This window comes from Erithacus rubecula (genome assembly GCF_903797595.1).
Source record: "Erithacus rubecula genome assembly, chromosome: 5".
NCBI classification, from domain to species: Eukaryota; Metazoa; Chordata; class Aves; order Passeriformes; family Muscicapidae; genus Erithacus; species Erithacus rubecula.
In genome coordinates this window covers 35,274,279-35,402,132 of record NC_136687.1, presented here as the reverse complement: position 1 = coordinate 35,402,132, position 127,854 = coordinate 35,274,279, and the positions used below count along the sequence as shown (strand labels likewise).

The 127,854-nt window shown below is 38.3% G+C and overlaps 1 protein-coding gene and 4 long non-coding RNA genes across 5 annotated transcripts; 3 read left to right on the top strand and 2 right to left on the bottom strand.

Annotated features, from left to right (window-relative positions):
* Window positions 1-3,358: 3,358 nt before the first annotated feature.
* On the bottom strand, window positions 3,359-10,845 carry LOC306802253. The gene is made up of 3 exons (XR_013774327.1): window positions 10,774-10,845; window positions 7,078-7,168; window positions 3,359-3,402 (listed from the first exon to the last, which is right to left on the bottom strand). It is a non-coding gene; the product is annotated as an uncharacterized lncRNA (long non-coding RNA).
* Window positions 10,846-26,961: 16,116 nt separating this feature from the next.
* On the top strand, window positions 26,962-28,917 carry LOC306802048. The gene is made up of 2 exons (XR_013774259.1): window positions 26,962-27,860; window positions 28,230-28,917. It is a non-coding gene; the product is annotated as an uncharacterized lncRNA (long non-coding RNA).
* On the bottom strand, window positions 28,564-44,469 carry AADAT (aminoadipate aminotransferase). The gene is made up of 14 exons (XM_079305758.1): window positions 44,376-44,469; window positions 43,427-43,495; window positions 41,619-41,787; window positions 40,500-40,632; window positions 39,754-39,828; window positions 38,331-38,540; window positions 37,759-37,824; window positions 36,508-36,590; window positions 35,180-35,276; window positions 34,315-34,376; window positions 32,030-32,094; window positions 31,432-31,538; window positions 30,723-30,824; window positions 28,564-29,509 (listed from the first exon to the last, which is right to left on the bottom strand). The coding sequence occupies exons 2-14, from the start codon at window positions 43,491-43,493 to the stop codon at window positions 29,468-29,470; spliced, it is 1,278 nt and encodes a 425-aa protein (XP_079161884.1). The 5' UTR covers window positions 43,494-43,495; window positions 44,376-44,469; the 3' UTR covers window positions 28,564-29,467.
* A 595-nt stretch (window positions 44,470-45,064) lies between these two features.
* On the top strand, window positions 45,065-99,547 carry LOC306802721. Its single transcript, XR_013774439.1, has 3 exons — window positions 45,065-45,389; window positions 98,536-98,599; window positions 99,507-99,547. It is a non-coding gene; the product is annotated as an uncharacterized lncRNA (long non-coding RNA).
* A 616-nt stretch (window positions 99,548-100,163) lies between these two features.
* On the top strand, window positions 100,164-102,439 carry LOC306802816. Its single transcript, XR_013774479.1, has 2 exons — window positions 100,164-100,297; window positions 101,987-102,439. It is a non-coding gene; the product is annotated as an uncharacterized lncRNA (long non-coding RNA).
* Window positions 102,440-127,854: the final 25,415 nt, after the last annotated feature.

The window sequence follows — 127,854 nt, the reverse complement described above, 5'->3', positions numbered from 1 at the left end:
GCATTTCATTGCAGAGGGAGGTGTATGTGAAGTACACTGTGGTATATGTCCAAATAGGTCTCTAGTCTGAAGAGGAATAATAGCAAAGGAATCAGAGAGGGAGGCAGACCCACTCCAGGAAACTGGGCTGGTCGTGTCAAGTGCCTGGGCTGTTGTCCCACCGCCTTTGCAGGCACGAGGTGTGGGGGTTGAACATGGATGCATCCAGTGCTTGGAGCGGTGCAGGTGTTTGTGAGATCAGGCCATTGACAGCCAGGGCTTCTTGTGTTCAGTGTCTCCAGAATGGAGAAAACCAAAGACAGCAGGGAAGATGCGTTTGGTGTTGTCAAACTTGGCAGCTGAGGGAACAGGTCAAGGAGTGTGCTCCTTACTAACTCTTCCAGCAAAATATTTGCTTGGTGGGAGGAGCTGTTATAGGTATTTGTTGGCCGCTGACTTGCAATTTGTGCTAGCTTGACCACACTAATTATGCAGTTGCTTTTCCTTCTTCCTATCTTGAAGTAGTGGTTTTGAACACAGTTGAGTGGAATTTATTTTTCAGTTAATGATGGAGCAGTTAGGTACTTAAGTCCCCAGTCTTACAAGCTCCTTTAAGTCAGGTAACACACTGCCACTGTCTGGATGCCTGTCAGATCTGTGTGGGATATGAGGCTGAATTTTTGTCCTTGGAAAAGTCACACATCTTTCCCTCTGAAAGGGTCTATCCTTTCAGGCTTCTCAGGTTTCCGTGAACACAAGGCTGTGTTGCTGGAGCCAGCCACCACATTACTTGCTCCAGGCCCTTTCCTGGGAGATCACTATCACCTGTCAAGTGAGCGTGTGGACTTGGTGAGGCATTTTTCCATCCCACCTTCCAACAGTGCTTGCACCAGATACCTGCAGAGGACTGGCCCACTGACTTGAGCAGGAACTATAAAAAGTCTTCTGGATGTGTACCCTAGCTCTGGTTAAGATATAAAAACCCCCCTAATTTACCTGAGATTAAATCATTGTGTAATATTATTATAGATACATGAAAGTGCATGAATGATAAAATTGGCAATGTTGTTTTGGTTTTGGTTTTTTAAAAATAATACATGCTGTAGGTAAACCCTGACATTTTATGCTTAATACTACAGTGACCAGATTCTATTCCTATAAAACTATAACATTGTTTGATTAAAGGCAGCCTTTTACCTTTGAGTAAACAGAACTTTGGTATTGCTAATAGTTTTATCTGAACAGTGTAATCAGGGAAGCCTTGTAATCATGCAGTTAAAAATCTAAGATAAGATTAAATAGTACATTTTGTGTGGTTGCAGTCCCTCCATCCACTAGGTGGAGTGGGATACAGGAAAGATGTGGACAACTGGAAGGCTTGCAAGTGATTTTGGAATGGAGATGGAGAAGTCATATGGTCCTGGGAATTCCTGGCCTGCAGCAAACATGCCAGAATGGTCTGGGAGCAGGTGTCACAGGAGGGGATAGGTGTTCCTACCTTGAATGAGACAGTTTGGGTGTTAGTTCACAGCACTTGATTTATTAAATTCTTTTAACCAGCATACATTCTTGCAATGAGAACACCCTTCTTTTGGTACTAGCTTTGTATTAGTCCTTCCAAAAATATCTTAGTCGGATGTGTCCCAGGGCACTGTGGCTTGTGTTTCATTCTTGTTTCTCCTCCCTACGTTTTGAAACAACTCAAAATAAATTAAAAAATATTAGGCATGAAGCTCATGAACTTCTGATGCTTTTTATTTGTACCTTGTAATAACTATTTCTCTTATGCTTTTCTGGATTTGTTATTTTCCTGTGGTGGTACTGTTTTTATCATCTACTAGTGGACAGGAATCACCAATTACGTTTTATTCCTCCTTAAGCTTTACTTTTTAGGATGTGGGGATACAAAAGTAATTTGTTTTATATCTTTATTGTGACTCCCTTCTTTGATCCTCCCAGAGGAAGAGAAATTCTCAGCTTGTTTGAGGATGGCATTTTCTGTAGTGATCCACTTCTGTCACTCATTTCTGGGGGAAATTCTTGCCTGAAATGTATCATTGACAGCCTGTAAATGAAACAAATGTAGTGACCACTGATTATGTGGTCACTATAACATTATCATATGTAAATACATATATGATTCTTCTTGAAATTAACAGCTTGTTTCCTTTTTGAAGTTCTCCTGGCTTTGCAGTATATTATCTTGATGGAAAGGTCTCTCCCTGTCACACAGCATGTGTGTGAACAGTTTCTGCATGTGGTTGTAGCTGTGTTGAAAGTGTTGTTCTCAGGCTCTTCAGTATGTGTGCTGCAGAAAGTGCAGCAGGCTGATGTGCTAAGGCAAGGGCAGATATGACTGCATAAATTATTGGCTGCTGAGTAAAGGGTGAAATCCACACCTCTTGTGATCTGAAGGGAAAATTCCACAATGCTGTTACAGAAAACTGAATTCAGAGGGTTCAGCACCACTGTTAAAAAGCTACCAAACTTTTTAGGACATGAAGAAATAAAAGAAGGTCTGGTGAGAACCTCTCTATCCCCAGCCCTCCCCCCAGCACAAAACTTTCCATGTATAAGCTGAGGCTAACTGAGAACACTTCATACAGATAAAAAAGTTTTGGTTCCTTTCTTTTTCTGCATCCTGTAGTACTTCCCTGCCCCATGATTTCCTGTACATTTCCTTCTAGCTACCGAAAATGGGAGACAGAGTATTGCTTCAGAGAACACTGATGAGATGAAGATTTTCAGTTCCCTGTCAAACCTGAGAGAACTTTTGTCTTTAGACAGATATATTGCATGACAAATGGATTAGTGGGGATACTGGGTGAGCCAAAGGTATAAGAACTGTTGTCTTAATAATGTCAGATACATCAGACTCTTAAATTCTTTTCTTTTCTTACCAAATAATCTTATTTAATTCAACTTTCAGTTGTATGAAACAAAGATAATTTCTCTAATCACCTTTGCTGACCTCGCCTGGCCCATTGCTTTCCAGCTGAATAAACAGAGATAGGGCAATGAAAAACAAATCTTCACCACTAATTAGCTTTTGAAACATTAGTGTTTGCCATTCACTGCATGAACTGACTATCAGGCATTACACCACCATGAAAACAAACTACAACTGCATGTCATGAGTGTAAAATAATACAAGGCACAGACTACAGTGCTGAATTGAGACTGAGTGAAAAGATACTGGGCGTGTTGCATGACCTTCAGCAAGATTCAATGTTTATGTCAGTGAGAAAGATGAGCCAAATTATTCATGAGGCTGAAAGGGGAAAGGACATGTGATCTTGGAACAGCTAGAGATATGTTATTCTTGGGGGAAAAGATCAAGATAATTATGTTACTATTACCATTTATGTTACACTCTCACCAGAGAGTTTCAGGAATATGTCAAGCTCTGTGTGTTTTATCCAACTGCAAAAATACAGTAGGATTTTAGAGAATAAGTCACTACTGGTTTTATTTATTTTTTGTTTTGTATTTTTTATGAAGCAAGTGCTGTCAGAAACAAGGTGAATCAATAGGCGTGAATCATCAATAAGGTGGCTATAAGATGAAACTTTTAAAGAATATAATATAATCAGGCATTAATATGCGAAAGCAAAAAAAAAAAACAAAAACCAAACAAGCTCTTAAGAACTTTATAAAATAAAAAACAAAACTCAAAACTTTTTCAGTGTTGTAAGCTATGTTCTTTAGAGATGCTATACACTTGCTAGAGGAAGTTGAGTATATTATTACAGGAAATAATAGGAAATGTGTCTTTGAAGATACTGCTTATCATCAGGAATGAGAATTCTGCTTTTCAGCATGGTCTGCAGTTGAATAGCACTGCTCAGAGCACAGGTGCAATAAATGCAGAATATGTCCTGACAGAGGTGGTGTGCCAGCCTGGGTGTTTTTACTTTCAGAAACCATGTGTTATCAGTCCCTCCATTTTCTTACTAGATATTCACAAAAGTAACTTCTTTTTATGAATAAATAGAGTATTTCAACTAATCTCACCATTCCACAGTAAAATAGTGACATTAAATTCGTGAGTAATTTCAGTGAGTCAGGCCAAAACTGGCATACCCCGAATAAGAAATAAAAGTATTGGGTGTCTGAATATTTTCCACTAAAGAAAACACATAAAAAGTAGGGTGGTATTTTTTCTCCGCTGCCATTTCATTTTGCTTGCAGTGTACAGAGGTTTGACAGTAGCAGTTGCCCACAAATGTTCTCAGACCAGTGTTGACACAAACAGAGTGACCACATTTATTATCTATGTCGTGAAAATGATCTGTCCTATGAGGAGGGTGAAACCATTAAGCCTTGGAACACTTAGAAGGGAAGTCACTCACTAGAGTAATTGTGTTTGAAATTCAGTGGGACATGCCTTACAGCCCTGGCTGGAAAAGTCAATTCAGATAATTGTAGTTTTAAGAAATGGAAACCTCATCTATTTGCAGTCACTCATCCTGGGCTGAGTTTTTTGCTTCCTGACAAGTAAAAAACCATTTCTGAGATCCTCAGGGTCCATGAGGTGTTTCTCCTGGCTGTTTCTGAGGGGAGTCCCAACCTGTGAAGCTGTTCTCTACCCTGCTGAGGTCATGATTTCTCAAACTGATGAAAGCAGTGCTGAATTCCCTTAACAGGGAGCTCATTTTTGCACAGTCCCTGGAAAAGGCAAACAGTACACTGTCCAGCTGGATTGTTTTTGGTCCTGAAAACCACTTTTGCTGGTCATTTTCAGTAATATTTTCAAGGGCTTTTGCTTTTCTCCTGACTGTATTCTACAGCCGGTAACTTCAGTGGATTCTTTCTTTAAATACTGTGGTTTGTGACACATCAGTCCTGTGGCATAAATGCTTATCTCATTGAAGCTCATTTTTAACAAAGTTAATTTTTAATACTATGGTGAACTTTAAGCTTTTGCTGCCTTAAAATATAACTTCTAAATTTCCAGCATCATATCAGTTAATCCAACATGTATTTATGTCTTTTCAGATATTAGTTCATTCTGCTAATTAAATTTACTTAACCAGTACTTGAACCTTTATCCAGAAGCACATTCAACTTCAGATTTCAGCATTGTCACAATGTAACCCTGCCATCTACTGGAATGTATTTAGTAATGTTTTTGGCGTTAAAATTGGGGTGGGGATGTCTGCAAATTTTACATACAGGAAAGGCCACCTCCACTCTGAAACACACAGGCTGATTCTCTGATGTTCGGTGGAAACATGCACCTGAAATGCATAGATTTACATGAAAAGGGATCAAATATGTAGTAAACAAGGGTTTTTCACTCTCAGACAGTCAACATTTTTGCCATGAAGAGTTATAAGCTCTCTCATCCTCCCCTCCTGTTACTTTTTGAGTGATGTCCCAGGACTAGGAAAGTTGGCTGGATAGTCCCCTGGCCTCACGGTTCTCTGCAGGATTGGAAAGCTTGGGAGTGGGCAGTCAGGGGCTGCACATCTCCTTTGATGGCTCAGAGTTTTTGTGTGTGTGAGTCTGATTTCTAGTTGAGCACGCAGCTGTACCCTCAAGATCACTAGGTTTTCATCTGGAGGGATGAAAGAAGCAAGCATTTGGAGAGACCAAGTGTAGTAGACCAGCTGTACTAGAGGAGATGTGCATGTTGCTGCCAATCTCTGCTTGCAGGTGATGCTGTGGCTCTGGGGCTACTTGACCTATTTTGTCTTCTCTGTAAGTCACTGGTAGACTGCTGGCATCTGGAAATACTGAGTTTAGTAGAAAATACTGAGTTTAGTAGAAAAAGGCTCTTGGTTTTCAGAACTCCTGTTTTTCTTGCCTTGTGCATTTGTGTAGCTGAGACGTGCAAAGAAGTTCTTGTAATGTGGTCAGACATACACTGTGGTTCTGGCAGCCTCTTGCCTCAAAGGCATCAGAGGTGACATCTCTAACCATCTCTGATTGTCACTTAGTGTCATGCTCTTTCTGTACCCTTTCTTCCTATGCCTTTCCTGTACCCTCTTTGTAGATTTTTGCTTTAGTTGTTCTACAAGACATTATCTGCTCTTAAAGATAGGAAAAGAAAACCCAATGCAAAACAGTAAAGCAAAATTTGCTTCATAAAAGAGTTGAAGGAATTCAATAAGTCATCTTACATTGGTTTGCAAGGACTGGAAGCTATGTCCCTGTTTAGTGAACTGCCATGCATTGCTGCACAGTCAAAGCTCTCCATGCAGGGAGGGCTCTGTTTCCCTTAATGCAATACAGACAACTTCACCAGCTCAGGTACAGCTGTATGTTAACACATACTAACAGGTTAACACATGTGCAGTCCCAGCAAATAAATCCAGCAGCAACTTCAGCTGTGCTGAGCAGCACACAGGACTTGGCCAGACTCATTCCCAGACATCAGGGGTTGTGTCACTGCAGGTGGCTCCCTGCAGAGGGAGCTAGGTTAGGTGAGCAGCAATGCAGCTATGCTAGTGACAACTAGTGTAGCCACAGTGACAGCTCCCATTAGCAAGCACAAGTTTCTCCAGAATGATTTAAGTATCTGATTCAGTTTTCATTTTAAGAGTAGATTAAAAAGCAAGATACAACAGATGAATAATTTTAAAGATTATCACATAATAGCAATAGCAGAGGTGCAATCAAAGTGTCATTAATGCTTTCTTCCTTCCATGTACTAGTTTTCAAAAGAAATTATATTTCTTGGTAGAAGACCTTTCTATTATGGAGGAAATTATGTAACTTTCTCTTTTATAGGAGAAAAGACCAAAATTGTTATCTACTCTCTGTTAAAATTGTCATTTCATAGCTCACCTCCCCACAGAAAGACCTCGAATAGGGTTCATATTACTTCCAGATATCAAGAGAAAAAAAGTAATTGGTACCAGCACATTGTCTGGATGTTAATAATATTTCAGTTTTACCTTGTTGAAAAAATAATTTATTCCCACCATATTAGAAAGGAGGAGATTTGGCACATTCATAGGCTTACTGTGATTATGTGTAATACTTGCATTTAAGCTCAAAACCATTGTAGATTATTTAGTTTCATGGAGGATTGCCTCCTACAGTATAATAGATGGCAAGGTTTTAGAGTCCCAGACACAGGATATCACTTACCTAGTCTGAAATGGGATGAGCTGCTGAAGGTACTGCACCACAGATGGGGCTGGTGGGGTCAGACTCTGGTCTTAGCAGAAGAATCTTTTCACTAGGCATAAACAGGAATAGTCTTAGAGGGAGAGGGCACAGGAAAGAAGGCTATTTTGGGTGACTGCCAATGAAATAAGTTCTAGTTTTTTGCTCCAGAACTGAACTAGAACTGCTTGTCCTTAGGCTGAGAGATGGGTGGGACAGAGTGGGACAAGTTACTGTGATGTTGCTCTACCCTCCTGTAAACACCACGTCACTTTCTCACAGTCAACCAAATGGTGTAGGTTGGAGTATTCTTTCCTCCACCTATAATTTATCTCTGCATGTTAAATTGAAGCACTTCTTGAACAAAAGAAGGAAAATTTCAATCATGGCTGATTCCTAAAGGGAACCAAAAATATTCTGGTTTAGCTTCTCCTGTCCCATCATTATAGTATATATGGCAGTAGTAGGAAAAGTCTATTCCACCCTATTCTGAACACATTATTTTTTCACATACATACCTCCTTTTTTCTTCTGCTAGGTTTTAAGAGCTCATTAAAACTGCTTCTTCCCTTTCACAGGACTCAGATATTTATGCATTATAAAAATTCCCTTTTGACTGCAACACAGGTTGATTTTTCTGCCTACTTTCATTGTTCCCAAGCCTGTATTAATGAGACACTCTAGAAGAAATCTTAACAGATAGATTGCCTCAAAGGGAGAAAGTGGTATCGTCCACTAGAATGAATAACCTTGAAAGAAATTCTAAGACTCATAGACTGCCAAAATATTAATTTTTGCAGAGTTAAACAAAATAGACAGACTTACTAAACATATTTGAAAAACAGGAAGAGCAAAGCAGAGTAACCATCTGCCCCACCTTCCACCATAACTCTTCCTGCTCTGGAGTGGGAATGGTTGCTGTGAATACACTGAGCATGGTCAGGAAAGGGTGACCATAGTAACTCCAACTGGCAGAACAAACAGGGTGTATTTGGTGTTTCTTATGTGTTCTGTCAAATTTTATTCTGTCTCTTACTTTCCTTGGTGCCAAATGCCCATCACCTTTAGCACTTTGACTGAGTAGCAATGAGTTGTCCCTGCACTCTGAATAGGGGGGTGGTGTCAGTTCTTGCTTACTAGAGATGCTCAGGATGCCACAATGCCATGGTAGAGGCAGTTCATCCTGAGATGCTCTTTCCCCCATTCCTCATGGACTTAGAAGCCAGGAATCATTTTAGGTAGGCCCAGCTGGTGTGAGGTATGTCCAGCTACTTCACAGCTCCAGTCAGGCAAATATATTCAATATATGCACATCAGGTATTTATTTGGTGAGAGATGTAACTGTGTATTTCAAGGACATAGGTAATTCAAGATAATTGAAACAGCAACAGGAGCCCGTGGCTTTCTCTTCACTGCACTTGATATGTGCATAATTGGTTTTTCTTTGCATGACATATATATAGTTCATGTACTGATGACAAGTGGCTGTGCAAAATATTTGCAGCTCTGGAGAAATAAAGTGCTTTCCACTGTGGGTGTTTATTGTCTGATGAAAAAGACATCATTTTGTTTGAGGAGTTTATTTCTGGAGTCCAGAGAACAGCTTAATCACTTTAGAAAGCTAATTTATGAAACTGCTGTAAAATATCACAGTCTGTAGAGTAACTTAACGTGTACAACATGGCTTATAAAATAAAACTGTTTAGTATAAAAAGTAAGATAATTATTTGATAGAAGACCTATTATTAAAAATATAGAGGAAATGAAGATGTGTTAGAAATAACAGTGTTCTTATTTTATTTGGGAAATATATGCTGGTGGTAAAATGAATTAGCTGTAAAATCTATTGATTTTAAAGTCCACTGAGACTTTTAAAATATAAAAATGAAATGGTTATCACTCAAAAGACATTCATTCTTATAAAGAAAACTCAGTTTATCTGAATGGGTTTCCTATTATTTGTTTGATTTGTAAATAGTTTATAGAGACATTTCTTTTGAAGCATCTTCTGTGCTGTGAAAGAGATTTAACTTTGTAAACAACTTTTATGAAATATAAGGCTAATGCATCAGACTTGCTTAGGTCCTGTGTGGATTTATGTAGAGGTGCTGCTGGATGGTTGCAGGCTGCTTTCAGATTTTACATGGAGAATATAGAATGCATCACTTTAGGTCTACTCTTTTCTATTTAAAGATCACAGAGTTGTATAAAAAGGATATGAAGCCACTGGGTTTATGCAGCCATGTTCTTTGCTGACAAGGAAATGACACTGCTGAGCAGCCAATGTATCTTCTTGGGCCATTTGTTGATGAGCATAAACAAATTTATTAAAAAGGAAAGAAAAATCATTGTGCACTTTGGTCACACAGAGAGCCAATAAAAGTCTTAAATTACGTGTCCAAGGGGCTGGATGCTCTCAGCTCCTGAGCTTTCAGAAGGGTATGGTGTACACATCACTAAATTTTTTGAAGTCTTTGCTCTGAGATACAGCTTGCACACCTCCAACAGGGGGCTTGTATAGTTAGGTTACAGGGATAGTAAGGTTACAGGGATAGTTTCATAGTTAGGTTACAGGGATAGTTTCAGGAGATCTTTACTGGATTTTCTGCTGTTTGCATGTACTGTGCAAGTATTATTATTTAGAGTTATTGTGCAATTCTTAATAGTTACTGAAGGTAAGGTTGTTACTTTTCTTTTGTGTTGAAGTAAAATTAGACACATAATTTCCATGCATCAATAAATGCAGGTTTAAAAAGTGCCAGTTTGCAAGAGAATTTTGGTTTGGTCACTTCATACAATTTCTCCCACAGTTTCTCATACTGTCCTAAATATAGGAAAAGAAAAACAGATAAAACAAGTGTCCTAAAAGGGAAGCTGATGTTAATCTGAATACCAGCAACTAACACACTGTCCACTAATATCAAGCTGGAATCCTGTGCTGGTAAGGAACTTCAGGCAGTAGAGTTATGATAAATTTTAAAAGCCCCAGGCAAACATTCCATCTTGCTCCCCTCCATGCTGTTCTATTTTGAACCTTCATTTTCTCAAGTCAAAATTGACTTGGCTCACTGGTTTAGGATGGCACATAGACTGCTGTCTTAGGCTGCAGAATTAATACTTCAATGAAGCAACTTGTCAGTATTGGAAATAACTCTGCTCTGAAATGGGGGAGAAATGGGCAGCCCTTCTACTTGCCTGGGACAGTCTCCAAAATCTAATCAGGAAACAACAGCAATACCTCTGGAGGCTCTCTGGTGAGATACACTAATCATATATGAGTGAGGGATAAATAGTTCACCTCTGGAGAAAATTGTATGGAAATGTGGAAGTGTGTCAAGAAAACTGCACTGATTTGTCGTGTTGCATTTGCTCCCTTCTCTTGGGCAGATGCATGATTTTGCTCTGCACCTTCTAAGCAATGGAGCTTGGCACTTCAGACACCCTGTGCTCTTTCTGTCCTGCTCTTCTCACCTGCACTGTATGATTTGAGCCAAAAGAGCTCAGAGAACTCTGTAATTATAATCTGTAGAAGTCAAAGTCTCCAGGCATTAACAATTATGAATTTACCAGAATGATAGAAATGAATTTGACTGCTTGCATTTAATGAAAATAACAGCACATTAGTGAGGGGTTAAAGATGTGTGGCTTTTTGTAAGGGCCCATTAAAAGAAATCTAACCATGTGCTCTTATCTTTCTTTTTGGTACTCGAGCTGGTGTTGGTCAGTGTACACAAATCCCTTGTCTGCCTGAGCTGACTGTGTGAACGTCCATGGCCCACTGCTACCACAGCTGGAACTGCTGAGATCTCCAGTGCCTTGGCTATACTGGCCACTTGGTTCTCACACCCTAACATTCCATGGGCTTTCTGACAACAGGCTGAAGGCCAGTAAGTATTTCCAGAGTATTTCTTTGACAGAGGAAAGAAGTGTATGTGTTCATGTGTTCTGTAACAGCTGCCTGAACAGACTTGAGAACAATTCCTGGTCAGTAATGGAAATAAAGTTGGGAGCTGCTTTGGTTATTGAATAGATGTCTCTTGCCAATACTCTAGTGAGGGAGGATATACTGCAGACCTAGAAAACTCCACTAAAGTACTTTCTGTTATTTGAAAGCGGTTCACAGTGAATGTAAGACTGGGTATGTGTTTTGTTCTGGAAAAATAAGGAAGTCAGTGGCTTGATAACAAGTATAATTGATTAGAACAAAAATTAAAGATGGAAAGAAAACTAATAGTATCACCAGAATATTTCCTAGCCTTTAGAACATCTGGGTTTTTCTCCACTCTAAAGGGTTTTTTTTAGTTTCCATTGGGTTTCTTTTTTCCATAATGGTTGTAAATTGCATAATGTGCACAATTATTAATAAAGGAAAAGTAATATGTAAATTAATTTTGGGGTTTGCAAAAACCAACAAGATCACATCACTTAAATTTTTCTGTGGTTTGGGTAAATACATTTCTCATACTTATGTCTTAGGTACAGGTTTCACTGGAGCTTAAAGAAATTGTTGGAAATATTGTGTTGGAGACAGCATTTTTGAATATAAGAATGTGGTTACTCAGATATTACTGGTTCATGGTGTATTGTTAATACATTCATGCTTCTTCTAGAGTTTCACACAATTTAGTGTAGAAACTGTAAAACTGTTAGAAGTTCACACTCTAGTCTTGCTAATCTTGAAGGTGAAAGAGATTGATACAAGGAGTCACCCATCCTGGCATGTATACATTCTGGGGAGACAAGCATTTCTATTTGTGGACATTTTCCATGTCCACCATTTAGTGGAATTTTATTATATTACATTCTCAAAGGAAATGTAAATGCAAATGTAAATGCAAATAATGGATCAGATCCAAGTCATCATAGTAACCATGTGATTTGCCCTTCACAGAAATTTTATTATCTTCTGAAAGAAAACATCACTTGACTCATGACACATTCAGAACATCAAAAATTCACAACACAGGTGAAACTACTTGAAGAACAACTTTTTTCCCTGAGTGGGCAGTTTTTACTCACCTGTCTCTGTGGCTTCTTCCATGATCAGCTGTTGTGTTTTGAACATTTCCTTAATTGTAATCCTTGGAACCATTCCAATGGAAGGACAGTTTTTCTCTGCCAAGCCTGGCAAAAAAAAAGATATAAAATCAATATTTTATTGATCCTGCAGGTCTCCAACACTGTCATACTGAAAGTAGCTTCAAGATGGGCAAGGTCTCATCTGCAATACCATGGGTATATTGCTACACATATTTTTTTACACTAATGTTTTATGAGATGACCAAGCAATCTCTTTTTCTGGACCCTGGGCTGGGTTTCCTTTTGTCAGTCAATGATGTTCCAAATCAGTGATGTATGCAGTTCAGCATCACTTAGTCAATGTTTGTTTTAAGGTAAATTTTTTAAAAAAACTGAAAAAGTATGTTTATCTTCCATTACTATCAGATATATATTGGCAGAAAATGCAGAGAAGTGGAGTAATGCTGTCTTCATTTGAAATGCTATTAGTCATGCTACTTGGACCCTTTTCTCCACAGCATGTGCATGTGTGTATGCAAGGGAGCATGTTTAGACCCTCTCTCAACACATGCTCAGAGTCCAGCAGCTTGGTACCTTGGCTCTTTCCATAATTGCATGATGTCATCTGTGCCTGCTGCTAAGTCATTTTGTTTGCAGCCTTGCATCTCACTGTGAAAGCTGTAACCTTCTTGAAACCCCCATCCTTCCAGACATCCAGACAGCCTATTTGCAGCTGGGACTTTTCAGCAGGAGCCTGCTAATTTCATTTGCTATTGTCTGCTTTTACAGAAGTGATGCACGTAGGCTCATTGACAGATCAATTTTTTCATTATCAGCATATGCAGCTGTTTGAATAGTTACTATTCTCTCTTCTTGTCCATTTTCTGCTTATTGTCAAAGGAGCTAAAGTGTTTTGTGGAAAGGCCGGCTTCCCAAGTCAATTTTGCATGGCAATTATTGTTTAAATAAGACAGCATCACAAAAAATCTTCCTGGGAACATACATGTCATGTATAATTACCTCGGAATAAAATTATGCTGTGAACATAAATCTGAACTGCAGATTTGTTTGATGCAGTTAGAAATCTTTCAAAACTTTTTTAATATTTATTGCAATTTTTAAAAAGGGAAGTCCAGCAGTTTTAGCAGCAAATACCTTGCATAACTTTTTTCCTCCACAGTTAGTGACCACCTCTACAGTTTATCAGGTGAAAAAATATTTCCATAAAGGAAATAAACCCACTTTAGTGTTCACTACTTATATGCAATTTTATAATCTGCAAACCAGCAGGCTATTGCCTCAGCTGTGCACTTGAGACACTGCTTATCACACAGAACAACTCTGAGTTAAGCAGCTGTTGGCCCCAAGGCAGGAGGACAGGCACAAAAGTTCTTCACTGCATGAGCTGCTGGAGTTTGGAGTTGCTTATGATTTTCTCTGCCCAAAGCCATAATCTGGATTTGAAGAGAAAATAAAGGTCTAATTAACTCATGTTTTATGCTTAATCTGAAAGCCATTACTTACCTGGAGAGAGCTGAATATAGCAGAGCACAGTCACTTCCCATCACCTGAGTGACTCTGAAGTTTGGTCCCTTCAGTTGCTGCTCTCTGTGGGGCTCCTGCTGTTTGCAGTGTTGTGCTTCCTCACTGAGGCAGCAGGACAGCCCTTGGCAGAGCCAAGGGTGATTTGCCTTCAGATCCCCGTGATGTTCCTGCTGCAGCTCTGTGAGCACTGCAGACTGATTTTACATGCCTGGATTTACACACCTGGATCCTGCCTGCAGACTTCTCTGAGAGCTTCTGGTAAAACTGCAGATACCACTTACAATCTGTGACAATGGGTTACTGAGGCTCTCTGCTCTTTGCCTCTGACCAGCCCACATTTTCCTGTGAAGAGTTTACTGAAGATGCATGGCAGAGTGTTCCTTTCAGGGTGTGCTCCCAGCTAAAATCTCCTGAACTGTAATGTTCTGTGTAGTCCTTAGTCTGCCTCTTCTGTAGTGTCCTTCTGTTATTCTGGAGTGATCTTGTGCTCCAGATGAAGAGGCTGATCTCTGTCAGGCTGATTTCTGGTAGCCTGGTGAAGTATTACTTCAAGTGTGACCTACAAGTTTAAATCCAGAGATCATCATGCTAATTTAAACCTTTTCCAGTTTGGCTCCACGTGTGTCTAAATGTTCACATGCAAACTCTCATTTTCAAAGACAGGCAGAGGCTGCCTCACCTCTTTCCTTCATTTGATTAGGTGGCTGACTGCTGCTGCTAACAGATTACATTTTCAGCTATTACCAATTGCACTTAGATATAATTTAGTCTTGTTAGATGTAGGAAGAAAATAAAACAAAATAGGTCAATTTGTCATCAGATTGTAATAGTCTTGCCACATAAAACCTTTCCAATTATTACTTTTAAGTGAGTCAATAATGCATTCTGAGGCTATAATCTAAGTGCAACTGTGGCATCCAGAGTAATGTGAGACAGTACATGTGCACAGCAGACATTGTCTCGTCTAAAACATCACTGTATCCCAACTGCAAGAAAAATAAGTTAATTTTCATAGAAATTCAAATAAAATTTTGATTCTTGTCAAGCTCTGGACATTTTAACGTGTTTGAAGTTCTCTTGGCGCTGCTTCTGCTTTAATGAAAGACTCAGTTTTCAGCAAGATAGGCAGACAAGAAAGGCTGGTGCTCATGGCTGTGTATTTGCTTCCAAATTAAGGTTATGCAGGCTTCTGGAAGGAAACAGTAATGCATGGAATTAAAAGTGTTTGTGTTAATTTATAAAGTCATATAACAATTAACAATGTCTGTTAAACTAAGCTGAGAGTTGATGTGAGCCAGTGTCATTGGGAAATAAACTCTAAGATGGGATATTGGATTACCTGGTAACATGGTTGATAAATAGGATTTGACCTCTAGACATAAAAGGAAAGAAAGAAAAGCTTGAGTTCATTGCAGGTTACTGGGGAAGCTTTTCAAAGTTCAGGCAAAAAGCTGATCTTAAAGCAGTTTTTGCATTATGAACAGCTTTGTCTGGGATGAAGATGAGAAGCTACACTGAATAAAACAATGATTTATGCAAACCTGCTTCTAATTTCTATCTGGCCTGGAAGAAAAATGCTGCTGGGGATAAGAAGCAGGTTGCAAAGGCTGGAGCTCGAGTTGGGGCTTGAATTCACAGAGCTCCAGGGCAAAGGAACTGTCCTTTGTGTCTGCAAGGGAGACAGAGATGCTCTTCTGTCAGGTCAGTGGCAAGCAAGGGTGTCTCACTGTGAAATGGTGAGGGTTAGATTGGGATATATGTTCAGTCAATGCTAAGACCATGACTTGTTTCAGATTGACTTAAGAAATTGTTTCACATTTGGTTTCTGAGCCACTTTTTTGCTCTTGGGCTTAACTGCAAGCCTGGGAATAAGATCAGTCAGTGTTGGGGTACAAGCTGGGATTTGCCATTGCCAGTAAAGGCTGCTGACAAACTGATTACACAGAGCTGGCCAGACTGTGTTGGGTGTCAGTGCCAGTTTGTGCTCCTGTGATGTTCATACATGTGGACCTGGATGGTCTCACTGATTTAGGGGAAAAGCTAGGCTTGTATTTAAGAGTGAGTTTGCTTAAGTATGTGTGGAAAAACTCAGATGCTAGCCTGTTTTATCTTGTGTGGACTGCCTGTGCACAAATATATAAATAAAAGTTAGAAATTATGGGTATTTTTCAGGAGGCTGAAAAACTTCAGATAAAATGCTCTTCAAATATAATTTTCTTCTTTGAATTTGCTTGGATCTTGGCATATATAGCAGCAGCACAGATGCTACCAACATGTACTGAGCACACTGACCTTTCAGCCATTTCCCTGTGTGTCAAGCATTGTATCTTTCTGGGCCCTGGGGAATCACAGGATGCTGGAAGCAAACTCAAGTAAAACTATAAAAAAATCAATGCTCTTGATTTCAAAGACCAGCAAAACACATGAGTCAGTCACAGAGACATAATCCCTTACTACCCTCCTTGTCATGCCCAGCCATGATTTCATTGGAAATCAATTTTAAGTGCTATCCTAGATGGGGCTTCTTCTGACTACGTTTTTCACAAGTCCTTTGATTTTTTTTCCGTGAAAGCTTTAAAAAAAGAACAAAGTTGGTGGCTGACTAGTAGTAGCTGATGAGTTAATTGAATGCTTAGAGGGGAAAAAAAGTAAAAAAAAAAAATAGTAAAAAGAGTAAAAAAGTGTAACTATTACCTTGTCACTGGAGAAACTGTCCAGCCTGCTTGCATCTGCTGATGGAGCTGCACAGCTCTGGGCAATAGCTGTTTCTCACAGTGTTATATAAATAAAATAAGTGAAATAAAAGGCCGTGTAAAATTCTGTTGCACATTACATGTGTTCTATAAGGCTAACTCATGGTAGACTTGGTTCTGTAAAGAACCACTCTTATTACATGGCAAAGGCAAGTCTCATGCCTGAATCAGAGGACTGGAAGTAAGAAGGTCTAGGTTTTCATCTTTATTGTAGGCTTCCTCAGGAACTTTGGACAATTCCTTATGTTTGTTTCTCAATTTCCCAAACTGCAGAAGAACAATATTTACACTTTGACATAAATATATAATTTTTTGGAAGAGGATCTTAGAATAAAATGTTTTTTCTGGATTGCTAATGTGTTGCATCCATCTGGGCTTGTGGGCTGTGGCACGGGGTAGTTCACTTTATAACTTGAAAACAGATACTTTTCCCTACTTTTGCTCTGATGATGTGCTTTGACATAAAGAAAAAGCATCAAAACCAATATGTATAATCTGCAGCAGTTTATCTTAGGCTGTGATTTTGCTTCATTGGAATCTGTTAGCTAGATTTCATCATGATTTTGGGAAGCTAAGTCACTGCACTTGTGATGAGTGGATCTTTGTGGGTTAAATTATTTTCTCACATTGTCATTGTCTCACATTGCACATAATGTGAAGTAGCTCTGCCTTATTTTGCTTTATCATTAATCATTACAAGTAAAAATTAAGGAAGAAGTTAAGGAGCTTTCATGCACATGGAGCATAAGACTGAGAGGGGATGTCAGTTTAATTCTTGCTTTTCCTAAATATGGATCCAGATTGCCAAGGACAAGCCCCAAAGAAATCACAAATCTAAATTTGCTTTTTTAATGTACAATTAGTAAGAGACCATTCTGTGGTCACTCACAGGTGAATTGAGAAAGAACAGCACTGGGTTCCTCAAGGACTTGTAAAGGAGAAGGACATCAAAATCAGCCACACAAAGAGCACACTGCTCAGGAGCACTGTGTCAGGGAGAGAAGGAAGGTATTCTCAGAGCTATGCAATGAAGCACTGCTTCTCCACTGATCTCAGCTGTGTCATTAGAGGCTTGCTTTACACAGCACATGAGATTCCAGCTTTTAAACAAGTTTTCAATGAGACTGTTGAAGACTTGAGGCTCTTTGCTTGTTTGAATTGTGCAGAAATCTTGAGTTCTGGAAGTTAATAGTATGAGAAGAATAAGACATTTTTAAGTTGTGCTTGTTCAGCAGAAATGGTTTTAGAAAAAAATTAAACACAACTTCTTTACCAATAATGTTTGTGGAGAGAAAAGGGAGCATCTTAGGCTTTTAATATTCTTTTAAAAATTGCCTAGATGGCTCAAAAATGGCCTGGATAGCTTTTCTGGGATAGGGTTAGAAGGCAGTGTGTTTGACTTTGTATCTTTGTGGATGGTTTATTGGAGCATTGAAGAACTTCACTATGCTGAGCTAATTTCTGTAGTAAGAGAGCTCCAGACAAACTGAGTTTTAAGGTGAGTATCTGATCAGAGGGCTGGAGCACCTCTCTTGTGAAGAAAGGCTCAGTGCTGACATTGTTCAGCCTGGAGAAGAGAAGCTCCCAGGGAGACTTTTAAGCCGCCTTCCAGTACCTGAAGGGGGCCTGCAAGAGAGCTGGAGAGGGACATTTTACAAGGGCATGGAGTGACAGGACATGGGGGAAAGACTTCAAACTGAAAGACAGTAGGCTTAGAAATGAAATTTAGGAAAAATATCGTTACTGTGAGGGTGATGAGGCACTGGGGACAGGTTGTCCAGAGAAGCTGAGGCTCCCCTGTCCCTGGAAGTATTCAAAGCCAGGTTGGCTGGGGCTCTGAACAACTTGGTCTAGTGGAAGGTGTTCCTGCCAAGGCAGGGACTTTGGAACTTGATTTTGAAGGTGCCTTCCAACCCAAAGCATTCAATGGTTCTATGATGTATATAATTGAGTACATTTCATTCTTGCTCTAGTATAAGTGGGTTTTGTAAGCTCAGATTTGACCAATGGTGAATTACAGCCTGGATCATTCACCTCTAACTACCAAAATATATTTAAAGCAAAGGATTCTTTCTGTATGTGTTACTATTTGAATTTTTAACTGGGGCAGATGAAAATACATTGCTCCTTTTGAAAGAAAAAAATGTGTGTGACAGGAATATTAAAAACCAGAAGCAAGTACTTACCTATTCCTACTGAAGAATACAATTTGGGTCACCCTCTGTCATAAGGAAATCAAAGTTGTGCAAGCAAAAAGGAAAATGTATTTATAAAGTAGCTATATTCTACTTTTTTTTTCATTCCACCAAAATGTACTGACAGTGTGACCTATGACTCTGCAACAAGAACAACTGGAATTAAATTGTATTACACCTGGAGCTGTTTTATTCCTTTCACCATACAGACACTAGGGAAACTAAGGAATGGTTATGAGCCAGGTGAACTGGAGGGTTTTCAAATAAATTCACGTGCAGTATTTTTCTCTCTAAGTTATATTCTGATTACATTTCCCTGTAGGAGGGACAGGAAATAATCTGAAGTCTGGCCAAAGTTATATTACAAAGTTGTCTTTGACAAAAGGTGCCTTTCCTTTGCACAGACTCATCACTGCGAGTTTTCTGTGACTCAGCGAACTGCAGGGTTTGGCTGTCAGAATTAAATAGTCTCTGGTGGCACCATGCCAGAGTTCAGTGTGCTTTCCCTCAGTGTTATCAGAAACTCAAAGTCAATAAAACTTATGGAAGCAAAATTTTCCAGCCTGTCCATGACCTTGCTGGAGAAAGTTGTGCATTCAGCAGTGCCAGCTCCTGTCTCTCGGTGATCAGAGGTTGTCTTCACTGTGGTTTGTGTCTAGACTTTTGTACAGGAGGAAAAGGATGAATTTTCATGACATTTTAAATTCTAGTCTTACGATATGGTACAATTTAAACTAGGTTGTGCATTATAGACCCACTATGTTGGTTGTAATTGGTCTCTCCATCTTGCTTTATCAAGAACTGCAAGGCAATAGCTCTCCATAACAACTTCAAGAGGGGTTAATTTTCATTTCTGCAACACTCATAGGGTGCAGAAATGTGGCTTTTTTTTTTCTGGACATCCTGTGTATTTCTTTCTAGCTAGAATAATGAAACTTTCTAGTTTTGCTATGTTATTATGAGCCTAGTCCTTAAGTTCATGAAGGCATTTGCTAAATTTTCTGAAAATATTCTGGAGAATTAAAACTGGAACTTAAATTTGTATTCATTGGTTTCACAGCCCAGAGAGTGCATATCTTTTCACTTCAACAGTCCAATGAAATAGATCCCATATGGCCTCACTTCAGGCTTCATGACATTGGCTATGTCTCACTGATGGGGTTTCTAAAGTTTCCCATTGCCTGGATGCTCTGTGCTCTCACTGTTCTGGTCTTTTTCTCCATGATATAATTCTTCTCTTGTTAACAGGACGACTGTTCCTTTGTTTTCAATAAATCTGACACATTGCTCACAAATCAATTGGCAAAAAGATCCTGTTTCTGCTGTGGAAATTACTGCAGTGCATACTAGTGTTCTGCTCCATATTTTGGAACCTTTCCCATAAAGCATTTAATTATGTTTTCTCTTTCCATGATTACCTTCACTCTTATCTCGATCATTTGTCCTGTCTGCTTCACCTGTCTGTATAAACTAGATAGCAAAGTGGCATAATCCTTGAGCTGGAAACAGAGATATGTGCTGATAAAAGACCAATTATTTTGTAAATATTGAATCTGGGTCCTGAAATACATGCTGGTTAAAAACCATACTCCTGGATATTAACAGATGATACTTTCCAGAGCTTAGACAAAGCTCAGACAAAGACAGTGAAAAAAAAGATGGCAGCTGCTTGTAAATTCACTTGTAAAGCCCCTGGGATAAGGTGGTCCTTCAAGTAGGTCAGTGCATAACTTCAATGAATAATAAAGGCAATAAATACATGTGTATAAAACCACCTTCCTGAAGTCATAACTGTTTCAGCAATTTATTACCTTACAAACTTATTACCACCTCAAACCAAAGCAAACCAGACCTGGTTTGATACTATCTGGTGGAGAAAATAAAATCTTATTTTGCTGATAAGACTCAGTGAACAAATAGGGCCCTAGAATATAACATAAATCCAAACACCTCCTCTTGAAATATATTATCAGATGCATCTGTTCACCCAGGGCCATTCATATTCAGCAGCACCATGCCATGTTTATTGATACTTTGACTTTTATGTACCTATGCTGGTTTTGGCAATGGAAAATCAAAATTTTATGTAGTGATACAAACCCATCACCTACGTTCATGCTTCAGGAAGACTCTTTCAATGGATGAAAAGGTTGGGATAATGGCACCCAAGCAAGAAACATCAACTGCTTAAAAATTTGAGTGCTGCTTTCTCAGTTAGTGATCTTGTCTACAGTTTGAGAGGCAGATGAGCAGTTCCACAGGCTAAGCTCTACCAAAACCTGGAGGCTTGCTAAAATATTTTATCTTTCGTCTTCTTCAGTGGAGTGGTGAATGACATTAGTTTGAGACCACTCAATGCTTTCCAGTTTGTTTTTTCATTTTGTATGAACACATCAAGGTTCTACATATTCATGCTCTTCTAACACTGCCCAAGTGTACCATATTCTTAATGTTGATAAGACTTCTCATAAAAAGCTTTTCTTTAAAAGTTTTCTTTGCTACCAAAATATTGTTTCCACATTTTCTGCTTTTGACAGCACTGTAACTCTGCTGCTGTTTTATCTCATGCAAGAAAGTGAAGCTGGAATATGTGGAAAGGCAGGGCACATCTGTGTGAAAGTGCCAAGATATTCTCTGAGATCTGATTTTATAAAACTGTGCTGATGATCAGAATGTTGGAATAAGCTAAAAGGCCCAATTTTATTTTTAATGGATCTCAGCTAAGTAGAAAAGTGGACTCTTCAGTCCTGCTATTAAAAGGTACTCTTTGTTGCAAAGATGATGAGTTGAGTGTATGAGCTTAACAGTGTGACTAGAATGCAGTTGTACCTGTATATATGAGAAGGATATTACAGAGTTCTGTCTGCACACTGTGGGGTTATTTCCTTGTCACTATTCTGGAGCAGTGCTTATCCAGGAGGAAAAATAGCAGATATATCAGGCCCTCAGCTTCCACTTACAGAAATATTGGTGCTTAAGGCATGAAGGGAAAAATAAAGTTATAAATTAATGAGTTGTATTAACACCAAACCTACTACTGTCTACTGTCATTAATGAAGAAAAAATAAATTGCATTAATTTCTAAAAACTCCCACTAGGCTGCCACTAACACACATCTCTAGCAGGAGATCCAGCATGACATAAAATAACAAGAATGTAAGGTCATTAATAGAACTTTAAAAGATGAGATTCTTCTTACAGAGCTTTTGGTAGCTAAAATAAAGTCCTCTGTACTGAAGTGAGTCACTGGCTACAGAAGGAAAAAGGAACCTTAATAATACAATTCCTCTGACCCAGTTTTAAACCTCATCTAGAGAAAAGATTAATAATATCAACCAATGTGAATAATTCAGATGAAGGTATTGTGGCCACATTGTGGTCTTCATAAATTGACATTTTTGTAGATGAGTTCCCAGAGCCACATCTAGTAAATAAGCCAGTTTAAAAAGCTTTGTAAATATTAATAACCCCTCATAATTACTGTTAATGGCTACTATTGATGGGTTTTCCCCATATCCTGCCCTATGCTTCAAATAGAATTGAAATGAAAACACAGGACCAGTTCTTGCAATAGCTCCAGTCTGGGAAATGTTTTTAGGAAGTGGTTATGAAGGGATCTACAAATGACAGGCACTGTGATTCTATGACAAATCTGATGCTCTGCCATAGCAAGGCTTTTAAGGCAAAGCCACTTCAAAGTCAGTCTGCTCAAGCGTGTGAGCACCACTGTGGCAGGTTAGAAAGCATGTGGTATCCAGCTGCCTTATTTAGCTCAGGATCACCTAAGTGCATGTCACAGTTGCTGTGCTGAGACTGTGCAGTACAAGAGGCTGGGGCAGGATGGCAGCCAGGGTCAGCAGGCTGTCTTCCCTGGCCCCTGTCTCCTTGCTGGGGAGAGATGGGGCAATTGCCTTGGGTGCAGCTGGAGTGACCCAGAGCTATGTAGCCTCCTGATCCAGGTGCACCTCTCTTTCTCCACTGCCCTCAGAGTGCCTGGAGAGATAACCCTTTTTTAGCATGGAAGTGATACAAGGACTACTAGTTTGGATTCTTAAAGACAGGATGTACACTCTCATCTTCACTCTCTTCCTCCCCTCCCCCACATACTAGGAAATTCAGAAAATAATTTTTACCTCTTTGAATCACAAAAGATGAAAAGGATAATATTCCTCTTTGCAGGCATAGGAAAGATAATGTCACATGAATTTGCATTCTTTGTGACATTCTGCTATGTAATTTGATGATGTAAGTACCTGGAAATGTCAATAGTATCATTGTATATCAAAGTCTTTTACAAAGTATATTAGCTCATTATCACCATGGGGATACAGAGACTAAAAGGACTCATTTGGAATTACTCAGAAAGGAGTAGGAAATTCAGGTAAAACCCTCTAACAATCCTCTGCCCATGTGGTGACACCATCAGGATATTTTTCTCTTTGGTACATAAGCAACATGTTGTTCCAATGCAGCTGTTCAGTACATCTGTATTCAACTGCAGTTACAATGGGGAAATGAGATATTGTATATAGACTCTGCATGATAATGTAGCCACTGCCTTGAGCTGAGCACAAGACTGGAAAAAAGATGTGACCTTAAGAGAAGCTTGAATTTAGCAGTAAACTGACTCAGTGCCTATGCAAGAGTTGTGACTTGCTGTATAGTTCAGCTCTAGATTTTAATTCTCACTGTCACTCACTTCCTACACAATAATATGTCTTAGATGAACAGTCCTTGCTAAATCAGAGACAAGCTAACATAAACATCTGTACTGTCCTATTAGTTAAGCCAATTTTTCTTTTGTCCAGTGTAATGTGTTTGTCAATGGCCAAAGCAAGAGCATAAAAAATGGGGAACTATTTAGTGATCCCTTGATATCCTTTCCCATTCAGGCAATCATTGGATTAGGAAATCCTGGTTTGGACCACACAGATAACTGTGTTCAAAAGCCTTTTATGGTCCTGTTCCAAATCACTGTGTTTAATCCTCTTTTCAGATCCATTTATATATTTGGTCTGCACAAAATCCTGTGTAATGTTAAGGTGCAAGAGCAACGCTTTGTTGTGACTTTCAGTTTTTGGCAGGGGCAAAACATTTGTGTAGCTCATTTATCACAGCATATTGTATTTTCTGTGGTCTGTGAAGCTGCTACTGGAAGCAAGCTGTGACAGCTATTGAATGCCGAGTTTGGAGGCAAAGATGTTAGCAAAGCTATTAGAATTCTGTTATAGCCTGGAGAACACACATAGGAAGTCAAATTTTCTATGAGATTCTTCAAAGTGCCAGTAGTTACATAGTGATGTGGTGGTTGTTTTAGCCTGGTGTTTCTCATCCTTAATATACAATTTGATACAAATTTTTGAGAAGTAAAATATTTTTTTCCCTTGACAAAGAAGGCCATTTCACAAACAGAAAGTGTGGTTAGAACCATGAATGAATATTAGAACCATCTCTAACAGAGCAAGTCTCAACCATTTGTGTCTGGCTCTGGGGAAGATTTCTGCTCATCTTTTGTCACTAGACTTTTCTTACATGCTGTGTTCTACTCTCCTTTCCTCCTCTTCCATTGAACTTAGCTCTAGTGTCATCCTTCTTACTTCAGTTGTCCTAAGCATCATTGATATTTTATTTTAAATAGCAAAAGAAAGGTCAGTGCACACTCTTGATCAGTTTGTAAATATATTTTCCACTCTTATTAGATGTGTAGTCACAGCATTGCAACATTTCATTCAAGAAACTTACAAGAATGTGGCAAAGATTTCCTCTTGCCCTTATAGTTTTGAATCATGAATCTTTTAAAATGGGATTTCTCAAAACCATGTTATGATCTTAGGAATTTTAGTTCTGTTTTAAAAACTAACTTGGTCATTCAATAATCTAATATAAAAGAAAAAAATCAGTAGGACTTCTCCTCCCAAAATACTTCACCCACTCTGAAAACCAGTGTTACTATAACAGTGAGGGGATCATATGAACTTTTTACCCTATCCCACCTTCATGGCTTTGGTGCAACAGATAAGGAACTCTTAATGCCACTTCTACCAAATAGCCCAAGACCTGAGTTGCCAGGATTTAATCTTTTGAAAACTCATTAATTTGCAGCTTCAGACTTTTGAAAGATATCCTTTTTATCCCTCACTTTGGGCTTTAGGGAAATAGCTGAATTAATACGAGTGACCTGTCTGGAGAGAATGCCATGTAATGAGGGACTCTTTAATCCAACAGATTACTCTGGTGAGTCTTCCATAACTTCAAGTCTTAAAACCAAGATAGGATATCCTTCTCAGAGGTAATGAAAATGCATGGCCTTTCTGATGATGATTTCCTTTGGCTTTGAAACTCATGAGTCCCTGGGATTCTTGTTCACAGTAAACACCACCTGCAAGCATGACTGATGCCCACAGAGTTCGAACCATCTGTGCATGTTGCTTTCTAAAAGTCCTCTCTTCACATCTATTATGTGGGAACTAATCTAACATCTATGGCTTATCACAGACTTGCCAGGGATTACCCTGCAGGAATAGCTAAATAAAAAGATACAAATGGGAAATATTATGCCTATTAGGAGGCAGAAAGAAATAACACATTTATTCATTTGGCATAACTGCTGTTACTTGAAGATATAGGCAATATATCTTCAAGTAACATTATATTCCAGATAGTTACCCTTCAGAGTTACATCTCCCTAAATTTAGTGCTGATCTCCTAAAGTGATGCTGGCTGCTTTAAATAAAAAAGTGTTTGGGTTAGATTTACCACCAACCAGAGATTAGTTATTGATGGGATTATGCATCATGTGATCTACAACAAATGCAGAGAATAAGGTAATAGCATATCTGTAAAGGATAAAAAGCTATGGTGGCAATTGTAAGAAAATAATTGGTTTTAATTACTGAAAATTTATGTCACCTGGGGCCCCTGTGGATTGAAAACATCCCTAAAAAGGGCTGAACAAAGAAATCCAGAAAAAACAGAGAAAAAGCTGAGATGCAAAAGTGTGGGTTAATATAGTATCTGTAAAAGTCAAGGCTGTTCTCTATTAGTTTGGGTTTGTGATAAAGTATCTTCTTTCTTAGACATTACAAAGAAAATTTTAGCCATTTACTTTCACGTTAGTGGGTTGCCTAAAACGTTGAAAATTTCCCTGGCTAGGCTTTTACTAAGACCATTACCTCCTGCCAGTCTTCCTCACAGATGCAGAAACTAGCTTATTTTCTTATTAAGTAATATCTTCCAAGTTCTTGGAACTGTGTTGAAAATACAATTTCATATAATCTGCCAAGAAAACTGAAGTGGTCTTTCAATTTCTCTGCTTTATTAGTAGTTCTTGTGGAGAGGGGGACACTCAGTGTATTAAATTATGCATTCCATGTAAGGCAGTACAATAATTTGAAGAACTTTATCAACCTCTGTTAATGCTTGATTTATTGGATGAAACTGCAAGAAAGTATCTTAAGTTCATTATTAGCCAAATGAAGAAAAAGGTCAAAGTTCTGTGTACATCAAGGAACAGAAATACTTTCATGTTAATTTTTTCCAGACCACATCACAGCATATCCACTTGTTAGGTCAATCCAGATCTGATATATTATAACTTGAAAATAAAAAGAAAATATAATTCTGAAAGTATTTTCCACATTCTGTGCAGCTGTAGGGAACCTTCTAGATGTAGCCAGTTTTCATGTTTCTGGGATATTAATTCTCAAAAAGAATCAGCAAGACCCTTATTCTTCTCCCCTTGTGACTTCTGTGCTTCACAGGGTTGCACAATAATTTCCATAATCATTAGGAGAAAAGTGAGGTAAGCATGGTATTCCTGGGAACAGTATTAGAAGAATGAAAATGCATGTTTCTTTGCATTTTTATTCAGAATGATTACAGTTCAAACACTGCAACTGTTCTATTCCTATATAAGAGTGTCTAGAGTGGGCTTCTCAAAACCTCTTATTAAACAATAAAGAAAACAAGGCAGGTTAGGACATGCACAGCACAGCTCAATGGAGTTTTCTTACATATTTGCCTCAGTGAGTCACAGTCCAGATTGCAAAGACAAGACCCAAAAGAACTGCAGATCTCTAGGTCACAAGATTTCAAAATACAAGTGGAACTGAAATATAAGTAGATTTTTTGAAATGCAAATAGAGTTTGTAAGTGTCCAGAGTTTGCCCAGATTTCTAGTTGGTTTTCATCTGCCAAAAGTGTGAAAATGCAGTGGAACCAGAGTACAGCTACAGGAGAATGAGCAGCTAAATGCTCACTCGGAAGAAAAAGAGAGCTGCTGCAGAGCTCTCTGCAGCAGTGCAGCAACCTGCTCCTCACCTGCCCCCACCAGGGCTCACCACACCGAGCCTGCCCTTCCCTTCCTCTGTGCCCTCCTTTCCCAGCGGCAGATGGTGTCACCTGCATCAGATGGCTTAAACCCGGCAGTGAATGAGAGAGCTTATTTGCTCCTGGATGGATGAAATGAAAAGGGAAACCCAAAACTTCCATTTGCCATGTCATTTCTTCCTATGTGAACATGTTGCCACTTTTTTGCTTTTGTCTTAAGTGGCTTCCACTTGAACACTTAATAACAGTGAAAGCTCTCTCCCCAGAGACCAGAAAATGTGCATTAAGGGGTTCAGGGAAACTGCATGTGCATATAGGATTTCACTGCCATTGTTCAATTTGCATTGTTGAGGATATTAAATTAATTATAGATACTTCACCACAGCTGGGAAAAAAACCCTCTCTAAATTAAATTAGGTAGCAAAACCAGGTAATGTGGCATAAATGGAATTGCATTTTGCTTACATTCAACCAAATTAATGTTTAGATCTCTGAAAATTAAGATGTTTTATTCAACACATTGCTAATTTAAGGCTTACTTAATAATGGTATTTTGATTATCTTTATGTAATTCAGGTTTGGATGAATGACAATACAACAAAAATATTTGACAATGACAATAGCATTTACCTGGGAACTAAAATCAGTCTTAAGTTATGTTTGCATTTATTCCTCTATAAAAAATATTATTTCAATTAAACAGACACATCAATTTGTTGTTGTATAAAATAATTTTCACATTTGAGCCCAATATAAAATTTGCCTGATAGCAATATCAGAGTTTTGATAATTTCTACACATGCTTAGTGAGATGAGATGTGAATACTTCCTGTTGAGCAGCACTGCACAGGAGACACTGCTAATTTGGATCCCCCATTAGCACCATCTAACTGTATAAAATGGGACAAATTTGTCTTCAAAGACAGTATTGGCAGCCTGAGAGCAGATTTGGGCCTGCAGGCTCTCCCTACACTGTCACTCCGTGGGTCTTGGCTGCCCAAGCCTACCCTGTGTCTGTGGAGGAGTCATCCCTATCCACTGCACCACCTTGCCCACCTATTTCAGTTCCTCTCTAGTGGATTTAGCTAAAAGCTGCAGTAATCTGGGAATTGAGCAAAGGATTGATCTTAGATATGCTGCTCAAGATGTGACCAAATTAAAAGGCTTGAGACAGACATGAAAAGTGATGCTGGGCTGGAGGCACTGGAATAATCCTGCCAATGGGAGGGATGCTGGGAAAAGCATACATCTGTGCTAAGTTGTGATGTGCTATTTATAACTAGGGAGAGAAGAGGGAATGAAAATTATTGTAAGTATTAAAATCATGCCTATTGTGAAACTTCCAATGAAACAAGGTTGTGCCTGGCCCTTATTTGCTTGGGTTGCCTGGGCTGCTGAATGACTAACTAGATCTTTGAAAAGTGTTTTACTTTGAAATTCTGAACAGCTGCACAGAAACAGCCATCTGATATTGGTGGAAAACCACAATACTTTCATCCAAACAGTAAATAGAACTGAAGACAATGATCCAAATGGAAAGCCTTGGAGAATCAGTTCAGTTGAAACTTTCTGAAGGTTTTGTACCTGTCGCTGAGTATCAAATGTTTGGGATGACAATAACCAAGGGATAAGAGACTGAAACATTTCTTTATTTTTTCATTTTGTTTGCATCTGGCAGTGTCAGGGTAGTGGCCATTCTACCATGTCCCCTGTTCAGTTACTTACACTCTCCATTCAAAACCACACTTGATTGAATCAGCAAGAGTAGTTCCTTTATCACATCCATATGCTTGGCAAACCAGAGATTTTCTAATACAGGTACAGAGTAATTATTCACAGACTGATGTAAAAACCAAGAATCAGAATACCTTTTACAAATAAGAAAATGAGCTGCAATGCCCTTTTGTCCCAATTACCAGGGACCTCAGTTTATTTGTAATCATAGCCTCATTTAGCTGGATCAGTTTCAATTTTTAAAAATACTTACATCAGCTTTATCTGACAAAACTTCAGTAAAATTAAATACTGATCTCCAAATCATTAAAACCAGATGCCATTCAGTAGGACAAGAATGGAAGTGACACATGAGATAATTCCAACATAATATTTTGGAGGAATGTATCAGTTGAGATTAATAGTAAGAAGTATTAGTAGCTAAGACCATCTCAGGTGCAACTTTCTAAGTAAATGATTTCTATTTCCCAACTCAAATGGAAAACAAAAGTCAGAACAAATAAATTCAAATCTAACAAAACCATGGATTTTACAGGAAATAGAGCATTTTGGTTTTGAATATTTTAAATTCTTCTGAATTAGATAAATTTAGTAATGCAATGTCCTGTAAAAAAAATTAGTAAACTGCAAATTGTTTGCACTTTTCATTTTCTGTCCTTTTTTAGCTGAAAAAGTCTAAGGGAACATCCATTGTATTGTGCTTGTTTTTACAGTGTTGTGATGAATTCCAAATGTTAATATAATCCAAATATTTTCTGGAGATGATTTTTAATACTGGAAGAGCTCTATTTAGCTTTTTCACAAAGATTCTTTTATAAGGTCAGCCAGTCTCTTGAAGGCCTGCAATGACAAATATGGTTCACATTTATATTTCAGCATTACATGAATAGAGAACACAGCAAACCTGTAAAGCTACTAAAACTGCCCTAACCTTATAGAATCCATATTTTATAATGCAAATTCTGCTGATATTCTCTCCTTTCCTTTTATAAAATCATGTATGTACTTTGACTGCACAAAGCTTCCAATTCTCTGATAGAAAATAAAAGGCAGAAATTTCTGAAACAGAAAAATGCATATATTGATGTTTAAAGGTTATTTGGAGTTCAGATGTAAATTCTGACAACCTAGTGATCCCTGAGAGAGTACCTCTTTTAATGTAATATTACAGCCTGGAGACTCCAGAAGTGGAAAAAAGGAGGAAAAGTTGAGTGGGGAAGCATATAAAAATACAATAAAAATTCAAAAATACAAAAAAAAAACCCAACAAAAAACCAGAAAAATACAAAAATATTGAATGTCAATAGTATGGTTATTAATTAACATAGAGAAAGGGAAAAATAGAAGAAATACAGAAAAACTAAAAAAGGCAATAGAAGCACTTTTACAAACTTTCACAACTGCACGAAAGTACAACTACAAATACTGTAGTAGTATTTGTAGTTTCAAGCACCCCAATCAAACCAGGATTAAATCTGCACAAATGTCTCCTATCTGAATAATCCCACTGATTTTATAGATAGAGTCAAATAATATCAGAAATGCTCCTAAAACACATAATAGATTAGTTCATGAATAATAAAATAAAGCATGTATGTCAATTGTATGAAAGAAAAACAATATTCTTTCTTACAAAACATTGCCAGCACACACACACACAAGAACACAGGTAGTTAAATCTCAGAATCTTGGGCATGCAAAGTCTAAAAGATGCCTGCTAATACTTCAGCAAATAGCAGGTCTTACTACTTACTCTGGTTTCAGTAAAGCATTTATAAATAATGCCCAGGAGGTTAAAGTATGAGACACTGCACGTATGAGATACACAGAAAAATTCTAAGTGGTCCTAAAATTTGGTACCTTGCAGGTCTTTTGGATGAATATGTTGCTTAAGGAACAGCTAATACTGCTGTGAATGTGCTGCTTAATCACCTACAGACTAAAACCTCTAACATTCAAGAAGAAAATGTATGAAGGAGAATGTAAAAATAAGGGAGCATTACTGTGTGAGAGAGTGTCTTGATAAAAAAATGTAAAAAAAAAAAAGTCTCACCAGATCCATCTGGGCAGGAGAAGACAGAGAGAAGGAGGCTCTGACATAAGAACTAGGCTCTGAACTGTCAATATTGAATGCTCCTCCAGGAACCAGTAATACCTAGGAAAAAGTGATAACACACAGTTATTACCACTTTTAAAACACTATGTTAAATTAAATTTGAGAAAGCTCAGTGCTTACACACTTGAATCAGAACATGAGGTAACGTATTATTTTCTTCAAAGTGAGGAGACAAAAATATACAAACTATAACCAGACTTTTCATAATAAAACCAGAGAGTCTTGTGTGGCTTGTATCATCACAATGCTTAGAAGCATCTGGGGTGTAGCTTATGCAGTACACAGTGCTGGGTCTTATAAATTGGAGAAATAAAACCAAACTTAATTTCTGTCATTGAAAGAAAATGATGAACAGCCATCATACAGATAGGTACATATATTAATATTATATATATAATATACAATGACATTTTGTACCATATGTTATATTGGTTTCAATTTAAGTAAGCTAATATCAGCATCTGAATAGAGTCATGAAAATATTTTGTTAATCAGTAACTATCCACAGCGCCTGACTTTCAGACTTCATGATGGTGCATAGCAAGGCCCCCTGCTTTTTTATGTGTGTACATGTGGATAGATACAGATATTTTATCCCTCCCTTTCTTCATTTTAAGATCATAAGTCATTAAATCATATGTCATACTTCTTTCTTCAAAGCCTTTTCCATTATCAGCTGTTGTGTATCAGAAATACCCTTGATTTTGATCCATAAGAACATGCCAGCAGCAGGAGGATACCATTCTGCCAAGTCTGGAGAAAGAAAGAGAGAAAATGGAATCAAAGAAGAAACTTATGATCTACTTTGAATGGATACATCACAGATTCAGTGGTGTTTTGGATTTTCTGATACAAACATTATTATCACTATTGCTATAGTAATTTGTTTTGGTATAGTCTTTTAAATTAAGGTCACTATTTCAGAAATTTTTTAAAGACAGAGAGTTTAAACATTAAAAGTATAAGAACATAATGAAGTGAAACACAGGCTCTTTGTAAAATTGTTTTGAATAATAATGTGGTGACCTTTTTTTCATCACCATCTATCTCCCTGTCCTACTAGAAAGCATAAAAATGCAGAAATATAGAATTTGTCCTAAGCTCAACATTTAATGCAATTGATTTGCTTACAGTGCTTATCTGTCACTTCAGTCAAGAGAAGAACTTCAGTGATTTTTCTTAAGCACAAAGATGATAAATAGCTAGCAAAAAAATTTAAGTGATTATCTGTGTTCCACTCTGACCTTTTAACCACTTGTCAGCAGCAGTGAGCATTGCATCCCGCTGGATCCTGTAGAAGTCCACAACTCTGTAACCAAATTATCAATTGAAAGTCATGAACTCACATAATATCAGAGTCTATTTGTTTCTGAAGGCAGAAATAAAGCTTTTTTACTTGAACAACTCAAATACACATTTAATAGAAAAATAAGCATATCCTAGGTGGGCACAACACAGTATACTGTGTGCATAAAACTTTGTTTATGTATTCAAGAAGCCTTTACTGCTTCACTGCATCTCCAACAAAGCACTGATCAACCAGACAGAGGAAGTCCCTGTGTGGCTGCTTCTTCAGCTTTACACATATCATAGAAACCTTTTATATGTTACATCCATTCTGTCTATTACAGCAGTAGATACAAGTCTTGTTAGCAGTATTTACTGCACAAAGCACACACACTGAAGAAAATTAGGGACTTAAACATATGCAAAAGCACAGACAATATTTGTGCATTTGGGTTGAATTTGTGTAACAGGTACACATGGAAATTACATTTGACAAGGTAAAAAGAAAATAATATAATAAACTTGTCAAAACTATTTGACAGCTTCCCCTTTCCTGAACTTTTGAACCTCTCCCCTTCATACTTTAAGTAAAACTTTCAAATAGTTTAATCTCTTACTGGGAAAAATGACCCTAAGCCAGGTTTCAACATGGACAAGTCACGTGCAGTGGCTTTTGTTGACATAAAATGACACGGCTGTGCAGTGGAAGACACAAGAGAAATGACTGATACTGAGTTCATAATTCAAATGCAAATATGTTCCCATGTCTTGCGAAAACATCCTTAGTAATTTACATAATTTACATAGCAATTTTACATTTGTATTTTTAAAAATACTCTCTGAATCAATAGCTTTGATTTCTAGATGTATTTTATTACATCTGATACACAAATACCAATATGTTCAGAGACTTAAACAGTTTTGGGGCTCAGCTATATCTATTGCTTCATTCCATATGAAAGAGTAAATCTCCTTTCTGCAGTTTTTACCAAAATTGCAAATTCTGTTACGAAGTTTTTACCTGTTACTATTTTAATTAATTGTTGAAATCACAATAACTAGTAACATGAAACTTCCCCAAAAATGTAGCTACTCCAAAACCTGCTCTAACATGGCACCCTAGTACAAATGAAATCACCTGGAAGAGATTGCAGTCAGTTGTGGGGCCTCATCAGTAAGGTTATAAAGCATTGCAGCTGCCCCACTGCAACCCTATTTTCATTAATTTAGGTGGAAGAACGGGCTTCAGCAAGGCTGCCTTTTGACCTACAGCAAAAAGGTAAGCAAAGAGATGCATTTGAGATTTATTTTTTGTGAACTACTGAAAGTTGAGCTAAAGTGTGGTCCAAGTTTATCTGTGAGACTTATCCTTATGTTCCTAAATCTTAAAACAAAGCAATGCTAAGGCTGGTGTGTCTGGTCTGTTTTGGTTTTTTTTTTTCCAAATATTGCTGTTTACAGTATGAACATCAAGGAAAACCAGTGGCTGTTACAGTGAGATATACAAACTTTTTGCATGTTTTGCTCATGTTGCTTTTACAGGCTTTTGCAGAGTGTAGCATGTTCCTACTGAAGTGAGGAACTTGGGGTTTTGATGATATCCAGGTAGAGCATATAAAATGAGGCACTGACAATCAAGAGAAACTATGTAAAACTAAATGTGTGTCAGTCAGTATGCAAGAAATGCCTTGTGAGTTAGATGGTAGCCCAGTGCTCCCTAAGAGTGACAGGCAATGTTCAGTCAATGTTCAGTGTGCATAGATGAAACTCACTGTTTTCCCATCACTATCCACAATCAGGAGATCAAGGATGGCAAGAGTGTGAATTCCTGCTAACTTAGTGAGGCAAGAACTCCCTTTATAAAGGCTATGCTGACTCTTTCTCAATGGTTTCTATGCTCAGAGATCTCAGCTTTTGCTACAGACCCCAACACTTCAGCAGGGATCAAAACTTTATTCACTGGCTTGAAGCTTCCAGGATCCTCTCAAGTTCCCTTCAGGTGGGAGCTGCATGGTATCTCTGCCTGGAGTGGTAGGTGACATGCTCTGCCCTGCCTGTCTGCAACTTCCCACTGTTTCCCTTCAGGGCTCTTGTGTGAACAAACAGTCTTGGTGACCTGCCTTACCTACTTGGCCTAATACTGGAACACCTCCTCTGACTTGTTAACTGCAAAGAACGTTTGATATAGGTACGAAGTAGCAGAATAACAGATTATGGGATTCAGTATGTGACATAAGCCTACCTGTCTATATGCTCCAAGAAACCCTTTTGTCCCCATTGCTGAAGCAGCTGCGATACCATAATCTAAAGAAATGAAACACATCATCAGTATCATGTTTTAAACAGGACTGTTCCACAATCATCAAAAGAGCCATAGCCAGATGCATTATTCAACATTCCCCAGACATGGAATTGCATGCAGTATCTCTTGGAGCCCTTTATAAATAGAGGTGCCAGGGTAATTATGGTCCATGTTACTGGTGTCTCCAAGGATCAGGGTAGTTATTTGGAAACTGGGGTGAGGGGAGGAAAAAATGGATGAAGAGCTAAATATGGGAACTGGGGAGAAAGAGGAAGGCAATATCTATTGTTTTACCTTCCTGTCCGCATTGGCCTCTCCGCTTTAATAGTGCCTCTGTGACGAGCTAATGGAGCTGGAAGAGGGAAGCTGTATTTAGATGTGTTCAGTGTCTCCTTTTTACTAACCATAAAGGGGCTGTAGTTGTCAGCTTGCTTTGAAATGCCTTTGTGGGCTGCCAGTATTGTTTTAATTAAAAAGCAGAATAAAAAAAATAATAAATGAGTGGAGTTTTTTTCTATACTGTGCTTTACATTGAGGTTTTTCAAATGAACCTACCAAGAACAGATAAAGTATTTCAAATTTTGATTCTTGAAATCTGAGGGTTAAGGGATATTAGCTCTACTATCTAGGCACTGAGACAACCATCTAGGTTTGGTTCCAAGGTGGTCTCTTTTCCTTTGGCAGAATTGACAATGAATGTGCATAAAGAAAACTGAAAAAGTGCAGAGCAACAGTGAAAGTACAAAGCTGTTTGCTTATGGTTTCTTATAACTTGGGACAATTCATTTGGTGGATTGGTACTTGCCTGTGTGAAAGTGCTGGTGTGCATTGTTGACACCTGAATGTGTAGAACAACTCTGTCGATGAGAGGCTTGGGACCCGTCAGAAAACCTATTCTTAAACTGGAAACCAAAACAAACAAAAAGTTACTACAGAAATGCAATGTGCTAATACTTTGAGTTGTATGTGAGAAAGCATGCAACCATTTAGTGGTTATAGTGGTAGATAGTGTATGGATCTTATGCATTCAAATTTATCTACACCCTAATACTGCTCTCAGGTTATATAATTTAGAAGCCAAGTATCAAAGTCATTAAATAAAAATATTTAGGAAGTTTTAATGCTTATAGTGGATTCTTAGCTATGAGGCTTTAGAACACAGTCTGTGTTTGGAAGGTGTCCTCTGCAACCATAAAGATTAGATGAACCAAAGGGAAGGAAAGATATGTTTTCCCATAATGAAAAGTCATGGATGCTCTGGCTTTATGACAAACAGATTGAGTGTCAAATGGTTTTACTCTTTCACTCCCTTTCAGTACTGCATAAAGAATGGAATTTAGATTGATAACCTAGATGGTTACTTATGCTTCAATTCTTATTATCCATCTTTACAGATTGGCTGAAGTTTTTATTGGAAGAAAAATGGAACCAGTAAACCCAGGTGTCTTTGGAATAGATAATACTGTGTCATGTCATTTTGCAGTGTCACTTCTGAAATGCAATCACAGCATTGTCATTTCCTCACTTTCTCTAGGGTGGGTTATAATCCACCAGATGCCAATGCAGAATTCACAATAATTTTTTATATCTATTATGTTAACAGACAAAAGCAAGTGAAAAATCAAATAAGTTGCCTAGTGTGAAATGGAAAACAGCCAAATTAGTTGTTTTCTGGCAGGTGGAAACAACCTGAAAGAACTGGAAGGCTAGATATCAGTACAACCCTATGAACAGTTTATGAAAAATGATTGATTGTTTCTTTTCTGTATTACAAGTTCAGGGAGCTTCAGGAATAGTAAGAGGAAGATAAAAAGGGAAATGGAAAAAAAGAGAAAAGCTCCTAAGAGTTCCAGGAACAGAGCTGGAATCCAGCATCTGACCTTCTGCCTAGATAGTGCTTGCAGGAATGCACTGCCTGGGGGGAGAGGCTTAACTGTTTGAACCAGGAGTAAAATGACTGCCAAGAGATGACATGGAAAGTGAGTAGACTGTGAAAAGCCATTGATTCAGAAGTTCATTCCAGAACTGGATAGTTATTAAATGAGAAAGGACTATGGCACATCTCATAACTTCAGAAGAAGAATTGTGTCTTAACTGAATAGGCAGTGCTAAGTGGTCTGCAGCTGGCCTTACCCAGATGAGAGAATTTTAGAGAAAGAGTCGGTCCTGATAACTCGGCCATCCACATCCATTGAGAGGAAAGTTGGAGCCCATGGCTTGGAATAAAAAATAAAAAATAAAATTCAAGGTGCTAGTAAGAATTATAATGGAATTATTTTCTTTACTATGAAGACACAATTCATTTCTCAAATGTGTGTTCCATGGAAAACACTGCAGTAGTAACTTGCTGACAAGTGATTGTTTAGCCTAGCTTTCTGAGATGTGGTTACAATATTCTGTGAAATGTCTTTAAGAAATCAACTTCATTTTTGATGATTGCTCAGCCCACTGTTCAGCATACAAGTGTTCAGTTTAAGTATTGGTATGATGCCATAAGAAGGAGAGATATTAATTTTTCTACCAAGATTTCTTGTGGAGTAAAGAGGTACTGCAATTTCTAAAATAGTGCTGTGTAGCATTTTGCTTTGCTGTATTAAAAAATGAAATCAGAAGATATGACTAGATTGTGAAGATCTGAGTCCAGCATACCTTTTCCTTTCTAGAATTCTGTTTTTATACCTTCTCCCCTTCATTTTCTTATAAAGCTTCACAGTGCTATTCAATGAGTAAGTGAAGCAATTTTATTGCCTCCTTCCATAAAAGCATATTTCAAAAGAGAAAATGCTGATCTTTATCTTCTACCAATATTTTACTGCTTTGCAAGACCTGTTTTGATTTCTGAAGTTAGGTACTTTTAAAGGCTGAAGAACTATAGGTTCACATATGAAATTTGCAGAAAATTTACATAAAGAAGAGAAGCTGCCTATCCAGTACCATTATATGTGGTACCTGGGGAAACTCCAAAAAAACTTTGCCAAAAGGCAAAGGGATAAAAATGGGGTATAGTAGATGCAGAGCAGGCAGTCTACTGCTGAATCAAAGAAGAGACAGGGAGAAAGGAGCATTAAGAAGCTGCAAATTTCAAGTGCTGTTTCAGTAACATACTTTCTTTGCTCTGAATGTGTAGTCTTTGTCATTTTCTGATTACTGGAAAAATTCTATTTTGTATGAGGCTTGAGAAATTTAAACCACTAATTAACAGGATATAAAATACCACAAAGGGAAAAATAACTGAAAGGACCACACACTGTGAGGCCTATAACTGCCTTGGTAGGATATGAGGCATGCAGGAAGGTCCAGGGCTCAAACCTTAGTTCACTCCTAAAACCTTAGTTGCTCTCTCAAAAAATAAGGAGTTACTAAGGATTATGAAAGACAAATTACCTTTTGAAATTGAAGAAAGTAATAAGGATCATCTTCTATTATGAGAAAATCATATTTTCTTGCAAGCTAAATAAATTAATAAGAAGTAACAAAAGGTATAAAAGTTAGACATTGCAAATTCAGTCAGTTTTTTTTTAACCAGCATATTATGATTCTTTTCATTGGCCATTCATTATACAGAAGCCCTCATGATGAGAAGCCTTCAACTGCCCAATTTGGAGATAAAAAATTATAAGAGTAAGCATGGTACTTGTAGTACATGGACCCTTGCATGCAACTGAAGCACTGTTCCACGTGGCATTCAAGCTGTGCAGGCAATGCCCAATAGGTCCAGTTAGAAGCCCATGGCAAAGGTACCAGCTGCTGATGGGCTACCATTGAAAAACAGTTTACCTAAGGCATAGTCTACTTCTGAAGAGCTGTTGTGAAAGAGATTCTGCTAGAAACAATTTCTAGGAGCAATGCCTACTGGACCAACAATGAGCCTAAATACCACACTTGAAATACCTCCAATTGAAATGAGACTGATATCTATTTCCACCTACATGGTTCCCAAGACCGCAGCTCCGTACCTGGTAAATCTCCTTTTTGCGCTCTGCAGTCAGTGAGTTGCCAGTTGGGTTGCATCCGTTTGGAATAGTGTACAGGAATTTGGGGGGGTGATTGCTACAGTTTTTTACATCCTCTGGGCTCCATGCAGACAGAATATCTTTTAAGGCTTTTGGAATAATGCCATGTTGGTCACTAGGAACATTAATTATATTACAACCCAAGGGTCTCAGCTGTTGATAGAAGAAAAAAACCTGTCATAATTGTGTAATTCAAAGGCCTTCCTTTTGTCATTGGCACCATAAAATTCCATCAATACACAGTCTTTTTTTGGATTTTATATCTCAAGCTCCAATTGCTCATGTGTCAAATAAAAGTTTGGCTGAGTTGTGCTGTAAGGCTTGTCAAGCTTATCACATTACACTTTAGTTGTCCTCCTAAGACAAGCAGAAGAAGAAATGGGTAACTCCTATGTTCAATTGCTGCCCTTCTCTAGGAAATCACATTTGGTTTTTCAAGCAGAAATTGAGTTTGTAAATCTGGACTATGCTCTCAGCATAGACAGTTAAGGTCACAGCACCTTCATTTCCTACTGACAATTCACATTCTACTTTGGTGGAAATGCCAGAGGTTTAAGCTGCTCTTCACTAACAAAGGGCAAGAAATCTGTTCTCAATAGATATATTCGGCAATACAAAGGAGAATGAAGTGATGCTACTGCAGTGATATGTTCACAGTAAGAAAAAATATTGGTAGAAATATCAATGAAAAAGCTTGCTGTCTCTCCTCTGTGGAATTTCAATTTGTACCATGTAGTGCTGTGCATTTTTAAGTAAAACTGCAATCCACTGTATTGTCAAAATACATTCCTAAAAAAGTACAGCTGATTACACTATATATTTAAATTAAGGACAGCAAGCAATAACAATTTATTTTGATAGAAGTGGGAGCAACTGAATTTGTGGTATATTTATTCTAACCCTTCTTGCAGCTCTCATGCATTTTGAGCTGACATTTAATTTTATACTGATTAAACTGCTTTTCAGAAGTCAACTTTGCTGCTTTTGTATAGTTCTTACTAATTCATATCTTCATACTCATATATGGTTATTTCAGGCCTATTCCAATATTATACTATTTATACTCTGATGATGAAATGCTTCAGGTAAACATTCTGACATGGCTTTCTTTCTAGTCCCATATGTGACCTTAGCCCTTAAATGAACTAGTGTTTGGAAGGGGAACTTCAAATAGCTTTCATATAACTTTTAGTAGAAAACCTTTTATGAGTTAATATTTATGAACTTAAATGATTGGACGCTAAAATCTTGAGTCTTAGATATGTTTTTATGGCAAACAGTGTTTATAAGACTGCAGATCGGGCACTAAACTGCTGTTTAGTTCAAATGTAACATTCACAATGTTTTGTAGATAAGGAATACTTACAGCTGCTAGTGTCCCAGAGTATGTGGGTGCATCCAAAAGGATGTTATCTCCAGGATTAATGAGCATTTCAAACACCTGCAAAAGAAAATATGTTGTTTTAAAGTTTGTCCAGTTTTTGTACATGTGCTTCATACTTTTGACTTACTGGATTAAGTGTCTTGATTAGATACTAGTAATTCCCTAACCATATAATTATTCTGTCTGTAAGAAAGGCAAAGAATGGATCAAGAATCTGCTTTAGAGCCAAATTAAAATAGGTTATCAACTTGGCATGGAAAATCAGTGCTCTGATATACCCTTTCTACTGTATAAGTTACAGAAAAAAATCAACCAAACAGCAGTGGGAGTGGACTGGAAGGGTAATTATTTCAGGAAGTGAAAAACCCTAAAAAATCAGGAAGTAAAAAAAACCCCACCATATTTAGAATAGAGTTATAGTGAAGCATCTATGCACTTATTATTGCACTACTTGAGTAACATGAAATGTTATCTTACAGTGTATTTTTTACACAGGCTTTTTGGTTACATGAACTTTTATGCAGTCCTGACAGTCTAGAATGCCACTCTAATTTTATTACCTTTCCCTTATCTTGTACATGCACAGAGAATAAATTCATATCCATGAAGAAAGAGTACATTAAACTGCATTTAGTTATAGAGGGCACTTAATAGTGAATATAGCTGAACTAATAGAAGAATAAACATCTGAATTAAATGCTTGTAACATAGGAATCTTTTAGTCTTACTTTACTCAAGCCTTCCTGGCTGCCAGTTGTGACACACACTTCCATCTGTCCTTGCTCAGGACTGTAACTGGCTGTGGGGGGATCATGTAAGGTCCGCTGGAAATCTTTTAGCCAAGACACCAGCTCTGGAATCCTGAAACATGAATAAGAAGGCACATCTAAGACCTTATATAGGCCAAAGCTAGCCTGTTCCTCTAAATCCCTACCAAATCTAGCATGCAGTCCTGAGTTTGATTTCAACTGTCACACAGATACACTTAAATGTGATTGCTATGACTGCTTTATCAAATTAAGAAATGAGATGGCCACCTGTGGTCTATCAAATTATCATAGGGAAATCATGGCAGAAGTTTTTTGCCAAGGATGAAACAGAGTGGAGACTGAACAATACCCACTCCTACAAATAATCATTCTGTACTCAAATGTGGCAGTGTGACAAAGTTCTTAATGCTGCTTGTAACCTGCTGCAGATTACACAGATCTCTAAAATGCATTTTCCAAAATATGCCTTAAGATCTTGTAGGAGGTTCACAAATGCCTGGGTTAATTTAAATATTAAGAAGAGTCTTAATGATCCATGTGTCTCCAGTGTTTTTGCAAACTTGTCCTCACCTGACTCAGTGCTGTCTGATGAGAAGTTTACCTGAGCACTAAAGTAATGTAATGATATGCAATTTTTGTACCAAAAATTGCAATTCTATAAGTACCTCCCCTCAACTACCACAGGTTCTACATACTGACTTTAGTATATGGTGCCAAATGAATAAAATACTTCAAAACATAGAAACTATGTGTTGTAATGCAGTATCTTTCCAATAACATATGATTTGGGAGACTAGATTCTCAAATACTAACAGCTAGGAAATGCTCTGGCTTGAGAATTACTAGGATTAGGGTTTTAAGCATTTTTTTTTCCTTTTTGCATAACTCATTGCAAAATTTTCCACTTGAACTCAAATTTAAATAGTAAGGCAAATTGAAAAAAAAAAGGAACCTATTTTTTGAAAAAGAGGATTTTATGAACAAGTTTGAAAAATACAGGTGACTTAATGCAATAATAAAGGATATTATGATCCTTAGCTTCTGGTATCTTGAAGTGCAAGCAGCTGTGACAGATACCCGGCTGAGGCTGAGTACTGGAGGGCTCTCTTCATCAGATCTTCCCCAATCTCAATGGGAGTTCCATGTCCAATGTCAACAGTTGCCTTCTTAAATGGAAAAAGATTAGGATTTGGTGCCCCTCCAGCCAGAGAGATGAGAGATGGAGGAGACCTCTGCATCAATTCAGCTAGAGTAAAAGGGAAACACTTTGGTTACAATTTGATTATAACAATGGTGATCATATCCTTTAATCAATATTTAATAATGGCCCAGAAAAGATATTCTATTTTTCAATTTGCTTGTTTAACTATCATGACTTCAACAGGATAGCTCCTCTTAAACTCACCTTTCTGCTTGGATTAAATAGTTGTTTGGAGGGTCAGTTGTTAGGACAGACTAAAACAAAAAGTCATTTTAAGTTAAAAAAGCTATTTGTAATTTATTTTGAAACAATTTGGAACAGTTCTACTATTATAAAAACTGTCATGGCTGTCTTGAGCTTCAAAAATGTAATATCTTAATGATCTTTGGTTTAGACTGACTTGAAATGAGTGGCTTTGGTTTTTTCCATTCAGTCTCACTTCAGATGATCTGGCAGCTATACTGAAAGATGATTACAGCCTTTCTCTAAGGGAATGGAAATGTTTCTGGCAGCCCAGCTTTAGTGGCAGGCACCGTGTAAGTAATTTGCTATGAAAAAACCCCTTAATTCCTGCTTTTTAAGTCACAGTTTCACAATCATTCAGATCCAATCCATGCAGTGCAAACTGGACCTTAATCTAGCAAGGGCACTTGATTGTATTAAATCTAAGAACTCACAAGATGGCATTCATGCTGGCTTGACAGTTTTGCATCAGATATGACAGGACAGATGACACCAGATCTGGATTAAAAGTGGCCTGTTATCGAGTTTATTTTCCAGTACTTATTAGCAGACTTGAACATGGGGAGTTAATTCTTATCAGTTATTTCACAAATTTGTGTCATGTCTGTGACTTTTGGCCTGGTAAAGAGAGCTTAACTTTGTCATCAAAACTGCAGGCTGAATGTGTCTTTGTATAGAACAGTGCTACTTAATACTTTTGTCATGAAGCATATTAATGTATCACTTGAAAAAGAGGCTGCCTAGAGTGAATTACTTGACTAAGCTATACCTGTATGAAGCATTTGAAGCAGAACAGCAAATGCCAGCCCCTTACCAAGAGGGGAAATTGACTCCTGAAGGCTTAACTAGTGATGTATGTCTCATGCTTGGATTCTGTCAGGTCTCTGTGGGTTTCAACTGAGTAAACAATTAGACAGTTAAGTTCTTCCATCTGTCACATGGAAGACAATGTAATGTGTTAGCCTAAAGACAGATTAATATGGAAAAGGAAATTACTACTAAGGGAGTTGGGGTGCTGAGGCATTTATGGACATGAACAGGATAGAGGAAAATGAGGTGGAAAGAAACATACTGGGACTGAATTTCAAGTGATTACCAGTTGCTTGTTCCTGGAAACACAGCAAAAACTCAGTTGCAAGCTGTGCCAAAAGCCTGGATTCAGAGACAGTAACAGAGACTTTTCAGACACTTGTTAAAGTGATAATATTAATTCATCTGTCTGGATGGGTTTCTGAAATGGTTCAAGGCTATTCACTTTATTTTTCTTTATACCTGCTTGGCATCTCTGCTTGACAAAAGTCAAGTTATCTGGCCTTGCTTTGTCATCTTACAGCATGGTTTTATTTCAAACCTTTTCAATTCTTAAGTCATGATACCCCAGCACAGACCAGAATAGGAATGATACTTTCAGAGAAACTGGGAAGAAGGGACATATACTCACTCAGCAGTCTTATTGGAGATGCTTTTCTTGCAGCACTCACAGTGGTCATGAACCTAGAGTAATTCATATCTATGGAGAAAGAGTAATTAGTTGGACATGAAGCTAGAAAATGAAATAAGAACTGCAGTGTGCTTTTAGTATGTGCATCTCCCACAAGTAATGCTTTTGATCTGGATAATTTGTGGTATGCCAGTGAGCATGAAAAGCCCCTTTCCCCTCCCTTTACTGTCAGCTCTGGAGTTTTAGAGGCAAATTACAAATCTGAAGATTTGATGGATCTTAAACAACCATCAGCTCTTTTTAATTTAATGAGAATCCAGCTTTATTTAGCTGTATTAAGCACTGCATTTGAAGTGCTTTTAGGATTGCAAGCCATCACTATAAGTCACAACACTTGTCAAGTTAGAGGTTTTTTTGGTTTTTTTTTTTTGGAAAGGATAATTAAGAACATCTTTCAAATGTATGTGATGAGTGTTTTCCACCTTTTCCCTGGTGCCCATGGAGACTTAGTGGATAGTGAACTTCAGTCTGGCAGGAAGCCAAAGGCCTGTAATGGCCACAAGAAGGCATCTCCTTCGAAGGGAAAGAAAGCACAGAAATGAAATGGAAGGGCAAAGAGCAACCAAAGCAACACGCATGTGCCGGCAGTCACTAGAAACGATCTACCGAGCAAGGCCGCTTTGAAAAAACATGTTTTGTGCTTTCTAAACATACTTCCCTTAACTTCGCTCCCCCTGCAGCCCGGCACAGGCGCGGTGCTGGCTGTACACAAGGGCGGGCTGGGGCTGCGATATAAGGGATAGCCGAGCACCGCTTCGCCGCCCTCCCCGCAGCGATTCCCCCCACCCCAGCTCCCCCGGAGGAGGCACCGAGCCCTCAGGGCCATCCCGAGCTCACGGCCGGGGCCGTCCCGCTGTCCGGGGGCTCGATGGCGGCCGCGGGCACCTACCGGCGGAGGGCGCGGAGCGGGCGGGCGGGCGGCAGGGCGGGCAGCGGCGGGCCCGCTGTGGGCGTGAGGGGGCGGTGAGGACACGCTGTGGGCGTGTGCCGAACCGGAGCCTGCTGTGGGCGTGGGGAGGACACGGTGTGGGCGTGTGGGGGCGGTGAGGACACACAGTGGCTGTGTGTGGGGGGCGGTGAGGACACGCTGTGGGTGTGTGTGGGGCGGTGAGGACACGCTGTGGGTGTGTGTGGGGCGGTGTGGACACGCTGTGGGTGTGTGTGGGGCGGTGTGGACACGCTGTGGGTGTGTGCCGGCCCAGCCCCGCTGTGGGCGTGTGGGGGGCGGTGAGGACGCGCGGCCCTGGCCGGCGCTGCCGCCTGCGCACTGCGGGCAGCTCGGCTCTAAGGGATCCCGTGCGGGTTCATGCCAAAGCTCTAAAACGAGCGGCTCCCTCCCGGTACCGCATGTGTAGATCAGCGAAGCGAGGGCTGGGGCCCGGTAGTGCGGGGAGAGGCGGGCCAGGGAGCACCGCCGGGGGCTGGGCAGCCCGAGTGCCGCCAGGGCCCGCCCGGCAGCGGCGTGGCGAGGCAGGGACTGGCGGTGGGGGGAAACGGAGGAGAATCAGAGAATGGTTTGGCTTGGAAGAGACTTTCAAGATGATCTAGTTCCAACCCCCCTAGACCGTGTTGCTCAGAGTTCCATTCAGCTTGGCACTGAACACTTTCAGGGATGGGGCATCCACAACTTCTCTTGGAAACTTGTGGCAGTATCTCATCGCCCTCACGGTTAAGAATTTCTCTCTGTTATCCAATCTATACATACTCTTTCTCAATTTTAAGCCATTCCCACTTGGCACTTGTGAAAAGTCCCTCTCCAGCACTCCTGTAGCCCCGCTTGGGTAGTGGAAGGTACTCTAACATCTTCCTGGAGTCTTCAGGCAAACAACCCCCGTTTTTTCAAGCTGTTTCACAGAAGACATGCTCCAGCCTTCATGGCCCTCCTCTGCACTTGCTCCAACAGGTCAATATCTTTCCTGTGCTGGGAGCACTCTGGAAGGGAAGTGTCATAAGCGTGGAGTGGAGGGGCAGAATCACCTCCCTCAGAATGGTAATGGTAACACTTAGAATTTAATCAGCTTTCTGATGTTTCCACAAATGTTTTTGCTCATAAAAGGAAGCAAAGTTTGAAGTGTGACATCTGTAAGTAATTGTTTTTTTCCCACGGATGAGTAGGATCAGTGTAAGGAAGAGCAGGAGGGTGGTGTGACATGTCTCTCCTTGCTGTTGCTTGTGCAACTCATGTAAGTGGTGGTGCAGCAGCTGCTGCTCAAAATGGTGCAGTGACACAGTGTCACTTTCTAGTCATGGCTTTGGACTTCACTCTGGGGCTGCTGTGATCCTTGCTCCTGAGTGCAAAATGCTGGAAAGGGGTCTAGGTACAAAGTAGTCTGAAAAAAAACAGTGCAAGAACATGCAAAATCAACCGTGCTTTGCAGCAAATAAGTTTTGTAGTTGACTTGGAAGCAGGAGGGTAAAAATACTGGATGGGATGAGCATTTCCAGACTTTAATTCAGGAAATCATTAGGCTTTATGGTGCCCAATGCTCAAAGCCTGTTTTAATTGGAACCTTCTTAAACTTGCTGAAGGCAAAGCTGAGGTATGACAGCAAAATGTTTCTAAAAAAAACATGAGGTGCCTTAACAAGTTACCTTTTACTTCCCCTTTCTTTAGTTTGGATGACTTTATACAATATTTGGACCCGATGAAAGGCTTTATAATTAGATGGAATAGGTTGAAATAGAAATGGAGTTCCTGTCAAGTTTGGGACGCAGTCAGGAAAAATTGTTTTCTTGGTTGGTTTGTGAATGCTCTTACACTGAAAATCAAATTTTATTAATAGCTTTAATGATCAGAAGAATTTAAAATTTAGGTAATTGCCTTGTGATTGTGTGATGTACAGGAAAAAAATAAAAGATGAGTATATAAATGTGAAATAGCAAGTGGAGAGATATTGAATTTTTGTGGGGTTCTGGCTGTGAAAGACGGATTGAATTTGAACTGCTTTCTGTGTAATTCTGCTTTTTCATTTCCTGGCTGTCAGTGTTGCAGTTTGTGACAGAGACCAAAGCTCAGAGAAGTCAAAGGAAGGTTTTCCATTTTCCATTGAATTTTGTCTTTTGATTTTTGTCTTTTGATTTTTTCCCAGTGGTCTCTTAGCCAATTATGGTGTCATCCTATTGAAACAAATTAAAAAAAAATTAGTGTGCAGTTGTTTGCATGCTTATCCTGGGTGGATTCATCTGGCAGTTCTTTGCATCACTGTTTATATTCCTTAGCAACCAATCACGAGTGCTCTGTTTTACTACTGTGTAAGAAATCCTGGTTTTGCTGTCTTGGTTTATTAAGTGCACACTTAGAACAATAATAATTTGGTGCAAGTCTTGCATAACTCATGAAGCATCGGTAAGGTCTACATATGGTTTGTCCATATCTCCTGTCATCTGAAACTGCACTACATCTTTCTAAACTTGTTATGTGTTGTGTCCACTTATGTGTTAAAATGCCCAAATGACAAGCAGAACAAAAAAGCTTAAAGTAATTTGATTTAAGACAAACAGGGAGATTACAGGGAAATCACAAATATTGTTACTTTGCTGTTTCCTTCTCCTCCCAGGATTTCAGGGTATTTCTTTCAAGAGGAGGACCAAGGATTGAGGCAGTAAACAGAAAAATGTAACTGCGTTGCTGTTTTTTGTGGCGGACGCGGCGCTGTTGCCGCGGCCGGGGTGCGCAGAGCGCTCCCGAAGCGCCAGAAGCCGCGGGTGATCCCAGCGCGGCTCCTGCGGGGCCGGGCCCGCACCGGCGCTCGGCGGCCGCGGGGGGGCGCTGCGCACCGCGTGTGCGGGCAGCGCGCTCCGGCTGCAATCCAGCTGGCGTCTTTATTCGGCTGGGATTCCTAGCTGCGACTGACAGTCCTGCCCCAACAGCTTGGCTACCCGCGTTTCAGTCAATGGGTTACATTGCTGCCGGTAATGCTTCTTGCGGGTTGAGGACGGCAGAACTGGAAGGTGGAGCTGCCGAAATAGCCTTACGAGGGGAAGGTGGGAATTTTATCGTGACGGATTGGAATGGCTCCCCATGAGAAAATCGCATAAGACCGGAAAATGGAGAAGTGAGAGATCAGCCTTTTTAAACATTAGAAGCAAATTGTTTCTGCCAAGGGCTGCCTTCCCCAGGAAAAATGCTGACTTTGGCAGCACCTTTATGTTTGCAGAACGCCCGGTGTGCAGCAAGCCAACACTGGTGTGCAGCAGCCACTGAGATCAGGAAGATCTCAGCAGTACAGAACAGTTTGAATCTAGGATGTGAACATCCGCTGACGCAATTACTGCGGAGGTCAGAAGTATCTGGATTTCTTGCGGGAAGCTAAAACTGCTAGAAGTACGTTGGCTCTGGCGACAATTAGTGGAAGAGATGTGAAGTTAGTTGTTCTTTGGCTTGCAGATTACTTGAGTGATTTCCTTACTTTCGTCTTGGGAAAGTAACATTTCCATTCTTCCTTTATGTTATGCCTTTTTCAGTGGGACCTTGATCTTGCTGGATCTAATCAGAGCTGCTGCAAAAGAAGTAGAATGCAGCTATTTGCTCCTCCACCCTAAGGCAACAGCATAGTAAAACCTGTTTATAGTATATTTTCCCAGGGTTTTAAAAGTCAGTGCATTCCTAGAATGGCAGAGGGTTAAGGAAGAGTGAAGATTTGATTCTCAAACAGTTACAAATCCTGCTGTCTCTCCAAATGAATTTAAACAGCATCCTCGTATACAAAGCATCTCGGCCCCTCGGCATTAGGAGGACATCCTGATATGCTTTCTGCTGCTGTTCATGTTGTTGCACACACACATACCCTCTTCTCTTTTTTTTTTTTTTTTTTTTTTTTTTTTTTTGTAATAGCTAGCTTCTTATGTTTCAGAGACTGTCAGACGAAAATAACAGGACATCCTTGATATTCATAATATTTGTAGCAGCTGTCAAATGATACTGTCTTAGAGTGGAAGATGTGTGGTTTTGCAGAGTGACAGCTGTGGCTTGTATATGTTTGAAGCAGCCTCCTCTGCCTGAAGGGTGGTGGCACCCAGACATATAGCAGTCTTACTCTGATTGGCAACCTTTTTTATTCTTCTTTCTTGATTTTTTGAGTGTAAAAAGACTGTTATCGTTGACTCATCACTGCCTTTTTATCCAATCAGGATAAAAAGCAAAGTACAGTATCTAGAACAACAGTTTTCTAGATATTCTAAGAAAAACTAACTTTCACTTTAACATATTCCTCAAAAGCAGTAGCTTGTTCCAGAATGTGTTCCATTGATATGATGTGTAATACTGTGAGATGTTTGCCTTAGACATTAGTCAGACATTCTTGTGTGCTTCAGAAAAAAAGAGGTGGGGGGAACTGATACTTTTTGGATTGCTTTGTCCATGCTATATAAGCTAAAATTGGATGGAGCAAATATTATTAATGAATGCAGTTAATACATTACATGTAAATGAAATTAATCATAAGAAATAAAATGACTTCTCCTGACAATCTTGAGATAAATGCTGTTCCATAATACCTCAGTCTTGTCAATTTGAATTTACATTATAGGCAAACAGTTGCTGATGTGTGAACTCTATTGTGTAAATCTCCCAGGAAGCGGATACTATTATTTGTGTCATGGGGCTCAACCTTTATAATCCATTTTCATTTAGTGGAGGCAAAGGTGTTTTTCTCCTCTGGCCTTGCATGTTCCTCTGTTTCTAGCAAGGTCACACGTTTCTCTGGTGCAAGTGTTGCATAGAAAAAGAATGATCCTAAAGGCGAAATGAGATAATGGAAAAGTGAAATTGTTGCTTCATTCTTGTTGTTGCCTGGAGAAAATATGCTTTTCTGGTGTGGTGGCAACTGGTATTGTTTCTTTTTGTATTTTGAAGTTCATCTATTAAATATGAAAGAATTTGCTGGTTTTGTATCTAATTGTCTTCAAACTGATGAAGATACATTTTTGTTGTTAATTCTTGATTAAAATTTGGCCTTTTGACATGAGAGTAAGTTGGAAATTTATTAAATTTTAATTTCTGGGCCATACTTTTATAAACATAAAACATAGTTCAGGCTATTCTTCTGTATCCTACTTCAAGCCAAATTTAACATTCAGCAGTGGCAATAGAATTATGCCTCTGTGTTAGGTTTTGTTCTTAAGAGCTATGCTTCTTCATGCTCAAATCAAATCTGTAGTAGAAATAAAATTATCACTTCTGAGAACAGATGTCTACATGTGTTATCAGAGCAGGTATGGATAAGCAAGACCTTCATCTCATTCAGTCTTATAGGACTTATCTGCCACCAGTCATTACATAGTTCCAGAGATGATACAGAATTCCTAAAACAGCCTGAAGGTGCTTCTGTCACTCTGAATAGACAGGGAATCTGGGGAGACTGGCAGATGTAGCCTTTATTTTTGAAGAATGAAAATTTTCTCCTGTGTTGTGTCCCATAATATGCAGACTTAGCTTGATATGCTTCATAATTATTGCATGTAACAAGGGCACTCTAAACATTTTGGAAAACTTGTTGAAAAGGCGCATTTCTTAATTTTAGAGACTTATTAAATGGACCAGCTCCTTCTCCTGCCGAACTTCCCTAGTTCTAGTATGTTTGTTTTGACATACTGTGTTACTGTGTTGGGAATATCATACTTCCCCCATTGTTGGCCAATCCCTTTGAGATTCAAACCTTATATAGATCAGAAGGTCTAGAATCTGCAGTCTGTCCTTTAATATAAAGAATCTTCATAATGTTGACAAGAAGTTAATCTCTAGAAAAGGTTAAATGTTCTTCAGGGCCTTTAAAGAAAGAAAAAACCCTGATTAGGCAGGAATAGGGAGAACTGAGAGGGTGAGTGTCATTAATTTCTGGGGTACTGCAGGGATACTTTTTACTCAGACCATCTCTTTTCTTACTTTTCTCTCTCAAAGAAGAATATTCTCCGAAGATGCTTAAAACCTGGATTTCTCTTCCTGAAAATTTCTACATGTGGCTGCTCTTAATAAAATTTCTAAATGTGCTCCTGTTCTGATAATGTTCATTTGTTAATTCAGGTTGAAGTAAAGTCTGTTTTAATTATGGCATCTTTTTCTACTCTGTAATCCTTATTCAAACAAATGCTGAGCCCTGCAATTCCAAGAGTGAAAAATATGCATTGTTATGCAGATTCTCAGGCTTCTTTCCATGCAGAAGAAGGTGGTCAAGGTGATCCTTCCTCAAGAAGTATATTCATATCTGCCCGAATGCTGAAGAGCTGCCGGACCTCAGTTTTTTACTTCTTTTTCCTCTTTGTTCCTCAGACCATTGTTTCTCTATTGTACTTTCCTTTTGTACTTACAACTCTGTCATTGATTCCTTTAAATTGTCTCATTTTGGTTCCTTTTGTGTCTTTCATCTAACATGGTACAGCTTCTTAGTTAAAGCAAACCAAATTTCTCCTCTCTTTTTGGAGGAGATCCTTAACCAAGATATTTGGGGTGTAACCAGGGTATATTTTATTGTCTACATGAGGCCTGGTGCAAAATGTCATGGTCTTTGTGGGTTTTTGTTTTTTTTTTTTCTTTAATTTTTAAAACTAAATTCTTCATTAGGCAGTGACAAAGTGTTTTGCTGCTGCTATGTCTAATGCTGTAATACATAATGTAACTTTCATAGGACAATCAGAATGATGTATTATCTGTTGAAATAACAAGACAGGTGAAAGCAAAATCATGAGTTCTACAGGTCTAGTAATCTAGGAGAATGCTCCTTTAAAGATGACAAATTATGATTGAATAAGGTTATATTAATTTATCATCAAAAAATAAAAGTTCTAGAAGAGATAATTTTATATTGTTTTAAGACAGTACATCCAGTTTCTTCTGTTGAACTCCTCACTTTCACTTTGTAAAATAAGTTTATTCCTGTGTCAGGTAAGTCTTGAATGTGCTATTGTTTAACATATTTTCTATTTCAGTGTTTTTGTCCCAGCCAAGTTCCTCATCCCTTTTGCTCGTGGCTTATCTGGACCATGATTAAAAATCCTCAAAGATATAACTTCAGCCAAGTTAATTTTTACGATCTCAGTTTGTAAATCATACTTGTTTTCTGTGTTTTTTCATACACCGCTAAGTTTAAAAATGATAAACAATTCTGTAAGCACCAATAATCAGTGGACTTGTACCTCTCTGTCAGCACATTCAGTGGAAGCATTTGCATTTACAGAAAGAATGATAAAATTGACTGTATCATATAGACTATTAACAGCATTTTAAAGGCATTTTAGCATTTACCAATAGCTCTTAGCTCTGCAGTTGCTTTTGTTTTGTCTTTTGTTTTTATTGCACTAACACTATAAATCACTGCTTTAAAAATGGGTTTAGAAAGTCCTTTTTTCTAAAGCTGTCAGCAATTAAATTGCAAAAGTTAACTTCTGAGGAATTAAGTTATATAAATTAGTCTGATTAATTACTTAAACTGAGGCAGAAATTGGTACAAGTAAGATGAACTGTGGAATGATGGAATTAAATCTAGAAAACAAGAACATTTATAAGGCAAATTCAATAGATGACATAATAAAACAGTTAATCTTCATCTATAGAATATATCTGAATTTCCTTAATTTCATGGAGGCATTGAAATAACTGCTTATACAATCAAGCCATATTTTTAGAGTAAGTCTGACTTATGCCATGTTTTTATCATGGAAGTGGGAAGAAAGACAGAAGGAATAGTCTGTTGCCACTGCTTATAGCTAGGTCTTGTAGGGCAATATTGCCTATGAATAATGAGCTGTGTTTGTCAGAGTGTCCTTGGGATTCTATGAATTGTCAATGAAAACTCTAATTTTTCATATGGATTTAGGGAAGTTCTTTGTTTCTGTAGTGTCCAGGAATTCTTGGGAATGATTATCACATAAGTGAGACATGTAGGTGTTTGGAAATACTGATGCATGTTCTGCGCTTCCCTGAAGTAGCTGGAATTAAGATATAAGTGAATGTACTTTTTCTTTTAGGGAAGCCAGATATTTCCCATGCAGGTACTCCAGGCTGAAACTTGCAGTAACATTTTAGAAAATTGGACTTGTGCTAGGCTCAAGACTAGCATGCTAACTTCAACAGATATCAGCTCTGCTCTGACTATACCACAGACAGAGAGCTAGGGGTGATACACATATATAAAAGTATGATTTAGAAAGCTATTTACCTTAATGAGTGTTCTTGACATCTATCATGGCTCATGGTACAGTGTATTATCCATGGATCTCAGGGATTTATGGTTGTTTTTCAAGTCACTAGAAAACGAAACTGCCAGACTGAAGAAGTTTGAAGTTTTCCCTCCTTCATGTGCAAACCCCCCATGACTCCAAGAAGGAAGCATGCATCTGATTCCTGCCTATCTGTTTCTGGAATACTGTGCTGGATATCTGCTTTTGGAGCCTGGACTTTACAAGCTTCATAAAATACCAGGATTTTTAATCTCTGTTATTTTGATGGAGCGTGTTGCAGCTCCTGAGACTTCCTGGGCTGTGGTGTGTTATACACACTTTGAGGATTTCATATGGCTAAAGCCTTTCCCAGCTGTTCATCCCTTTGGCAGTGCTGACTGCTGTGACATGAGTGTCTTGACATTACAGAATAATCTTGAGGAAGTTAGGTAGGTGAGCTGTACTTTCTTGGGGATGGAGGGGGGAAGATGAATACTGCTGTATGCTGTGAGGCTGTAAGAGTGGAAGGAGACTTATAGGTGAGAAACTGTAAATATTTCCGTTTAGACGTCTGGATTGTGGAGAAAAAATGCGAGTGCTGGAGGTGAGAGGAGTATGTGTGAGATACTTTTACATTTGTTTATTAAATGAGTTCCATTGTCAAATGCTTTCCTATTTTTTCTCACTAAAAATAAAAATTAATAGCTTCAAAATATAAACGTTACCATACATTGATTTGTTTATGATAATACCTTCTATACCCTGGCATCATACCTATTTAGGTGTTGCTGGAGTTTTCTAAAAGTTTTGTGAATTACATACTTTTTGTAATCGTCCTCCTATCTATTGGTATTGTGTCAAATGAAGTCTTTGATTTGGATAAAGCTGCATCAAAATTGTGAACTTAGCTTCATGTGAAATTTAAAATTTTAACATCCTCCACTCTCTTCTCCCAAATCTGCCTTCTTGTTTCAGTGGCTGTTTATTTCATTTAGTATTAGATGGTTACAGATTTTGATAAATTTTGAGTTTGTTTGCTCTTAGTAGATAAAGAGAGATTTGGTTACATAATATTTCAGTATGCTTCACCATAAAATTTACAGATATGGCTGAATATCACTAAGACAAACTGAAAGCTTCACCAGTTCTAATTATTCTTTGTCTCTTGCAGGAGCAGTGAGCATACTTTATACTAGGACTGAAAATTAAGTGAATCTTGCAGAAAGCAGCAGAAAAGGTCTTGAAATCCATGGGGTATTAAAGTTGGTGGGGGCTTAATAATGAGAGATTTTAAAACCTGAAAGTGTGCTGTGAAGTGCTGGATGGTTCAGAGGGAAGCTGTCCAGCTGAATGCTCCTGCTTACTTAGCAAAACTATTGTATTGAAGCAGAAGTGGGAAAAGCCTTAACTTCACTGGCATGTTTTTCAGATCCCTGTGCAACTTTGATCATTTCCCTATTTACAGAATATCTGTAAGAATGCAATATTGCATAATAAGCTGTAATTAAAAAAAGTTTCTTGCATAACTGGTCACTTCAGAAGTTTTTTTTCAGCTTCAAAGGATACCTTTTAAAGCTCTGAAAAGCATAAGCCAACTAATAGGATTTTCACCCCTGCTTTAAGGAACTGATAGGGCTAGCCTTGGTGGAAGCAGTTTTTAGACACAATTTCCCTTCCTTAGGGGAATCTTCTTACAGTTTAAGGCAAAAGCTTCTTTCCCCAACCTGCAAATAATAGTTTCAAGGCAGAGAATGTTATGGTACTAAATATTCAGAGATCTGACGTCTAATCTAGTAATTTTCTCCCTGTAATTTGTATCCAAAGCATTTCATTCCACAAGAAGAAATTGCAGAAAGAGTAAATTCAAATCTCCTGCCTATCTGTATTTTCCATATGAGTGCATAACTGGAAAAGGGTGCTGAGATTTGCACTGGAAACTAAATTTCAAGTTAAAAAATCAGTTGTCATTGGAAGAAGAGGCTTTAAAATTTTGATCTTGATAGCTCATGAAGGTTTTTGGTTGTTAAATAGTATGCATAAAGGTTGTGGGAATAGTATATTTTTCTCAGTTTGAGAATTGTAAACTGATTATGGATCACTTATGCCAGGCTGAATTAATTTAGAAGCTGATTGTATTTTAAACAAGATTTTTACAACAGTACAGAAAGTAATTGTCTGCTATTGCTCTGTCAGTTTATTTTATTTCTTTATTTTTCAGTTTCCCTAGAGGATGAGCCAACTATGGTCCTATACATATGTACTATCCGCCATGTTAGTCTCTGCTTTCCATAGAGAAGGTCTCCTTTGCCTGATTGTCTATTGATTTTTCTCTTTCTAGGTTTAATCATGGTTTTACAAGTTCCTGCAAAACATTTCAATACATAAGATGCTGGCTTACTTAATGTCAGTTGCTGTGTGGAGAATCCAATATTATATGAAAGAGTTTGAGTGAGGTCTAAGAGTATTTTGAAAATTTCCAAAAGAAAAGAGGATAAGCTCCATCATATTCATAGAATTGTTTATAACCAATTTTGCAAATTCTACTCCTTTCATTCTGGAGATATTTTATACTTTTCTCCTCAAAATATGCCATTGGACTATTTTGCCATTTGTTTGTGTTGCATTTGTCTACCTTATGTGCTGACTTCATAGCAATGTCTTGGGTTAGGAAAAGTCATCTAAAAGCATTTCTGGTGAAGTCTTGGAATTTTCTGTAGGGTGTTCCCTCCTTTTAAGCTTATATCAACTTTATCTGGTAGTTTAAATTTAAAACAGGTTTGAGAAACATTTCTTTTTATACCTCTGAATTGATTTTAAATGCTTTCATTCACCAGACAACTGTTGGCTTCACTGTGGTCACCTCCCAGCCTAGACTGAACTGGAACTGCTGAGTTATCAGGTTTGGTGCTTTGGTGAACAGAACTAATTCTTTTCTGATAATGTTTGAAACAGGTTAGCATATGCTCTAGGTTCATATAAAACAGCTTTGTCCCTAGCATCTTATTTTATTTTGGTGAAACTTTTTGTAATATTTCTAAAGTAGAACTGCAGAAAAATAGTAAGTGTACAATAAAAGAATGTTTTACCCTCCTTTGCATCCAGATCACGCTTTGCTTCATGTCATCTGAAGATGCAGCTGTTCTTTCACACAGTTGATTCATGTCATCCACAATTAAAATGTCCTTGCTATTTAAAAAAATGCTTCTCAGCATATCTAAAAAGGTTGTCAAAACAATGGCTTGTTCTCAGTGAGAGAAAAGCTTTTGATGCTTTACAGAAGATTGATGCAATGATTTGACTAGAAAAATATGGTTTTATGTGATTTCAGATGAAGTAATATATTTTCTTGTATCTTGATGGTTAGTTTAAAAGCAGATCTTCCTGATTTGGAGTCAGAGACGGTAAGATGCGCCTTATTTGTGATTCTTGGGTGGTAGAACTTATTTACCAGCACATTCATGCTGATCTCATTCAACATTATCTTTTCTATCAAATGCTGCTTTTTTATTTTTCACCAAATGCATAACTTCACTTGTTGTAGGTACTGTAGGATACGCAGTCTAAACATTCTAAGCTCCAGACATCTGATTATTGATAAAGAAAGTGGTATTTTGTCTGCTTTTACTGAGTCCTTTGAGGAAAACAACACTATGAGGCTTTTTCTTGGCTACTTGGTAATATTTGGGCATTTCTAAAACATCAGGAAAAAAAAAGGAGCAAAACATCATTCAACATGACAAGAAGATTGAATTGTCACAACCCTTATTATAATACAGTTTCAGTAACATAATTTTAAACTTCTTGCTTACTTCTGGAATTGACTATCTCACACTGGACACACAGGTATCCTATACAATATGTGGGGAAAGTTCTGCTTATGAGTATGGGCTCCTGATGTACAAATTTCTGGCTAAATGACTGTATTTATGTCCTTGGTACTTAATAGGATGCTTACCTTGTAGGGCTGCCTAGCTCCAGATTGTGGCAGGCTGTTTATCCTGTAGTTCAGAACCCACACTTCTCTCTGTGAAGCTGCCTGGCAAGCAGACTACTTTCTGGAATATGGGAGGACAGAATATCATTCCCATTGTTAGTGAAAGTTCCTAATTGTGAAGTTACAGATCATTTGTGATTTGGGGTGCTTTGGGATTTTTTTCAGTTGAAAGCTGCTCCTCTCTAAACAATATAATTTGTTGTGCACAGACTGGATGTCTATTACTGTTTGTAGATGGAGGGTTATACAGATCCTTGTTAGTGAAACACAAGCATGCACTGAAGCAGGAATTGGAATCCAGCTTGTTGCCCTTATCAGTGGGTCTGGGATATGTATTTTTAGGTTTAGTAGTCTTCTAGAAACTATTATTTTCTTCTAAGCTTCAACCACAGAGTTTTGCATTTTTTAGCAATTGTTGGGTAAGAAAGATCACCCAAGCTCTACTTTTGAAGCAGTTGAGTAGCTGGACCAGCTGCAAATGAAGGATTGTATTTTTTGTCTTAACTGTTTCAAAGCATTATTCACAATTAAAGGTTGTGAATTTGAAATGGGGGAGGTGAATTTTTTTAGCAATGTGAATGCAAAGTATCTGAATTGCACTCCCAAGTGGGTTTAGGGTAAAGGCATCTATTTTGCTTTTTCAAAGGTCTGGTCTGTGTGAGGAGATTTGCTAATCCTCTCTATATATTTGTAATTGCCACCTGTGTTATTAAGGGTGAAACAGAAAACCCCCTCGGGGCTCATGTAATTTATTGTAGTTTCAAGATGCTTAAAAATTAAGCACCTCAGTTGAAAGCATTTCTATGTGTAGGCCCTTGAAAAGACCAAAGTACTTAAATTCAATTAATATTTGATCTGGTGCACCTGTGCCTTTTAAGCCTTAAGACTTTTTTTCTGCTTCTAAGGGCAAAACCATTCATCCCTCTCCCATTATCTGTTCTGTGCACAGATGTGCTCAGAGTGATTGTCATCATATTCCTGGGAGATGGCTACAAGTCAGTGTGGCAAAGGCTTTATGACATTGATGTAAGTTTTACATGAGGACTTTGCCTAGTTGAGTGTCTTGCTGCTCTTTGAATCCCAGTGACTCCACTATTTTCATGTGGCACATGGATGGAAGTTTATTGCTACAAACACTGCTAAATGGGCACTATTTTTTCCCCTTTCTTTTTCATTCTTTTGCTTGTTGATAAATGCATGATATATATTTGACCATTTTTTGAGACAGGCATAATGGTGATAAAATCCCTATGCAAATGAAACTGATAGGAATTGTCTTAAGATGACACATTTAACCTAGAATATGCTCTGAATAATATCTGTAATATCTTTGGAAGAATACGCATCTTATGTAGGAACAGCTTTTTACATGCCAATTGCACTTTTCACAACTGTTTTTTCACCTTATTTGAAGGCAAGATGCTCATACTCTCATTGTGTTAGATATGTGAATTGGTCACTTGGCTGTGATGAGCTACACTAAATTGTAATGCTCAATACCAAACAAATATATCTTTTCATGCATGAGGCATAGTACAAGTGGCTGCAGTCAAAAGGAAATTGCAATTTTGATTTATAAGTGTAGTATTGTCATGAAAACAGTAGAGGTGTTTCTCATTCTTCAGGGGAGTGCTTTTTATAGCATATAAAATAAACCAGCCTGAATTTATATTCTAGGTGACACCATATTCTAGGGTGGAAGCTTCCTGTGCTTCATGTGTGTCACAAGATTAGGGAAGAAATGAAGAATCGCATGAGAAACATAAAATCAATGTCTACTAGGACAATTAGCAATCTATTCAGAGCTCATCACTGTACAAATTAAGATCGATTGCATTTTGCTACTGTCTTTAATTTAATGAGGGTAGCAGCTGCTCAGCTACTTACAGTAGTTGCAATATTACAACACTGTGCAGAGGTGCTTTGTTCATTTTTATCAGCAAAGAAGGCAGTAAATTCAGCAAGTAGCATTTCAGGGGAAAACCTGCCTCTACTAAAAGACTATTCAATTACTTCTGGAGCTCCATATGACTTTCTCCCTTATGTCTCCACTACTCTACATTATTCAAAAACTTAATTTCCTTATTACAAGAAAATATTTTTCTACAGGTAATGGAATCAAAGAGAAATTAGGGACAAGTCAATAAACCATTATGAGAATCACAAACATAATGGCTTTACAAAAATGATACCTGGCCTGCTCAGAACCACAATTGTGTTGTTTTTTGAGAGGAGAATAATGATAGCTGTTATCCAATTTGTGGTTTCAGAGGACAATATCATAACATTTCTAGCTGGTTTTTAAGTCCCTGAAGAGAGGTTCACTTTGGTCAAATTGAGTCAAAAGTGTCTAGGCTTGGTTAATTCAGTTCCCTTTGATAATGAGTTAATGTGTTTAAATGCAAATGTTGTTTTGAGTTGACTCCCATGGAAGGGCATTCTCTCCATATGCAGAGGCATGTGAGCATTTGTAAATTTTCCACAAGAGTTTTGAAACCTTAAGTGTCACAGGCTCATGTAGCTTGTTCTGAGATTCCTAACTTTGACACAAGAATACCTGTTACTGGAGGACTAACACTAACATAGTATAACTGGGTGAATAATTGGGTTTTAAGGTTCTCATAAGGTCAGAAAATTTTCTCCACAGCTTGAGTAAGTCAGAATGGAAACAAATTACTGCTTGAAATTCCTAAGTCTTTAATGAACATCAAGTTTAAGGATTTCCTTAAGGATGGCAGATGTTTGTCAATGTGTATATTATATATACTAAAATCTTCTACACACACACATGTATGTATATATACTTCAAAGGTTAAGGAAGTATGTGTCCTGGTTGGAAAGGACAGGTGTCTGCCAGTAGGGGCAGAAGTTTCCCTTTTTGGAATAGAGACTTTGGTTCCACTCCCCTCCCCCAAGTATTACGATTGTTTGAATCAAGGACTCTGAGGCAGAGATAAGGGGGAGGTGGGAATAACAGCTCTTTTACTAATATATCTAACTATACAAACAGAAAACAATAACAGTTAAAATTGCTAACAGAACGAAATAGATAACTCGGTGTCAGTCCCTTTAGATGCAAGCACGCTGTCTCTGTGCTTAGTCCAGAGCCCGGATTTGCCAGAGGGCAGACGGGAACGAAGGCAGGTGGGAGGGGGGAGGGGCAGCAGCGGCCACGCCGGTCCCGGGCTCCTCGCTCACCGTGTGTGTCCGGGTGATCAGCTGTGTCCGCAGAGGCAGGAGGCTGGAACGGGGCAGATGCAGGGCAGGTGATCGCAGAGGGTCTGGCTCGCCGGAAACGCGAGTGCCCTCCTGGAAGCTTCAGAGGCCCCCTCCGGGGGCCATCCCCACCCACCCCCTTTTGTCTGGACCCATCAGGGACCCTGGGTGTAGCCCGGCCAGCTCCATTGGCATGATAATGGGAAAAATTCTTTCAATTGACACAGTAACAGAAAAGCACTCAACCCCCAACATTATCCACCCCGAATTTTTTCCATGCCAACATGCTACATCATATTGAAATCTTTAAATTATATACATACATGTAGTTACAGGCACAGTATCATATATAGTTCACCCCAGAACAAGGTCCCCTTGGGGTATGCATCGGGTCTCTCCATCCTTTTGCATCACCCACCAAGTGCAACCTGGTCCTTGAGCGAAAACCACCCCACGAACAGAATTGTCTTTGCTGGAAGCAGAGTTCACCCAGACAGTTTTCCCTAACATGCCTCTCAGGTGTACCACTGGAACCTTATCTCCATCTGCTGCTCCCAAGGGCTCTGACTGGGCAGGGCCTGCTCGGTTAGTGGAACCTCGGGTATTCACTAACCATGTGGCCTTTGGTAGATTGATCTCCCAGTTCTTGAAAGTCCCCCCACCCAGTGCCTTTAAGGTGGTTTTAAGCAGACCATTGCACCGTTCAACTTTCCCAGCCGCTGGTGCATGGTAGGGAATATGGTATACCCACTCGATGCTGTGTTCTTTAGCCCAGGTGTTTATAAGGCTGTTTTTGAAATGAGTCCCATTGTCTGACTCAATTCTTTCAGGGGTACCATGTCTCCAGAGGACTTGTTTTTCCAGGCTCAGGATGGTGCTCCGAGCAGTGGCGTGGGGCACAGCGTAGGTCTCCAACCATCCCGTGGTGGCTTCTACCATGGTCAGCACTTAGCGCTTGCCCTGGCGGGTCTGAGGCAGTGTGATATAGTCAATCTGCCAGGCCTCTCCGTACTTATATTTGGACCATTGCCCCCCATACCAGAGGGGCTTCACCCGCTTGGCCTGTTTGATGGCAGCGCACGTGTTACAGTCATGAATAACCTGAGAGATGCTGTCCATGGTTAGATCCACCCCTCGGTCTCGTGCCCACTTATAGGTGGCGTCTCTGCCCTGATGGCCTGAGGCATCGTGGGCCCATCGAGCCAGGAACAGTTCCCCCTTGTGTTCCCAATCTAAGTCTATCTTTGAGACCTCTATCTGTGCAGCCTGATCTACTTGCTTGTTGTGCCTATGTTCTTCATTAGCCCGACTCTTGGGAATATGGGCATCCACATGACGGACTTTCACGGGGAGCTTCTCTACCCGAGTGGCAATGTCTTTCCACTCATCAGCTGCCCAGATTGGTTTTCCTCTACGTTGCCAGTCAGCCTTTTTCCACCTTTCCAGCCAACCCCACAGAGCATTGGCTACCATCCACGAATCAGTGTAAAGGTAGAGCTTTGGCCATTTCTCTCTCTCAGCAATGTCCAAGGCCAGCTGAACAGCTTTGAGTTCAGCAAGTTGACTCGATCCACCTTCTCCTTCGGTAGCTTGTGCAACCTGTCGTGTGGGGCTCCATACGGCAGCTTTCCACTTCCGGTTCATCCCCACAATGCGGCAGGAACCGTTGGTGAAAATCACCTCTGAGGCAGCTTGAACTCCCTCATAGGCAGCCAAGATTTCCTTCTCTGTGGGAGTGTAGTTGGCTTCAGATCCTTTGTAGCTTCTGCTCCAGAATCCCAGGGGTCGGCCTCGGGTCTCACCAGGCACCTTCTGCCAAAGGCTCCAGGACAGACCATGGTTCCCAGCTGCAGAGTAGAGCACATTCTTTACCTCTGGTCCTGTCCTGACTGGGCCAAGGGCCACTGCATGAGCGATTTCCTGTTTGATCTGGGCAAAAGCTTGCTGTTGTTCAGGGCCCCAATGGAAATCGTTCTTCTTGCGAGTGACCTGGTAGAGAGGGCTCACAATCTGGCTGTACTCAGGGACGTGCATTCTCCAAAAGCCGATAGCACCTAGAAAAGCTTGTGTCTCCTTCTTGCTTGTTGGTGGGGACATTACAGTGATCTTATTGATGACTTCAGTGGGGATCTGGCGCCGTCCATCCTGCCACTTCACTCCCAGGAACTGGATCTCTCGGGCAGGTCCTTTGACTTTGCTCTTTTTAATGGCGAAACCGGCTCCCAGTAAAATCTGGATGATCTTCTCTCCTTTCTCAAACACCTCCATTGCTGTGTTCCCCCACACAATGATGTCATCGATGTACTGCAAATGTTCTGGAGCCTCACCCTTCTCCAGTGCAGCCTGGATCAGTCCGTGGCAGATGGTGGGGCTGTGCTTCCACCCCTGGGGCAGTCGGTTCCAGGTGTACTGCACGCCCCTCCAGGTGAAAGCAAACTGAGGCCTGCACTCTGATGCCAAAGGAATGGAGAAGAATGCATTTGCAATGTCAATGGTGGGATACCACCTTGCTGCCTTGGACTCCAGCTCGTACTGGAGTTCCAGCATGTCCGGCACGGCAGCGCTCAGCGGTGGAGTCACTTCATTCAATGCCCGATAGTCCACAGTCAGTCTCCATTCTCCATCAGATTTCTGCACAGGCCAGATAGGACTGTTGAAGGGTGAGTGGCTCTTGCTGACCACCCCTTGGCTCTCTAGATCACGGATCATTTTGTGGATGGGGATCACAGCATCTCGATTTGTCCGGTACTGCCGGCGGTGCACTGTCATGGTGGCAATTGGCACCTGTTGTTCAGTCACTTTCAGGAGTCCTACTGCAGAGGGGTTTTCTGACAGTCCAGGCAAGGTGTTCAACTGCTTAATGCTCTCTGTCTCTACAGCAGCTATTCCAAAAGCCCACTTGAACCCCTTTGGGTCTTTGTAGTAGCCGTTCCTGAGGAAGTCTATGCCTAGAATGCACGGTGCCCCTGGGCCAGTTACAATTGGATGTTTCTGCCACCCCTTCCCTGTCAGGCTAATCTCAGCTTCCAGCAAAGTGAATTCCTGTGATCCCCCCGTCACCCCAACAATGGAAACAGGTACCTTCCCCACATGTTCTGATGGTATCAGGGTGCATTGTGAACCAGTATCAACTAACACTTTATGTTTCTGTGGCTTTGACGTGCCAGGCCATCGCACCCACACTATCCAATAGATCCTGTCATCCCATGCCTCTCCCTGGCTAGAGGCAGGGCCCCTCTAGCCCTGGTTATTATTTCTTTCCTGGGCATACATAGTGGAGGTTCCTTCCAGGGGATCTGACAGAACATCCTCCTTGCTGTAATACCCTGCACCTTGCTTGTGGGAGGTTGAGGCTACCTTCATTTTAGTGCGGCTCCCTCGGTTAGCATTTCCCTCCCTGAGCTGACGCACCCGTGCTGCCAGGACAGAAGTGGGTTTCCCATCCCATTTTCCCATGTCTTCCCCATGGTCTCGCAGGAAAAACCACAGGTCAGCTCGTGAGGTGTACCCTCTCTCCCTAGCTGGGGGACGTGAAGCTCTGACTTGGGGGCCTGTGACTCGTACTGCTGCTACGCTGATCTTCCTCACCTCCTCCCTCATCTCCTCCATCATCTCCTCCCTCATATCCCTCATCCTACCTTTGACCTGTTGGAGGTCCCTGGCCACGGCAGAGACATTAGCCTGCATTGGGCCATTCATCATGCTCTCAAAATTTCTGAGTTTGTTGGCAACAGAACACAGTCTCTGGACTGTTATCGGCATTAATCATTGCTATGTAGGTGGTATATTGAGATGGACCCAAGGTTGCCAGATTCCATAACATCTGCCCTGTGCACTTGACCTTGTCAGGGTCATTGTCATGCTGTCCATCCCTCCTAAAGAGTACCTCTAATACTGCTGTCTCTCTCAGCTGCTGGATCCCTTCCTCAAGGGTCTTCCAGCGCATCCTACGGTGGTGCTCCTGCATTCTCTCTCTGTGGACAAACTTCTCTCTCACACTCATTAAAAGCTGGTCCCAGAGGGAAAGGAGGCCTTGCTCCCTTATGAATATCTGGTCCACACCTGAATCCTGGGCCAAGGATCCCAAATTCCTGGCCTCAGTTCCATCCAGTTGAACACCTGTTCCCGTAAGGTCCCAGACCCGGAGTAACCAAGTTGTAAAAGGCTCACGGCCCCGCCGAGCAATGTCTTTACGCAGGTTATGGAGACTATCGTATGAGAGGGACTCGGTGACAATCTCAACCTCTGGCTCCCTTGCTGGTTGTGAGGACCCTCCTTGCTGATCCCCATTATCTAAGTGCCTCGTTTTAATCTTAGATTTCCTAGTTTCCACAGGAGCAACTGCTGCTGGCTGTGGCTGCTCCTGTGATCCAGCTGGAACCTGGACAGATACAACATCTACGGGTTCCACTGCAGCACCATCTGACTCTCCCTCTTTAGGGCAGGGTTTCTCACCAGCTGGAGAAAAATACTCCTTCATCATCTGGCTATGCTCCTTCAACATCTGACTCTGCTCTTTCAGCATTTGGCCTATATCCTTCACTAGAGCCCCCACCCACTCTGGGTGGCTCATTTCTGCAGTGGGCTGTGGGGCAGCATCAGGCTCTGGGGCAGCATCCCTAGTCCCTGGGGCAGGCTCTGGGGCAGCATCCCTAGTCCCTGGGGCAGAGGCAGGTTCTGGGACAACATCCCTAGTCCCTGTGGCAGAGGCAGGTTCTGGGGCAGCATCCCTAGTCCCTGGGGCAGAGGCAGGTTCTGGGGCAGCATCCCTAGTCCCTGGGGCAGGTATCAGAGTTGTTGTCCAAGCCAATATTCCCTTGTTTCTGAATGCTAAGTAGAACAAGCCTACCAGCAACACCAGCCACTGTATAACAACAGTGGCAATTAAAACAGATCTGAAATCCTTGAGAACCAGTGGGGTAGCCTCAAAAAACTGGGTGATGGGTTGGGAGAAAATTTCCCTTGCACTCGTTATCTCACAGTAAGTACCATTACTGAAATAGCCCCAGAAACACGCAGTTAGAGTACGATAGCTCCGGATCCATGCAACCGCTTCCCAGAAAAAATTAAAAACCCATGAATTCCTGACATAATCAATCCACTAAACCAATCGGACAATAGCCACAGCAACCTTGGTGAGGGGGCCCAAATTCAAAAAAGGGCTTACAAATGGGAGGGAGATGGCTGTGACCACATGGAACACAAACCAGATTAAACCAGACAACATATTGCCAGTTAAGAGAGCTGTTATTCCTGTCTTAACTCTCAACTCAGTGCCCTCGAGCCCCACGTTGGGCGCCAAAATCTGTCCTGGTTGGAAAGGACAGGTGTCTGCCAGTAGGGGCAGAAGTTTCCCTTTTTGGAATAGAGACTTTGGTTCCACTCCCCTCCCCCAAGTATTACGATTGTTTGAATCAAGGACTCTGAGGCAGAGATAAGGGGGAGGTGGGAATAACAGCTCTTTTACTAATATATCTAACTATACAAACAGAAAACAATAACAGTTAAAATTGCTAACAGAACGAAATAGATAACTCGGTGTCAGTCCCTTTAGATGCAAGCACGCTGTCTCTGTGCTTAGTCCAGAGTCCGGATTTGCCAGAGGGCAGACGGGAACGAAGGCAGGTGGGAGGGGGGAGGGGCAGCAGCGGCCACGCCGGTCCCGGGCGGGAACGGGCTGGAGCGGCGGCTCCTCGCTCACCGTGTGTGTCCGGGTGATCAGCTGTGTCCGCAGAGGCAGGAGGCTGGAACGGGGCAGATGCAGGGCAGGTGATCACAGAGGGTCTGGCTCTGCTGTGCTCGGCCGCGTGGCTGAACGATCCCAGGCGTCCTCCTCCCAGCTCGCCGGAAACGCGAGTGCCCTCCCGGAAGCCTCAGAGGCCCCTCCGGGGCTGTCCCCACCCACCCCCTTTTGTCTGGACCCATCAGGGACCCTGGGTGTAGCCCGGCCAGCTCCATTGGCATGATAATGGGAAAAATTCTTTCAATTGACACAGTAACAGAAAAGCACTCAACCCCCAACAGTATGGCACTTTCAAAATGCTAGAATGTTCTTATAAAGGTTTTTATAGTAAGAAACAAAAAATGTAACTGACAAATCTACGAAGCATTTTATATTCCAGTACATGTTTTCCTAAAAGCATGGGGCCCTTTTTTTTTTTCTTCATTGTCTAATGTAAAGTCCTAGTCCAAAAAATGCCAAGATAACAGATATGTTTCTGTACTGTGAAGGAAGGGCCTGAACCCCTTCTATTGCAGGTATTTTTTTCTGCTTGGGAAGGATTATGGTGTGTTATTTGTGTTCACTCTTGTGAGTAGTTTCTTATCTCCAAGGAAGCTTTGGGGATGGGCTGAAGCAGAGGGCCTGGGTTCTAGGCTATATTTTGCACGGTCCAGAGCAGCCCATATGCAGTCTGTCTTGGGCAGAGGGTTTGAGGCTGAGAGTTTTGTTGCTTTCCCCTCTTTTGTGTACTTCTGTTGAAATAAAAACCCACAAAAGAAAGTGAGTTATCAGCTTGAGGTTGTTAAAGACAGAGCTCCCTCTGAGGCTTAGACTCTGTTTCAGAACAGAACATAGGCAAAATCCAACTTGGAGTGGCAGGTTTGTTGGCTACTGTGCTCTTCAGTCCTGATTCCCCCAGTCTCCTACTTTGGGGAGGGGGCTGATTAATTCTTTGCTTCTCATCTGTGTGCTCACATTTCTTTCCTGTGAAAGCCCAAGGGCAGGAGCTGTGTGTGAAGTAAGGTCTGGGTGCAGAGAAATACTCCAAGGCTCTAATTGTTGATTGTAGTTGTAAAGAATTGAGCAGTGGATTGGAAGATCCCTGTATGTCTGAAATTTTTTTATTATGTATATAGGAACTCTGTCATTGTGGATGAGACTGTTTTTTTGGATGAAAGTAAGATAGCTGATTTAACAGGGATAAAATACCCTGGTGTTAATGATCATGGAAAGCAATTGCTTCAGTATCAAGTGACAAAATGCATACCTAAACAGAACACAACAGGAGCAAACTTGAAATTCAAGTATTGAATACAATTCCACTTCTCTTCAAGCAAACAGCTGGTTTGATCGTTTAACTGTAGCTTTTGAAGTCAAAGATGGAAAATAATTCAGACTGTCTGACCTCTGAGGTAGCTTCAATCTCCACTTGAAAGTAAGGCTGTTCTATTCTATACCATTTCTTAACCATAATAGCACTTATATTCAGATCATACTTTGTAACTAATCATGCTATCGAGTGAATCTCTTCTGTCCCTGAAATTAAAATGTCAGCATACTCTAAACCCTTTTCTCCTACTTGAATTACAAGTGTTTGATTCTTGAATCTGCCCTTTCTCTTTGGAAGTATTTGGATTTTAAAGTGTGGCTTTAAGTTGTGGGACTGTACCTCCTGAAAATTAGCACCAGACTTGAGGCATATCTTGACATTTCTCAGGGCAAGTAGTTTACAAAACACAGAGCAGAGGAACCTTGTTTTTGTAACAGAAAAAAAGTGTATAATAAATTTTGCATTGCTATCAGTTTATTTGCCTGTATGTTTGTATGTTTCATATTATGATCATACCTACTTGGACAGGAAAGGACTTCATGCATAGATTTTGTAAGTCCTGTAGGTTCCATCTGATGGTTTTTTTAACTCTCCAAAATAGAAATGTCATGTATAAAATGTATTTGATGTGATGTAAATAATAATCTTACTCATGGTTTCCCCTTAAATACTTTTGATGATATGCAGGGATCTACACATTATCACTTGTTAGTTTTGGTTGTAAGAGAAATAAATCATTAAACCATTGTGCTTTGCACTACACTGCTGAAGTTAATTGGGGGTTTGTAGTTGATAGTTAAGAACTTGCAGGATCAGTAGTCACCTGATTCAGCACATACTTTTAGCCATACTCTTAAACAAAATATTAATTTCAAATGGAAACACATTGACTATACGTAAAAACCTCAAACTCTCTAGAGTACAACCTCTGTGCATCTTCATTTTGCTGTATAAACATTATAGAGTGGTTTGGGTTGAAAGGAACCTTCAAGACCACCTAGTTTGGAGCATGCCATGGGCAGGGACACCTTCTAATTGCTTAGACCAGGCTGTTTAAACGTGCTGTCTGATACAGCCAGGGATAGGTCCTCCACGACTTTTCTAGGCAACTTGTTCCAGTGCCTCATCAATTTAAGAGTAAATAATTTCTTCCTAATAGTTAATCTAAATCTACCCTCTGTCAGTTTGAAGCCATTTCCCCTTGTCCCATCATTGCATGACCTTGTACAATGTCCCTCTCCTGCTCTCCTCTAGGCACCCTTTAGGTACAGGAAAGCTGCTAAAATATCTCCCTGGAGGCTTCTCCTGGTCTAATAACCCCAGCTGTCTCAGCCTGGCTTCATAGGAGAAATGGTCCAGCCCTCTAACCATTTTTTGTGGCCTCTCTCTGGACTTGCTTTAAGTCAATGTCCTCCTTATTTTGTGGCTTCCAGAGCTAGCTGCAGCACTCCGGGTGGGGACCTCCAGGAGCAGAGAGGGAGAATCACCTATTGAGGTGGCCGTGCTGCCTTTGATGTGGCTCAGGACACAGCTGTCTTTCTGGGCTGCAGACACACATTGCTGTTTCGTGTCAAGCGTCTTGTCATCCAATACCCCCAAGTCCTTCTCCCCAGGGGTCAATCCTTTCTCCACCCAGCCTGTATTTGTGCTTGGGATTGCCCCAACCCAGGTGCAGGACCTTCTGCTTGGGCTTGTTGAACTTCATGGGGTCACTTCCAAGTGTGCCCAGGCCTCTCTGGCTGCCATCCCTTCCCTCCAGTGTGCCAGCTGCAATGCACAGCTCGGTTTCATTGTTGAACTTGCAGAGGGTGCACTCAATCCCACTGTGCATGTCAGTGGCAGCAATGTTAAATTGGCACCTGTCTCAACACTGACCCTGAGAACACCACCTGCCACTGGTGTCAGGGCAGTGAGTCATTGACTGCAACCCTTTTTTGTGCAACCATCCAGTCAATTTCTTAATTGACCACCACCCACTGAGTGATCCATTTGTCAAATTCATGTCCCTCTGGTTTAGAGATGTCCTCATATCCTGTCATCTTATATCAGAATAATAATAGCATTGCAGAGAGGTCTTGCATTTCTGGCCAGAAAAATTCCCCAGGGAGCATCTGTATTTTTTTAAACAATTTTATTAAGGAGTAAATTTTACTTAAGAAGCAGCTGTTAAAGCACTTTTTCTTGAGTGGCAAGAATGAGGACACTAGCTTCAGGCGCCCTCTGTGCCATTCTCTGAAGCCTGCTTATCTGTACAATGTCTACTTTCCAGGAGCTGTGAAAAAAATCTCTCACAAGTTTTTAACCTAGTGCCCTAAAACTGCATTGGCATTCAAGGAGCAGAGGGCTGCAGACTTGTTTTTTATTACTTTGGTATTTGTCTGCATAGATGCTTACATAGGTCAGGCTTTCCAAACTGATCAGTTTGGAATTGGGTAAGTGGGAAATGGAAGAAATATTGCTGCATTTAAATGTAATTCTTTTTTCTTTTTAACATCTTAAGTGGCCTTGTGTCTTCTTTCTTCCTGTTTTTTTTTCCAGCAGACAGAGGGTTGATGATTTTGATTTGCAGTTGCCCCTGAAGGTGTAATGGTTCAAAATTTGGTAAATGGGTGTCACCTAATTGATGACAAAATCCATATAATTGTATGAAGACGGGGACTCAGAGGTATGCTTATATTGCAGTTCTTAGAATCATGTGACCTGTTGTTAAAGACTTGCAGCAAAAATAGCCTGTCATTTCAGTTCTTGACATTAAGGAGTTTCAGTTAACAGTTAACAGTTGTTAACTGTTAGAGAAAACTAAAGCTTACTTCCAGTCACAAGAAATGAGAGCTGTGATTACAGTGAAAATAAATAGCTGAACAAATTAAGCAAAGTTCTTAAAACAAGAATTGCACTTGACTGACATACCAGGAGGAGATGTATTTGGTTCTTCACTTTGGGCTTAGTATTTTCCTGAACTTAGGTGAATGAGGGGGAAAAAAAAATCTCTTGTATGGCACTGGTCTATAATTTACTCATCTGGTTGGGAAGAAAGTTTAACTAAAAAAAAGAAGTCATCAGTGAAGGAACTTTGGGGAATGTACTTTTGTTACTATTTAATGTCATTACTTATTCATGTAAGTATGTCTCACTCTGCTGAAGAATCTTTCTTGCAATGAAATTGGGTAGAAGAGCTGTGCTTTTAAAAATAGAAATTAGTTAATTAGATGACATTAAAAATGCTAATCCTGTTATGACTATGATTTCAGTGATGCCACTGTGACACTAGTAAGTCCTTAGGCAGTTTTGAGTAATGCTATTAACACAAATGTTGACTGAACATTTGACTATGACATGTAGAGTAATATGGTGAAGTTGTGTATATCCATTATTTGATATATATAGCCTTGGAAGAGAAATGTGTTTGGCAAAGAGTGGGTAAAGTCTTAGTTTCCCTATGCAGCCTAGAGAAAGTGCTTTTAGGCTGTTGTGAAATAGCATTAGTCTTTATGCTTAATGTAGAATTATATATAAATGTTACTTAGTTTTCAGATACCTGACATTCAAGAAAGATCATAAAGCTTGTCTGTTATGTTTCAATAAACCTCCTGACCTGCTACTCTCCAACCATTAGATTTACCCAAGGGCATGCTTGCTACTGCTATTCTTCTGTTTATCCAACATGAACAGATTGGCACAATGTATGAATAACCTCAGCCAAGCAGAAATAAAGATAGAAACCTGATTTGCTCTTCACTTTCTGCCCTGGGGCAACTCAGATACAGACATCCTGACCATAATTTTTATATACCTGTAGGGAATATGCATGAAGAAATCCTGCTAGAAGGAGAACAATTCAAGCATGATAAACCATGGGAAACCGAACAATTCTTTTCCAGTGACACCTATTTCCTCTCCCCATTTTCATTTCTGAAGAAGTTAAAGGACTATGTTCTCCCCCTATCACATTAATCTGGGGAAAGACAGTGGGTCTGTTTTGGCTTTTAGTGTTCATAAAACAACTATGAAGAGTAAGGAAAGAAGCACACCTTTCTGATGGACTGTGCTTCACAATTGTTAAGTGTAGGAGACTTTGAGGAAAGTGTCTTTACCAATAATAATTAAATTAGTATACTGGTTCATATAATGGAGCTCATAAGGAAAAAAATATGGATTGCCTAAGAAGATTTGGATCTGAGACTTAAAGTATCTGACTTATAGTTCTTGCAACTTCTATCAACTATGAGTTGAGGCTCATTTTTGGACCAAATATGTTACCCTTTCACAAGTTTTGTAGAGTGTTTCTGTATACATTGAATCATATTTCCATTTTTCTTGTAGTTTACTGAATTATTTACTTCAATGAACTGCTGTGATAGTAAGCTTTAGGAAGCCAAAATTTTGAATTGTTATTACTTTATTTTTTTAGTTTTTTGCTTTTAATTTTTTTAGCTTTTTGTCATTCTAGTTTTTTTGGTTATAGTTCATTTCTAAATACCTTTATTCAATAAATCTTCATGGTGCATATTACTGAAATGTATTCTGAGGTAATACACGTTAATCACACAGTAAAAATTCTATCTTAACAGGATTATGGTGTCTATTTTGTAAGCTTACAGAGCAGGAAATGCCATATCTACTTGATATGTGCATGAGGAGTGGTAAGATTAAACTAGAAAACCCTGAGTAACACCAGGGAATTGTCTTGATTTCAGAGGCTTATATCTCAATACCTGAAATGTGAGCAACTTCAATACTTCTGTATTGGATATCTACATATGTATATTTGATATCTATATATATTTTGGGTGTCTTTGTATCAGCATATCTGAAGGTAGCTATGTGCCAAAACATACATTGGCTTTAAAATGTTTTTGAGGAAATGGTTACCATACAGAATTGAGTTGAACAGCAATGTCATATCTCTAATTGTTATGCCTTTTAAATTGCTTTAAGTGTCTGACCACTTACTTAATGTTTGTTGTGAGTGGAAAAAACCCCACCAAAATATTTTGCACATAGATTAAGGAAGACAGGTTTTTGAGGGGGCCACTTTGAGTAAGTAATTCTAGAAGCCTTAACTCTTTAATAAGACAGTTGGAGTAGTTTTTTGGAAAAGGTAGGTTTACTTCAATATTGATTATAGGTTATCCCTTGTTTTTTTGTTCACTATTAGCAGTCACTTTGAGTGATGCAGGAAACAAACTGAAAGACATTTCTCTTAAGAGTCTCTGTGCAACCAGATGCATTTTGGAAGCTTTACTATATATCATTACCCTGACATTGTACATATCAGGAGTGACAAGGCCAGGATGTTGTTTGAACAAAAGATCTTATTTGACAGTGAACTTGTACCTTCCTCAAGAGCTGCCTTTTCCCAAGAATGATTTCAATGTACACTTGCCTAAGAATTATGAGGGTTGCAATTGGGGTAAAAAGGCTCTGTTGCTAGAAGGATCTGTCTGTCTAGGAACACCGAATGCAGTATCTGCTGCTTCCCTGTGCTTGGCTTGAGATATACCCAGTAATAATAACCAAGTCTATCATTAGGGATACAAGTATAAAAAGTGATGCAAGTTCTGCACTACATTTGGAATCCAGCTCATGTGGAAATGGACATGGAGTCATAAAAGGCCTGGAAAAGGTGCATTAATATGGCACTGCTAGTCCTGTTGATGGGCTCCTTGGAGTCAGTGCTTATGGCTCATAGTCACTGTGTGTAATTCTCTTTTTTCGTTCCTGATTTGCAGGTGTCTGTCATTGCTATGAAGTGATTTAGCACATATGCATTGATTTGCTCTGCGGATGAACACATACATGTGCTGCTGTTCCATGTACCAGTGGCAATGTCTGTGTCCATTGTTAAAAGATTGGGGGTAGAAGCAGCAGCTCTGTATGTACATGGAAATGGAGTTGGCATGAGTAGCAGCTGGGTTAGTTAGATGCATGTGAAAGGAAGGGTAAGGAGGCATTAGAATAGGTCATGGCTCAATTCTTTTGACCCTTCAGCTGTTGCTTGTCCCTTCAAACTTGAGTTATCTAGGGGCCTAGGAGAAATGGCTGTATTAGCCAGTATTGCCAAAGTGAAAATGCTCATTGCAGCCCACTTTTGAAATTTTTATCTGTGACAGTCTGAAACAATTTCACAGTATAATTATTTCATGGAGAAAAGATCCTCATAAGGAGGTTCTTTCAAAAAATTCTCTCTGGTCTTCATAATTTTACTTCTATTACTTGTGTGTCATGTTAGATAGATTTCTTTCCCCTTAGAAGTTCCATTTGTCAAATATTCATGGATGCTCATGCTCACTCTTCACCATTAGATAGCAAAATTCCATGTGTTTAACTTCTAATCTTTCCCCATAAATCAGCTTCTCAGTCTTATCATTCATGCTTCTCTTTGCAGCCTGGTGGTGAATATTACCATAGCTGCACGCAGCCTTTCAAGTGGAATCACAGCTAATAGAAGTAATGGTTATTGTTTTTCTGCAGTGTGGTTTCACCTTCTGTGATCACCAGGAAGGCTTTATAAACCACCAGTAATACATCCTCAGGTCTTCTTGCATTTCTTCGTCTGATTGGATTATTTGGGTGTATTTGTATTTCACTTAAATTTAATCTCTTGCATCTCAGCAAGATGCATATGTGATTTTGCTAATCGTCATCCCTGGTGTATGGCTCCATTGTTCCTTACAGCAGGGAAGAGCTAGCACTTTTGATGTAAAAATAGCATTAAATATCCTCAAAATCAAAATATTCTGTATCTAGTTTAATGAGACAATGCTATTGCTATCAGCTGAGAAAACTTTCCTGTAGATTTTGGAGCTTATGAATGAAAAATATCAGATTACCATGCATTGATTATATTACAGTAATGAATTTGAGTGATTTATATCTAGAAAAAACTGACTTTGTGTGTTGCCTTTAACTGTTTCTTCTCTTTATTTTAAATGGGTTGTTTTTATCCTTTGAAGCTTAATATTAAAATGTTTTTCATCTTGATCTCCATAATGGACCTGTTTTTTTTTTATCAAGGTGTATCTAAAAATGTGAAGAAATAAGCAACTTAGTTTTTGGGGCTTTTTCCTGCTATTTCTCTTCTGTATGCAAAAGATGACAATCACTTCAGTAGTAATTTTAATGTGTTCCAGGTGTTCAAATCTGTTGTGAATGTGTTAATTTTACATGGCGCTATGCTGATGTAACCATCCTTGAATCATTTCCACTTTTGGTTTTCACAAATACTGGTATTTGAAGATATAAATGTTAAAAGCAGTCATTCCTGTTTGAGTAGCATTTCAGAACAAATAAACAATGACTCCAATGCATTGCTAATTTGCTTCATGTGTATTTTGAAGCTCTCCGTGCTTTTAACCTTGCTGTTGCAATGGGTAGAACTCCAGGCCATATTCACAGCTCCTCCCTCAGTCTTCTATAAGTCAGTTCAGATACATCTTCCTCTTTGCACATTTCCTTTCACTTGAAATGCTCAACATTTAAAATATTTACTGTTAAATATTCCTATAATTTAAAATCTATCCTATCATATAATTTCTTATAATTTAAAATATTTACTCTTTTTCTTGATAACACACTGCAGTGCACTTAAACTTGCCTTGGTAGTAATTTTCACTTTTCTGTAGGTGTTTGGGTAGGTTTATCACTAATCCCCAGATTTTAACAAGAGCAAGGAGTAAAACATCAGGGGCAAAGAATGAGTTTGAGAACTTGTTTCTGGCCTAAACAGGTAAAAGTCTCTACTGAAAAGAAGGATGCACAGAACTGTTATTTGGTCACAGAAGAATAAGTAAGAATTAAGAAGAGAATGAGTGAGAATGAATAAGATAAATGACTGTTGTAATAAAATGCATGTCTTTCTGCAGACCTTGTTTTCAGGAAAGAAAGCTATTCTTTTTCAGAAATGTCATAAATCATGTGTATTAGCAAAGATAGCATGCCACTAAAAACAGACAAAATACTCAAAGAAAGCCATAGTGATGCAGAATGCAAAGTGCTGCTGCTCTATTAATAATGCCATAGAAATTGTTGGCACTGTCAAGAGTACAATTGTTTAGTGTTGGGAAGAACTCTACAGAGAAATAATTATGCTTGGTATTCAAGCCTAATACATAGCATTTAGGAAGAAATTTAATGAGAAACAGCCTTCTGGTGTAAACTACTTTTTAACTACAGAAATTATGTATAGAAATTACTAGTTCTGGTACCTAGACCATATAAAATGGTCTTGGTGCTTTTGGGAACACTATTTTTCTCATCCAGTATGCAGACTTTTTTGAACTTCACACTGGTGACTTTGAAAGATGCAATTTGCTGCTCTGTCTTCTGTATTTTAAACAGAAGGGCTTGGGACTAACCTTTGGGAGCAATTGTCTTGTCATCTGATGAGTTGGATTGTTGAAGACAGATTCTTGTCAATAACAGAACAGAAGAGGTGATAGCCAGGGGATTCTGAGTGTTACAGGATTCTGTGCCTGCCCTTTGTGTGAAGCTCTGACCTTTCAGACATGCAGGTAAAGGGTGGAGTTTGTTCTGTTGTTTTACAGATAGCCATACCTTAGCTCACACACTTATTCCACAGATGGAATATGCATGGAGATATTTTTGTGAGTGCAGGTTCAGCCAGCTCCCTCGAACTGTTAAAGTTCTCAGTTCTGGATCTTTGCTTCACTGCAGCTCACAGATACAATAATAAAGAAATTCCTGATCATCTGTATGCTGAAATAGATTGGTGCAAGTGGCATCTATCAAAGTTTTGACACCAAATCTCTAGCAAATATTTATCTAAGAGCAGAAATGATGGAGAAAAAAAGCTGTGTATTTGTCTTAGTGGACTCTATTATTACAAGCCTTGACTGCAGATTATGTGTGTATCCAATTCTTGACATGGGGAAAGCACCTGAGCTTTGGCAGTGAATGCATTGTTTCAGTCAAAATTAAAAAAAAATAGTTTTATCCATTCAGACAAGATTGCAGACTTTGACCCAAGTAATTAAACTGTGCAAAGTTATAAGCAACGGGGAAAAAAAAATCATACCGTGAAGGTAAAGGAAGATTTGGATATTGTCTTCAGAAGTCTGTTTTTTATGTGAACGTAAGCCTCAAACAATAATCAAGGAGACTATTACTTCGGAAACTGGCAGAACTTTATCAGGAGCTGAGAACTTGACAACATGAATGTGCACTTCTGGTACCTTTCTCTTATGAGATGATCACAAAAATGCTGATAAGTAGTGCTGCTAATGAGAGGGGATAAAAGAAGTCTCTGTGGTGATCTAACTTCATCTTTGCTTTCTTATTTAAACAAATCCACAAACTGTAAGGGGAATAGTTTACTCTATGTAAATACCAAAGATGCTGAAAGTTGCTGAATTTGAAAGTTATTGACTGTTGATTGCACAACAATACCTAAATATTGCATCTGTTTTTTCTTTCAAGACATTGAGACTCTATAGGAGAATTTTGACTCTTCAGCAGTGTTTGATAGAGATGAGTAGGAGTTTATCTGGCTAAATGTGGAAAAACATGCTGGCCTGCTCATACTTCTTGATCTAGCCTTAACATCAAAGGAAATTTGCTGTGCATTATGAAGCTTGCTGATGTCAGAAGGAAAAAGATTAGGCCCAGATGGCATGATGCTAAATAGAGCTGAGTACGAAGTGTGCATGTAGAAAAAGGCCAATCAGTTTTTGCTGATCCTGTGTAAGTGTGAGGAGGAAGAAAAATATTTGCTTTTCAATTCATTTTCCTTAAAGAGACCCAAACTGTGTATATGTTATAGCTGAGCAGAAACCTCCATGGAAAAAGACTTCCTGCTTTTAGCAGGATGGTCCTGTTGTTAGTTTTCAAAATTCCCATCACCATCATGTTTTATTATTGACTGGAACCCTAATTTCATGAGTAAATATGAAACAACCATCTGCAGATAGGAAAAAGGATTAGTTAATTGCAGTTGTAGTAATTGTTCTTGATTTGTTAGTATCTTCAAGAGAGCAAAAAAATTTTTTACAGATGAGTAGCTTGGCTACTCATTTATCTAGAAGGGACAAATATATCCACATTTGTAGGCATGTATATTTTAAGTCAGGTTAGTAGATCTGTTTTTGACTAAAAAGTGTTGATGCCCATAAAATGACACTTGTAAAATATTCAAGGGAAAAAAACTTACTATTATTTACTTCTCACATTTAAAACAGGAATACCAAAACAAAAACCCAGACAATCTAAAATGTCTTGTATGGAGCTAAGTTCAATTTCTTTTATATTATTTGCATTTATTCCTAGATAATTCTGGGTTAGATTCTGGTTCCTTTGCATATGGATAAAAAAGAAAAAAGTCCAAAAAAATCAAGCTTCTGTTCTTTATTTTGTATGTTTCTACATGCATCAGTGTTATGCAGCAGTGCAAATTTACAATGTTACATGCTAATAACAAGATCTGTGTTTGTCCAAGAAAGGTAAAAGTTCAGACCATGCTTTAGGTTCTTCTTCGGGAAAGTTATAATGTTGACAAGCAGGATTTTTGCTATATACACTTTCATTTATTGTGCTGATTAGCATTGCTCTGAAAGATTTTGTAGATTAGGTCACTGCTTTTAAAGGTCATTGCTTCTTAATAAAAGGTGTTTCATTTCTATCAAACATGAAAGACCTACATACATATTTGCACTGCTTCAACAGAATATTCTTATTGTCTGTTTGCCCTTTTTATCACTTTCATTTGACATGGATCTTTCTGGTGATACATATGTGTGTCCTCTATGCATATCCTTATATATGTCCTCTTTTTTCATAGAGTACCTGGTATGATGGTGGTTTGGTCTGAGATTTCCTCTGCCCACATTTCAAAGAAAGTGATTATGACAATCCATGTCAAACAGATTTATTTTAAAGGTTGAGGGAAGGAAGAGGACATTACAGAAATGAAGAGAGCAAAAGATCTTTCATATGATATATTGGATTTTTTGCTTTATTTAGTGTCTTATAGTATATCTGAAACTAGGAAGAAAACAACAGAATGGTGAATTTCACAGGATGTCTGTTAGCTGTAAGGATTCAAAGTCCAAAGAGCTTCTCAATCCATTTCCTTCTCTAAAATCTAGGTATTACCTATTTTATTCACTAAGTTGCATTGTTGCAACATTCTGTGGATGGCAGCTTTTCAAAAGGAAAGGAAAAAGTGTGAATAAGATTTACCCCATGGCCCCCTCTTTGGTATCCGTAACTAGTATCATTGCTAACCAAGGATTACTTCAGGCAATAAAAGTTTATGCTATTCCTAAGCCTTTAAAATACCCCATTTCTAGTAATTCTCTTAGCTCACCCTCTAGTTGATTGCAAAGGAACAAAATCAAAACAAAAGCTATAGGCGGAACCAAATACTCCAAAGCTCTTTCTGTTGAGAAAAGCAAAAAGCAAAAAAGTTTGGTTTTTCCTGGTGTGGCATCTTGCATCTGGAAGTTTTGTTTAGGCTTGGAAACAGATTGTGAGTTTTATAACTACTTTTATAACAATTACTTTTTATGAGAAATAGTCCAACCAGGAATATGTGAGCTTTTAAAGTCATGATATATGATTTTGACAGGTATAGATTTGATTTGCTATGATATTTAGCTTCCTTAAGTGTTCTGGCACTTTTCCATCAAAACTTTTTTTGACAAGTGAAGTTTTGTGTCCTTCCCTACCCCCACTTGAAAAGAGACAAAGGTGATTGGGGCACAGTGATCATGAATTAGAATTCTGACTATTTGGTGAAATCAGGAAGAACATCAATAAGACTTTTACACTGGACTTCTGGAGGGCAGACTTTGGCCTGTTTAGGAGACTTATTCAGAGAGCTCCTTGGGAAGCAGCCCTTTATAACAAGGGACTTCAGGACAGGTGGGTGTGCTTCAAAACAGAGATCTTGAGGGCACAGGAGCAGACTGTCCCTCTATACCAAAGGATGAGTCAACGAGGCAAACGTCTGGCCTGGATAGACAAGGAGGTTTTGAAGGCACTTAGGAATAAAAAGAGGATGTATCATCTTTGGAAGGAGGGTCAGGTTTCTCAGGAAGTATTTAAGTGTCTTGCTAGGGTATGTAGGAAAAAAATTAGGGAGGCCAATGCTCAGTTCGAACTTAATTTGGCAACTTTAGTAAAGGATAATATAAAATATTTTTACCAATATATTAATGGTAAAAAGAAGGGTAAGACCAACCTTTGTTCTCTATTGGATGAGGGAGGGAATTTAGTAACTGCAGATGGGGAGAAGGCAGAAGTGCTTAATGCCTTCTTTGCCTCAGTCTTTAGTAGGGAGATGGTTTGTCCTCAGGACAGCTGTCCTTCTCGGTTGGTAGATGGTGCCAGGGAGCAAAATGGTCCCCCTGTTATCCAGGAGGAGGCAGTCAGAGAACTGCTCAGAGCTTAGATATTCATAAATATATGAGACCAGATGGGGTCCATCCCAGGGTGAAGGGAGCTGGCAGATGAGCTTGCAAAGCCACTCTCCATCCTTTACTGTAAATGGCTCATTCACCTGGCTCACTGGGAAAGTTCCAAATGACTGGAAGCTGGCCAATATGACGCCCATCACAAAAAGGGTGGGAAGGAGGACCCTGGTAATTATAGGCCAGTTAGCCTGACTCAGTACCTGGTAAGGTTATGGAGCAGTTTATACTGAGTGCCATCACACAGCACTAACAGGATGGCCAGGCTATCAGACCCAGCCAGCATGGGTTTAGGAAGGGGAAGGTTACATTTGACCAACCTGATCTCCTTTAATAACAAGGGCACCCACCTGGTGGATGAGGATGTTGTGTACCTGGACTTCAGCGAGGCCTTTGACACTGTCTCCCACAGCACACTCCTGGAAAAGCTGCAGCCCACAGCTTGGACAGGAGCACTCTTGGCTGAATTAAGAACTGGCTGGATGGCTGGGCCCAGAGAGTGGAGGTGAACAGTGCTGCATCCAGCTGGGGATCAGTCACCAGTGGTGTTCCCAAGGGGTCTGTCCTGTTCAATATTTTTATTGATGACATAGATGAGGGTATTGAGCCTTTCATTAATAAATTTGCAGATGACACTGAGCTGGGAGCATGTGTCAATCTGTTGGAAGGGAGAAGGGCTCTGCAGAGATATCTAGAATGTTTGGATAGATGGGCAGAGTCTAATGGGATGAGGTTTAACAGGTCCAATGCCAAGTCCTGCATTTTGGCCACAATAACCCCCTGCAGTATTACAGGCTGGGGATGGTGTGGCTGGACAGTGCCCAGGCAGAAGGGGACCTGGGGCACTGATGGACAGCTGACTGAACATGAGCAGTGTGGCCTGCTGGCCAGGAAGGCCAATGGCCCCTGGCCTGGATCAGGAATGGTGTGGCCAGCAGGGGCAGGGAGATCATTCTTCCCCTCTATTCAGCACTGGTGAGGCCACACCTTGAGGGCTCTGTCCAGTTCTGGGGGATCTCAGTTAAGGGAGGACGTTGAGACACTTGAGCACGTCCAGAGGAGGCAAACGGCTGGTGAGGGGATTGGAACACAAACCCTGTGAGGAAAACAACTGAGGGAGCTGGGGTTGTTTAGCATGGAGAAAAGGAGACTCAGGAGTGACCTTATCACTCTCTACAACTCCTGACAAGAGTAGTTGTAGTGGTGGGTGTAGTCAGGTGGGGGTTGGTCTCTCACCTGGCAGCAACTGACAGTCTCAAATTGTACCAAGGGAAATAGAGACTGGATATTAAGAAAAAGGTTTTAACTGAAAGAATAATAAAGTACTGGGATTGTCTGCCTGAGGAGGTGGTGGAGTCACCATCCCTGAATGTGTTTAAAAAAAAAAACCTGAATGTGGTACTTGGTGCCATGGTTTAGTTGAGGTGTTAGGGCATGGGATGGACTTGATCTTGAAGGTCTCTTCCAACCTAGTGGCTCTGTGTGATTCTGTGGTAGTGTCATAGAGTCTAGAAAACAACATGTACAATGCATTACCTACATTAATTTTGTAACCTGTTCACTCTGCTTTTACATGGAATATGACTCTAAGGAAATATTCTGTAGAATAATGCAGTGAAGAAAAACGGATTTTGTTGTGACCTTTAAGCTGAGCTTTTCTGTCCTGAACCACATTATTTCGTTAAATACAAGGGAAATGGAGCCAGCCTGTGACCTTTTGTTACTGAGTGGCTTTGAGAAATGGCAAAAGTCATTCTGGTGCTCAAAAGTTCCGTTACAGAGATAGGTTTTTTTTTTTTCTTTTTTTCCCCCTTCTTTTTTTTTTTTCTTTTTTCTTTTTTTCTTTTTTTTCTTCTTTTAAACAAGGGCAAAAAACCTCCACCAACTAGTCTCAAAAAGCTTTAGAATTATAGTCCTTTACCAGAAAAATGGAACTCTTTTCAATATTGGCATAAATTAAAGCTGCTTCCACAGACAGTAATATCTGAAACTAATGACAATCCATGCTTTCCTCAGGCCTTTTTGATACCAGAGATACTTAATACCTCTGAGGAATGGATTTTTACTTCACTAGTCCTTTCAAGAAAGGAGCTCTTGCAGCGATTTCTTAAAATATTTATCCTAATTTTCGGGACTTTTGTGAATCTGCAATTGTAGTTCTCTATATTTGCTGCAGTAGAGTAGCTCACTTTCAGCTGGTGTATCACTCATATCTTACTAATTGAGAGATACAATGTCCAGAGGAAGCAAAGGTGGACTTTGTTTTAAATATTGATGTTGCAGTTTAATCTTCTTCTTTAAAACCTTTTCCTACTCTGCTGCTCAGTGGGTGACCATAGAATAGTGATGACCTTCCCTGGGGTGCCAGATCCTGTAAATGAGGACCTGTTCAGAATTAATCCTTCCTCAGGACTGGACTATTGGAGGCATGCATGCTAGTCTAAAGTGCTTTGCAAAACTCTTCTCATTAACTATATGCTGGGATCGATTTAGAGCACTAAAAATATTGTGTGTAGAAGCTACTTGTGAGTCAGGATTAGCCCTGAAGTGTTCCTTTCATTTGTTTCTGCTAGCAGGCTGTGAAAAGTGGTTCTTCAAAATATACATCTTCTGGACAGTCTTGAATCTTAAGTGTGTTTTCCTAAAACTTATATTGAATATTCTTAATGGAGACATTTCACCTTATCTCCTTTACCAGAGAGGATTTCACCTTTGTGCTTCTAACATTCTCCAGTTCTGATCATTGACCTTCTTCAGAAAATCTCTCTTCTGGCAGGTAAAATTGCATTGTAATAAATAGATTAAAGTGGTGCTGTAGAAATGTGTTCCCAAGCAGGCAGACCTCAGCTAGTCCTCTAGTATCTCTGGAGTGTGAAACCACAGTGTACTCATCCTGTGCTGGCTCCTACTTTTTTGGATGGCTTATATACTTCCAGATCATACACAGATTTAGAATTGGACAAATTTTTTAGTGAGAGCAGGCAATCCAGTTAAGATTTTTAAAACATTTTTTACTAATTTTTTAAAACTACACCCAATGAAAAAAGCCTAATATTTTTGATGATACTCTTAGAATTGGAGCTGTGGAGCTATATTAGTGATGGATGTTCTGAGCAGTATGTTTCAAGTTGCATTCAGATGAAGATACAGATTTTTTTATTTTGATCAATGTGAGTAGAAGTCCTTCCTTTGTAGAATGAAAAGACTTCAGAAATGCTCCTTTCTTTAAGCACTATCTAAAGACTTAAGTCTTCTGGATAGACAAATAGTACTGAGAAACTTGGATCTAAATCCAATTTTCTGCCTAGGACCTATGCTTTGTTTCTAGCAGATGGGCTGTAAAAGTTTTTAGATGATGAAGATAAATAATGTGTGTGTACTATGTCACTGACAACTGATGCTGTTCTGTTTTTAAGCCTCAGTTCCCTCCATTTAGCACTGCAGTTCTCTTCTTCTGCCTTGAGCTTTCAGGAGAAGTGAAACACTGCAAACCATTAGCCAGATACAAGAGACACATCTGACTTGTTAATCAAGGACAAGGTAGATTGAGGGATGGAGGAAAAACCTTAGGCTGCTGCATTTCCTGACACGATCCTGAATGAGCAAAATCTGAAACAGCTTGAACAGCTGTCACAGCCTGGAAGTGGGCATGGTGTTTGTTGTAAATTCGTGCTCAGATGAATAAAGACACTACTCCATGTGTCAGGGAAGTCTTATGCTTTATTGTGTAGCTGCCTTTACTGCAACAACTACAGTTCTAGTCATAGAAGTGTTGGCTAGCAAGCTCTCAACTTTTAGAACTATCTTTAACAAACTCTCAACTTTGACAAGACACTTCAGGTACAGAGTGAGGAGTAGAATGCAATCATTGTGCTTGCCAGGATAAAATGAGAGGAGAGAGATGAAGATGGAAGAGTGAGAAAGAAAAAGCTCACCAGTCCTTAGATTTCATGACCTTCCTGCTACTGTAGATAGTCCAAATCTGAGGTCACCAAAAGAGACAGAATGAGTATGTGACCTATCCACTTTCTTTTATCGTTTATCTGGTGCACACCTCTTGTGTAAAACAGATTTTTTTGCACCATTTTCACCATGTAATTTGTACATGTGTTCAGCCCTTTGGAGTCCTCCAGGAGGTGATGGGGGCAGGACTTGGGGGTCTGTGGTGGTTATAAGAGGTCCTTAGTGAGCTGTCCAGGACTCAACCCTTTCCTAGACATAGGTGCACTGAGCATGAATGTCAAGGCAGAAGAGTAAGTTGGCTCAGAACAGCACTGCCAACACCTTGCAGGACCTTCTTTTGTAATCACAGCTCTCCTGTTGCAACAATCAGAATGTCTGAGATAAAACATGCTTATGATCCTGATCCTCTCCACCAGCCAGTTCTCCCAGCTAAGGTACACACAGTACTCAAGTCATGCTTGCCTTGTAAAGCTGTATCCTGAAAATACCTCAGAGATGATGGGGCAAGGCAGCTCATAAGCAGTTGGGAAAGGATTGTGTTTTCAGTTAATGAAGTGGCTTTACAGTGCTTTTGTTCACTTTTAGGAAAGTGAAATGTGCAGAAGAGAAGCAGCACTAGTAGATTTGGGAGACCCTTTGTATGATAGTGCAGTAGTAAGAGCCAGGAGACGAATAATCTTTAATGATTAACAACTAACACAGATGTATGAAGGCAATGAAAACAAGGATCTCATAAGGGAGATAAATCTACCTTGTGCATAGTGGCTTGGTAATAAAGGAAAACAGAAGGGAATATGGCAGGGATGCAAACTCAGGTCTGTTAGGGTTTTTTAGCTTGCTGCTTAAGATCAATACCTTATTAGAGAATGTGTCTGAACTATGTGGATGTGGGAATACTTTCTAAGCAAGGAAACTGCAGAGATTTTCTGGCAAGATCTGTCATCTGAATGATGAAAGAAGCAGGATCTTTGGTGTGCTCTGGAGCTCCCTATTCATATTGATTTAGAGTTAGTGGTAGCAATTATGATGTGTGGTACTCACACTGGTGTAAAACCTACCAGTTTTCAGTCTGAGCTTTTAGTTTGCTTCAGTCTGCACTCATTTACCAGTTCATTCAATTGAAACTTATCATGATGTGAGGTACCTGTCTACTGCTCTGCTTGGATCCAGCTGTCTTATGTAGAGAGGAAGCCGAATTTAACTTGCCACTGACAGCTCTGAATGTCCCAATAAAAAATAACATGTAATAGATGTAGTCCTGAAACATGTATGAAGACATTATTTTTAGTCTTGCTAAAGTGCTTGCTTTTTTGATTATCATCTTTCCTGTGATTACAGAAGGTTGAGACCCACAATTGATAAACTGAAAAATTAAGATCTCTTTGCCTAACTGAATTCTTGTCCATGATTTGGAATTTTCATACCATTTAGTAAGATCCCTGGAGGATGAATGTAGTCCTATTTCGACATGAGGAGATACATACATTGGCAAAAATATTGGCAAAAATATACTTGAAAAGAATAATGCTGCAGTTTGTTTTTATAGTTGAAGTAAAAATACAATAGCTGCAGCTCATATTTCACATAATTAATAAGGCGTCACCTTGTTTTTTTGTTTGAATTCTGTTTTAACACTCAAAAGGAAATTGAACTCCAAATTATTTGTTTAGTTTTTGTGAAACAAGTGAGGCAAGAAGTCATGTGTTCACTGAAGATTAGTTAAAGTGCATGTAAACAGACTATATAAAGACCCACTGCACCTAAACCAAAATGTAATCTTTGGAACACTTTTAGGAGGGAAGTACTGTGGCTCAGTTCTAAGCTTTACAGTCCTGTTTGAAAAACTTGGAGAAAAATTATTTGCTTACCATTATTAGTGAGTGGATACTGGATAAATAATCACATTGTGTTTTGGTTTCCTGCCAAAATTCTCTCCACATTGTTGATGTGTTTTCTGAATATACACAGCTGCGGGTTTTCTTTCAACCCTAAGTATCAATTCAGATTCATTGCTATTTTTGCCTTGATTTATTTTTTCACCCTCTATTGATACCTTTTGGTTCTTTCAAGGCCATTTTCCTTATTTGTGGGATTTGGCAGGAAGGTTTCTGAATTTTTCCCAAATTCTACAGCTGATACTTAAATCTACAACATGAAAAGATATAAGGAAACTTCTTTTTCATCTCACTTTGCTACACAAGATATTCTAAAGAGAAATCTATTTGCTGCTGTGAATGTATTGCTTACTTGTCCTGAAAATCATGTTGAAATATTTCACTTTTTTTTTTAATTTGAATGATCATGCTGCAGTGTCCCTATTTATCTGTTTGAGACTCTGTTTGAGAGTGTTAAGTTTTAGATTTTGTTTCCAAAGTAAATAACTCCCTGGCACTGAAAGGGTTTCCCTATTTCATCAGTGCAGTCAGTTAATCACTCGTGGGCTACAGGGGCTGCTTTTGCTGTTTGTTTGCTGCTGGGCCACTTCTTGTTGCTTGGATTGTTTCAGCATATTGCATCATCCTGTCCAGAGCTCATGCAGAAATGTTAGTAATTCATCTTAGCATTTTCCTGTGTCAGCTGAGGTTGCAAACCAAACTAACATCATTTTTCAAAATGCCACTTTAGGTGGCAAAGAACTGAGTCCTGTAGTCCTTACTCAGCCAAAAAAAAAAAAAAAAAGAAAATCATATTTGCTGATTTAACAGTATTGAATCAGACTCAACTGTCTTAGAATTAGAGTGTTCTGAACTTTACCACTGATTTTAGTTACTTTAGTTATTTTTTACCAATATTAAGAATGAACTGCACGACACTGCACATTGTTTTTTACATGCTTGTAATATCTGAATGAAAATTTGAGTTGTGAAATTTGATTTGCTTAGGTACAGATTCTCATTATATAATTGACTTGGAAATGTTTCAAGCACTAACACTTTTGGCTTACATTTGTGGTAATAGATCCAGACTTGAATACTTTTCCCTGTCTGGGGTTTGCATGAGGTTTTCTTTGACCTGCAGTCTTAAATAACCAGAATTTTGATGGACTTGTTTGCCAGGGTGAGGAGCTAGAAGATAGTAATAGCCTTCAAAATCCATTAAATAAAGTAGCTCAGCAATGAAAACGTCCTTTTCATGTTACAGAGACCTGAGTGTTCAGTCAACTCAGCCCTATTGTTTACTGTAGAATTCATAAATACAATTTTTTAATAATGACCTACAGTTTTTAGATCACACTATATTAAAAGTCAGAGGATGTAATCCCCAGCAAAGCATGTCCTTCTCTTTGGATTCTTTACTGTTGAAAATGGTTTGTTTGCTTAAAACTGTGCTTCTCTTTTAGTGGTGTCTGTTGACATAATAAAGTGTTACTATACTGTATAAACCTTGTCTTGCTTTATTAGAATACAGTTAAAAATATCAGTCAGTCATGAAACACAAATCTGGAGAAGATCATAAATTTCTTTTTAAAAGGAGTTATAGCAGTTAGAGTTGCTATTAAAAGTGTAATTGATACAATTGAAACTGTCATAACTATTGAAAAACATAGCAACATTATCATTTAAAGGAAAGGTTGTGAAAATGCAGGAAATGCCCCCATATCTATGGGTAAAAGAATTGTTTTCCAAGAGTTATTAATTTTCTACTTATATAATGTCATAGGAATTAATAAATCTTTTCATTCTCGATTGGCAGAATGATGGCCTCTATTCCATAGATAGCCAAAAATGGAAAGGTCAGAAAATTTAGGAGCTAATTCTGGCAGATTGCACTACAGTATCATTTTTATTTGGTGGAGAGAGCATTTTTGAGTGATCTCACTGACTGTTTCCCACTTACTTTTGTGGATTTACTTTGAAAGGAAGTTTAGGGGTCCATAATGGTACCCTCCAGTGCAGCCTGCTCTGAAAGGAGTTTCCTTGGCAAGATCATAGACTACTGTGTGATTGAATAACTCATTGAAATGACTCATGGAAACAGCCAGATGCTTAGATGTATTTGGTCAGAGTACTCTCTCAGCTGCCCTCTTATCCTGTAGGTTCTTGTATTTTTGCTGTCAGTCGTGTTCAGGGGGCAGATTTAACTCCTCAGGTCTTGTACCACTGTAGCTCATCCTGAAGGCTGAGGTTCCCTAAAATAGAATTCTTGAACTCTTAGTTAATTTTGGCCAAGCCATCTACCTAGAGGCAGTGCAAAAAGCAACTTTTGCATTTGATATGTGACTCTGTGGTTTAATGGAGGGTCAAAATCAGCTATGTAAGATGTGAAGCAGAAACTTGCTCTAGATTTTCAGTCTTCCAAACAATTAAAGCAAATGCAACAGCAATACCAGACCTGTTCTGAGACATATTTCCTCAATATCTTCTATCATCTTTTCTTTCTTTAAAAAAGCTTATTTAGGACAGGGTCTTGAGCCTGTGTTTGTGCCTCAGGGAGTTGCTGACTATGAAACCAAGGTGAGGGAGTCCCCTTGGCCACTGTAACTCAATGTAGATTGATCCCCTTGGCCAATCTAGATCAAAGACCATGCTTTACTCTGCCCAGTTTTGAAATGTATGTAGGGTTTTCTTTGTTTTTTTGTTTAGTCCTTGGGCAAGTTGATTAGTTTTAATATTCATGAGGTGGTATAATTGAGCCCCTTAACTTATCAATTACAACAGATGAAAAGCCTTTCCTGATTTTGATTGTTCTCCAAGCAAAGCTGAACAGAATAACTTGCTTTTTTAAAAAAGTGTGAAATGAAAGAGATGATCTGCCTTTGCACTGACAGCAGAATGTTAGATGAAATCAAGGTGTTTTTTCCAGGAAAGTAATTTGGAGGTTTTAATTCTTTACTTTGAGGGCTCTGCTATTCTAAGGATATCAAACAAAAGCAGCTGTGCTCTTTCACAGACACTAAATGAGTATGCAGTATTCTGAAGGTGTATGAAATGTTTAAAAATTTGGGTTTCATTTACTGCATACTTTAGCCAAGGTGTATTAATGTCTTATTAAGTGTCTGAACTGAAAATGTAATATATAGTCTACAGAGCAGAATCTCTTAGTAGATGGTCCCAATCAGTTCCAAGTAGTGAGCCATGGGAAAACACTTTATGAATAAAATTATTCACATATGTGATATCCTGTCTGTTGTATTTAAGGTAACTTTAAGGAAAAATTGCTTGGCTCAGTAATATTGCAATTAAGAAATATATACCTGAGGTGGAAAAAAAGGAATATGTTTTCTCCAAAACCTTTGTGATTTATCTCTTAGTGAAGTGCTATGTATAGGGGAGGTTTCAAAGTGAACCATTTCTATTTTCCACTACAGTCTGTACAGAAATGGAACTAGAGCAGTTTTCTTTTTCATTTGGGAATGAGATCCAAAAGTTCTAATGCTTCAGAGTATTCTAATGAATTAATAAATTGACATGAAGCATCTTCTCTGTCTTACCCAAGACTCCTTGACTGATAACAGCATAATTGCTTGGACTGTAAGAACATCTAATATCAGAGTATTTTAGGAAAGTGTATTTGGTCCAACAGGTGTCTGAGAACAACTGAAAACCTCAAGAGCAGAACTGACTCAAAATATGTGAATTCGTGTTCCTCAAAGTGAGTGTGTGTTCTCAGAGGTTACAAGAGTATAATTTAGTTATACTGTGGAAATAGTGTAAATGGTTTCTAAGTATACGAAAACTGGTGTGGGCAAAAGTAGATTTTGGGTTTTTCTAAAGTAGGGAGTAGGTACAACTCTTGTGCTGCACTAAAATAAACGATAAAAGGTGGTTTAAAATCCCTCTACTCAATAAATGTTCTTCCCCATTTTAGGGACAAAGGGTGCCTAGCAATCCTTTCTTAAGTTTTACTGTCCTATATGGTGTAATTGTTTTGATAGTACATCTGGGGAAAGCACACATTTGAGAATCATAAACAACTGATTCCAGTTTTATAGTGGTGACATTATGAAATTGTGACAGGTAGAATAACTTGGTATCTGTTGCTAACCTTTTCCAAAGATATTTAGTGTTAGAATGCTATTGGAATAATTCCTTGATTAATACCATGTGGAATTTGAAATTACTTGGTGAATCAGGGCCTAAGGCAAAAAAAAAAAATTAGAAACTGATGCAAGAAGTTCAGTTTTGAAATTGGTTTAGATCTTATTTGTTGTCAGAAAAACAGAGGATTAGCTATAAGCAAGACACATCTCCACATGAGGAGTGCTGTTCTGGTTTGTTTATGTTGTTTTTGTCTACTGCCCTCTGTTATTGTCATCCTTGCCCTTCTGTGCCTCTGTTTCAGATCCTTCTATTTCTCCAATGCAGAGACTTTGTTCCAGTAACCTGAACAGTATTCAATAAAGCTTGATATTCTAGGACAATTAAATAGTAAAAATTTATAAAAATGACACTGACTGTAGTGTGCATTGTTAGACACAGAAGTGTTTTACTGTGCTTACCTGTGTTTTGCTGTTTCCTTACTTTGGAATTGTGTTTATGATGTAAATGAAAGGATAAAGACTATTTACATTTGGTGATGCTAATTCAAGTTAGAAAGATATTACTTTCTGCCTTTCATTCTGCCTTCAGAATAGGGAGATCTGATTTTCTGCTCATCACCTCCACAGGGATGTGCAGGACAGATTATCCATGCTGGCCTTGTACGAATCCAAGTGATGTGGCTCTTAGCTACCACCATTGAAGTTGCTCTTGACTTTCTGCCAGCTCTAGGTCTCTTGATATTCAATTTCATACTGAAAGGAAGAATAGAACAAAGATTAATGATAATCTGTCATGCTTTAGGACGGCTGTTGCTTTCAGGTATGCTCAGAAAAATTTCAGCTGTTTGAATTGCAGCAGTTGTTTCCTTTGGTGCCTTATAATGATTTAAGCTCTTTGCCTGAAGATATTGCCCAGGTACCCCTCTGACATGGGGTCATATTCTGTGTTCTGATTCTTCTCTTCAAAGCATCTCGGAGCAATGTGTCCAAGGAGGCACTGCTTTCATGTGGTATCCAACTGACATAAAATTCTGTAATAGATCATGACAAAACCATCGTAGGAGGACAGTTGATGGGCTTTATTGCTGATGTGATTGTGGCCAGCAGCAGATCCACTGCCTCTCAGATCCTACAATAAAATTCACTTCTCTTTAAAATAATTTTTCTGGCTACATTGTCTAATAAAAAGAAATTCTAAGTGTATGCTCTTGTCTTCTAAGAAAAACAATAGCCAGATTTCAAGAATGCTCTTAATATGTGGAGGTGCCCTAAGGATAAACCTGGTATCATACCTGAATAGACAAACTAAAATGCCCAGAAATCATCCAGGATATAAAGCAGGTCAAGACCTATTTCACACCTTCCAAAAGAAGGTGTAGATAAAATTTCTATGTCTTCTCTAAATGCAAGTGCAAGACTGAGCACTCCAGTAGGTTGTTATAAAAATGTAAACTCAAGAATTTGCTGAATTTTGAAATTAAACCAATGGTCTTTCATCAGATAATTTGTGGATTCCCTTCTCTCTACAGTCAAAGTGCTGTGTGTTGCAACTTGTGGTTCAGTTCTTCCAGTTCTGCTTTGGTGGCTTTTGGACACACAGCTTGGCACTATCTCTGGATGCAAACTGAGATGGGCTGTAAAACACTGTGCACCTTTGTGCAATCTTGCATGGCACTGGGGAGGGAGAACCCTCAGAGATCCAGTAATGATGTTCAAATGTAAGCTCGGTGAAAGTAGAACTGTTAAACATTCTCACAGAAGAAAAATTGCTAAACAGAACTTCCCAAGAAAATTGGAAGTATCCTTCCCACCTACTGGCTAACAATGAAGTCAAATTGACAAGCAAATAGTTATCTTTGTTTGTTTGCTATTTAAGTGTTGTGGTCTTTATACAGGAGTTAAAATGTGAAATGTAGGGTCATATAGTGTTAAAAGTATCTGTGGAACAGATTCTACCTCAGAGCATGAGGGCAAAATAAATACTTGAAGGTTGAGGTAATTCTGTGGTGAGTGTGTGCCTTTCATGTGTCTTTCCTCTGCCCTAAGCTTAATATGTGAAAGCGTAGAAATCTTCTTTACATTGGTCCTTCTTTTATAGTTATATGGTGTCGACTTTTTTTTTCTTTCTTTCCTTCTGGACCTTTTCTTGTGTCTTAGTTCTGTGTGGATAGTTTTTCCAAGACATCATCTGCATTCCTTCCCTTGTACTTGTTTTCTTTTATTTTTATTTATTTATGGATATCTGACGCTAAAAACTCTAAGCACTTTTTGTGTTGTGCAGCTGACTTACTTTTTGTAGCACTTACTAAGTGCTACAAAATAACCAATATATGAAATACAGGTGGATAGGTGGGCAACAAGACAAGGCAGTCAGCTTACAAAAAATTGCTAAACATATGTTGTCAGCAAACAAATGGGAAATGGCAACACAGCTTAGTTTTATAGAATTTCTTTATTTTTTACACATTGCTCAATGTTTATCAGGTTCACCAGCCTTTAAATGGGAATGTTTGCCTTGAGAAATGGATTCCAATTAGATTCAGATTTAGTTTCACTCTACTCTCTACCAATGTGTCTTCTGCTAAAATGCTATTTTATAGCTTCTAGGAGGATCCTTAGTAAATTATGACTGATGTCCTCCATGTCCCATCAAACAGTGGGAAGTTCCTGGTTTTCTAGCAAACCAATACTTTCCAAAATATAATAGTGTCAAGCCTTTCCTTCATCAGAGGAAGATGGGAGACAAAGCTGTAACTGCTTTGGTCTTGCAGCATAAAGGTTAGTTAGCATAGTCTAAACTTCATTTGGTAGAAATTATAGTTTGAATCAAAGCTGTTGGCTCAGACATAAATAAATTCCTTGTTCATAACCACCTACCTTATGTCCTTCCTGTGAGTAGGAAAGGGTTTGCTGAGGGATTTGTGGCATGGCTGTGGCATATGAATGCCACATGTTCTGTGCTGTATGGATGAACTCTAAAAAAGGAAAACAAACCAAAAGCTGGTATAAGAACTGACACAGACCATGGCATGTCAAGTTAAATAGTCATTGAGGTAATTCTACAGTAGCCATTTAGGCAGACAATTATTTGGTATCCACCTTACCCTGAGCATTCTCATCTATCAGTTCTGAGTCTGTAATGTGCTAAGGCTGAAGGAGTTTGCATTGAATGTGTGTTTAAGGAATACCACACAGCCCAAGGTTTAAGTCTGTTAGCACTACTGATTTTCAGTTAAATGCAATTAGCAACCTTGACTGGGCTTGATGGGCAGGCATTGTGGAAGAAGCTTCATATTTGGAAGATAACTTGGAGCCATGCCACAAATACCTTCAAACCTTACTCAAACATCCTGTTGTGTCCACTCTGGCTTGGTAAATCTCAACCTTTTCCTTTTTCCATGCTCTGTACAAAGTACTCTATACATTGTTTTTTCATTTGCCCTCTTTTTCTTTTTTTAGTTTTTCTATTGATTAGCAATAAAGTGCACTAAGATCAGGACTTTAATATTTAGTTTTTCAGTTCTTCTAGGAAACAGAATTTTGCACTAGAGGCACTCCATCATATGAACAAACAGTAATAAAAAGAGCTTACTCCTAATAAAGTGAACTTGGACCTAGTTTTTGACATTTATCAGCAATGTCTTTGCAAACTAGCTGTGTGCAGGATTGTTTCTGAATTTAGGTGACACAGGATATACTTTAAAGACTTCGTTCTTATTGGGATCTCAAACAGTAGAAAGGTAAATGATCTGGAAATTTAAAAAACAAAAGTAACTGTTATGGAGTGAAAAATGTGATATTGAATATATTCTGGATGTTTTTGGTATTGTTTGTAAACATTAGCAATCCCATTTATCATTCAATTGAAACGTCTAAATCTGCAGGGTATGGATTTATTTCCTTTTTTTTTTTTTTTTTCCCCTTTCAATGAGAAGCTGTACACCCTTGCTTTATTTAGTTCTCTTTTACTATTCTTTCTCCTGAGTAGTTCTCCAATGACAGCAGAAACCTTACTGTTCTCATAAAGTACCCATAGCCTAAATATTCAGAGTTGTTTGTCTTTGGTCTGGGAGTCTACCTACCCTTTCAATTCATTTTTATATTATGAAATATTGAAGTTTTGAATGACATTTATCATCCTTTAGCTGAAAGAAGAAAATTCATTGCTGGCAATAAATGGATGCAGGCATACTGCTATTGCTGAAATAACATCTAGTTATGGGACACACACAGACATCATGATTTTGATCCAATATTATTTTTTCTCTACATCAGTAGGATTACATTGGGAATCTTAACTTTTTTTATTCTACATAATGCTGCTAAATATTCTCAGCAATTCAAATCAGTAACATTTTATAAATTAGCATATCATATAAACTCAAACATGTACTCCTTCAGACTGTTAAATCCTGCTTTCAGCATAAAGACAGATTGTTGGTGTAGTAAATTAAAGCTGCCTTACTGCAGCTATTTTGTCCAATGTTCTATCACAGACCCATATTAATATTTTATCCCCTTTAATATCATTACATGATGCAGGCTTAATTTAAATAGATTTGACGGGGCCTCTTGGTTGGCTTGACAACCAGAGGGAAAAATTAATGTTCTGCATTTAATCTCAGCTCAAGGCACTAAATTATTTTGGAGGTCGAAGCTGTCATGCACATCATGCTAAATTATTGAATGTAATAGCTATTAGCCAGATGTCTATTTATAGATTTTTTTAAATTATTGTTTACTTCATGTATCTTCAACTAATTTGAAGGGAACATCTTAAATTTTTCCCATGCAATACAGTACTACTCCAGCTTTTACAGATGCAGTTTTGGAGGTTGTTTAACCAGCAACTGAAAAAGAGATGATGAAGTTGGAGCTCTTTAAAGCTGTGGAAACAAAAGAGATTTTCTGCAGATGAATTTTGTGGTGTACAGAGACTGTGTAACATACTCTTAGTTACTTCAGTTCATTCAGTTACTTGGAGAGTTCGTAATGGAAAGAATTGTTTTCTTGCATTTACTGTCACTGAAGAGACATAGATGCCAAGGAGGAACAGAAATGGTAAGCACATAACTTAGAAACCCCAGCTTAGAGCTTAAGGGATGTTACCTGAAGAGTACCATATGCTTTGGGAAACGTGTGATGCAGGAAAGACTGAAACATAAAATGTTATTACCAATTGTTTAAAAACTGCTATAATAGGAGTCACATTAAAGCTAGAAATAATGTAATTATTCTCACTGATGATGGTACAGGTTTCCATAGTTTTTCATCTCCTCTGCTGTCCTAATTTGTCATGCTAAATAATGTCAAGTAGTATATATTCCTGAACAATGTTAGACTTAGAAGTTTGTTTTGTGAGGGCTCTGAGAAAAACTAGTCACTAATGTGTATCACACTCCACTGTCTTCTGAATTGACTGTTTTCTCTCTCTCCTGGTGCAAGAATCAGTTTCTCTCTGATCTCATGGTCTGTGATTTATTCTCCTCCTTTAAAGATTAAAATAAAAAGTTCTTTATCGATATAATTTAATACCAATTTCAATAAGATGCTTTGTGAAGTCAAGCTTCTCTGTTTCTCTGAAGTAGCATGAATTGTGAACAATGGATTTTAAGGAACCATGAACATCTGGAAGACATTCCCTTGCCATGGATGGTGATGGACAAAAATTATTTATGTGCTGCTAAACTGTGTGTGCTTATCACAGAGTGATACCACTGTACTGGTTATATGAGGTGCCACATTTATTGTTTTAGATGTACAACAACAGAGAGGTGTCATCCCATGTTATCTCATTGATTCAATATTAAAATACTTAACATAATAAACGGACTCTTTTTACACATTGGTGTAACCAGAGTACAAGGCAGCATTCCGTTTTTATTCCCAAAGGATTAAATTCAATGCATTCTTATACAAAAGCCCATATAAAAATCTGTTTTTTGGATTTGTGCTGTTTTGAACCAAGTCAGGATGAACAAATGCCTTCTAAAAATATATATTAGTTGTAATTTAAGTAGTACTGCTGTTCCCTGTTTTGATTGCAATAGAATGATTTTTTTTTTCCTTAGAGCTAAATTTTCCTTTTTTGGTTTTTTATTTTTTTTTTCGTTCGTTTTTTTTTTTTTACAGCCTTCTGAACTCAAGTCCTTATCAGTCTCACACCAACTCTTCAACTGCTTCAAGTTCATTGTTGCAGCACAGCACTTGAAACTTTCCTGTAGCAGACTCTTTTGAATAGCCCAAATTATAAATAGGAATTGATAGATGCAATAATTGCCTTGGCATCCATCCACAAATGTCTGTAGCAAAGCTGGGGATGAAGCCTCAGGCGGCTCAACTCAGTGTGCCTTGACCACAGTCTTTGTTGACTCTAGGGGAAAGGGTTGTGGCCCTTCACTTTAAGAACTGGATTATTTTCTAAGCATTTTCAGTTATTTGTTACAATTTCTCTTCTCTGAGATTGAAAAGGGAGATGGGAAGAAGGAAATTCCTTCTTTTCTCTTGAACCCCTTCCCCTGCTTTTTAAAGTTTTGTTATTTTTGATCTGATAATTATAAGTAGAGAAAATTATCCTAAAGCTAACATTAATCCTTTATGGATTTGTTATCACTTTTCTCTGAAATATATTGGAAAAGGAGAGGAAAATTGGGGCAGGATTTTCTGATACATTATTACATCCATAGTCCTTCAGTGCTCCTAATTTATCTCTGATGGTAATGAATGCTAGGAGCTTCAGAGGATTTTTTGTTAAAAAAACCTAGCAAACCAAGAAACATCCAAAACCCCCCAAAAAACCCTAACCTTACCAAAAGCAGAACAACATTCCCATGATGACTGTTTTTCAATAGCACTATAACCTCTCCTTTTTGTGATTTTTGCAATTTTTCTACAGTATTTTTCTCTTCCATGCATTCCAAAGGCATACCTTTAGATTTCAGAAATTCAGGACTGACTGTTCTCCCTGATTTTATGTGAGCTTTGTCTTTTTCAAAGAACCTTAAATTTGAAACTTAATGTATCTTAAAATAAAACAGGCTATTTTTTTTTACCAAAGGTGTTTGGTAGTCTTGAATGTTAAGAGTTTAGGCTTTATTTTTTTTCTTCTTTCCCCTTTGCCCCCCATAAATGTTTATTTGCATGATACCCAGGCCTCCAAGTGGATAGGTAAAGAGATAAAGTTCTCACCAGACACTCTGCATTTAGCATCCATATGTATGTGATGTATCTATGTATTAGATATGTTCCAGCATGAGCTCAGTTTTGATCCCTGACTCTTATCCTTGGTCCCTGCCTCCTGCACCAGTGGAGAAATGAAGTGTGTTAATTGCTCAGGCTTCTGGGACAAGTGCTATCCTTTCCTTACAGCATCTTAGTTACTGAAGCATATATTTTCTCAGTTCTTTTGCTTAACGTTTTCTGTAGTTCTTAGTGGACTAGAGAGAGTTGAAGATAAGTGTTTGTCTTTTGCAAAAGAGTATTCAGAGTGAGCACAACTGCCAGAGGACATATACAGATCCAGACAAGCAGTAGAAGCCAATATATGCTTAGTTTGCTTTTCCCCTATTTATTTATTTATTTTTATTTTGTCTGACTAACTTAAATCTTTTCTGGAAGATGTATTTTATTTTTTCCTTACATGTAGTTTATCCTCTAAGTCAGTTAGCTTTTCCTGCAAAAATTGCTGTCTGTTTTACAGTAAATGGAAGAACATTGAACCTTGGTTGCCTGCTGGGGATATTGCTGCTACTTATTTTACTACATTTCTTCTAATTTGTATCTTTAGATGGTACTTTCTGGCATATCGTTACTCTTTAAATTCCTTATCCAAAATGAAGATATAAAGGTAGTCCACTAAAGCTGAGTGAAGTAATATTTATAGTTTTAGAAGTGCAGGAAATTCAGTCTTTAAAAAATATTATAAGTAACCCATAGACTCCTTTATTCCATTGCAGCCTGCCTTTTGCTTTGTGCTGTGAAATGCTGATGAAAAAGTATCTATGGGTGTATAACATGCTAGAATAGCTTTTTGGATGCAATATATAAGTCATAGCTTTCTGTGCTGTCTTTGTCACTCCTTTTCAGTGAATTAGCATGACATGCCACTGTTAAACAATTGGGGTGTATCTTCATAAGCTGATAGGAGTCTGTCCTTCAATTTTGTGAGCAAAATTGAATGAACTGAATATGATTAAATAGTCTTCTCTTTAGTTTGTTCAGCTAATATGGCTTCAGTTTTTCTAGCCTGTTCCTAAACAGTGTTTTTCAATCATTTCACATCTATTCAACTGAGAACATGACTATAAAAGTACATTGAGTTTTTGCCGCATTGACACCCAGCCTTAAATAAGTTAGTTGGAAAAGGCTTGAGGGTGCCAAGTTCAACCTTATTTACTTTAAAGTCAATGGTATTTTTGCTCTTAACTTCCACAAGATCACAAACATAGTATAAGAACATGATTTCTCAAGCTATCCACTAATTAAAAATTGATTTTTGGCTTTGTGTGGATTAAAGTTGCTACATACAAAGTTGTAGGTGGTTTTATGTTTCCACACTCACAGCTCAGTTGCCATACAGCTTGTACAAGAACTGAGCTAGGAATAGTGGTAAATCTAATTCTGTTTTAAAAGCAACAAAAAAATACTGCCAACAATTGTACAACAACTGTGTCCACCTATTTCTCGTTCCTGCAAGAATTTCACTGATTTTAGTATAAAACACTTAATAAAACTTCCAGAATGAGCACTAACTATTTTTTTTTCCTCCGGGCAAAATCCAGGTTCTGGCTGCTGATATGGTATTTCTTTTGTTCTTTTTGGGGCTAAAATACTTAGGTTCTTCTTGGGCTGCCAGTTTGCACTTTCCATGATGATTTAGATTAGTTGTTCCCAAAGGAAAGCAACAAACACTTTCTGGATTTCATAGTTTGTTTGTTCTCACATGGAAAAAACATGCTAGTTGTAAACAGAATACTTTATAGAAACACTGGTGTAGGATGTCTCTCCCAGCATCTGTTCAGCAACACTTGAAACATAAGCAGATTTGTTTGCTTCTGAGTTATTGCAGTAACGTTTTCTATGTGAAGAACTTTTTTTTTGTGACCTATTTTCAGTTTTGAATAGTGCACTGGAGTTCATAGTGAGCTGAGAGGAAGGTTTGTCTGCACCATAGACTTCACTACTGTTTAACTGTTGAACAATTCTAGATTCTCAGGAATGAATTATCTTAATAATTTTAAAAATTTTATTTTTCATTTCTTCAGGCAAGTGCAGGCTGGCAAGTATACAAGAAGTCTTCAAATCTGTAATAAGAGTGATGTAGGGTGAGTGTATGACTTGAATGCTGTGAACTTAAGACTGCCTAAATGACATCTCAGGTAAGTACTCACATTTAATGTGGCTGCCATACAATATTCTACTCTGTTTTTGCTCATTGTGTCTTACATTGCAGTGGGGAGAGTAAAAGTTAATCAGCAGGTGAGTTTCTGGTTGTAAGCTGTGAATCAAAGGGATGGACTGTCTGAGGAAGCCCTGGACTCACAGGGGGATGTAAGAGATTAGATCTGCAATTCAGAATGGTTCATGTATTTTTGCTTCTGGTTTTGGACAAGGATATGGACTAGATGTTCCCTTTAAAGCACTGCCAAGGCTTTAAGACTGTTTTCCAGGCTTAGTTAGGTTATATCTTATGGTGAGCACATCAGCATGGGTGAGGGCAATATAACAAAGAAGCGAACTTGTACTAGAATGTCCTTAAACCAGTATAATGTATTTCTGTGCGTCATTCAGAGGGTAGGAGATTCATATGTTTTTTAGCTTTCACTATTGTGGATACACATTGTGAGGTTGTATTTGCTTGGGTTATAGAATTGAACTGAAAAATAGAAGCAATGGAAAAAGTACCATTGCCTCCTTATAATACACAAAAATTTGATGCAAAATGATATTTGGAGTTAATCAGTGGGGCTGTAGACCAGATGACAACCAGTATCATTAAGTCATTGACCACAAGGAAGATTTATTTGCTTGTCACCAGTGTAGCAATAAAATATCTGGGTATCCAGAAACATGTCACAGTTGTCCTGCTGTTGTGTTGTGGTAGGACAAGCTGCCCCTTTAAGTAGCTAGCTTTTGACACTGTTTTTAATGATTATGTGCTTATTTACTTAATTCCTTAGTTTAAATAATTGAAGCAGAATATGCAGCTTAACTTTTATCACTTGTTTGTAGGTAGAAGCTGATGAAAATCCTTAGTGTATTGCAATTTTTCCTAGGGAAAGTGACAATATTTTTCGTATTTCCTAGAGCAGCCAGACTTTTCTATGCTGCTGTTCAATAAGATGTACTAAGCTCTCTGAGATCAGCAAAAAAGATGTTTGAGCAACACAGACTATTAAAAAGGCTTAAAAAATGTAGCTAGCTACACATTTTAATAGAATAAATATTTTGTAGGCGAAACATTCCTGTATAAGCAATTCTCTTCTTGAAGTCCACACACTTTTAATGCTCTTTTCATTATTTTCTATTATTTCACATCATATTTACATTTACCTAGAATTCCCAATGAATAAAACCTCGTCTGCTTTCATCTTAGTGGTGATCCTCCTATGCAGTCTTACCTTCTGCTGACCTACATTTGAAGTGTAGCTCTCTTCTGAAAAGCTGACACTGTCTGTTGAAAAGCATTATTTAAAATGGACTTACTGCTCAGCATACCCTCCCACAGTGAAAAGTCAGCAAAATAAAATTAAAAAAAAAGCATTTCTGCTTTTTCTTATGCACAACTTGGAGCTAATAATCTCAAAAAGAAATGCAGGGCATTTGCATTGCATGTTGTTCAGGACTGGTTGCTGAGTTTCTGTAAGAAGGGTACAATGGCAGAAAGTGTGGTGGTGGTTTCACAGGCCCCAGCAAAGTGGGGTGGTGGTGTTTATACCAGCAGAAAGCATCTCCTCAACTAGTCAAGATCTGTTTGAAGGCAAAAATGAGAGATACATTCCATCCTTCATGGCATAAGCAGTGCTGGTGAGTAGCATTGGAACAGGACCTGAAAGATGTACCAGATTTTTTTTAGCTTTCTTGGCTGGTTCACTTTTCTTTGAAAGAAGGTTGTTTGAAAGTGGGGTTTATGCATTGACTGGTGAGGAACATTCTTAATGGAAACACTAGCAGCTGGGAGCCAGAGACATTGATTTATTATCTGATTTTTTTATTTTTAAATTTTTAAAATTTTTTACTCTTAGCTTCCCCGTAGGTGGAGTAATATCTTTGGCATCAGTTCTGACTCTGAGTTTGCTTTAGCTATTATCAGAGTTGGAAGTAGAAACAGTAGTAGGTGGGAAAAACTATGGAATAACAAACTTTAGAGTAAATTAAGAACCATTGGAGACAATTGGAGAGGGATCAAGAGTAAAAGTAGTCTCAAGCCAGTGAAATTATGGAAACTAATTTGTTCTAATAGTAGAATGGCCCACAAACCATTTATCAAACTTTAGTGAAGAAATGACAATGATGTGGAAATAATTTGCTGTCAGAGACTTCAAAAAGAAATAAGTTGGATAAATTTGGAAAATATTTTGCAAGATTTGAGACTTGCTCAAAGTTTTTTAAGTTGAGACTGTTATAATGGAGCACCATGGTAAGAAAAGACTGCCAGAACATACTGGCAGGATATGGAAAAAGCAGTGAGAATTCACATGCTGCACAATAAATCAGGCTGTATTCTGGGAAGGAAAATAGAACAATGATATCTTCAAACTTAGGAAGGACCTTGTAATTTAATTTAATAATGTAAGAAATAATGCACAAGATTTCACAAATTGTGAAAAACAACCTATTCTAATCTTTGTCCAGGCTTTGGAAAGATAACTGTGAGAAATATGAGAAGTGTACTGAAGTCTGAAAGCTAGAATAGTACCTGAGGAGGAGCAAAATATGTTTTGTGCAGCAGAGAACAGGGAGTGTGAGAAGTTTTCCATAGATCTTTCTATCTACCTACCAAACTATCACCTTGAACACAAATGAAACTTGCATGCCTCCAACTTTGCCCAGTCATGCAGAAACCAATACTCTGTAATGAAAGTTATGATAAAGGATGTGTGACTCAGTCACATTGGATCCAGGGTGGAGCTTGTCTTAGATTGTGCAGTGGAGGAAGATGCTTACTAAATATGTCAGTGAGCTACATGGAATTGCCTCAGGAAACAAAACTAGGGCCAAAAATAAGCCATAAATTATTTCAGAAAGATATGCAATCATAGAAAAACATTAACTGCTGTAGATAAAGGGGGAAAAAAAGGTCAGGCTAAGTGAAAATATAGGAAATACTGTAGGACAGGTCAGATTTTCAGACAGGACATAAATGAAGCCATTAAGCAAAGGGTAAAACTAATATTTACCATGGATCAGTGTAAGAAAGAATTATTACATGTTAGCATGTTTAAAGAAAAGTGAAGGACTTGGTCTAAAATGGAAGTGGTTTTGCATCTTATAATTACTCTATGGTCCTTCATATGGTTATTTCCACATTCTAGAAATAACATGCCAGGGAGCCACACCTTAACATTTGAGCCACTGATTCTGTGCTGAATACTAAAGGTGCTAAAGGTAATAGATCTGCTTGATCCTTATGACTTGTCCTACCAAAATACAGGGCATCCAGGGGCTGTTCCAGTGGGTGGTGCAGTCAGCTGAAATGCTGCTTTGTGTTACCAGGCTCCTGGTTTGAGAGGTCACTCCTGTTACAGGAGGAGAGATCTCAGTCAGAGCCTGTGCCACAGTGAGGGCTGCTGTGACCTGCTTAGCTGAGCCTGAGGACACCTGGTGACTTTTCAGCACTGGAGATGTTAGGGGAGTATCTGGAACTCCAGTCATCCAAGAGGGCATTGTTGATGGGGAGCCTCATGACAGGAGTGTGAAGGGCGGAGCAAAACATCAGAGATTAAATCTGCAGAGGCACATCTTTTAATAGGGATGGTACTGTCACCCACTGCAGGATGACTTTGATTTACATGTTGTTTTATCAAGACTCCTTTCTTTCAAAGAAGGGAATGATTAGAGCTCATTAGAGCCTGACAGATGGGTTCCTTCCCTGCTTCTCGTGTTTCCTTTTCAAAGGTAATTTTGGTTTATGTGCCCAATAAAAAGATATAAAAATCATAGTCACAAGATTACTCCAAGTGTTTTTCTTGATTGCTCTTACCTAAAATACTGCAGATGTACTCTGTAAGGCTGGTATCTAATATTACAGAGCTCGTTGGATGTGTTCTTCTCTCATTTTTATTTCCTCTTAAATATCAGTGAAGTCTTTTAAAAATTCAATCAATGATATAAAAATGAGATTAAATCAACTTTTCTACCATACTTTATTTTTCTATTAAAAAAAACAGTATATAAATTTATCTGCTAGTTCTAAAGTGGTTAACTGCTTCTGAGCCTATAAAAGAGGGATGAGAGAGATGTGAAATCTTTTCACCTCTCTTCATTATTGTTAATTCTTATGGCAGTTCAATTTGCCTCAGATTAATTTGGCCTGTGGGTGGCCCCACTCAAAGAGCAAATATTAAGATAATTCTTGAGAGCAGTTTGAAACTGTGGAATTTGGGATACTTAAACATTTCTGGCTCCACTTGAGGATAAAACTTCTCCTGGCCCATGAGGAAAAGCCAAGGGATTCTGAATTCTACACCACTATTTCCTTGACCCTCTGATATGATAATTTGGTAATACACCTCTAATCTGGCTCACCAAATGCTTTTTGTGCAGTGATAGTATACATAAATGCAGAATCCCACAATTTCAGACTAAGGTAACTTAGCAGAAGTTTCACCTTCTATTTGACGGTTCTTCTGTGCCAAACTTCCAGACTTTGCTGAGGAGCACATCACAATCACCTTTTCACCTTTTCCCCTCCAAATTATCTACACTTACACACATTAAAAATCTGCATAGCTACTAGCCTCTAGAAGTTTTCCTATCTTTACCATTATCTCTTCTAGTTTTTAATTTTTCCTTTCCCAGACAGAATCCTAATCTGTTGCTTGCTATCTCATTGTGGTGGCATAGCAGGAAAATCACATTTTCTCACAAAATCTGAATGATGAAAAATTGTTTTTTTTATAGGAATCATCTTAAGGCTGCTAGATAGGATATTATATTTTTACACATTGAAAGCCATACTTTAAGCATCTATTACTGCAGTTTAGGCTGTTGGAAAAACATGTATGTAAGTTTTGTGGTTCTGAAGGTTCATTGAGAGGTCCTATGAAGTAACATCAATGGCATATTCCACTGTTCAGTGCAGGAAACTGTCAGAAGGTGATTTAAAGAGAAGAAAACTCAAGGACTGCATTTAATTCTGTTTGATTCCCTGGACATGCGTGGTCTTGTTGTACAACCTCAGATATAACAGAATGCCTTGCTCCAGGGAAAGGAATATAAGATGCTGATTCACATATTTTGGGATAGTGGATATGACAGATGGTGGAGAATACCCTTACTTGCAATGGTCTAGTCTGATCTTTTCACCTCAGTTCTCCTTCAGAGACCTGTAGAATTAAAAATGACCAAGTCATTGCCATAAAAATCTGTATTTTTTAAACTTACTTTACAGTTATGCTCAAGCTGAAAATAAAAAGTGAATTTCATCTTGGATGAAGGGTTTGAAAGGGTGTTTTTAAAAAATGATATGCAAATATGATTGAAGTTGGTAATTAGCTATAAATGCTTGTCTTCTGGGAAACTGAACTAGAGTAGAAACCAGAATCCCAAAGACTATCCCTCAAAAGGTTATAAAATATCAGTATTCTGAGATCCCAAGTGCTGGTATTTTTGGCTTTCATAAAGATTAATTCATTTAATTAGATATAATTTATTGATTGAAATAAATTTAGTTGATTTAATTGTATTTAATTACAGTTCTCAGTTTCTTGTTTGGAGTCTTTTGATGTATTAACAATTGTTGAAAATAGTTGTACCCAAGATGAAATTCTGTCCACAGAAATGAGTGGCAGTATAGGCATGGACTTGAAACAAATCAATCTCTTATCTACTAGACCATCCTGTAAGAAGTAATTCTAATTTATTAAAACAAGAATTCAATGAGCCAAATTTTCAGTGAAGATGAAATACCTGTTAAGATATTTGCTCATTAATATGTTAACAGCATGACTGACTTTAAAATAATGTTAGATTTTTCAGTTAAAGATTCAGGAGGTAAGAAATGGCAGAACTTAGTCTTGTGGATACATAATATAACAGCGCAATATTAAATTAATATGTATGGTCCCTGATCATGCCATATGATGTTTAGCTATAAAATTTATTGATTTGATATTTTTTCCCAAGCTTTTGTTCTTTGTATAATTCACAATTCATGGTTTCATGCAAAAATATAAGTGATGTATAGAATCCAAAAAAAAGTAAGAAGGCAAATCTTTCTTATGGGGGAAAATGTACCTTATCTTTGAGATATCTTTTATAAACTCCCTGCAAATAGATCTTTTTATTTCCCAAATAATTTATATTGATGCTTTTTAGTTTTTGACATCTTGTTTATAAAATGAACCTATGATTAAATGAAGTTATTGTCATTAAATTATGAAGGTTGTCACTTTATGTATGTATGGAAAGTGAATTTGTATTGATAGCTTTCTCTTGACTCCAGCCCTGCACTGGTGGTTTTCTGTGCTCTCCAGTATCTGAAAGGGAGGTGAGGGTAAGGGTGAGAATAATTACTTTGCTAACAAAGTGTAGTTTTATGGTACCAAACCTCCATCAAGAGACATCTAATACTACTGAAATGTGTCTCCTCTCTTCAAAACCCTCTTCCAAGCTGAGTTAAGTAGTAGAGATTTGCACTGATGGTCATATTAAAGTAAATTGCATTAGGATGTTGAACAGAGGACTGGGAAAAAGTGTAAAAGACATTGATTTTTATCTATAAAATTTTAACCTCACAGTGGTAATGGTAAGGAGTAAATATACTTTGTATGAAGTGGAAGACTTTTTGTGGCTATTGCTTCACAAGTGCTCTTTGATGCTTGCAATTCTAGTATATTAGTTTGTAGTTTTGTTTGTTTCTATTTATTTATTTATTTTAAATTTTGTTTTATTTTGGTTTGGTGTTTTTTGAAGGGGTGTGCAGCCGAGCCAGATTTTCTCACTGTGTTTTTTTAAGTTTTAAAAATATGTCTGATTTGAAGCCACAGACACCCTACTTGGAAGAAGAATCACAGTGACGCTTTACGTATGTTCATGCCTGTGATTAAAAGTTTTTTTACATATGCATCCATCTCCTTTAGCTGCTCTGCTGTCTCTCTCTGAGAATAACAGTGCTATCAAACTGACAAAGGCTAGGTTGAACTCCTAAGGGAAGTAATTAGAGCAGAACCGAGCAGAAGGTAAAATTATCATTTGTTTGCTGTTTTATAGCATGGTACCAAATATTTATCATAGTATTACTAAAAAGGCCATAAACTTTATGTAGATTTTAGAATACAACAATGAATGAACTCGTACTGCAATGAAAACCTAGGTTTTCATGAGACTCAAAAGACATATGTTCTAACAATAGTTTAGTCACAGTATGAATATTCGAGATGCAGTGTTCTGTTGTCTAGTTTCATACAAAAATCTTACTATTTTTATCTGTTTATCCTGGTTTGGATAGACCATTCTCAGGCTTACTGTATCAGAAGGGGGATGTCAGATAAACATCAAAGCTAGGCAGTGGTTTTAGAAAAAATGTAGATCTCAATCTGTGTATATCTGCCTATGTCAGTGTAAAGAAATATTTTGTTAATCTGTAGTTATTTGGGATAGTCTGGACCAAGGCAGTATTGAGTTTGAGGTTTCACCCTGTATGCACTTCACAAGACACAGCTAGAGTTTGTGCTTTTTTCTTCTTTACTGCCCTTTATGCAGTATGCACTGTGCTTAGCACAGGTAGCTAAATGTTTGTTCAGTGCATAAAAATACTTATTTCAAACAACAAGTAGGTGACCTCTTCTTTCAAGTTCATGCACAGAGTGATTATCCTACTTTGAACAAGTATAGCCACAGGAAGAACACAGACCCTGGTCAAATTTTATATTTTGTTCATATATGTCAGCCACAACGTTTTTCTCCCATTCTGTGTTCCTCTGAAATATTTGTCTGGCTGGTAAATTTAGGAATTGTAGCATAACAGATCTTCAACATGGTTTTGGTCCCAAGACTGTTAAAAACTCCGGTCTGAATTTCTTCTACCATGTTCAGCAAATACAGTAGCTCTGTGGATAACAAATATGGCTCTTAAATTGAGGTAAGTGGAATAAAAAAAGGCATAAATAAGAAAAGCATGAAGTTCATATGCAACATTAGGATCAACATGTTGAAGTGTGTTTTTAATTGATAAATTCATGCTTGAAGAAATCTTTGGTAAGCATTCGTGCCAACTACTAATGAGAAGTGCTCATACATTGAAACTAAAACCAGGAAATAATGCTCAACTCTGTAGACCATTATGACTTAATTGTTGCTTGAATTTGGTGCATTATGCTAATACAGATCACAAAGTACCAACAAATGTGGTTTTATATTGATTATGTACCACAATTATATATATTATCAAATGGAATTGCATTCTGAACTTTTAAAACTTGGTTCTGATACAGTCATATAGAGCAATCTTCTTTCAATAAATTTGGAATAAAAAAATATTTAGTATGACTTATCTGTAGCATGCTCCAAAGTACACTCTCCTTATATTTAATCAGTGTGCATGTATCCAGTTGGGAAAAAAAGAAAAAATCTTGATTTTTCAGATCACTAGGTTTAAGCACTTATCTATAGATTTTGAATTGAAGTCTTTAGAGCCATGAAGAATTTAAGTATGCTATGCTGGAATATATCTTTTTAGTAAATTTATCCATATGATTAATGCATTTCTGTATGGCTAGAGCAAGTGCTATAAGCAGTAGGAGATCCCAGGTTGTACTCCCAGATGAGGGCAGCATTGGTTTAGAAAGTAAACCAGGAGTCAGGTAGCCCTGGACTGCTGCTCCCTGAGGAAGTTCTGAGTATTCCCTGATAAGCTCCCAAATCAGACTGCCAAATCTGTTGGTTAATAAAATGTTAGTCAGATCAGTGTCCCCGATAATTTTTGGTCAATTTGTCTGTCTTTATCCAATAAAATTATTTTTAGCAAGCATTCAATTTCCTCGAGGAAATTCTTATAGGAAAAAAGGTACAGAAAAGCTGAGAACCAACCATGTTTTTTTTTTTCTTCTTTAGCCCTGGTAGGTAGTTTATCCTTAAAAATACCCAGCTTTTCTTAATCCTGTCAGGAAATTAATTATTGGCATTGCAACTTCTAATATTCTTCAAATATCACCATGTGTTTTCCAAGAATTTCTGATTGCCAATGTTTGGATATGTAAAGAATTGGAAGAAACAAGGCTGGTGATGTAGGGATTGAAGATGACTGAGTTTACTCCCAAGAACCTTCAAGAGCACGCTCCTCTGGGTGTTGTTTTTGGTGCAGTTTTGGGTTTTCCATAGAGAGCAATTCCTTCAGTCAGACAGTGCTTGTGCACGCTCACCTCCCCCATCTTGGAAGATCACTGCAGCACATGGAAAGATATCTTTATTAATCCTTGAAAATGGGGAATACCTTGAGTAGACAGGCAGAAAAAGGAAGAAAGGGGAAAAGATAAGAGAGCAATTAAATCATATTTTGAATCTGTTATTGCTTGGGACTAGATAATCAAATTTCTTCAGTTTAGTTCATTGTTACTGTTTCCACAGTGTAAAGATAAAAACTACACAAATCTACAGAATTTGTAAAGGCAATCAGAAAACTTTTTTGCAGCTTGTTTTTCTTTAGAGCAAAGTGAGAGCAGAGACATTCTGTGTCTGCTCCTGTAGAACTGCCAGAAGAATTAATCTTGAAATCTGCTGCCAATTGCTTGTTCATTTATTAGTTCCTCATTCAGTCTGAAAATAGAGGTGTGGCAATTAGAAAATTTGCATCTTTCTTTGTATTACCAAGACTGCTGATCAAAGTCTTATAAGAATAATTGGTGACACTTGCTGCAGAAAATTTCTTCTTTCAAACAGGCTAAATGTCAGCTTTAAAATTCCCTTCTGAGATGGAAGTAAGCTGGAGAAATGTACCTGTAAAACTTTGCCTTTGTGTATATGAAGTTTTTGGGAAAGTGTCCAAATATCCCAGGGTATTTGGAATATTCAATGTGTACATTTTAATATGTGCATATTGTATTTAATATGTATAATATTTAAAAGTGTACATCGTTTGGATGGAATTATAATTATGACAAGTAGGGAAATGACACATTTCTCCTCAGACATGCCTGCCTTCATAACGTGTACCACCATGTTTTTATGTGAAGAATTCCACAAAAGTGTTTGTGGTGATGACTCTTTGCTTTGTTATGAGTGGGGAGATGTCAACACAGCAAACACCCTACTCTTTTCTCTCCAATTTGGTGTTAATTAACTCTAAAGAGTGTTCCCATGCTGTACATTATTTGAGGAAGCTCATATGCTGCATGCTATTTGCCCCACATCTTCAGGTTCTGAAGTGCCACTGTGTGTTCTGGGACAGCTCATGTAACAAAAACACATCTCTGGTACAGCAAAGGGGATTGAGGTCTAGGTAAGGTTGCATAATGCTGAAATATTTGTGGATGACTGAACAAATTAACTGTTGAACATACAGGATTGCCTGCAGCAGGTATAAAATTACATTATCTTCAACCTTTGTGCAAAAACTGCAGTAAGAGTAATTTTGAGTTGCAATTAGAGAAGACTAGATCCAAATACGTTCTAGGGAGAGAAAAGCTAGAGGCAATGTGTGGAGGCATCATGTTCATATTGCTTATATTGTATCTGAGTCTTCATTGCAGAGAGAAGTTGGAATTGCAGCATACAAAGGCACTCTTGAGTAGTCTTTGGCCAACTCAGCTGAATGCTGATGCCTTAAAGCCATGGTGATATCAGAAAGGGAGGGAACATTCATGGAGGTTATGGCACTCTTTTTACTGAAAATAAGTCTGAAACTGTGAGAAGGGATATTAAAAATGCAGATTAATATTCTTTACTAATGGTAAATCGGAGTCATCTCCCTAGAAAGGTGTCTTGTGTATGTGTTATTCCCAATACTGCCTAATGATGGCACCATTTATGTGGTCACCGTTAGAAATGCTATCAAATTCTTAGAAATTACTTAGGAAATAAAAAAGGGGTCTGTAATGACAGCATTTCTTCTTTTACCTGGTTGTGCTAGATAGGCTGTGGTTATAAAATCAGTTTATAAACCTAATGATTTGCTGGATTTTTTTTAAGGACAATAAAATCCCATTTTTTCCCCTTGCATTTAATTCAGGAATATTATGTATGAAACAAAACAAAATAAATGGCTACAGATATTTCAAGATATTTTGTGGCTATGTGCATCTACAAAAAATGGGGGACCTAGCAAAGCACTAAATATTACAGTACACAAGAACAGGACTTTCTTGTTCTTCTCCTTTTGTGGTAGATTCTTATAATTGGAACAAGTGAGCTGTTAAACAGGTTGTTTTGATTGCTCAAAATATTCCTAATGTTTTATACATGCAGGTGGATTGCAAATGTATCATGACTAATTTATTTCTCAATTAATGTTAGTCCATTAATTAAAATATTTGTCTACTTGTTTTTTTTTTTTTTGACAGTAAACTAACTTTGGTTTTATGCAGATACATTTCAATGTCCTCATTGAAATAATATTTTAAAATAAAAATTCTTGATCAGATTCATCTTGGTGAAACTCCATTGACATTGGCCATATCTGACAATGTCCACCAGGTTTTTATTGCATGGGATTGACTGTGGTGGTCAGTGACTGAATACCAATGTTGTGTTCTTCATAATTACAGGATATGAATAACATTTACCAATGTTTTTAGATAAATGGGAAACCAGATCTTTTTGTCAAAAAGGAAATTTGTGTAGAATGTAATTTTTAAACCATGCTTGCTGTATTTCACACTTATTGAAGTTTTTCTTTACTTTCACGATTCAGCAAACCTATAGTACCAAAGTCTAAAAAATTGGTCAATTAAGTCCAAAACAGATTGAGGAAATTTATATGAAAGGAAGACTACCTTGATATCTTTAATTTATGATATGTTCCGTGCTAGTAATATATAGAATTCCTGATTGGGGAATAGCAGAAGAGGGTTAGCTTTTGCCATGCAGCCTTTTGCCCTCATATCATGGGGCAGAACTATGGGAAACAGGGGCAATCTGCTGCCTTTAGACATTTATTTCACCTTTAACAAAGAAGTATAGTTCATGTCTTCATTGCATCTTCTTTTAAGCTACCAATTGATTTCCTCTTTTCATGATGTTTAGAAAGCAGACTGCTGGTCCTTTCAAAAGATGTCTTATTTTTGCTAACATAAGTGAAACCAAGTATGTCTGAGATGCAGGTGGTGGTACCAGGATGTCGTGAAAGCTATCAAGAAGTCAATTAAAAATAGAAAACACCAGGAAATTGTTGATGGACGCTTTTTCATCACAAAGGGTTTAATAGTGTAAATATCCATCAAGGACTTTGGTGACCCCAATCTATATTTCTTCTGGTCAAGAAGTAGAAGTTGTGTAGATATGGGAAACCTAGATGCAGCTGAATCACCAAGTACTGATTGCTGCTCTTGCAGTAGTCTCACCTTAAATTTATGTTAAACTTTCTGGAAATGCCTGTTTTATCCTCATATAGAACAAAATAAACTTCTCAGCATTGAAATATTTTTGTTGAAATAGTATTTTTTAAAAAATATTTTTGTATAGGTTTTTGCTGGTGTACGATAGATTTTCTTTATAGTAGCTGATGCAGGGCTGTGTTTTGCATTTGTCCTGCAAACAGGTTTGATAACACAGGGATGTTTTAGTTATTGCTGGACCACAAGAGTTAAGGTCTTATCCCAACCCACCAGCAAGGAAGCTGAGGGAGCACGAGAAGCTGGGAAGGGACACGTGGGATGTCTGACTCACACTGACCAAAGCGATATTCCAAACTCAACCCACGAGTTTTCCCACTTTTCAGATTCTCTTCCTGATCCTGCTGTTGTGGGAGTGAGCAAGTGGTTATGTGATGCTTAGTTGCCAGCTGGGATGAAACTCCACCTCCTACCCAGCCATTTGAACCTTGCACTTCTGTTCAAGCTCTCTCCAGGGCAGCATCTCCTCTCCTAAGGGCATAGAAGTTAGACCATATTTTATTGTTTCTTCTATCTTTATCCTTCATCAGTGCAAGACTTTTGTCATACATTGTTTCTACTCTCTTTGCAACTTTTCCCCACTCATATATTGGTGTGAAGAGCTGCTCAGTAAACCAGATTTAGCAGTCAGTTTATATCTGGAAAAATAAATAGTAGAAATGCCTCTCCCTTTTAGCATCTCTTCTATGTAGTGTGTGTAAAGTGCTTAGACTGACGAACTCTTTATGTATTCCCTAGGTGGCAGGGTGAAACGTCTTAATAGCAAAAGCTGTGTGAAAATCTTAACCTGAAAAAAACTTAGCTCAAAGAGGGTTTTCTTCTTGAGGCAAAACTCAGCCCAGTGTTTTCAGAAGGATTTGCTCAGGTCCAAAGCTCTTTGGCTTTGCCTGGAGATCAGACAGTGCGTAATTCATGCTACCTACCTGCACTTTGTATTTTTCACTGATTAGTATTCATCGAGTCTGCTAACTGGAAAGAAGTGTAACACCAGTTAACTTTTCACTTTCGACAATCTCAAAATTAGTTTCTAGGAGGCTTTTTGTTGTCTTCAGAAGCTATGAATCTGAACCGAACTTATTAACCCTTCTAAAAAATATGTTCACCTAAACTCTAAAGCATTTTGAACTGTTTCTCAGTTCAAGAAAAACCCTCGAGATTTGCTTTTTAAAACTTGAAAAATTTCTAGCATGATGCTTTATTTTTTTAAACAAAACTGTCCTGTTCTCATCCTAGCTTTCCATCTTTCTCAAACAATAGAGAGTGCTATGCAAGACTGGAGGAGAATGGAGCAAAAGTTCAGTGAGAAAATCTCTTGTTCCCTTTTTTATTTTTTCTCTGGTTTTTACTTGGAAATTTGTAACAATATTACCCTTTTTGTGGCCTGACTTGATTTTAGAGTAAGGTAGAGAGCAAATTTCCTATCAGCAACTTTTCCAAGAATTGGAATCTTGTCCATAGACACCATTCTACTAAATTTCTTAGTTTCTTCCCAAAAGTGAATGTTTTTATGCTACAAAGAAGAGAACTTGAAAACAAACCTGGAAAAATTACTATTTAATTATACAATTTCTTATAGACATAAATACCAGATGTGGAGTAGGAAATTCCTCTTACCTTTGGGAGTCCTGGCTGTATACATGCAGATTAACCTGGTGGTGGTACCTATAATTCATCATTACATAGTTTTGTGGTCTCACTGAAGTTTTATGGTTTCATGAAGTACCTAATTAAGTCTCTCATTGTTTCGAGGATTTTTTGAAATGTAAATCTTTGCCTGTCTATATACATATAAGAAAAACATGGAAGACAAAAGAGTGTAGAATTCAGAAATAACTATTTCTGAGCCAAAAGAGCAGCTATTCAGAACTATAGGATGACAGTTTCATAAATTAATATTGTGGCAGGAATACCATTATCTAAAGAGCTTCAAAAATTTATTTTCTTTTTCCTTTATTGGTGAAGATAAAAAAAGATTAATATCTCCTACAGAAATTGTACTACTCTTAGTTCATCTCTTTATATAAGGAGATTTAACTAAAACTTGTGCCTTTGATTTTGGAAGGCAGCTGAGAGGTAAAGTATGGCCGTTATAGACTTATCATGGAGCAGGTACTACTGTGTAGAATGACCTGAAGAAGGAATTTTATATGATGCCTTGAAATGTAAGGGGGAGTGAAATAATACTGAAAGTCACTTAAATGTTTGTCAGAGTAAATTTGTGCAAGGGTGGTGCCTGTGGGAAATTTGGCTGGTGAATGGAGCTGCTCCAAGTCTGAACAAACATACCGCTGCATTTCATGTCATGTTTGGTACACCTATATTTACAGCAACCAAGAAAAGCAAAGGAACAAGTAAATGCTCTTTCCATCCATTTTCTTCCACTCTGCCAATCCTTAAGATGGCCATTACAGCCATGAGCACAGCTTTTCTGGTGAGTCTGATATGTGCAGTGCTCTACTTTACACCTCAGATGTTGCATTTTTATCTTATTGGTTTTCTTCCTTGGGATGAAAACAAATATTTCTTCTCCATAAATAAGAAATTTGACAAATTTCAAATTTTTGAATTCATCATTAGATTTAAATCTTAAAAGGTATGTGCTGTATTGTGTTTGCTACCCTTACTCAGCACTTTTCATGTCCCTTTCTTTTAAGTGCAGGAAAGAGCCCAGTGACTCCTTCAGATTCAGGATGTTGTCAGTCCAGATCAGTGTCACCCTGGTAATGGTGTATCTGTCTGAGCAGAGAAGACATGGTCAGTGTGACATGATTGAGAGTGTCAAAGATTTCATATGTGTTACTTTTCAGAATCTATATGCTGGTTCTTTGGTTGTTTCTTCTGACCCACCGCATGAGTCTTATTTGATGTCTCTTGTAATCATTAGTGAAAAGTCATGAACCACTTTGCTTCCTGGATGGAGGATCTGAAAGAAAAAAAGCCTTTATTTCAATCCTTATGGTGTATAAAATTACTTAACCCAAGTTTGCTACATAAGAGTAAGGGTCACGAAGAAAGAGCAACTTAAAAAACCCCAAACCAATACCCCAGTGTTTTTAAGAATTTGTGAAGTCTTGTGTGGCAAGTTTCACAGACACAACATGTATTTTTATGTATGCTGTCCTGGTTTGAAGGACAGTTATCTGCCAATAAAGGCAGAAGCTTCTCTTTGAAAAGGAGAATGTAAACCCCCTCCCTCCAAATTATTATAAATTTGAAATTAAGGCAAAAATATGGGAATTAGGAATAACAGTTCTTTACTGAAAAAATTAAAATAGAAATACAGTATTACAAAGAACAAACCCAAAACACTGACAGAGTCAGAACACAACCTGACACCCTGTCAGTCAGGGTGTTGGTAGCAGTCCCATTAAATGGTGGCTGCATCCTCCTGCAGTGGCAGATGTGGTTCAGTTCAAGCAGTGCTCCTGTAGAAGGTGCAGTTTTCCTCTGAAGGTCTAGGGATGATGTGGAAAGGTCCAGTTTTCCTCTGGAATTCAGTGAAAAGGAGGAAACTTGCTGTCCAAAATCTCAGTTTTTCATCCAGGTAGGAAAGGCTTGGCTCCTCCCCCTGGCTGGAGCATCTCTCAATGGGATGATGTAATTTTATCAGTCATACAGTGGGACTGAATGGCCCAGCAGCAGATGAATCTTCCTGGAGGGAGGATGGGTTGTGGAAAGGATAAAGGATTGCCCCACCTGGTTTTAACAGATGGCCCATTAGCAGATAATATGTGCCACAGAGATAAGGAATCACTGCCTTACTTGACTTCAACAGATGATGATAGAACACACATTTCTGGCCACAGCAACCCAACACATATGCCACGTGTGTACACAGGTGTACTGGAGAGGTGAAGGTGGCCCAGGTTCCTAACTAGGTGTTCCATTCCATTCTAAATACGTATTTGTGTCTGTAGCTGTTTGGTGACCCAAGCTGTGAAGCTGTGGACACCAGTGAGTATGCTTTGCTTTGGCAAATTTGCTTTGCTGTGGCAATAAACAAAATGAAAAGACAAAGTCTTCCATGGTAGTTTTCCCCAAAACCAGAAATAATAGCTTGTGACTTGCCTGATAGTTTTCAGGGGCTCCAAAGCCCTATTACAATCTGTTGGTTAAAAAGAAATATGCTTTATAGAATTCCACTAAGAAAGGTCTGCTGTTGTGAAAATGTAATTTCATGTTGGTTTATATATTATAGAGTACTGGAAATTTAATATGTAATTCATCATATGCAATTGATGCAATATTGTGTTGCTATTCCGTGCAGCTAGGGGCAGCTGGTGTTCCTTAGATAAGCTTTGTGGGAGTAAAGTAGATGAATCATTGTTAAGAGATTAGGAGCCCAAAAAAAAAAAAATGAAGGAAGAAGCCTCTAGGAAAATGATTGGCACTTTCTAGATAAAAGAATTATAGTAACAATGTTATCCATAAACTTGGTGTCTAGCTAATTATTCATAATATTACACTCCAAGAGGAAAATGGAAAGGGAGATAACACAAGCTATTACAGTAAATGCTAGGACTTACTGGAGAGAACATTCTGTTTCCATCTTACCATATTGGCTGTAGACTTTCTATGTGTGGAAGTCTTGCTACCACTCCACAGAGGTGAGCTCTATCAATGAGGCTGCTAATTTTTTACCATAAGATGAATGAACAAAGCCTTCATGGATGTTCATCAAAAACTGAAATCAGATCTTAAAGTGGGAGAGCCATGTCAGTTTATTGCTTTATGACACCACAAAATATGTGGATTAATAAGGTAAACAATAAAACACTGGATAAGTTTTGTTCTGGAGAAATAATAAGAAAATTCAATATTTCTTTGGCAAACATGTCTGAAAGCAGCCTATTGTGCCTGGGTTTTACAAGGTACTGAGAACCTGATACAATCTTGTAAGTGCTCTAATATCCACAGCCTCATGACTGAGCTGAAGAATGAATGCCAACTGTGATTACAGTTTCCTTGCTTCTCACAATTTGCATCAGATTTAACTTATTCATTTGTTTTTTAGGTTAATAGATACCAAATGGTGTAGTGTCTGCTTAGGCCTTACTTTTATGAACTTTAGTTAAATATCCATGCTATCATAATAATGGTCCAAAATATTCCTGTTAGAAAACATAGATAATTTTAACTCCAGGATCAGGGAAATCACATTTAAAACTGAATAAGCTGCCATCTCACTGAAGTGTCAAATGTAACTTATTTGTGCAAAAAAAATTAGAATTTCATTGTGGTTCTGAATTGACCAAACTTTTAACCTCTTTGCTAGGAGGCAGTTACTGAAGATGGTGTTAAAATGCAAAGGTAAATTTGACCTAAGCTTTTTCTTATCTCACCTTTTTGCTCATGTGTTTTACAGCCAGTATTACTGCAGCTGCCTCTTCTCATTGAGTGCAGGTCACTTAAAGAAAAACAAAGTTCTGGGGGAATTCCCCCTTGAGACACATTTATTTCAATCAGGGCCTGGAGAAATTAGAAATGGCAAGTGAAAATGCAAAAAACCCCAGTGTAGGTGAAGACTGGGTAATTGCAATGTACATGAACAAGCAAGTACTTACAGACTTGGTTACTGACTGTCACAAAAAGACAAAATGCAACTAAATGACCCAGTTTCCAGAAATAAGAGCTCTTTACTGAGTGTATGCAGTTGCACACACTGAACTAGTTATACAGGCAGACTTTGGCCTGCACATAGCCATTCGGATACTTACCCTACTGCCTAAAAGGAATTCATCATCATGGTAGAGGTCTACAGTGTGATTTCATGGAAATGAAAAGGAAAAATTGCTTGATCACAATGCATTGCATTTTTTTTTTTAATGTTTGCCTTGAAGCAGGAAACTATGACAATATCACTTTTGCTTTTCCTTGCTTGTCTTAATTCTATAAATTATATATCTACATCTATACAATTGTATCCCATATGTTTTAACTTCTTTTGTATTCAAGAAAAATTGTATTGCAATGAAAGTGTATTGCAGTTAAGATTGTCTTTAGTGATGGGATTGAGAACAAATGTGGGACATGCTTGCCTTTTCTTCTGAATGAACTTCTCTTGCAGTTCTAAAAATTACAACTTTGTGTAGTCATTTTTTTTTTTTGTCTTTTAATCTTCTGGGAGCTATTGATGCCAATGGAAGATAAAGCTGTGAAAACTAGTGTAGCATCTGAGTCCAGAAATAAGGGGAGTTACCGACTTTACTACTGTAAAATATTTATAGTTAATTCTGCATGCTAGTTACTTTCAAACTTTATGCTTGCTCTTCAATGTGCAACAGCAGTCTGAGTTACAACCCATTTAATGATGTTAGAATATGGTAAACAAGCATTATGCTACTGTGAATATTTGAGCTAAACTGTGCTCTTGAATTTGGAGTTCTTGCCATTAGAACTGACTGAGCAGTTGTTAAGCAAGTTCCTGCCCCTCCACTACAGCTTTATTTTCACATTAAAATAAAGCTGTCTATTATAATGCTCTTGTGATGTTTGCCACTAGCCAATTTGGGGACATGGGATGTCAGGCAGTGAGAAGTCAGAACTGGGGAAGGCAGGGAGTGATGCACAGCAGGCAGAACCAGTAGCTTGCTCAAAGCAGGTCTGTGTGTTCAGTGGTGTGACCCCAGAACCCTCAAACTTTGTACCAAACGTTTTACTAACAATTTTTGAGCCATGTACAAGCTATCCAGCAACAAACACACAGATGGAAAGTTTCTTCACAGTGGAGTTATTTGGAGAAATTTTTCATTTTGGCAATGTTTGGGGCTTCTCTATTGTTCAGCCTGTGGGGAGGCCAATCAAAGGAGCTGCAGGCTGCAGTAAGAGCATGGCTAAGTTTGCACAGTGCCTGTGAGGTTTGTTAGGTAAGGTTCAGCCAGTGCTTGTGGTGGAGGGAAAGCTTTGGGTATCAGTCTTTGTGGGGCTGAACAGAGGCTGTAAAATAATGAAATACCATTCTTTTCAAACTAGTCATTTTTTGAGGAAAAAACAGTAAAGAGAAACCAGGGAAGTCAAACACAGTTTATGCTCTAGAGAAATAGGATTGATTTTTATCTCCATCATAACCATGTTGAATTTTACTGGATTTGTCTTAAGTGAAGTTCATCAAACTTTCTCTCTAGATACTGCCTGGAAAGAAGTGTGTGTTACTTCAAAAGTCTTTCTGACATGCACTTTCTTGTTTGTGATTTAATAAGGTTTTGAATGTAATGTTCTTGTTTCAGATGGGATTTTTTTTTTTTTTTTTCTCTTTTGTGTTGTGGCCATGTGATCTCAGCTGGAGCCTGAAATGTGGCTATGACTGACAGCATCCCTTAAGCAAGGGACAGTGAGTGGGAAAAAAAACTGATTACCTTCACATTATTGTGTGATAATTGAAGCTGTAATCTAATTAACCTTCATTTCCATCATGTGGTTCTTCTGAGAAAACAATTTCTTAGTGGTAATTCCTTGCTTAAGCAAAATTGCAAGGGAGTGGATTAATAATGGACTAGGAATTACCTGAATGGTTTTGAATATCCTTCTCTGTAGCACTGTCACCTGCCATCATCTTCAATACCTCTAGCATTACTGTTTTTATGTATTTGTCATCCTAAATTTACACTGGAATTACGTTATTTGACTTGGAAATACAAAGCCATTAAGTCCTCTGAAATTTTGTTTGCTTAGGAAGAAAGGTTTTTTAATGCCTAAAAGAAGGAAGCATGGGGAATTTAGGAAACGTGCATTTCAAGAATGTGACTTACAAAAACGGATCTTAACAATGGGATTGGAGTGAAGTTTGTCTTGCCATACCTTTTCTCTTACAGTTAACAGGATTCAAAATGATGTGAAGTTTTCCTTACTGAGGCCGCTTCTGTCTTCCTCTCTTTTTTCCCCCAATATTTTCTCAAGGATTTGAAGAGGCAGAGAGGGATTAATCCTTAATGGCACCCTTTATTGAGACTGCAGCATGCTGCTTTCTAATTTAAGTTGCATTAGGTTGCCAGAATCTTTCCTAGCTAAATTCTGAAGTGCCAGCTTTAGATTTAATGTCAACAGTCAGGAAAATGACTCAGAGGAAGTCAACACCGTGGATACTCAGCTTGGCAGAATTCAACACTGGGGATTCCAAAGCAGGAAGAAAAGAGTTAGAGGGTATGTAGTGTTTAGGGGGAAGTAAAAGAAGGAATAGAAAAGTGAAAAAAATTATATGAAAATTACAATTGCACATTTTCAAGCGATGGATGTTTTGGTTTTGGTGGGGTTTTTCTGGGGTGGTTTTTATATTTTTTTTTTTTTTTTTGGTGGGAAAACAAACAGGAAAGAGATCATGAAAAGCCTGAGGTCTTCCTGTAACTAAGATGATCCTAGGCATATTCTTTTCTGTACAGCAACATAGATTCAGCAAGGCAAAGTGTGTGACTTGTTTTGATTTTTATAAATTACTATATATGATTATGTAAAAGCAAAACCCCCCCAGAAAACTCTCAGTGTTGCTGCTTTTAGTACTGTAAATTCTAAAGAGAATACATTGTGGTTTTGTTCTGTAGGTAATATTTAAATATAAAACTACATGTAATTGAAATCATCACACAATGGTACATTTCAACCTACCTGCTAAAGTGGAGAAGAAAAAAAGAATTCAGCTGTGTATAAACTTTATAAAGTGAAATCTTTATATAAAATGACAGTGTTACATTTGTACTCTGGAGTAGGATGATGCTATAGCCTTTTTGCAGACCAGTAAGGCCAGAAGGAACCTTAAATATTTTACCCATTCTAACCTACATTGAGCAAAGCTTTTAAACACATGCTTTGTAATAATCCTTCTATTCTAAATCCATAGGGATTTCTGTTAGTTCAGAAAATAAAAACCAACCAAACCACCACTGCAAGCACAAAGTACAGCCTGAATCTGTCCTCAGTGTAGCAGATGGAGCTGACAGAGCTCAGCTGGTTGTTTTGCTGTCTGACAAGACAGGCTGCCTCCAGGTAAGCCTGGCAGCCTGGGCTGAATAGGTTGTACTAATCACCCTGAAGTCTTTTTTGTGGACTGATGTGAATAGACTGATATAACAGGTCTAGTGTTAACAGTTTGGCTAACAGGCTCAGCACAGCTGAATCTTTGGACTTTATCTCATGGGAATAAACTTCTCATGATGAAGGTGCAAAAGCATAGGAAAAAATATTTGTAGGCAAAAATCTACCTTATAAGAATTGTGCAATGCCAACCACTCAAATACAGTTCTAGATATTTTGTTTAGTGCATCTTGATTTGTAAGAATCAAGTTCTACTCTATTCTACTAATGAAAAGGAGTAAATTTCCCTATAAACTAAACTGATGGAACACAATATCTGATGGACTTTTTATTTTTTTGTACCATCTCCATTTTTTTTTTTAATAAAAGGAAGATATTTTAAACTTGTGTGGCATTCTTGTATATTCACAAGTTTTTAATATGTCCTTAGTGACTTGTGGCATACATTGATTTGAAGTTTAAATTAGATTTTAAAAGGAAGCATTTAATAATGTTTGCATGTCTTTAGAACTAGAAGTAGCGTTCGGTATCTGTCACAACGGGAAATTTAAAAATATGTTAGATATCTGATGTGTTTATGCCTTTGAATTTTTTCTATAAACAAGTTTAATACTTGTGGCTGCAGCATGTGTCTAATCTTTCTTTGCTTCTTGCCTCTGTCAGGGAGATCTGCTGTAATCAAAAGGCAAAGCAAAGAAAAACTTGAAAAATCTCTTAAAGGATTTTTAAAATTTGAACAGATAGGAGGAATGTGCTGTTTAACTTTTATCATTAACAAAAGTCTAAATTGTTGACAAAACTTGTAGATTTAGATGCTCAAATTTATATCTGCATTCTAGTAAATCAGCATTCTGGGCTTGTCTTCCATTCATCTTTAGCAGTACTGAGATATTTCTAAAAGACCATGTCAGCCTGTTGAGTCCATTCAGCACCTGCTGTTTTGCTGTGGGAAACTGGAGTAATAGCCAAAGTATTTCAGATCTGGGAGTATAATGTCTCTTTACAAATGCTGGTGTAGTATAAACTTGAATTACACAAAAAGAACAGGAAAAGTCTGAATAGTGTCAGGAAATACATCTAAATTTTTCTGTTGTAACCTGTTTCTTATGAAATGGTGAGACCCAGCAGCAGATCATCACTGGTAATTCATCAGTATTCATTGCTAGGGGCAATAACATGCTTTTGATTTCCTGATTTTAGCATTTTGATTTTCATTGCAGCCTTAGTGCCCATTTCTAGGAACAAAGATTTTCATGGTTTACTGTTGTGCATGAACTGACTTCCCTACATCTGCTGCAAATGGAATTCCTTTTTTAGCAGTGATATTTTCTTATTGTGAAGCTGACAATAAAAAATCAAATTCCTGCTAATTATGCCAGAAGTTTTAATAACTAAGTTATTTATAGTTTCACACTGAAAGTCTGCTTCCTCAGTGATATAAGTCAGCGTGATGCTTTATAGCTGAGAATGTGTGTTCTCATGTGACAAAGCCATTTATTCAAATCTACCCTTAAAATAATTTTGTTCCTGTGACAGCCTAGCAGGGCATAAGGCCTTTGTATTGATAAAAGCTTTGACATTGGATTTGAAATGTTTCTCTACCCTGTGTTGCAAGGCTATTAAAAAAACTTGTCTGATATTTAGTGGGAATGGTTTTCAAAACAAACCAGTTGAAGCAGATCTGGGAGGATGGTGAGAGAAAGAGGCAAGATTTTATATAAAAAATTAAGTGTTTAAATTATCAAGAATGAAAATGTGCAATGTGACTCAGTCACTGGAGTTTCTGAGTACCACTCTGAGGGTACTTGTCAAGGTATTTGGGTGCTGGAACTGACTTTCTGCCAAGCCTTAGAAATGTAGATGTCTTTATCTTAGTTTGGTCGGAGGAGTAATCCCATGGTTGACAAAAGGTAACAGGCAAAAACTGTTCATTTCATGCCTGCCCTGGCTCTGGTAGGCTAAAAATACTGGTCTGTTTGGATCTAGAAGTAGTGCAACCCATCATGAGGTGATGGGACATTGGTAGGGATACCAATCTCTGGTATTTGAGAGAGCCCAAGAAATGCCAAAGGTACTTCTCTTCTATATACTGCTACACTGCAATAGTGCAAGAGAGAAAATTAGCCTTCTTCCCATTTGCATATGAGCAGGAACACCATTTAATCACAGGAAGGAAAGCTCTATACACTATTCCAGGCAGACAATTGCTTCAGTATTCTTGCTCAAGCTGTAGTCTGTTGCTTATGGTTGTGGGGAAAAGGTAATGCCCATAGCAGTGCCTGAGTAGAAGTTATTTTTGGGAGAGGAGAGAGATCAGAAATTGCCCTCATTCCTTGTTAGAAACTTCATAAAATATTTATTAAAATTGTCTCAGCAACTTATAAGGTCATGATCATTTTGTGTAAAATGAACACTCTATTTTCCAAAATGACAGAATAGAATAAGGGCAGAAATTAGAACTGAGATTCCTTGCCCAAGCAGCTTGCCAAAGGCTACCCAGGAAAGCTGGATTCAAGCATAACTCCTAATGGAAGGAAAAAAATTTAAATTCTTCCTTAAAAATAGTAAATGCACCATATGAGGTAAGCTGTTTCAGTGTTTAATAATTCTTCTCCATGAGCTTGGAAAGTTTGCATTGCCTGCAGTTTAACTCAGTAAACTCCAGCTCCAGCTTGCAATTACTAGTTTTTGTATCCTTGTCAGCAAGTGCTAAATATGTCACGTACCCTCAGTAACAGATCTTTTTCTTCACATAATTCTGTGTCAAGGGATAATCAGTGTACAGCCTTCTCTTGGACAGTGGAAAAAGGACCTGAGTTAAAAAAAGCTTTTTCTGAGTGATGATTATGATTTATAAGCCCATACTTCTGTTATCTTGGAGAAAAATTTATTTGCCTAACATTTATCTATCCAACTTGGCAAGTGCTGATATGAAACTGGTCCTCTTTTGTGCATTTTGTATAATTTCTATGAAAGATTTTCTCCCATTTGAGCCTGGTATAATTTGGGATATTTTGTTTTTTTAAAGAGCAAACAAAATTCTCCACATCATTATCTGTATTAATGAGAATGATCTGCTATGCTTTTAAAATCATTGCTAAAAATATTTTGAGAGCAGTTCAAGACTCCAACTCAGTGTCCTTATTACTTCATTATTTTCCATGATCTTGTCAGTGTGGTAATTGTACTATATATATATGGACATGAGAAAACTTTGAGAGGCTTGGTTAAAAGAACACTGGAAAACATTATCAAATTAAATTAAACCATACAGAAGAGATTTCAACAATCTAGCAATTTGCTCTTTAGTGGGAGCTCCTGGTTGGGAGTAACTGGTAACAGTAAAACCTGTATTATTGCAATTGCAACTTGCAGTATTTATTTTAAAATTATAGTGAATATTCTGAAAGCATGATATTAAACTATTGCTCTCCTACTTTTCTTAACAGTGTGAAATATGTACTTTCAAATTCAATGATTGAGCCAAACTCAGCATTAGAAGCATACAGTAAAAAAAAATGTACTCAACTTAAGAAACAAAGTCAAGCTATGTCAAAGATGACATCTGCTCCTGTTTTGACTTTGTACTACAGCACATTTTTTATTTCCTTCATTCTTGGGAGAAAAGAGACAGTGACTAATACACTGCTTCTGTAGGGCACAAGATATCTTTTTAAATCTAGGCAGATGAATAATCTTACTGACATCAGTGGGCCTATTTGATAGCTGAAAAGAAATTTTCCTATAAAATATGTTGTATCATTTTTTATAGCTCTTATCCTTAAATCAGAGTAATTTTTCTCAGATAAGTATTTAAGATCAATCACTAAGGGAAAACTGAATAAAATTTGAAATTAAATTGTCTAAAAATGTCTTATGATGCAATGTTTCTGGTGTTCCCAGTGAGATCTTGGAGGTGCATTTTCCTGAAGTTTGACATTATTAAAGCTGTTAATTCTTTACAGGTCTATGTTTATATTGTTAGTACATCAAGATGATTTTGATAATATGTTTTACCTGCTGAAAGGAACTTCAGGTGATGAGTTGTGTGCAAATTTTTCTTTTTATTTGTATTTGTTTATCTCCTACTAGGCCTCAGGTAACACTTGGACAATAGTATCACCTTTATCTCATCATGGTGGGTCAGCTTTCAGCCCAAGTTCCAGGTATCCTTGGAGGAAACTGGGCTTCAGTGGCTGCAGACAAGTACTTTCTTCTTTATACAGGTTGTCACAGTGGGAGTCAGGCAACTGACTTCAAGTCCTCCCACCCTCTTAGGCAAGGAGGAAGCCTTAAGCCACCATGCTTGACAATTAGATCCAGTTCTGGTGCATAAATGACATCTGATGGGCAGCTCTACAGACCTGGTGTGTATGTACCCATGCTCTATTGGTTGATACACTGTGAGAAAATTCTCTTTACACTTCTATTTGCTTTTACTTACATTTCCAAAGCTAAAGTGAAATGTAGTAATTTGTACTAGATGGACTACAAGGATAGATAAAGGAGTAATCTTCCATTTGTACCAGATCAAATAAGGCTTTTACATCAGTCAAAACATCTTGCAGCTGAATGTTATAATCAGACTATCCGACACTGGGAAACAAATTTGAGCTCACCAAAAGACATTGTCAGGTTGTCTTCATGAAATATAATTTCATTTTCAGTTGTTGAATAGTTTCAAATTTGCAAGAACATCATGGCTGCATCAAGCATACTGCACATTGTAATGATAATGAAATCATTGCTATAATGCAATAGGCTGCTGCTATTCCATTGAGATCAATAAGGAATTTGGTCAATGTGCAGTTAGAGAGTAGGGAGGGATATTTTGACAATCATATCTTGCAAATTTAGTAAAATGTTTCTCTAAGGTTATTTAGATGAAAATGTCTGGTAGCACAGTCATATATTTGACAATGCAGTATTCTGATTTTTTTTTTCTTCCAAAAATTAGAAAGAACACTTGACTGCTCATACTTGCAGATTTCTCATTTTAAAATTTTGACTGTGACTATTGAATGTATGTCTGCTTGGTTTCTCTTGGGTTTATAGCATTATGGTTTCTTAATATCTGTTTATCCCCCTGCCACACTTTCATGGTACATTCATGACAAATGGCTTGCAAAGTTATCAAAACTCTTTTGTGGATGTCTTTCATGGCAGAAAACAAGTCTGTTTCCTGTGTGACTATGTATTTTATAAAAATATATTAATTATTGAACTCCTGCCCCTTGCACAGTGAGCTGATAATTTACAAGTGACAGGTCTGAATGGTTTGCAAACAGAAAAAGCATTTTAAGTAAGTGAATAATACCTTTCATGTCAGTAGGAGTCTTTTCATAGAATACTGTAATCTTTGGATCCAGCCTATATAGCCCATTTAATGCATTTAAAATATTGTAAAGGCATAATTAAATCCTGCCAGATTCCCATGTTCCTTGACAATATCTCCCTTTAAAGTCATAATATCCAATTATCTGAAGTGGGTTCAAGTAGCAGAGGATCTTGATGTACTGTTCAAAGTGCTTTTTGTTCTATGGGAACAGTGGGCCAATCATGTCAAAACCTTTTATCATTAGCAGTTGTAAGTTCTTTCTAAAACTGTTTCAGATTTAGTGATCTAAATGATGGATCTGTCATCCTAAAGCGTCTCCCTGTTGACTAACCTTTTCTCTAGCCCAACCAAAATTTTGTGGGATTAAAGGAGGAGGTGTGAGTATTCAGAAGAAAACTATTACAGGATTTTCTCTTTTTACTTTAACTGATGTAAAATATGCTATAGCCAATGTTACTTCTTAGGCTATGGCAGTCCTGCAGTTCTAAAGGTGACAAAAGCAGAGTGATTACTGGTGTGAAACAAGGCAGGATAGAGTCTAACTTTACTGGATGGGAAAGGACAGGACAGAGCAGGATGGGATGCTGTGGTTTATGATTGCATCATTTTGATTGAAAATGGTGAGCTTTTCTTTGTGAGTTTTGTGCAACAACAAGGAAAATAAACATCTTTAGGATTAGAAAATAGAAATATTTGTGCAAAGACCAGGAGTTCAATGAGCCTAATGGTGCAAACTCACCTTTAAAATAGGTTTGAACCTGGTGTTTTCTATTTATACAGCTGAGTAGGCTTTTTTGCAATAGCAGGCTACTCTTTGGAGGTTGCCTTTTATTTTAAGGAACTTTTCTCTAGTCCTACAAAATATTTTCTTAGGGCCATAGGGGAATCCTATGGAATCCTATTTCTTCACAGTGTAACCTAAGTAATTTCTGTTGTGCTTTGTGCAGTTCCTTTGTATTTTTCAAGAACACATCAGAAGACAAATCCCAAGTTAGTCCCACAGTGTTTATGTCACTGACCAGGTGTGTAAAGGTAGTTCCAGTGTAAGCAGCTATTTAGGGAATTGTAGAAAAAAATGTACAAAAAGATTAACATAAGCAAAGCGTCTTAAAATCAGCAGGTACGCAGTTGTCAAGTTCTTGATATGGCAAATTATTTGGAGATGACTGAAAATAAGAGTAGAGTTTGAATTGAATAGAAACAGCAATTATTTACAAGAACTAAAAAAAACCCTCCCGCAGTAGTGAAAGTTTTGCCAGGCATCAGTTCCATGGATCTGCTAATGAATTATTAAACTGAACTGTGGCTCCAAAATAGATTTTTTTTTTTTAAGAGAGTGAGAAAATGACATCTCTTAAATGATCTGAAATAAACGTGATGGTAATTGACTTTGAAAGTGTTGTGAGGATATTTTGTAAATATCATCTGATCTGTACATTTCTGCATCAATTGCATGGTTTAAAGTAAACATAGAGGTTCCTAATTATGTCTTTGTGCAGCTGTCAGGCTACTTTTATCTTTGTTTAGAATTATGCTTTTGGTGTGTGATCGAACACCATTTATTAGAGTATAGACCTAGAGTGAAGGAAATGCACCAAATTATCTGAAAATAATTAGGTATGTGCTAATGGCAGTTTTCTCAGAACTAGAACTGAGCAAAGGACTCACAGTGAAAATGCTTTCCTAATTGTTATTCCCCATTCACTTCCCCCAAAGAAAAACAAACCCCAAAGTAAAGATTTGGGAAAATTTTATTATTCTGGAGAATTAAATCCTATAGTTCCATATTTCTTCTTTTAGGAAACCCAGTAGGGCACTTAAAGCATTCAAGTGAGAACCAAAACATAGGCACACATTCTCACACGGTGCATGCTATCCCTGTTTCCTCTACGAAGACTTATACCACTAAGATACCAGTGTCTAAAATAACATTGCTGTACACAAATACATCACTTTTGTTTCTCCTAACCTTAATATGAATTTATTTGCTGTAATCTTGAAGTAATAAAATGAAATATAGTCTAGTGCAAATTTTGAGTAAGAGAAAAAGAATATAGATAGAGTTTCTTGAAGAGACTCTAGTTGTATCATCATTGGGAACAAAATGACCAGGGTAGTTGCATAGAGAAAAGAATGCCTGAGGCCCCCAAGGAGGTAGCTGGAGATCAGAGAGGATCCTTGTCTTCACATAAAAGTCTTTGAGTGAGTGCAGGCAGGCAGAAAGGGAAGACCACCTGAGGGAGAGAGAATAATTACATGGATATCAAGTTATGCTTCTTCTCCTTCAAAATAATGGAGGTTACTAATTCATAGATTAAAAGTGTGAGGAAAATTTGAAAGCAGTCCTAATAACTCTTACTTAATGGGGAAATAAAACCGCTTGTTTTTGGAGAATCTTGAGTTACTGGGTCACTTGAACTGTAATTTTTACCTGACTGTTTACCTGTGATTCT

Coding starts and splice junctions, on each gene's coding strand:
- AADAT (XM_079305758.1), bottom strand. CDS start 43,493: ATGAATTACTCTAGGTTCATGACCACTGTGAGTGCTGCAAGAAAAGCA. Junction 41,788..43,426: donor ATCTCCAATAAGACTGCTGA/GTGAGTATATGT, acceptor CTTTTACTCTAG/CTGAATTGATGCAGAGGTCT. Junction 29,510..30,722: donor CTCCTGCCCAGATGGATCTG/GTGAGACTTTTT, acceptor TTGTCATTGCAG/GCCTTCAAGAGACTGGCTGA.